This window comes from Malaclemys terrapin, chromosome 1 (genome assembly GCF_027887155.1).
Source record: "Malaclemys terrapin pileata isolate rMalTer1 chromosome 1, rMalTer1.hap1, whole genome shotgun sequence".
NCBI lineage: Eukaryota > Metazoa > Chordata > Testudines > Emydidae > Malaclemys > Malaclemys terrapin.
In genome coordinates, this window is record NC_071505.1 from 64732597 (window position 1) to 64854997 (window position 122401).

General features: G+C 41.1%; 2 protein-coding genes across 4 annotated transcripts; both read left to right on the forward strand.

The window, feature by feature from the left end:
* Positions 1 to 26094: 26094 nt before the first annotated feature.
* On the forward strand, positions 26095 to 63857 carry RAP1B (RAP1B, member of RAS oncogene family). Its single transcript, XM_054026016.1, has 7 exons — positions 26095 to 26181; positions 38839 to 38907; positions 42056 to 42112; positions 48368 to 48508; positions 57522 to 57665; positions 59485 to 59600; positions 62618 to 63857. The coding sequence occupies exons 1-6, from the start codon at positions 26125 to 26127 to the stop codon at positions 59569 to 59571; spliced, it is 555 nt and encodes a 184-aa protein (XP_053881991.1). The 5' UTR covers positions 26095 to 26124; the 3' UTR covers positions 59572 to 59600; positions 62618 to 63857.
* A 14374-nt stretch (positions 63858 to 78231) lies between these two features.
* NUP107 (nucleoporin 107) lies at positions 78232 to 121638 on the forward strand. 3 transcript variants are annotated; one of them, XM_054026026.1, is made up of 28 exons: positions 78232 to 78450; positions 81559 to 81644; positions 83376 to 83465; positions 83897 to 84012; positions 86290 to 86425; positions 87078 to 87181; positions 91984 to 92111; positions 94831 to 94879; positions 95567 to 95638; positions 96191 to 96279; positions 97476 to 97554; positions 99103 to 99216; positions 103442 to 103532; positions 104984 to 105060; positions 105637 to 105696; positions 108677 to 108822; positions 108931 to 108979; positions 110257 to 110326; positions 111071 to 111189; positions 114317 to 114355; positions 115041 to 115191; positions 116502 to 116608; positions 117563 to 117665; positions 117925 to 118085; positions 118417 to 118542; positions 119375 to 119488; positions 120239 to 120406; positions 121298 to 121638. In XM_054026026.1, the coding sequence occupies exons 1-28, from the start codon at positions 78443 to 78445 to the stop codon at positions 121403 to 121405; spliced, it is 2760 nt and encodes a 919-aa protein (XP_053882001.1). In that variant the 5' UTR covers positions 78232 to 78442; the 3' UTR covers positions 121406 to 121638. The 3 variants fall into 3 exon arrangements, with proteins under 3 accessions (XP_053882001.1, XP_053882010.1, XP_053882019.1); XM_054026035.1 differs by lacking the exons at positions 78232 to 78450; positions 81559 to 81644 and adding an exon at positions 81919 to 83128; XM_054026044.1 differs by lacking the exons at positions 78232 to 78450; positions 81559 to 81644; positions 83376 to 83465 and having other exon boundaries at positions 83982 to 84072.
* Positions 121639 to 122401: the final 763 nt, after the last annotated feature.

Consider the following 122401-nt stretch of genomic DNA (forward strand, 5'->3'; position numbering starts at 1 on the left):
AAAAGAAGCAGTTAGAGACAAAAATACGTCCTTTAAAAATTGAATGTCAGAGTCTGAGGAAAATAGGAACATTTACATTGGACTTGCCAGAGTGTAAGTACAATTAGGCAGGCCAAAAAAAGAAACAGAATAACTGGGAAACTTTTTTTTAAGTACATCAGAAGCAGGAAACCTGCCAAACAGTCAGTGAGGCCACTGGATGGTTGAGGTGCTAAAAGAGAAGCTAAGTTAATTCCTTGCATCCATCTTAACTGCCAAGGATGATGGAGATTCCTACTCCGGAGCCATTCTTTTTAGGTGATAAAAAGAACGTCCCAGATTGAGGTGTCAATAGAGGCAGGTTTAGAACAAATTGGTAAGTCAAACAGTAATTTGTCATTAGGACCAGATGGTATTCACCCAAGAGTTCTGAAGGAACTCAGTTGTGAAATTGCTGAACTACTAACTGTGGTTTGTAATCTGTTGTTTAAATCAGCCTCTGTACCAGATGACTGGAGGATAGCCAATGGAACGCCAGTTGTGTGAGGGGGGGGAGAGGTTTTTTTTAATATAAAAGGCTCACAGACTGATAATCCTATGATCATCTTTGAACTGATAGATTCAGTACTAAGCAAATTGGTTGAAACTATAGTAAAGAACAGAATTATCAGACATGAACGTATGTTTTTGTGGAAGAGGCAACACTGCTTTCTTATGAAGGAAAATAATGCCTCATCAATCTATTAGAATTCTTTGAAGGTGTCCACAAACATGTGGACAAGGTGATCCAGTGGATGGTTGGACTTTCATAGACTTTAAGGTCAGAAGGGACCATTATGATCATCTAGTCTGACCTCCCGCATGATGCGGGCCACAAAGCCATCCCAACCCCTTTCCCTTGACTCTGCTGTTGAAGTCCCCAAATCCTGTGGTTTAGAGACTTCAAGTAGCAGAGAGTCCTCCAGCTAGCGACCCCCGCCCCATGCTGCGGAGGAAGGCGAAAAACCTCCAGGGCCTCTGCCAATCTACCCTGGAGGAAAATTCCTTCCCGACCCCAAATATGGCGATCAGTAGAACCCCGAGCATGTAGGCAAGATTCTCCAGCCAGACCCTCATTGGCCATTGATACTATTTACCAGCGATGGCACGCTGTTCATTTGACTAGGATCATGTTATCCCATTAAACCATTCCCTCCATAAACTTATCTAGCTTAATCTTAAAACCAGACAGGTCCTTCGCCCCCACCGTTTCCCTCGAAAGGCTGTTCCAATATTTCACCCCTCTAATGGTCAGAAACCTTCGTCTAATTTCAAGCCTAAACTTCCCCACGGCCAGTTTATATCCATTTGTTCTCGTGTCCACATTAGTACTGAGCTGAAATAATTCCTCTCCCTCCCTGGTATGTATTCCTCTGATATATTTAAGGAGAGCAATCATATCCCTCCTCAGCCTTCGTTTGGTTAGGCTAAACAACCCGAGCTCCTTCAGAAAGACTTTAACAAGGTCTCTCACCAAAAGGCTCTTAAGCAAACTAAGCAGTCATAGGATAGGATGGAAGGTCCTCTCATGGATCAGTAACTGGTAAAAAGATAGAAAACAAAGGGTAGGAATAAATGGTCAGCTTTCACAATGGAAAGAGGTCAATAACAGAGCCCCTCAAGGATCTGTACTGGGACCAGTGCTATTCAGTGTATTCACAAATGATCTGGAAAAAGTGGTAAACAGTGAGGTGGCAAAGTTTAGAAATAGTACAGAATTACTCAAGATAGTTAAAACACTGAAATTCATCTGCCATTTTGTTATCCAGTGTTGATAAATGCATAGAAATGAACATTGGGAAACATAATCCCAACTATACATACAAAATGATGTCTAAACTAGATGTTACCACTCAAGAAAGAGTTCAAGTCACCGTTGTGAATAGTTCTCTGAAAACATCTTAATGTGCCATAGCAGTCAAAAAAGCTAACAATGTTATGAACCATTGCAAAAGGGATAGATAAAACATTAAATATCATAATGCCACCATGTAAATCCATGGTACATCCATACCTTGAATACATGCATGCAGTTTTGATTGTCCTGATCCCCAAAAGATATATTAGGATTGGGGGAGTGCAGAGAAGGGCAAAAAAAAATGATACGGGGATATGGAACAGATTCCATATGACTAAAGATTAAAAAGATGGATTGCTTAACTTGGAAAAGAGCTGGGGGAGGGGTGTGTTACAACACAAGAACCAGGGGTCACCCAACTAAATTAATAGGAAGCAGGTCTAAAACAAAAGTTCTACTTCACACAACATGTAGTCAATTTGTGGAACTCATTGGGGATGTTGTGAAGGCCAAAAGTATAACTGGGTTCAAAAAATAATTGATAAGTTCATGGAGAATAAGGTGATGAATGGCTATTAGCCAAGATGGTCAGGGATGCAACCTCATGCTCTAGGTGTCCCTAAACCGCTGACTGCCAAAAACTGGGACTACGTGACTGGGGATTGATCACTCAGTAAATTGACCTGTTCACTCCCTCTGAAACATCTGGGACTGGCCACTGTCGGAAGACAGGATACTGGGCTGGAAGGGACCATTGGCCATACTGGGTCAGACCATATGTACTAACAAGGCTTCAGCTGACTAAATAGTGGAGGTTGTTTTTTTTTTTTTTTTTTTTTTTTTTTTTCTATACTTCAAATATACACAAATCTGTAGAATGTTTGAGGCCTCTCCTGGGACTTGATAAATAGAAAGTACATTTCTTAAATCCAAAAGTAAAGGTGAACAGATAATTCTTTAGTTGGAAGTAATTGGTACTGATGAAATATTCTTCATTCTCACTCTTAATTGTTTGGCTGTGATTACTAAATCCCCTACCTTTTTCTAATCTCAATAAGAGCAAAATAGTGTCTTTCTGTAAAATGTAGTATGAATAGATTGGGGATAAGAATTTCATTGAAATGTGCTGTTTTTTAGTTTTTTTTGGGTGGCTTGATTCTGTGATTATCCTATGAAGTCAATTTAGTTGATCTTAAGACAAACCCTAATTAACTAGTCTTATAAAAAGTAGTTGATAACAAATAAAGAAAACATTTGTGTGCACATTTCCTAATACTTTTTTCTGTGCCTTGTATATTTTTAGAAGAATAAAGTGTTTCATAAACTTAAACTTGAAGACTCAAAATAAAATGAATTCTGTTGTTCACAAATTAGTACTCAATTGATTATAACATTACAAGACTTCTTTTTTAAAACCTTCCTTGGAGCCATCACTAATCAAATAAGTTACAAGTTAAAATAGTGTAGTGTAGATTGCAAAAATTAGTCTGTCCTCGTAGACAGGAATTGGTGAATGCACAAAGTCAAGGCCAAGACTTTTCAAAAACGACTGATTTTTTTGGGTGACATAAATATTGGATTTTGAAACCAAATAAAGAGCCCTACTTTTCTAGAAAGTATGGAGTCTTCTAATATTGGGCCATCATGGACGTGATAAAAATGCTCCCAAAAGGGAGCGTTTGCTTGCTTGCCTTAGTGACTAGTTTCTCACTTAAGTCCCAACAGATTGTTCTTCAGATGTTGCATGTCTCTACAGTTCCTTTAGTTATTTCACCTGGATATGAACAAAAAGTAGCTTACTCACTCCTTAGTATCTTGTCATTTGGGAGGGATTGTGGACACAACTACTGGGTAAGCCTTTCCATCTCCCAGTAAGGTCCCAAAATTTGAAGTTGAAGGAGTTGAGCAAAATTTTTACTTTTTTTTTTTTTTTTTTTTAATTCACTTTTTATTTCATTTCCGCCTGAAACTGATGGAGAGTTTAATATTTTGACAGAATCTGGTTCCTTGATCAAGTATCATTTTAGACCTCAAATGATTACTCCAGAGTGGCTGAGGAGCGTTTGGCAACCTCAGAACTACTTCCACACCTATCAGTGAGTCTGGAAGGGCCCTTCTTCAACCCTGCCCTTACCATTAGCAAGTACTGGCATGGTTCATGAGAAGAGCTCTTTTATTTAATAATAATTAATAATAAAAAACCCTAGCACAAGAATAGCAGTATTAAAGATTTTCAGAACCATTTTAATATCAACACAGCTTACTACAGAGCATAGGCGGTCTTCTCAGTCTGATGCTAGTCCCACTGAACTTTGGCAACTACTTCCCTTTCAGACATTCTGGATTTGTTCCAGAATGGCTTTGATAAATGTTTCTCAACTCCTTGTGGACCTAGACTTTGTCCTCTACTGCTTTTGAAATCAAATGGCCCACCCAGGGGGGACCCATCCCATTGTGACTAAAGAGCCATGTCCTACTGTAGGTCTCTCCTCAAATCACTGGTTCCTCCAGGGAGCCTCAACATGATATTCAGATCTTGAAACCTCTCTCTGTACCCACTCAGTGTACCACTATTTTCTTGAAAAGTTCTCCCTGTTGGTAGTCTGCAATTTCTCTTCCTTACCACCTCATTCTTCTTGAAATAGTACTTTTCACCTTTCCTAGCTTTCTTACTAAAGTAATCTCTCTTATGGTCAGAAGACCTTCCTTCAGCTTCTGCACTAATCACAGGGTATGGAAGGCAATCTTCTTGATGGTGGTTCAACACTTGTAGGTCCCTATAGACCTACTTGTTGTGGACACAGACATTAGGGAAGTTCCATTCTTCCCTATTCTCTGTGGGTCCTTGAAGGGTCTTGACACTTCTTAGAGGGTCTTCTCCCACTGGATCTTAAGTTTTGGTGAACCCAGGGCCGGCTCTAGGCACCAGCAAAACAAGCTGGTGCTTGGGGTGGCACATTTTTAGGGGCAGCATGGCGGGCGCAGAATGCCGCCCCTAAAAATGTGCCCCGGCCACCCTAGTTCACCTCCGCTGCTGCTGCCATGGCGCGCGAAACAGCTGATTCGCGTGCCGCTACTCGCCCTCCCTCCCAGGCTCTCAAACCTGGGGGGGGGGGGGGACTCCAAGTGGCCGCGGCGCGGGCGCTGCTTCTCCCCCTCCCTCCCTCCCTCCTAGGCTTGAGAGCCTGGGGGGAGGAGGCAGGGCTGAGGATTTGGGGAAGGGGTGGAGTTGAGGCGGGGCCGGGGGTGGGGTAATTAAAGAACCGGGGTGGGGGGGGGGGGGGGGGCAAAATTGTTTTTGCTTTAGGCGGCAAAAATCCTAGAGCCGGCCCTGGGTGAACCACCTTGTTTGATCTTAACATGTTAGAGCCATGACCAGTTGTAGGGCAGAGGGATGCATTAATAGATGGGGCACAGAATGGGCACTTGGATCTCCATCCACACCTTTACCATGCACTTCTGTTTGCATCAGCAAGTGCAACGTTCAGATATAGACTCCTCCTCCAAGCAGTCATTCTGATGCATCCTTAAAGATTCTTACCAGGGGAAAGGAGTTGGTTTATTCAACAATGCACTTCCTCTTTTATTCTTGTCACTTCAACCCATTCGGTTCACTGGTCACTAATTTCCTGGCCTCTGCGTACATTTGTACTGTTAGATCCATCCTCTGCCCTGAGGAATTGAGCCACAAAGCCATGAAGAAGCTAAGAAGTCTTGTTGAAATTGGGTATAGAAGAATTCCTGGTTGTAATGAACCTGGAGGGGATTGGGTGTTCATCCATGTTTTCTATTTCTTCTCTTGTCTCTCTACCCCCGTGACCAGGAAATAGGAAGCATTCTGTGATTTGGAGAGGCCATCCTCAGTCATAACTGTGCATGTATGCACAATCATGGTGTTAGTAGTATTAAGGGCAATTATTACAGCACCATGGCACAGAGCTAATTTGTGAATTCTCTACTGAATTATTTGAGAAAGCAATTTGTCAGTTTGTGGGCAATATTGGTAAGGTTTGTTTGGATGATATTTGTTCCTGCAAGGGAAGTTCCTGCTTCTATTTTTAGACTTCAAAACATAGGTCTAGTGCTAGCAGAATCCGCAACTATATTAAACTTGTCTAATCTCAACATGTAAATCCTGTTCTTGAACGTAATGGGTGTTGGACTTTAACAGCCAGGATATAGAGGTTTGACTTGTAAGCTCTTTAGGTTTTTTTCTTCACTCCCTTCTCTTGTTGCTGTTCTGCCCCGCTGTGGTAATGATGGTCCCTTCCCTCTCCAAGTCTACTCATTATTCCCTGCCTGGAACTTTCTTTCCTAGTGCTGCTGTGGTGCAGAAGCGGCAGGGCTATGAGGGAAGGGGAAATGTCAGTGGCTACCAAATTAGTTGAGAGCAGCCAGTAGTGAAGAAAACAAGATCAAGGCTCCATTGAGTGAGTAAACTAAGGGCAGAGGAAGATTGAATATATAACTTAAATTGATACCTGTGCCAGTTGGTAAAAGTGTTCTGGAAATGCTACTTCTCTCCCCTTTCTGAATCCAAAAGGTGAATTTAAAGCTCTATTTTTTTATATATAGGTGTTAGAATAAAAGGTGCTGTGAATCCTTTGAATAACTAATGAAGTGTCTTTATGAAAACAAATTAATGTGTGTTTACATTATGAAGTAACACAGCCACCTGCTGGTCACCCCTCTTCCTCCCTCTCCCCCCGCACTTCCTGCATTTTTTTTTTTCTTTAACCCACAATTTAGGGATTAGTTATACCTATACTTATTTGTGCAGAAAGACAATTTGAGCTTAAAAAGTATATCTGTGTAAACTCTTTGGAAATTGAAGCCAATAGAATAGTTCAAACTTGAATATTGAATAACAGATAGGAAATATAGTTATAAAATACCCAGTTTTATTCACTGATTAGCTGTCAAGATTTCAGTCATTTATCAAAAGATAAATTTGTCAATGAGATGCCACAATTTTAACTTCCTGATACTCCTTAAATTCCTAGACTGTCATCAGTGAAGTACAGCTAGTGTAAACTAATAAATTAAAAAATAAATTTAAGGTACTACACCCACTTCAGTCCACTTGACATATTTGTAGTTTTGCAGTTAAATATTCCTTCTTTATCATCCTATGCCAGCACAGAATGTGTAATGCAGTCTCTTTCAGCAGGTAAAGAGAAGAAAACTGTTTTTTGGTGATGTCACCATTTATGGGTCTTGCTCACTGCCAGGGTCCAATTGTTTCCAATCTCTAGGAGGTGGAACAAACCTCTGCCGGCTGTTCTACGGCTTGGGCATCCTTTTTTTTTTTTTTTTTTTTTTTCCCCTTCCTTCTTGACTAACCTAAAACTAGGGCCTACAAGATTGCAGCTCTCTTGGTACTAGTCAGTGTTCCCAAGCTTGTCTTTGTTCCTTCCCCCACTCTGGCTCAACCTTCCTTAAGGGTTGATGAGCGGGCTTGGTCAGTATCCTGTCTGCATCCTTGAAGTGGAGCAGCAAGGGTGATCTGGCAGCCTTGCCAGGAATGGTCAGCCCCATCCATTCTGAGAGAAATGTGATGGTTTTTATCTGTTGGCAGCTCTTGTTAGTGAAGGTGTGACCTATTGTGCCAGGGATCCTTTTCCCATCCTCAATACCTCCCATCCACACCTCCACAACTGGAACCTGGAAAAGAAGGTGTGACTGTCAGTCTTTTTCCACCTGTTCCAAGAATGCACTATGGAATGATGTGGGGGAATGTGGGTTTCTTCCTTTCTGGGAGAGGAAGGGTTTTTGGGGGGGGCCTCTTGCTTCCTCATTTCTCCTCACTGTCTGGACAACTTTTAAAACCCCTTTAGGCTCTACAGGAGTTTCTCTTATGGCTGACAAAATCTTGTTTCCCAGTACAAATACAAGTTATCTGGCCAAGTATTAGGTTTCCTGGGTCGTACAAGAACAGAGGAAGCTGAGGTTGGAATGAGTGATACTGGGACGACAGCACTGAGCTTTCCAGGTGACTGGTAGGCCTGAAAGAGTGTGGAATAAGGTTAACTGAATTAGTGGGAGGAAGACTGGTTGAGCAGGTGACAAAAAGCAGAGTTGTCAGAGGAAAGGGAAGATGGCCCTAGTGCCTGGCTTTCCTGGTGTGGCTGACAGGCAGGTGTCAGGGAGAAGCTTTCTTCACAGGATGCTTGAGACTGAGTTTGAATGTGAGTAGAGAGGAGATTGGAGAAGTCCGGTATTTCCTTCAGTTATATTTCTACAGTGGCTTATATTTACCAGAAAAGCAAGTGACGGTGTAATTTCCCAGTCAAGTCAGAGTAGCATATGTAGTAGAATTGATTATTTGCTGGTGCTGAATATGAGTTGACTTAATATTGGGAGGGAAATGGCTTCTCATATATTGTTACAGCCTGGCAATTGGACATTTATGCCAAGAATCTTCCAGTCTTGAGTACCAAAAATTAGGCATCTAAATAAGTAAACTGATTTTCCCGCCTCACCCCCTCACCCCCAAACTGTTGTACCTCCAGTGGTTTTCCATTTCAGCACTGGTTGCCAGGTTGGGTGCTAACACTTCAAAAACTGGGAGTGTTGCCAGCTCTCATCAGTGGTCTGTCTTGAAACCCCAGTTCCTGGAGTTACGTGACTGAGAAGCTCGGCTCTTACTTAAAAAGGTAAGCTCAAAAAACAAGTAAAGAAAAATACTTTGTTGTTAAAACTTCATGATTCTTAAACCAGTCAAGTATTTTGAATGCTTGAGGTTGGCAATGCTACGTCACCTGACTTCAGGAAGCCAGATTTGAAAAATCTTGGTTTATCTTCTACTGCCAGGACATGTTAGTGACTCTTGTTCTTTCACCCTACTGTCTTGCAAGCCCACTACTGCAACTCTTCAAGCCTCTTCAGAATATACCCTCATTATTCTCCCACTAAACTTTTGCAACCTTGTTCTAATGGCATAATCTCAACAAAAAGAATCAACGAAAACTGGATAAGCACACCATTTGGATGTATCTACAAAAGTGACAAATTGCACATTTTTAACTTGTCATTGGGTTTTGGAGTCTACACTTCACTGAGATGAATTGGTGATCGTTCATATTTCTTAGCTATTGAGGACATTAAAGTCTCCTACATTACAAAGCTAGGGACCTAGTTACAATACAGCTTAAAATATGTAGTGAGGATGGGTCTTAACAGTATAGTGACTAGGTTCTGCTGTCTAGCAGCCACCAAAATTCAAGGGCAGGCTGGGGAGGTGGCAGAAGACCAGTTCTCCGAGATAGAGGGGCTGGAAAGAAGGTGGTTTTTGTGTGGTTGGATTTTTTTAACCTACAACAGGGATTGGCAACCTTTGGCATGCGGCTCGCCAAGGTAAGCCCCCTGGCGGGCTAGGCTGGCTTGTTTACCTGCCGCATCTGCAGGTTCAGCCGATCGCGGCTCCCACTGGCTGCGGTTTGCTGCTCCAGGCCAAGGGGGGCTGCGGGAAGTGGCAGTCAGCACATCCCTCAGCCCGCGCCGCTTCCCGCAGCCCCCCTTGGCCTGGAGCAGCAAACCGCAGCCAGTGGGAGCCGCGATCGGCTGAACCTGCAGATGCGGCAGGTAAACAAGCCAGCCTGGCCCGCCAGGGGGCTTACCCTGGTGAACCATGTGCCAAAGGTTGCCGATCCCTGACCTACAACTATATCCGCTTTAAAAGCGTCTTAACCTCCACATGAAATTCACTGAAAGTACTAATGTTGCTTATCATTAACTTACCAGTCTGGAGGAGTACCTTCTATGTTGAAGCAATGTTGAACATCTAGTCAGTATTATTCCACTGCTGCCACCTCCCTACGCTTCCAACTGTTGCTTGCTGAAGGTGTGAGAATTTGTGTGATGAGTAACTCTGATCTCCCACATGGCAATGTGTTACACAAGAACAGAATCAACTAGCAGCTGGCTTTTTGTTTCTCATTCTACAGCTAGTATGCTGTTGAAAATGTCTGTTCAGGCTGTTGACTATTCTTAAAATTATTTAGACTAGGGGAGAGACTGTAGTATGCACATACCTGGCATTATGCTGGTTCTTGAAGTGGATAATTTTGACTACAGTTTAGTTACTAACTGAATTTGAAGGCTGATTAAATAATTCTGTCAGACTGGGTTTTTGGAAAACTTCCTTTTAACCTTGCAAGGAAGAAGTTGGTTGATCCTGTTCTGGGAGCCTTATAGTTCAGAACAGTTATACCGTACTCCCAAGCACTTCCTTCCCAGAGGATTTTGTTGTTGAAGCTTTCTGGCACTGCTTCTGTTCCCAGGCTGTTCTGTATATTTTAAAAATGCAGTAATATGAACTCCAAAGTATTATCTCATTAAAACAGATACTGTGCCAGAGGATTGGAGGGTAGCAAATGTTTTACCTATACTTACGGATAATCTAGGGAATTGCACTCCAGTAAGCCTTACCTCTGTACCTGGCAAATTGGTTGAAACTAATAAGTAGAATAAAACACCTGGAAGACCATGTGATAAGGGTTTAACCTGCACAGTTTCTGCAAAGGAAAATCCTGTCTCGCTAATCACTTCAAACTTGAACATGTCAGAGTACTGTATATTAGAGAAGTGGTTGACATGACTTATTTAGACTTGCAAAAGTCTTCTGACAAGGACTTTCAGGAGAGGCTGTTAAGTAGTCATGGACTGAGAGGCATAGTTTTGTCATGGATCAAACACTGACTAGAAGGAGAAAAAACAGTTTAATAGTCCATTTTTATCATAGCAAAAGGCGAACAGTGGAGTGTCTCAAGGTTCCTTACTAGGCCCCATATTGTTTAATGATCTGGAAAGGAAGGCTGAGTAGTCAGGTAGCAAAATTTTCAAATGCCATAACTTAGGTTATTTAAGACTGGAGGACTGTGAGGAACTTGAGTGATCTAAACAAACTAGATGAACGAGCAACATAATGGCAAATGTTCCGTGTTGATGCATGCAGGGCAATGCAAGTAGGAGGGAAAAACTTAACCTTACAATTTGCAAGGTTCTAAATTAATTGTATCAACTTGGGGGGGACCTGGGCATCCTCTTGCAGAGGTCTTCACTGAGCTGTTCACAATACTGTTTGGTTTTTTGATCAAAACTATACAAGATGGGGCTACATAAGGAATGGGATGGAGAATATGGGAAACATTAAGCCACTGTATAAATTAATGCTGCAGAAACCTCTAGAATACTATGTGAACCACTACTCATAGTGTATCCCAAAAGGATATTGCAGAATTGGGGGGTGGTGGGGGCATGGCGGGGGTAGAGAAGGGTGACACAGATTAGGAGCATGGGAAAAACACATGAAGAGATTGAAAAAAATGGTTGTTTACCTTTAAAAAAGAGATGACAAGGTATGATATAGAGAAGATGGATCGGGAGCTTCAGTTCTCCTTGTTTCTTAACACGAGAACAGGATGACATTCAATAAAATTACAAGGTGCAAAATTAAAACTGATAGGAAATTACTTTTCACACATTGTGTAATTAGACTAGAACTCAATTGTAGTAAGTCATTGAGGCCAAGAACTTATCAAGAATCGCAAAAAAAATTGATATTCTTGATACAGGATCATTAAATCGTAGAAATGTAGGCCAGGAAGAGACCCCAGTAGGTCTAGTCCAGTCCCCTGAATTAAGTCAGGACTATAAGCATTACCTAGGTCAGTGTTTCTCAATGACCAGTCCGTGGACCAGCGCGGGTCCCAGAGATCTCCCTGACAGTTTAGGAAGTCAGCAAGCCAGCCCTTGGTTTCAAAAAGGTTGAGAAACGCTGATCTAGACATCCCTGACAGATGGTCTTAAAAACCTCCAAACAGGTTAGACAATGACAGATTCCACAACTACCAGAAGTGTGTTGTTCCTGTGCTTAACTGCCCTTACAGTTAAGTTTTTTTTCCTAATGTTTAACCTAAATCTCTCTTGCTGCAATTTCAACCAAGGACTTCTTGTCCTGTCCTCAGTGGTTAAGGAGAACAATTTATCATCCTCTTTATAACTACCTTTTACATACTTGACTGTTTATATTCCCTTTCAGTCTTCTCCTGACTAAATAAACCCAGTTTTTTCAGTCTTTCCTCATAGGTCATGTTTTCTAGACCTCGAATCGCTTTTGTTGTTCTTCGAGTGATTGCTCATATCGATTCCAATTAGGGGTGTGTGCACTGCATGCATGGTCGTCGGAAAGATTTCCCTTAGCAGCTCCCGTCAGCTCGGCTGTAGAGCCCTCTGCAGTGGTGCCTTCATGGTGCTCAATATGTCACCCTGCCAACCCGACCCCCCTTCAGTTCCTTCTTACCATCCAGGACAGCCGTTGAAACAGCATTTGCTTGCTCAGCAAGGACTTTCATTAGCGTTTCTCCCTAGTTCTAGTTACTCGTTTTAGTTTACATAGTAAACAGTTTAGATAGTGAGGTTTGGGAGCAGGATCTCTCCCCAATCCCTAACCTCTCCTCGGGCTCCGGGGCATTCCGTGAGCCCAGGGCTTGCTTAAAGTGTCTGGGGGAAGCACGCCAGACTGAGGTGCAAAGACTCTGTGGCAGACTCCGGTCTCAATTCTGCCAACCGCCAGGGGTGTGGAACGCAAATACTTCGTCCCTTCCGAGGGCTCCAAATATCTGTTCTCACACCCACAGCCTTGCTCTCTGGTCTTGTTGGTGGTTAATGAGAGAGAGCATCAGGAACAGCAAGGCCTGGCCCGCAAATCTAAGGGGGCAAAAAGGATAGACCTTCCTTCCGAAAAGGTCCATGTCCCCGAGGGACTTCAGCTGAGGATAGCTAACCAGCAAGCTATCCTCAGTAGATACAACTTCAACTCATGGGCCTCCATGTTGAAGTTTAAAGAGCTGATCCCTGCAAACTCTAGGACTGAATTCTCCGCCCTTGTCGAGGAAGGGAAGGCGGTGGCCTGGATCTCGCTGCAGGCATCCCTAGACTCAGCGGACTCAGCAGTCCATACCCTCTCCTCAGACATAGCCATGAGGAGGACATCCTGGCTTCTGGCATCCAGGTTACCCCCGGAGGTGCAACAAACCCTGCAGGACCTTGCCTTTGAGGACGCGGGGTTATTCGTCGGGCAAACAGACTCTAAGTTGCACAGCTTGAAAAACTCCATGGCTACCATGAAGTCATTGGGGATGCACACGCCGGCAACCCAACGCAAGCACTTCAAGCCCCAGCCGCAACAACAGCAACCATATCTTTCTCAGCCGAGGCAGGATTTCTATAGACGAAGGGGCAAGAACGACATGTGCAAGCCTTCCAACCCCCCTTTGGGGCAGGGCCAAGGCCAGTCCAAACCTTAATCCGCTTCTAAACAGGCCTTTTTGAAGGTGCAACTGAGGACGGTGCACCTGTCTCTCCACCAGATCCTTACCCGTGTTTCCTGAACTGTCTGTCCCACTTCTGCTGTGCTTGGTCCCAAATAATATCAGGCCACTGGGTTCTTCACACAGTAGAAGTGGGATATTCTCTCCAATTCTGCTCCTTCCCTCCCTCCCACCCACCTTCCCCATCTGTCTTCAGGGACCCTTCTCATAAGCAGCTCCTTATCCAGGAGGTGTAGTCGCTCCTTGCCATAAGGGCAGTGGAGGAGGTTCCTCAGGAGCTATGGGGCAAGGGATTCTACTCCCACTATTTCCTACCCCCCCCAAGGCAAAGGGGGGGTCTCAGACCCATTTTAGACCTGCGAGGACTCAACCAGTTCATGGTAAAGTTGAAGTTTCGCATGGCCTCCCTGAGCTCTATTATTCATAGATTCATAGATTCTAGGCTGGAAGGGACCTCGAGAGGTCATCGAGTCCAGTCCCCTGCCCGCATGGCAGGACCAAATACTGCCTAGACCATCCCTAATAGACATTTATCTAACCTACTCTTAAATATCTCCAGAGACGGAGATTCCACAACCTCCCTAGGCAATTTGTTCCAGTGTTTAACCACCCTGACAGTTAGGAACTTTTTCCTAATGTCCAATCTAGACCTCCCTTGCTGCAGTTTAAACCCATTGTTTCTGGTTCTATCCTTAGAGGCTAAGGTGAACAAGTTCTCTCCCTCCTCCTTATGACACCCTTTTATATACCTGAAAACTGCTATCATGTCCCCTCTCAGTCTTCTCTTTTCCAAACTAAACAAACCCAATTCTTTCAGCCTTCCTTCATAGGTCATGTTCTCAAGACCTTTAATCATTCTTGTTGCTCTTCTTTGGACCCTTTCCAGTTTCTCCACATCTTTTTTAAAATGCGGCGCCCAGAACTGGACACAATACTCCAGCTGAGGCCTAACCAGAGCAGAGTAGAGCGGAAGAATGACTTCTCGTGTCTTGCTCACAACACACCTGTTAATGCATCCCAGAATCATGTTTGCTTTTTTTGCAACAGCATCACACTGTTGACTCATATTTAGCTTGTGGTCCACTATAACCCCTAGATCCCTTTCTGCCGTACTCCTTCCTAGACAGTCTTTTCCCATTCTGTATGTGTGAAATTGATTTTTCCTTCCTAAGTGGAGCACTTTGCATTTGTCTTTGTTAAACTTCATCCTGTTTAACTCAGACCATTTCTCCAATTTGTCCAGATCATTTTGAATTATGACCCTGTCCTCCAAAGTAGTTGCAATCCCTCCCAGTTTGGTATCATCCGCAAACTTAATAAGCGTACTTTCTATGCCAATATCTAAGTCGTTGATGAAGATATTGAACAGAGCCGGTCCCAAAACAGACTCCTGCGGTACCCCACTCATTACGCCTTTCCAGCAGGATTGGGAACCATTAACAACAACTCTCTGAGTACGATTATCCAGCCAGTTATGCACCCACCTTATAGTAGCCCCATCTAATTTGTATTTGCCTAGTTTATCGATAAGAATATCATGCGAGACCGTATCAAATGCCTTACTAAAGTCTAGGTATACCACATCCACCGCTTCACCCTTATCCACAAGGCTCGTTATCCTATCAAAGAAAGCTATCAGATTGGTTTGACATGATTTGTTCTTCACAAATCCATGCTGGCTATTCCCTATCACCTTACCACCTTCCAAGTGTTGGCAGACGATTTCCTTAATTACTTGCTCCATTATCTTCCCTGGCACAGAAGTTAAACTAACTGGTCTGTAGTTACCTGGGTTGTTTTTATTTCCCTTTTTATAGATGGGCACTATATTTGCCCTTTTCCAGTCTTCTGGAATCTCTCCCGTCTCCCATGACTTTCCAAAGATAATAGCTAGAGGCTCAGATACCTCCTCTATTAGCTCCTTGAGTATTCTAGGATGCATTTCATCAGGCCCGGGTGACTTGCAGGCATCTAACTTTTCTAAGTGATGTTTAACTTGTTCTTTTTTTATTTTATCCGCTAAACCTACCCCCTTCCCATTAGCATTCACTATGTTAGGCATTCCTTCAGACTTCTCGGTGAAGACCGAAACAAAGAAGTCATTAAGCATCTCTGCCATTTCCAAGTTTCCTGTTACTGTTTCTCCCTCTTCACTAAGCAGTGGGCCTACCCTGTCTTTGGTCTTCCTCTTGCTTCTAATGTATTGATAAAAAGTCGTCGTCTTGTTTCCTTTTATTCCCGTAGCTAGTTTGAGCTCATTTTGTGCCTTTGCCTTTCTAATCTTGCCCCTGCATTCCTGTGTTGTTTGCCTATATTCATCCTTTGTAATCTGTCCTAGTTTCCATTTTTTATATGACTCCTTTTTATTTTTTAGATCGTGCAAGATCTCGTGGTTAAGCCAACGTGGTCTTTTGCCACATTTTCTATCTTTCCTAACCAGCGGAATAGCTTGCTTTTGGGCCCTTAATAGTGTCCCTTTGAAAAACTGCCAACTCTCCTCAGTTGTTTTTCCCCTCAGTCTTGATTCCCATGGGACCTTACCTATCAGCTCTCTGAGCTTCCCAAAATCTGCCTTCCTGAAATCCATTGTCTCTATTTTGCTGTTCTCCCTTCTACCCTTCCTTAGAATTGCAAAGTCTATGATTTCATGATCACTTTCACCCAGGCTGCCTTCTATTTTCACATTCTCAACGAGTTCCTCCCTATTTGTTAAAATCAAGTCTAGAACAGCTTCCCCCCTAGTAGCTTTTTCAACCTTCTGAAATAAAAAGTTGTCTCCAATGCAGTCCAAGAATTTGTTGGATAGTCTGTTCCCCGCTGTGTTATTTTCCCAACATATATCCGGATAGTTGAAGTCCCCCATCACCACCAAATCTTGGGCTTTGGATGATTTTGTTAGTTGCTTGAAAAAAGCCTCATCCACCTCTTCCACCTGGTTAGGTGGCCTGTAGTAGACGCCTAGCATGACATCTCCCTTGTTTTTTGCCCCTTTAAGCCTAACCCAGAGACTCTCAACACTTCCGTCTCCTATGTCCATCTCTACCTCAGTCCAAGTGTGTACATTTTTAATATATAAGGCAACACCTCCTCCCTTTTTCCCCTGTCTATCCTTCCTGAGCAAGCTGTACCCATCCACACCAACATTCCAATCATGTGTATTATCCCACCAAGTTTCAGTGATGCCAACAATGTCATAGTTGTATTTATTTATTAGCACTTCCAGTTCTTCCTGCTTATTCCCCATACTTCTCGCATTTGTATATAGGCATCTAAGATACTGGTTTGATCTTTCCTCCCAGTTTTTTCCTGACTCTCCTTTCTCTCTGCCAATATAGCCCACACTCCCTCTTGTTTCCGACTCATTTCCCCGGTCTCCATGTTCCCCACTTACCTGTGGGCTTTGCTCACCTGTCCCCGTCGAACCTAGTTTAAAGCCCTCCTCACTAGGTTAGCCAGTCTGTGTCCGAATAGGGTCTTCCCTCTCCTCGAAAGGTGAACGCCATCTCTGCCTAGCAGTCCTTCCTCGAATAGCATCCCGTGGTCTAGGAAGCCAAAGCCCTCCTGGCGACACCATCTTCGCAGCCAGGCATTCACCTCCATGATGCATCTGTCTCTGCCCGGGCCCCTACCTTTAACAGGAAGAATTGAAGAGAATACCACCTGTGCTCCAAACTCCTTCACCCGTGCTCCCAGAGCCCTGTAGTCACTCTTGATCCGCTCAGTGTCACACCGCGCAGTATCATTTGTGCCCACATGGATGAGTAGCATGGGGTAGTAGTCAGAGGGCCGGATAATCCTCGACAATGCCTCCGTAACGTCTCGGATACGGGCCCCCGGCAGGCAGCATACCTCCCGAGATGAAATGTCAGGGCGACAGATGGGCGCCTCCGTCCCCCTCAGCAGAGAGTCTCCGACCACCACTACCCTACGTTTCCTATTCGCAGTGGTGGCAGCAGACTCTCCAGCCTTAGGGGTACGAGGCTTCTCCTCCTTTACTGTAGGGAGTGATTCCTTCTTTCCTGTATCAAGAAGAGCATAACGGTTACCTATAACCACGGCAGGAGGGTTCGGAGCAAGGGTGGAGCACTGCCTGCTGCCAGAAGTAATCCCATCCTTGGATCCGGGAGACTGGTACGCCATCCTCAACATGAAAGACGTATACCTTCACATAGCCATTCGACCTGCGCACGGACGATTCCTGTGGTTTGTAGTCTACCATGAACACTACCAGTTCACGGTCCTCCCCTTCAGCCTGTCGACAACCCTCTGAGTGTTTACCAAGTGCATGTTAGTTGTAGCAGACTTCCTCTTGTGGAGGGAGGTGTAGGTATACCCACACTTAGACAACTGGCTCTCAGGTAGCAGGTGGAATCTCAGGTCTGCTTAGTCAGATCCACTTTTGAGAGACCGGGGGGCTCCTCAACATGAACAAGTCAACCTTATCACCGACCCAAAATATAGAATTCATCAGAGCAGTGCTGGACTCGGTACAGGCAAGGGCGTTCCTGCCAGAGACCCGGTTCCAAGCCATAACAGATATTATGCAAAACTTCAGGCAGTATCTGACCGCTACCGCAAGGGGATGCCTGAGTCTCCTTAGCCACATGGCAGCCTGCACTTACATGGTCCAGCATGCCAGACTGAGGATCAGGCCCCTCCAAGTGTGGCTCGTGTTAGTATACCACCCAGAACGTGACACCCTGGACTCGGTAGTAACAGTGCCAGGACACATACTTGAGTCCCAAAATGGTGGTCAACCAACCCTCAGATGATTGATGCGAAGGTGTTCCCTTCAACAGCCCACAGCCCTTCTTGTCCCTAGTAACGGACACGTCAGCTCTGGGTTGTGGGGGTGCATCTGGGCCTGTGATCACAGGACGAGCTCTCCTTCCATATCAATATCAGTGGTTTGAGCATTGACCTGCTAAACCCAGGATTGGGAGCTCAATCCTTGAGGGGGCCATTTAGGGATTTGGGGATTTAGTTAGGGATTGGTCCTGCTTTGAGCAGGGGGTTGGGCTAGATGACCTCCTGAAGTCCCTTCCAACCCTGATATTCTATGACTAGAATGCCAAACTTTCCAGTCCTGGGTGCAAGGCCAGTGCGTGGCAGTGATGATGGACAACACCACTGTTATGTTTTACATCAACAAGCAGGGTGGAGCCCATTCCTCCCCTCCTATGTCAGGAAGCCCTCCAGCTATGAGAATTCTGCATAGGATGCCTCCAGGTGAATGGAGTGGGCTATCTCCAGGAGTGCAGAACAAACTAGTCTATCACCTCAGCACATCGTTCTGCAACCACGAGTGATCCGTCCGTCTGGATGTTCTTCAATCCATCTTTCAAAGGTGGGGGTTTCCCCAGGTCAATATCTTTGCCACCCGGAGCAACAGAAAGTGCCCAATGTTCTGCTCCTTCCAGAAACACAGCTCGGGTTCAATCACAGAGGTGTTCCTGCTACCCTGGGGAGACTGCCTCATGTATGCCTTCCCACCGGTCCCACTTGTTCATAAGGTGCTGCTCAAGATCCGCACGGACAAAGTGGAGGTAATTGTGCTGCTGTTCTTCAAGATGTGTTGCTCATCCATTCCAATACCCACCCTCCTTCCCCTCTGTCCGAGTAGCCGGCAAGAAGGAACTGAAGGGGAGTCGGGTCGGCAGGTCATATATTGAGTGCCATGAAGGTGCCATTCCAGGGGCCTCCCTAGCTGCCCGACGGGAGCTGCTAAGGGAAAACTTTCCGATGACCGTGCACACGCACACCTAATTAGAATGGATATGAGCAGCACATCTCGAAGAACGAGTTACGAGAAGATGAGTAACCGTTTTTACTTTCCTCTGGACTTTATGCAATTTGTCCACATCTTTCCTGAAGTGTGGTGCCCAGAACTGGACACAGTACTCCAGTTGAGCTCTTATCAGTGCTGAGTAGAGTGGAAGAATTACTTTTTACGTCTTGCTTACAACAATCCTGCTAATATATCCCAGAATGTCTGCTTTTTTTCCCTCTCTCTCAACGGTATTACATGGTTGACTCAGACTGTTTGTGATCTATTATAATCCCCAGATCCTTTTCTGCAGAACTCCTTCCTAGGCAGTCATTTCCCATTTTGTATTTGTGCAATTGATTATTCCTTCCTAAAGATACTATCATTTGTCCTTACTGAATTTCATATTTTGGACCTTTTCTCCAGTTTGTGCAGATCATTTTGAATTCTAATCCTGTCTTCCAAAGTGCTTGCAACCCTTCTGTTTAGTATTGTCTGCAAATTTTATAAGTGTACTCCCTGTCATTAGCCAAATCCTTTATGGAGGTATTGAATAGAACCAGAACCAGGGCAGGTCCTTCTGGGATTCTACTCAATATGCCATTCCAGCTTGATGATTGACCCATTGATAACTACTCTGAGTATGCTTTTCCAACCAGTTGTGCACCCACCTTATAAAATGTTAATCTAGGCCAGTGATACTCAGACCTTCAAGAGTCAAATTAACAATCCGCATTACCCAAAAGAACCACAGTAATGTGAATTCCTTGTTTCATAAGGATAATTAGGTTGGTTTGACATGATTTGTACTTGACAAATACATGCTCTTATAACCTTATTTTCTTGTAGGTGCTTACAAATTGCTTATTTGCTCACTTACCTTTCTGGGTACCAAAGTTAAGATGACTGGTCTATAATTCCCTTGATTGTCTTTATTCCCCTTTTTATAAATAGGTACTATATTTGCCCTCTTCCGGTCATCTGGGATCTTTTCCATCCTCCAGGTGTTCTCAAAGATAATCAGTAATAGCTCAGATCTTTTCGGCTAGTTCCTTAAGTATTCTAGGATGTATTTCATCAGGCCTTGCCGACTTGAAGACTTCTAACTTGTCTGTCATTCTTAATATGTTCTTTTCCTATTTTAGCCTTCGATCCTATCTCAGTTAAAATCAGTGTAAATATGTTGTCCAATCACTGTTAACTTTTTTGGTGAAAACTGAAACAAAAAAGGCATTTAACGCTTCAGCGATTGCTGCATTTTCTGTTCTTTGCCTTGTCATAGAGTAATGGGCCTACCTTGTCCTTGGTCTTCCTCTTGCTTCCCATGTTAATAAAGAGAAAAAAATGTTGCCCTTTATGTCCCTAGCTAGTTCAATCTCATTTTTTGCCTTGACCTTTCTAATTTTGTCCATACATGCTTGTTGGGTTTTTGTATTCATCCTTTGTATTTTGACTTAGTTTCCACTTTTGTTATGACTCCTTCTTGAGTTTCAGGATTTGAATTTGTTTATAGGTATTTACATGTCTAGAGTTTTTATAAATAATGGTAACATTTTTGGAAGGGATATTAAACTTTAATAGCTAGAGATTGGTTTAAGACTTGAAGCATAGCAATTTATTATGGGAAGCAGATTATCTCACATCTGCTTACTAAAGGGTTCTTACATATTCTGAAGCATCTGGAAATAGCCACTGTTAGAGACAGGATTTTTGACTATATGAATCTCAGGTGTGTTCTAGGATGGCAGTTCCTTTACAAGTGTACTTATTTTAGCTTTGACACCTGTTAGCACTTATCCAAAAAATAGCAAAACTTTCTCATTTCCTCTCTGGGGGAAAAAAAGAAAACGTATGCTGTCTTCACTGTCATTCCTTGTACCATACATTACTATTTTCTCATAGAAGTTGTGACAGGTTGGATCACAGAAACCCCCTTGGGAGCTGCCACCTGATGTGTAAAGACTACCCCTGCTTCTGTTTTCCCTGCCAGCTCAGGACTCCAGCACCCTGTCTTGCTGAGCCAGCCACTCCCGTCTGGCTCCAGACACAGACCCAGGGTCTGAATCACTTGTTCCAAAGCTGCAAGTTTACCTGAAAACAGCTCACGGTAGTGTGCTTGTCTTTAGCACTCAGATGCCCAACTCCCAATGGGGTCTAAACCCAGATAAATCCGTTTTACCCTGCATAAAGCTTATGCAGGGCAAACTCATAAATTGTTCGCCCTCTATAACACTGATAGAGAGATATGCACAGTTGTTTGCTCCCCCAGGTATTAATACATACTCTGAGTGAATTACTAAATAGAAAGTGATTTTATTAAGTACAGACAGTAGGATTTAAGTGGTTCAAAGTAGTAACAGACAGAACAAAGTAAGTCACCAAGCAAAATAAAATAAAATGCGCGAATCTATGCCTAATCAAACTAAATACAGATAATCTCACCCTCAGAGATGTTTCAGTAAGTTTTTCTCAGACTGGACACCTTCCAGGCCTGGGCACAATTCTTTCCCCTGGTGCAGCTCTTGTTGCAGCTCAGGTGATAGCTAGGGGATTCTTCATGATGGCTTCCTCTCTCTTCTCTTCCCCCCTTTATGTATCTTTTGCATAAGGCGGGAACTCTTTGTCTCTCTGGGTTTCCACCCCCACCTCGCTGGAAAAGCACCAGGTTAAAGATGGATTCCAGTTCAGGTGACATGATCACATGTCACTGCAAGACTTCATTACTCACTTGCCAGCACACACACATACAGGAAGACTCACAGGTAAATACAGCCATCTGCAGACAATGGGAGTCATCAAGATTCCAAACCATCATTAATGGTCCACACTTTACACAATTACAATAGGCCCTCAGAGTTACATTTTATATTTCTAGTTTTGGATACAAGAGTGGTACATTTATACAAATCAGATGATCATACTCAGTAGATTATAAGCTTTGTAATGATACCTTACAAGAGACCTTTTGCATGAAGCATATCCCAGTTACGTTACATTCACTTATTACCGTATTTTCTCTAAAACTATCTCAGTTACATTATATTGACTTATCAAGTTTTTATAAAACCATATAGACTGCACAACGTCACAGAAGTTATTACATAAATTCTTCTACACTAAAACTCATTAGTTCACCCAGAACAATTGTTATTTTCTTACTTAATTGGCCTCTCAGAGTTGGTAAGACAACTCCCACCTGTTCATACTCTCTGTGTGTGTGTGTGTGTGTGTGTGTGTGTGTATATGTCTCCTCAATATATGTTCCACTCTATATGCATCCGAAGAAGTGGGCTGCAGTCCACGAAAGCTTATGCGCTAATAAATTTGTTAGTTTCTAAGGTGCCACAAGTACTCTTGTTCTTTTTCCAGAACAATTGTTCACTTCCTAATTTGCAACATCCACTCTTTTTTTTTTACAAATGTTGCTTTTAAAAAGCAGGGCTAGGACTTTGACAATATAAATTAGTTTTTAATTAATCATTCTAATTGTTCTATAGTCATTTTGTAAAAATAAAAACTGAATGAAACATTGCTATATAAATACTTTGACACATGGAGTACCATTTTGTACCTATAAAATGTGCTAACTAGCAATGTCCAATTCTGTGTACTTCCTATATTTTGATGTTTTACATTCAGAAACAAATTCTGGGCATTACTTCATCAAGTAAAGTTAAAATGACAATCCTGCAGCTATAGTTGTATACATGCTTGGTCAGATCAAAGTAATTCTTAAGTCTCTCATGTCTTGTGTATTTTTTGTCAGTATTACTTCTGTTATGCTGATGCTCTGTGGAGCAAGTGTACAATGGGAAATTTTATCTGGAGCGCAATTAAAACCTGGGTATTTGTCAAGCATCTGTAGGGTGACTGTCGTAATACCTCAGAGAGACAATGTGAGTGAGGTAATATCTTTTAGTGGATTAACTTCTGTTGGTGGAAGAGACAAGCTTTTTCAACATACAGAGCACAAAAGTTTCTCTTCCAAGTTGAAAAAGCTTGTCTCTTTCACCAACAGAAGTTGATCCACTAAAAGATATTACCTCACTCACACATTCTAATATCCTGGAATGAACACTGCCACAATAACAGTGTATGTAACTACATAGTCTTACTAACAATGATGGTACATAACTTGTATAGTATGAAATGAAGTTTTGGGGAGCATGGATAGACAGTATAGCAGCAAAGAGGTGAAGAACCATGGTAGTATTGATACAACTGTTCCAAACACAAGCACAGCAATGGATGTTCGTGTAGTAGTCAATCGCCAGATCAGCCTATTAGTGAACTTCAAAAATGAGTATTATGTCATTTCCATGCCATCAGGCATCCATTTCCTGAAAAATGACATTGTGATTTCTCTCTTTCTTCCCCCCCCCCCCCCCCCCCCCCCCCCCCCCCCCGGTCACAGGGCATTTTGACTGTGTGTGTGAAAGGAAGATCTTTTGTAGAACATCTTAATCTTGCTCTGACTGTTGTTGGAAGACATCTATAGATAATATATGCATTCCTGTTTAGAACTCCCTCAAGCTTTTAGAACACTGAGTAAGGGGAGGGGATAAAATTGTATCTGCTTTCTAAACTGTTATAACTGCTAGTTGGAATGCTTCTTTTCTTCTCTCCCCCTCCCCCCTCCTCCAGGCAAGAAGTGAAAGCTAACTACTCTTAAAGATATTTCCTTTAGTCACACTAACTGGGGGTATGCCTAAAGCATTTTTACTAAATTGCGTCTCCAGACTTAGTGGAGGGTGGAGGCAAAATACTTTGGGTACAGAATAAAAAAAACACAGGGGTTATGTGCTACAGATTCCTCAGGACTGGACAGCAAAATTCCTAGATGGGTTTTCAAGGACTTTTTAATATGTGTTGCCATTTTCAACTAGTTTAGTTTAGAAGGCCTTTGGGGTGGGGCTTAAGGAGCTACGTGCACTCTGTGCTATAAAATATTACCCTCACACTTCATGCGGAACAGTTTAAATATGGGTTATCGGAAGTTCCTATGTTAAGGGCAGCTTTCTGAACCAGAACTTTAGAATTCAAGGGATCTCTTCTGTACCCAATGCCATTCAATATTTTTATCAATAGTCTGGAAGTAAATATAAAATAGCTGCTGAATTTAAAATCTTGTGATATACAGACTGGTGGAGTCGTAAATATTGATGACAGGGTAGTTGCAATGATTTGGATCACTTGGTAAGCTGGGCCTATTTGATCAAAGACAACTTACTATCGCCAAATGCAAGGTGATTAAATCTAGAAGTAAAAAATGAAAGCCATACTTGCAGAACTGAAGACTCTCTATCTTGGAGAGCAGTGACTGTGAAAAGGATTTAAGAACCATTAGTGGAGTAACAACTGAACATGAGCTCCCTGTGCAATGATTAGGGCCCTATCAAATTCACGGCCATGCAAAATGCGTCACAGACCGTGAAATCTGGTCTTTTGTGTGCTTTTCTTTTATAAAGATTTCATGGGGGCGACCAGTGTTTCTCAAACTGGGGGTCCTGACCCAAAAAGCAGTTGCGGGGAGGGGGTTGCAAAGTTATTTTGGGGGGTGGTCACGGTATTGCCACCCTTATTTCTGCGCTGCCTTCGAAGTTGGGCAATCAGAGAGCGGTGGCTTTTGGCCAGGCACCCAACTCTGAACGCAGCACCCCACCAGCAGCAGCACAGAGGTAAGGGTAGCAGTATCGCAACCCCTCCCTACAATAACCTTGCAACACTACATCCCCCAACTCCTTTTTGGGTCAGGATCCCCTGCAGTTACAACACCATGAAATTTCAGATTTAAATAGCTGAAATAATGAAATTTACAATTTTTAAAATCCTATGACATGAAACTGAATGGACCATGAATTTGGTAGGACCCTAGCAATGCAGTAGCAAAACAGGCTAATGTGGTCCTTGGATGTATAAGTAGGGAAGTAGTTAAAAGTAACCTTCCTTATTCCTATTGTCTCTGCATATGGTAATGGTGAGAGAGATCCTAAATATTGAATCTAGTTCTGGTGTCAACATTTTTTATAAGGATGTTGAAAAACTGGAGAGGGTGCAGAGAAGAACCACATTTTTAAAGGGCTGAAAAAAGTCTTACAGTGAGAGACTGAAGATGCTCAGTCTGTTTAGCTCCTCCCCAAAAAAAAAAATAAGGAGGTGACTTGATTATGGTGTGCGGGTACCCTCACAGAGAGAAAATACCAGGTACTAGAGGGCTGCTTTATTTATCAGAAAGGTATAACAAGACCAATATCTAAAGTTAAAGGCAGACAAATTCAAATTAGAAGTAAGGTACCAATTTTTGATTGATCATTGGAACAAACTGCCATGGGAAGTTATTTGGTTCACAGGAGTAACTGGATGAAATTCTGTGGCTTGTGTTGTACAGGATCAGACTAAATGATCTAATGGTCCCTTCTGACTTAGTCTGTGAATAGTGTCCCATATGTATATGTGCCTCAGTTAATGGAAAGCCTGTGTGTAGGTAAAGAAAATTGCTGGCTACTTTCAAATACTTAGATTCTCTCCTAACTGTTCAGTAAATCAGTGGACACAATGGTGGAGACCTTGGGCAAGATAAAGACATTCTAACCCTAGGCAGTGCAGTAAAAGCTACAAGCTGTTTTGCAGAGTGGAAAAACTAGTTATTGATCTATATACTTGTACTCACAAGGCTGAAATATTTTGTAATGGATCTTACTGCATGCAGAGATACATAGTGTAATCCTTTGGTATTGAACTAGAAACAGTTTTTTTGTTTGTTTGTTTTTAAAGGTATAACTTTAACTGTTCTGGCAGCGAGGAAAGTATTCTGGAGGCATCCTTTTTTAAGTTGGTGGATAAGTAGAATTACTACTATTAATAGTAATTCTGAGTACAGGTTATGACTGCCAGTTAGGGTCTGTAGTTTCCATGTTGTATAGTAAATCAAGAGGCAGCTTGCTTAGATTATGTCTGCCTTAGTTCATGTAGTGGTAGGTATCCTGGAGTTATCAGCCATATAAAATTAGTGTTAAAATTAGTTTTTTCAAATAGTGAACATCACTATAGTGAACACTATAGGTACATAGCTATAGATACAGTTACAGTACATTAACACTGTAATATACTTAAGTTCATGTAATGCGGTTGTCCTTTAGTAGAAATTTGGGATCTCATTTTTTTATTGTGTATTTTAGGTATCAAGGGGGTGACTTAACACTTTCATCATGCGTGAATACAAGCTAGTTGTTCTTGGCTCAGGAGGTGTTGGAAAGTCTGCTCTGGTAAGTAGTATTCCTTTAACTACTGTAACTAATAGATCTCTTTTGAAGCAGTTTAGACATTTTTTTCTACTGACTTGCCTTATTTTTAGTTAGTAGGTAGGTGTACTTTCATGCACACTTCCATATGTGCATGGAAACTAATAACTTGAGTGTGAATGGCTAGATATAGACACTTACCTCCCCATATTATATATGCAAACTTGGGCTTTGTGCCTGCACATTCAATATCAGGTGTCCATTCGTGTGCATGAATGTACGCTTGCCAAACTGCTGGAAATCAGACCCTCAGTACTAAAAGGATGCTTAACTTAACCTTAGGAACACATTATTGCTGATCTCATCAACTTGAAGGTTAAGATTGAAATATGTCTGAGATCTAAGTTTGACTTTATCCATGTCTGGTTTTGCTACTACCTCACAGTCATAGTGCTTCTCAGCCATAGGTCTCAATGTTTTGCAAAGGAAGGAAAGTGCATCCCTACTGCGCTGGTGAGAAACTGAGGCTATCAAGGTGAAATAACTTATCAAAGATCACTCATATATTGGGGTCCGTTACAGGGGAGGAAGTGGAACAGATCCCGGTCAGGTCAGCTCCCAGTTCATTGGATGACTGTGCCAGCTACTGAGACAATGGTGGTGGGGGTTTTTTGTTTTGTTTTCCCCCACCCTGTATTTGCTTGGTTACATTCACCAGTATAGTGAGGATATATACTGCTCTGGAAAATGTACTGAGGAATTCATGCCTGACTGTGCACTGGTACCAAAGCCATTCCACCCACCACTCCATCTCACTACCACCATAGCTGAGCCTGCAGGGTTGGGCTCCTGCTCTCTCTTGGCTCTCACTGCTGCTGCCACCATTGAGCCTCATGAACCCAGGCGGAGGAAAGAGGATGCTTCTGTTCATTACTTTCTCTCCCCAGATGTGCAGAGAGTGGAGGAATGAAGGGAATTCTCCAGTGGTAGGGAAATGGAATATATTTCCCTGAAGGTGGGAGAAGGGGAAGTGTTGAAATAGTGATGGGATTCCCAAAGTGTTTGGGGGTAGGGAGGAGCAGGAGGGTTGCACAGAGGGTGAGTTAATGGACAGAGGAAGGAAGGTTTCAAATGTTTAACTAAATGTGATACTTAACCTGGCTAAGAAGGCACATTCTGAAGCTGGGCAAGACCACAAAAATTGCCTTTTGCCAGTCCACTCTATTTCTGGACTCTTAACTGAAAAAGTAACTTGGCCCTTGCCACAGACTGCATAACACCACTGATTTAGTCAGTGTTTTTGTTGCTGCAATTTCATTTGAATTACTAATTGGAGAAACATAATACATAATCTGTATGGTCAACAGTTCTAAGGGCAACAAATACAAAACAAAGTACAGCAAAGTTGAAACCGCATAACTTGGGTTACAGTACGTATACATACTGGTTTTGTAAAATTTAATCACTTAATTTTGCCCACATTTGCTCAGTTGTTAATTTGATAAAAGTAGTAAGTTTCTCCACTTCCTAACTTATTCTGGCCAACCATATTTCTGTAGTTAGTATGGATGTTGCAGCCATACTGTTTTAGCCGTAGTGGGAGAATGAGGCCATTTGCAGGGACTTCATTTGTTATGCATCTGAGTGTAGAAATTGTCCTGGTTTGCTCTCAGTTTGGGTTAAATAAATGTTATACAAGTGGGACAACGCAGAATATGTAAGTCTGGGGCAATATACAGTTTTGTAAAATGAGATTTGTTTTTACCATTAGTGTAGAATATCTCTTGGATTTATGCCTGTCAATAAATGAAGTGATTGACTTTTTGTTGGTGAATCTATACATGCACTTAATTTGCCTAAAATGTTCTAATACTCTTAACTTTGAAGCCATTTTTAAACCAACTTTGTGAAGAAATTTTCATCTTCACGCTCCCATCAAATTAGATGCCCCGAAAAACTGTAGACCACCTTCTCCCACTGTGTACAGGAGGGTACGGTGCTTAACACTAACCACCACACCTTATGGCAAATTTCAGACTTTCAGGGTTCATACCCTGCCTGTCCTGTGACTGACTGATCCCTGTCAAGGATGGACATAGCCAGTGTCTTCTCTTCTGGGAGAGCCACATCCCAGAGAGGCCTCTGTGTGCAAGCGTTCTTTCTCCAGCACCTGCAAATCCAGGGATGTGCAGCTCAAGCTATATCTGCTAGGGTAGTCTATGTGGGTCACTTGAGACCTAGAGATGACCGTTACTCCCAGAGTGACACCAGATAAGCCAACATCAGCCAGTGCTCTTTCAAGTCAGGCACACGTTATACATTGGAATTGGGCGGTAGAAAGAGGGTGGAAAGGATGCCATCAGAGCTGGCACTAGTGACTAGCCAACCCCCTCAAAGTCACCAGCTGCCCAGGCAGCAAAGCCAGCACCTGTCACTATAAAAGTGTCACTAAATCAAAGCCAGATATTCAAACATTGCTCCAGGCACTAAGGAAAATTACAAAAAAAGGACACACAACATTACTCCAAGGACAGAGCCTCTAGGTCCTCAATCAGAACTGGAATGGCATAGTGGAAAAAAGATCCCCTGGTGACCTCTTTCCTGGTATTGTGACTGAGCCCAATAAGGGCCTGAGATTTGTCCTGGAGGGATCCATATCACTTCTGGAGACATTCCATTTGCACTAGGCCTCGGTGGCCATCATAGCTGTCAAATGGGCATTGAACATCTCCCAAGGCTACCCTATACCTTTCCACTCCTTAACCCTGTACCTATCCCCTTCCCTTTTCAGGGACCCTTCTCACAAGAGCCTGTTACAATTAGAAGTGGTGTCATTGCTTTGTCTGGGAGCTCTGAGAGGTACCTATGAAGTACAGGGGAAGAGGCTTCTACTCAAATATTTCCTTGTCTCAGCGAAAAAGGGGGTTCTCTGTCCTGTCCTAGAGCTGAGAGACTCAAATACTTACACATCTCAGATTCAGAATGGAAACGCTTGTCTCTATCAGTCTGTCTCTTCCAGATCAATATTGGTTCAAGGACAGATCTCAGCAGGAGATGGCAGCAAACCTAGCCTGTTCTTTCAACTGGGTTTTTTAGTGAACTAAGAAAAATAAGCCTTTAGCCTGTTACAGATAAGACTGAATGCTGATCGATTCCAGGGCAGTGAGTGTACCTTGCCAAAGATGGTCTTGTGAATGCATTAGCTATTACTCTAGATAAAAGTAAACCCAACAATGATCGTAGATGTGTTTGGGGCTGCTAAGCCATGTGTCAGCATGCTCATACATAATGTTGCTTGCTAGACTTCACCTATGGCAGTGGTCACCAACCGGTTGATCCTAGAGTATCTCCCAGTTGATCACGATCTCCGGCGGTGCAGCGTGGCTGCCACTAAGGCAGACTCGCTGCCTACCCTGGTCCCATGCCACTCCTGGAAATGGCCACCACAGCCCAGGGGTGAGGGGCAGGGGTCTCCCTCCGTGCTCTGCTCCTGCCTGCAAGTACCATCCATACAGCTCCCATTGGCCGAGAGAGCTGGGGGGGCGGTGCTTGAAGAGGGGGACACACACACACACACACACACACACACCATGAAACACTATACACACTATAAGGAGAGTGATCAGTTAAGATCAGTTTTATCAGCAGGAGAGAAAAAAACAACTGTTTCTAGTGGTAATGAAAATGGCCCATTTCCAGCAATTGACAAGGAGATATGAGGAACTGTAGGGGGGGCAATAGTTTTACTTTGTGTAATGGCCCATCCACTACCAGTCTTTGTTCAAGCCTAATTTAATGGTGTCCAATTTGTAAATTAATTCCAATTCAGCAGTTTCTCATTGGAGTCTGTTTTTGAAGTTTTTTGTTGGAAAATTGCGACTTTTACGTCTGTAATTGAGTGGCCAGGGACATTGAAGTGTTCTCCAACTGGTTTTTGAATGTTATAATTCCTGACGTCTGATTTGTGTGCATTTATTCTTTTACGTAGAGACTGTCCGGTTTGGCCAATGTACATGGCAGAGGGGCTGGCACATGATGGCATATATCCCATTGCCAACTCTGTCCACATATCTATTCAGGGGATACCATCATAGGGACCTAACCACATCAGCCACACTATCAGAGGCTTGTTCACCTGCACATCTATCAATGTGATACATGCCATCATGTGCCAGCAATGCCCCTCTGCCATGTATATGCTTATTTTCTTCTCCCCCCTCCCCTCCCCCCCCAGTTTCTCACATCTGTCAATTGCTGGAAATGGGCCATTTTCATTACCACTACAAACAGTGTTTTTTTTCCTCTCCTGCTGATAAAACTGATCTTAACTGATCACTCTCCTTATAGTGTGTATAGTAACACCCATTGTTTCATGTTCTCTGTGTATATACATATACATACATACACATATCTTCCTACTGTATTTTCCACTACATGCATCCGATGAAGTAGGCTGTAGCCCACAAAAGCTTATGCTCAAATAAATTTGTTAGTCTCTAAGGTGCCACAAGTACTCCTGTTCTTTTTGCGGATACAGACTAACACGGCTGCTACTCTGTCCAGGTGGGCTCCCTGTCATATTTTTCAATCTGCATATGCAAGGGAACTGGTCCCCAGAAGGCCTGGGACTCCACATCAGTGTCTTGGAGCTCTAAACCATCAGGCTAATCTGCATAGCTTTCCTGCCTATTTTTCAAAAATCCACCATGCAGATTCTGGCTGTCAACATGCAAGGAAGCATACACTTCTTCCCTTATGTCTGGAAGCTATTTAGCTCCTAGCATGATGCCACCAAAACAGAATAACTGGACAGCTTTTCACCTCCTGGGAGTCAGCAACAACCTGGCAGATTTCCTGAACAGACAATCTGTTACTACTCAAGTGGTCACTGTAGAGATCAGTCATAGCGCCAATATTCCTGTGTTGGCAGATCCTGGTGGTATACTTGTTCAGCACTAGGTGTCAGAATTCTTGCTCAGAGGAGGTGTGAGGCTGCGGTCATTACTTGACACCTTCTTTCTGTAATAGTCACAAGATCTTCTATATGTCTTTCCATCAGTTTCCAGGGTAAAGTCTAAATCAAATGACACAACCACAATCATGCTTATACTTCCCTACTGGTAGAGTTTCGTTTGACAGATCTACAACTATCAACAGGTTCAGCAAACTGTCTCACTCACAGACTGCCCGGATCTAATCTCACAGCACTGTGGCCAGATACTCCATCCAGACCTGAAGTCAGTGCCCCCGTCAGTGAGGTTGTTTGCTGAATACCACAAACCATGACTGCTGCCTACATATCCTAAGATGAAAAACGTTCTATGATAAAAAAGCATCCCAACATAGACTGGGTCCAGACCAAACCTCGGTAAGATTCTGTACTACCTATTGCACGTAAAACAGACAGTCTTCCATTAAGTTTTGCTAAGGTCAGGAACTTCAGCTTCCCATGCTCTCTTTTCTCACCTAATGGTATCTGTTTCTCAAAGACCTATTGCATGCTTACCCACCAGAGACCCTCTTCCCACCAGGAACCTCAACAAAGTCTTCCTTGGACTCATGGAGCCTCCCTCTGAATCTCTTTTGGAATGTTCTTTTGAAGGCTGTTCTAGTGGCTATCACTTTAGTCAGAAAAGTGAGCAAACTTGAAGCACTTATGGCTGAAACTCCCCATGCGACATTCCAGAGGACCGGTATAAGGTAGCACTAAGTTCTCATTTATCTATCACACTCTACATCAGGAGAAAAAAATTGTGCACCCATTCAGTGTCTTCAGGACTTTGTGCTATTATGTTGACAAGACTAAACCGTTCAGACTGTCCCCATCTATTTCTGGCTTTAGCTATGTATTTAGGCCATCTCTTCACAGACTACTGAAATAACACGTGTCACGTATTCCTATCTGACTACTACACCTCTCCCATCGAACATTAAGGCTCACTCCACCAAAGCTCAAGTGGCATCCTTCTGCTTCAGAAATGTGCTGACCGAAATCTGCAAAGCTCTCTCCTTGACATGGAGTAACTCCCTGACTGTCAAGCATTAGGCTTTGGACCTGGCTGCTAAGTTCAGGAGAGCAGTTCTGAAATCACTTTTTGACTGACACAGCTGGTATTCCTCACTGCTACCATCATGAGCAGGATACTGCTTGTTACCCATCTACAGTGGGATCTACACTGACACATTCAGGAAGAAGAGACCTGCTACTTCCCTACAGTAATTGTGGTTCTTCAAGATTGTCAGTGCAGATTCCGCCCCCCCTTTCCCCCAATCCACGTTCCATCTCCACTTTAGGAGTCTTCAGCTATCAATCTCACACGTAAGGGATTCTACTTTATCACAGCTGGAGGAAAAAACCTGTAGGACCAAGGGTGGGACACAATGATGGATCTGCTTTCTGGAGTTGCAGGCCACCGGTAGATTGCTCTTTGGGGCAGCAATTACTTGCAAGCAAGTTTTGTTCTGTCAAACTCTGCCATTCACAAAATCATTTGCTGAAAAATATTTAGGTTTTACATAGCTCTTTTCACCGGAATATCAGAGCAAACGTCATTATCCCCATTTTACAGATGGGGAAACTGAGTTAGAGAGGGGAAGATCAGTAAAAGTCAAAGTAGAACCGAGGTCTCCAGATTCCTGTAAATTGGACTGTTTCAGATGTGACCCCCTTCTTGGTAGGGAGACATGCACATTTATGTTCAAGTCCTAGGTAAAAAATGATTACTAACGGTGGCTTCATCTTGCTAGCAAGTCTAAACTCAGTCAAGATCTAATATCTGAATGTTCTGACATTGTCGTTGCATACTTTAATACAGGTGTTTGACACTTTTAAAAATCCATCCTGAAGTGCTTATAGTCTTTATTTCCCAAACTATTGGAAGTTGAATTTCCCCTCCAGGGAAATCAGTTGTTCATGCAGCATCTTGTCCAGTGTCAGCCAAAGTTAATAAACTTGATATGAAAATGAGTAATACAATTGATACTTTGGCTTTTCAATTTAAAATAAAGCTGTTGCAGAATCTTCAGTCTCCTGCATCAGAGCACCACAGAATTTAGGTCTAGCATCCCCTGCATTATGTGGGTCTCAAACCTAGAAAGCAAAGCGATGAGATGAGATTGAGAAGAATATAGAGTAAAAGAAAATGAACAGACAATGTAATGGAGACAAGATTATGCAGGAAATCAGACATAGAATTAGTTCTTGAGGAAAGCTGGAGGAAGAAATTGACTACAGGCAGGTTGGAGAAAATATTGGATGTGTCATACAAATTCATTGAATACTGGTGAAACTTTTTGAAAAATATATTCACTCTACAATATTTGCAGCCCTGTGACGGATATCGCGACTGCATGCAGTAACTTTAAGGCAACATATTATGCTAAATTTATTAATCTGTTATATATCACGGTACGCCTGGATTGTATGCAACTCCATGGGGGGTGGGGGGGTTGCTACAGCATTATTAGTAACTAAGAACAGTGGAAGGCGATAACCTGAGTGACTCATCTTAAACACTTTCAGATAGCTATTGCCTTGTGGGGGAAGCTTACATATACGGATTTAAACTGGGTTTTCTGGAGACCGATGGGGGGAGAGAGCTTTTGGCATGTAAAGGCTGTGTTTAAACTGTCTCGGGACCTTCTTTTTGATACAGCAAACAGACAGGGTCTACTGTCTGGGGGAGGGGCACCCTTGCAAAAGGGTTGGAAAGACTTTGGCTTCTAGGGCCCCATAACACTGGTGGGTGACTCCTGGTATGTTTAGTGTGTGGTTTTAAGTCTGTTTGTTTTTATTATGTTTTCTGTAATGTTTTTACCTTAAGAATAAATGTGCTTGCTTAGAGCTGTGTGGTAACTTGTAACTGCTGGCAATACACTGTTCAGAGTGTGGCAGGAAAGGGAGTATAGGTGTGGTTACCCTGAAACTCCTACTTGCATTGATTATACCTTATTTCTTTGCTGTGCTCCCATTTCTTTATCTATGATGCATCATTCTGCACCTTTCCGTGGGCTGTCTCTTGATGTTCCATAAAGCTCAGTATACTTTACTTTTTCTGTTCTCTGTCCTTTCATGCCTGCTTATGCATGCATGCCCAGATCTTGGAAATTGTACAAGACCTCTTCTAGCCAGAGGACAAACTTAGTCTATAGATGGTAATACGAAAGAGGTTACTACTTGGTCTGTCCAGCAGCCAAAGTGAGGAACTCTTGCTTTTCTTCCGCACACCCTAGCTTCTGGGAAAGCAGAAGGTTCTGGGGTTCCTACTGGACTGCTGTCCTTGAATGTGTTGAAATGAAGGTCTGGCTTCTACAGAATTTGATGTTAGTCTTCCTACTCTTCACGCTGTGTGGTGTGTGGTTTTTTGTTTTTGTTTGTTTTTTTTAGATTTATTTTTGTCCTAGTGTTACCTATGATAACTTCCTAGTACAGACTAAGTTTCAATGGGCAACTAAGGCATTTCTTAGAGCAGAAGTCTATTAATTATGGATAGGCTTTACTTGAATACCAGCATACAAAGAAACCCTGCTGTTCAAAGAGGCAGTTTGGAAAGGTATTTAAACAAGAATAAGGGACCAAGGATGAAGGTTTTAACACTACATAAGTGAGTCCTAGAATTGAAGTGTGTAAACTGAATAGCAAATTGGTTAAATGGTTGTATATATAATTAAATTATAGATCTTGATGGTGAGAACTTCAAGAGGAACATTTAGGGTGTTGCTTTTCAGTATATTTAAGTTAAAGTAGGCCTGTTACTGAAGTTGTAAAACTTGCTACTGATAATACTGGAAACATACCTTGAGTGACTTCCTCTTCAGAAATAAATCTAAATGTGCTAGGAGGGTGGATTGTGGAATGGTAGGTGGGTTTTAATACTAGCAAATATAGTCTTGAATTTATAAATCCTAAACAAGGCTAAGACTTTTGTCATGGTTATTTTTAGTAAAAGTCACGGACAGATCACAGGTAAACAAAAATTCATGGAAGCTGTGACCTGTCTGACTTTTGCTGCTGCAGCTCCATGGTTTTCCCCCGCCACTGCATGGTTGGGAGCTGTGGGGTTCCCCCTCTGCCTGCGGCAGCTGGAAGCTGCAGGGGGACACCCCCAGCCGCTGGCCCAAGGCGTTCTCCTCCCTCCCTGCGTGAGGCTATTGACCGTTGCTGGAACCTTTCAGAGGGCCCCCTGTCGCTGGAACTCTGCCAGAGCCCTGCTGGCTGCCAGCTCCAGAGTCCTGCAGCCCTTTGGGCTGAAGCAGAGAATGTCACAGAGGTCTCTGGAAGTCATGGATTCCGTGACTTCCAGAATCTGACATAAACAAACATAGCCTTAATCATAAAGCAACAACTGCAGCAGCCACATACTGTCCAAAATGCAAAATTTCTACCATTCTTTGACGTGACCTTTCTGACTGTCAATAGCTACAAGGACTCTTTCCAAATATTCTCTATGGGGTAGTCATTTGTTGGTGCCCTAAAACATGAGTCCTCTTCCTTCCCCTGTCTTCCCAATATGCATGAGAACAAGGAGTAGATAAAATCTGTATGTTTTGGGGGGTAGAATTGTGAACTGGTTTCACCAGTCTCTGGTCCCTACCAGACAAAATGTGGTCCGCCATTATCGCACTACCAAACAGAATCAAAAGGTACATGTAAAAAAACTTGCAATATTGCATTAAAAGCTATATTTGCAAAGAAGGGAATAAAATCTAAGCATTTCTGGGGCCACCAAATTGGAAGTTCTGTGATTGTGGTTCTCATGGGGCCCCAAACAACCTTAGTTTTTGGTTTTATCACAGGTGGTATCAGCAAGCTTGCCTTCAGTTAGTCCCTTATGCGAGTGGCTCTCAGATCTCCCAACTGAAACTATTCCCTCTTGCTCCTGTTCGTCATCACACCCTTCCTTTTGACATTTACTTGTGATAAACTCAACATCTTTCATATTGTCAGAATCTTAAGCTTTTGAACTCAGTCCTTGCCCAAGTATTTTTTTTGTTTTAATATCTAGTACAATGGGAGACTTAATCCCATTTGGGTCCTTAAGTGCTAATAAATAATGTGCAAAAACACTAGAAAGAAGAAACTAGAAGTGTATTTGTTTCTACTGAGGAATTGTTCAGTTGTCTTACAGCAACCTATAATATTCCAAAACAGAAGTCTCATAGCACTTGCTGGTGGTCTGTGGGAAACTGGGTTTTTCACCATGCTGGTGTCTCCTTTCCAGCTGTTAAATGGCATCTGAGAGATCTTCTGTGTAAGCAATTTGTGTAATTGCCATGGGTGCTATGACCATGAATTTGAGGGGGAGGTGGTCCATGAGACCATGCCTTAATTAAAATATGGCTTGTGCTATGGAAAAATTTAGGAACCTTGAGCCATAACTCTCCCAGCATGCATGGGAACTGTGAATGTTCTGGGCTCCAGGATTTCAACTTTTTTATATGTGCTTTAGCTTACATCCATGGACTACTGACCAAAGTAAAACCTTTTTCCCTGCAAAAAGACACTACAGGGCAAATTTTGCACCAAGCCTGTCTTAAGTTGGCTTTGACATAGAAGGAATCCAGAGTTTATGGTAAAAGATAATGGAATCTTCTTGCATTGGTACACCTCTACCTCGATGTAACGCTGTGCTCGGGAGCCAAAAAAATCTTACCGCGTTATAGGTGAAACCGCGTTATATCGAACTTGCTTTGATCCACCAGAGTGTGCAGCTTCCCCCCCCCCCCCCCCCAAGCACTGCTTTACCGCGTTATATCCAAATTCACGTTATATCGGGGTAGAGGTGTATTGCAGTTTTGATGTTGAGTGGTAGTCCCTATGCTCTTAGCCACTGGACTTTAGTCAAAGATCCACAAATCCCACACCGAAGTATGCCAGCTTCTGTAATTCTCCCTAGCCAGTTTACAGAACACTCCTTTTTCTCTCTCCCTCCTATCCCCCCCAAAGGCAGATGCGGGGAGCAAGACTTGGCCTGAAGTTCAGTGTTCTAGAAAATATTGATAGCCATTTAGTAGTCCAGGATACACATTTTGAATTTGTAGTACTAATAAAATAAGTTGTAGACAATACAAAACAGCTCTTAAATTTTGTGTTGAAAGCTGTACAGTAACTCCTCACTTAACGTTGTAGTTACGTTCCTGAAAAATGTAACTTTAAGCGAAACGATGTTAAGCGAATCCAATTTCCCCATAAGAATTAATGTAAAGGGGGAGGGGGCGGGAATGTTCTTCACCAGACAAACACACACTATAAGTTTAATACTGTTCACAGTTATGATGATTGTGAAGCTTGGTTGAGGTGGTGAAGTAAGAAGGTGGGATATTTCCCAGGGAATGCCTTGCTGCTAAATCAGTGGTTCTCAAACTTTTGTACTGGTGATCCCTTTCACATAGAAAGCCTCTAAGTGCGCCCCCCCCTCCCATATAAATTAAAAATACTTTTATATTTATATATATATATATATTTATATTTAACACCATTATAAATGCTGGAGGCAAAGCAGGGTTTGGGGTGGAGGCTGACAGCTCGTGACACCCCATGTAATAACCTCAGGACCCCCTGAGGGGTCCTGATCCCCAGTTTGAGAACCCCTGTGCTAAATGATGAACTAGCACTGGGCTGAGCCCTCAAGGGTTAATACATTGTTGTTAATGTAGCCTCACATTCTACAAGTCAGCAGGAATGGAGGGGAGATAGCATAGCAGACAAAGACAAACATACACCTTGTGTGTGGGGGGGGGAGAGAGAGAAATGCACACTGCCTCTTTAAGTAATCTGGCCCACTCTTAAGTGCATTGTCTTTTTAAGTGGATCAGGAAGTTGAGAGAGCAGCTGCTGCACCAGGCTCTCTCTGTCTCTCTCCCTCCATGTCCCCACCCTGCTCTATATGGAGAAGGTGTAAGCAGAGGGGAGGGGGATACCCTGACATTGTGGGGGGGAGTTACACACAGCTCGCAGGAGGCTCGAGGAGCAGCTCCAAGGCAGAGGGCAGGAGCAGAACATGGCAGTGTGGGGAGGGATAGCTGCATTTGCTAGCCTGCTGGCAGCTGCTGCACAGGAAACTTAGGGGAGCAGGGAGTTGATAGGCGGAGTTGATAGCGGGGCTGCCGGTCCACCCTGGTTCCAAGCCCCCACCAGCTAGCTGCAACAGACTGCTCTTCCTGCAAGCAGTGGACAAAGCAGGCGGCTGCCAATTTCCACAACTTTAAAGGAGCATGTTCCCTAATTGATCAGCAACCTAACAACGAAACAACTTTAACCTTTTAAGTGAGGAGTTACTGTATAACTATACAACATGTGTATGTATCTAACTATATTAAGCTGATTTTTCCCCGGGATATGTAAATAACTATTTCATAGTAATAGTCTTTCAGACATAGTGTGAACTCATTTGCTTTAAACAGTCATTAAAATGACTTATCCACACTAACTTTGGTGATAAATACATCTAAGTATTAGAACACGGATGTACCTCTAATGCATTTGTTTACAGTCTGGAGGAAATGTCTACCTGTTGTCTTATACATATTCAGATATTTTACACCTAGACATATGTCTGCCTTCAGTAAATATAGGAATGTGCTCTTGGCAATTATATGTACACTTAGAACAATATTATGTGTTTATATATTTTGACATTATATAAAATTAAAGTTGTATAAGGGAACTTTTTTGTGTTGCAGACTGTACAGTTTGTTCAAGGAATATTTGTTGAAAAATATGATCCTACGATAGAAGACTCCTACAGAAAGGTAATGCAATAAATTAAGTGATACTACACTAATAGTACAAGACGCCGATCATTTTTGAAACTCTAAAATGAACACTATTTTTAAAAAATTAGCAAGTACTTGACCGTAAAATCTGAATGGCAAGAGCATTAAACACATCTAACATCACTAACTCATTTAGCATCTATGAAGCCTGAATATTCATGAGATAATGAACAAGAGTAAGTGATTATCAATATGGCTTCTGTTGATGACATAGGCTCTTCAAAAGGTGGCTATCTAAAAAGATAATTGCAATTTAAGCTTAAATGTTTTACTGTCTATAAATGTTAATGTGCAATATTGGGGTGTTAATGTTGATGTTATGATACTGTGCATCAACGATAACACCAATTCAGTCATAAATTCCTTCATAAAATCCGAATGCTCTAAACATGTCTAAAAGTTTAGGCAATTATTACACCCTACAGTAACACAGTTAGAAGTACTTGATCAAGATACTTACAGTGGACTAGACCTGAGGTGTTCAAACCCATGTTGGCTGGCTCCAACTTGGTAAGGCGGGTACTAACAATGAACCCTCTAAGAGGTCACTTTTTTTTTTTTTTTATATTCTCCTAATAAACAAGTAATGTAATTGCCAGTTGCTAACTTTAGCTAAGAGCCAGTTTGGGGTTGACCCCTTTCCTGTCCTTGAGTAGATACAATTTTAGGACTGGGCCCCCTTCAAGATAATATTGGTATATTAAAGATCACTTTCAGTTTTTATCATATATCACAAAACATCAGCTATTTGTCTGTTAGATGAAGTTATAAACTGGTTCTATAATTTAGAGACCCCTTTTCACAGAAATCTTTTCTCATTAACCACATTCTAAGCTTAGCCTTCTCCCCAAAACTTGTCTTGTCCTAGATGCCACATTTGTTCTAACTTTTGAACCTAATATTTTCAAGGCCTTGTTAAATTCCCCCCCCCCCCCATACTTTCAAAGCCCTTCCATAACTGCTAAAACCCCTTTATTTTACTTAACTACAAAGCATACATTTTCCTTAATTTCTACATGGGAGGCATTGAATAGAGTAGGATTTGATTCCTACTGAAAGCTGTCTACAAAGGTGGGTTGGTGCCTAGTGTTGAAGTTGGGGTAAGTCCGGCTTGAGTCAGTAGTTAGTGCAGGGTGCTTTAGTGAACTCAGAAAACAGTGGTTCTCAAACTCTCTATACCATAATGAACCACTTGAGACAATTCATTTATATATACTTCAAATGAAATATTAAAATAGCCTTACCTTGATATGCTTTTAATAGGATGGATGAACTTGTGTGTATAGCTTATCCAGTTGTGGTAAGACTGACCCAGACAAACTGCAGTGACACAAGTATCGCTTGTCCTGTCTTCAGCTGGAGAGGGGGGGTAGGCCCACCTCTGACCTGTTCCCCGTTGTTGTCTACCTCAACTCCCTATTGTCAAGGCACTGAAGCAGCTAGCTGGCGGCTTTGTGCTGGCTCGGTGATAGAAGGGGAATCACTGAGAGCGAAGAATATCCCAGACTTACTACTTTCCTGATGACCAGGTAGAGTCACTGTAGTGGAAAATTTTACTCATGTGAGATTTGTTCTAGCTCTAACTATACAGGACATCTAAAAGAGTCTGTTTAAAAAAAAAAAAAAAAAAATTGATTGTACTCTTTTTAATCTCAGCCTTGAAAGTAAGGGGCAAGAATTTCAAGTCCTGTCCAGTAATTGTTGGACCCTCACCACTTCAAAGTGCCTGCAGTAAATTACACCAAAAATACTAGCAAGCATTATGAAAGTGGTGAAATGTTCCTTACTGCATGTATTTAGATTATTCAGTAGATCTCACCTTAGACTTGACATTTTGCAAATATTTGAAAGATCCGCTTTCAAAAGAAACTAAAGCCGCTAGTTGTTATTATGAAATACGAAAAGGTTAAATGGTCTCAAGAAACAAATTAATCTCTGCTTCTGTTAATGAGGGCTTTCAACTAAGATTCATAACAAAAATTAACATGTGTCTGACTACATGTGGTCCTGGAATGACTCCGAATCCCATGGATTTCTTGTTCTCTAAATTGATCTGATTCTGGAAGTCATACTTAGTGTGAACAATATCAATACACTTCCCTCAAGCAAGGGCAATAGCAATGACATTCTAACTTGTTTTGTGGTTTCTGTGCCTCTGAAAGCATTCTTTTGGCAACTGCTGTACAAGAAGTTCAGATTGTAATCTGCTTTAAGTATTAAACTGCTTTTTAAAACTTCAGAATTCAATTACTACAATATCTAAATTATTTCAACATACTGTTGACTTGAGATTTCAAGCCAAGGTGTCTTATAAAGGAAATTGTGTTGAGTACACCACTTAACAGCATCCTTTGTAGTATAATAGTGGCTACTGAAGAGGCCTTATACTCTTCAGAGGGAGAAGAAAATGGAGGAAATGTGAAAAAAGTCTTTCCTTCTTAGAGTTTTAAATTGGTTCAGAAAGCAAGCCTAAACTTAAACTGTCAATCATACATTTAAAAAACTAAGTAGCAAGCTCCCTTAAAGGTATCAATTTGCAAAACAACTCTGCCAATTCTCCTTCATGGGTGGAGTGACATGAGATGGACCCATATACCTTGAAAGAGAGAGATGCTGTCATATTATTGCACACTTAAAGCAAACTGATGAGAGATTACATCAGGGACTTTCTGCCACCTCTCCATTGATCCAATTTGCCCTTTTAATGATCATCAACATGCCACTTTAACTTTCTAGCTTTTGATCTGTGCTTTTCCTCACAAATATCAAGTGTATGTGCTTGCTGAGAGTGCCCATTGAAGCAAGTACAGCTGTGTTCTCTGCTTATGGTAGACTGTACAGATTTATAATACTCTTTAGTATATGGGTAACATTTTCAAAAGTCCCCAAGTACTGCTTTCAAGAGATTTAGGCTCCTAAATCACTTAGAGGCTTCTGAAAACTTTTACCTTTATTCCCTGCTTTCAGAGTACATGCACAAACTTATTAAAAGCCAGGATCTTATTTTCCCTTACTTTGTCTTGTGTATTATAAGATTAATTGTAAAGGGAAACTAGTTGCCTATTTGACAGTCTTTCTTGTTGTTTTGAGAAAAATTTTAACCTCATCTTTGTTTTCTTGGCAGCAAGTTGAAGTAGATGCACAACAGTGTATGCTTGAAATCTTAGATACTGCAGGAACGGTATGTACAACTAATTATCCTCTGTATATATGGATCACACTCGGGCACTTTTAAAAAATACTTCCAATCAGTGGTGGTACACTAGTTTTTAATCATCCACTGTACAACACTAAACACATTTACCCTCCCCTTCACCCAGCTTTTCACTGACCAGTATTTAAGCAGAATTGGAAATAACACTGCAGAAAGCAAATTGTATGCTGCCTATGATTCTTGCTTTACCTCATAATAGGAAAACCTAAAATTTAGTAGTAGTAGTAATATTCTGAGGGATAATTCACCTCTAGGCGTCTTAAATTTAGCCCAGAAGGTGGTAATCCTGATTTCTGTTGGGGAATTCCCTATACCTTGCCCTCCCCTGAGGTATGGTATTCTTGTTTTATTCTAGTCTCTTCTTGACAGCCAAAGTTGGGCTTAAGTGGGGACTTGTGAGATGTATAGGCTTTGTGCTGACCCTCTACACAGGAGTGAATTTCCCCTTTATGGCCTGATCCAAAAACCGTTTTAGTGGACTCCCATTGACTTCAATGGGTTTTGGATCAAGACCCTTAGAGCAGACCTTCCCTCCCAACCCCTCCCCACCCACCCCACACACACACACAACCGTAACAGCAGACTGGTCCAGTAACGCTTCCCTGGGAATTTAGCAGCAAAGTTCTCCTTAAATGTGTGAAATGATAGATGGATTGAGTGGCTTTTTTTTTCCAAAACAGGTAACGCTTTTATCAAGTGCTGTGATCAAATGTGGTTGTAGCAGGATGATATGAAAAGGCAGAGGCATCACACAGTTGCATTGGCCTTCTTTTGCTTTCGTTTTTCAACATTACTCAGAGTTTTATTCCCCTTAAATTATTTCTCTTTAGCTATATTGTTTCATTTTTCCTATGTTGAATCTAGTTTAACATTTTCCCCAGGTTTTTCATTCTCTGATTCTTTACTATTTCTGTCCACTGGTGTTTTTTCCCTGTAATTATGAAAGCTTTGAATGTTGTATAATATACAAATTGTCCAAAATTTATGCCCTACTGCTTCCCTCATTGCATCATCTTTATTCACTTCAACAGGGAACTTAACGTCCTATTCATGTCACCTTGCTCCTATTAGGTCTCAGCTTATGGTTATGTCAATCACAAGGTTTTGGCACATGCTGCAGTCTTAGCACTACAATCTGTGTATTGTGTGGTAAAGCCTTACCGTTATACAAGTCTTTCTCTACTATTGGGTTTTGGTTTCTACTTTAGTTAAATGGTTACCTCTTAAATACTCAGTTGTCAATTATAATGTAAATGGAGTATAATACATTCATTTATGAACCAAAACTGTAGGTTTAGGCACTTTTTTAAAACACATCCTTTAGCATAACTAACTTGGTTTCATTGCTAAAATTGAGTTGAATACATTTGGCAGTCTTTTCTACTTTATCTACCTAAACCATGGCTTAAATATGGAACTCTGCTAACTCAACACTTGTGTTGGGTGGTTAATATTATGGTGCCAGAAACAGGGTTTTTACTTGAATCTGCGAATAAAAACTCTTAACCTTTTAGAATAAAGGGAGGAATGAGACCATCAAAATGCTTGTTATGGCTGTTAATCAATAAATTAAAGAACTGTTAACAAGCATAGAATGGATGGTGAGTGGAGAAGCTAGTGAGTGAAATATGCTGTCTTTTAGATATTGAATAGAGAGGTGTGGATGGAGTTGTGAACTATCCTGGGTAGATTGGGTTGTAGATATCTGAAATATTTTGATTATCTGTCTATATTGGGCCTATTTGAAGCTGTCTGAGACAACTTGTTCAGTGTTGAGTTCATGAAGGTGGCTGATTCTCAGGGCTTGTCCTCACGGACAGTGGTGTAGCTGCACCGCTTTAGTGAACCAGCTACTATGCCGACGGGAGAGCTTCTTCCATCAGCATAGTTAATCCACCTCCCTAAGAGGCAGCAGTCTACACCAGGAGTTTTCCACACCCCTGAGCAACATAATTATACAGAAGTAAGTACCAAGTCTCATTCTAACAGAACTAAATGTGAAAAGCTGTAATTGCGGGTATAGGAATTGTCCATCAGTATGAATTTAACTAAAGTTGAAGGAAGTGGAAGGAAACAGGTGATTTGAATGGACCAAAGTAATGAAAGACATTTAAAAGTAAAATGTATAAGTGAAGTATCCATGTGGAAAGGATTCACAGTCCTCTCAAAAGGTGTGGAATAGCACCAAGGTTTTTCAATATCAAATGTATAGTTGAATGTAGCTTCCACTATTGAAGTGGAAGAACAAAAGATTGAGTTGAATCCTCCAAGTGAGATACTTCTGATGCCAATCTTGTTGAAATGAGCCATGATATACTGGAAGGCCTCAAACAGGAACTTATCTTCAGTATCAGCTTAATTCAGAAACACACGCTATTAATTTTCAGCACCCCCAAAATTGTAAAGATCATTGGTGTTAATTCCATAAAAGTGAAAACTTGAACTTTATAAGAAAAGTTCCAACCTATTAGGTAAACATTTGACTTCAAAGTGGTACAAAATTAGCAGTTTAAAGAAATGACTGAAGCATTTCACCTTGGGTATACGTCTCCACACGTTTCGGCTTGCAGGTCCCACGCTGGATGCTGCAAGGGAAGAAAGCTAAAATTAGAGGAAGACCTCAATTGTAACATTGTGTAAGATGGTTGGTTTAGTGTATGAAATGACCCAATAATGTCTACAAGCATCCACACAGGGAAAAATGCACTCCTTGTTACTGCTATTGATACTAACCTGATAAAAGGACAGAACGTTGTTCAAGTAGCTGATGATGACATCCAGTAATGCAGATAAGTGTGACAGATCTTTTGCCACTTGCTCAGACAATGAAAATAAAACGAGAGACTTCTCAGGTACAGTCATTCTGAACTTCTGGTATATGGACGTTTAGCACACTATCCAAACCACCATGGAGAAAGAAACATTTAATGTAGTCCTAAAGTATGCAGCAGTTGTAGAATGACTTAAACTTCCACAGTGCACCTCATACATGATGGCCCCTATTTCCTGTTGGTATTTGGGACTCTCTGGAAGGCTATATTTCCAGTCAACTACCAAGTGATGTCAGTTTACATGGAGTATGAGGACTCTGATAAAAAATCCACGCATGTTTTACATGAGACTACAGAGAGCAAAGTTGCAAAAGGAACAAAGTTCTGCAGGTGCCAGATGCGTGTTGTTGGGTGTGGGGTTTTTTTGGCGGGGGGGAGAGGGGAAGGGGTGAGTGCATCTCAAAAGAAATCTCTGGATCTAATTAACAAAATTGGAACAATGCAAGCAAGAAAAAAATCGTAGAAACTATGGAACCTCTCCATTATTTAGCCAACATGAATGATAAATACCAATGAACTCAGTTTATAAAAATTACTGATACAAGAATCAATTGCACAGAGTAATAAAAACTACTGGGACAAAATCATTCCCATGCTAAATACTCTGCTTATAAGAATCATTTTGGGACAAGCGGACTACATGCAATATGATAATCAAGTGCAATGACTTGTAATAGCCAATAAAGCTGTCTTGAATCTGATCACATCCCGCATTATTAGGCATTTAGTGTGTATAAAGTTTAATCCCAGTGGTGGTGGTGGGGAATCAAGTTTGTGTGAGTTGACATAGCAGGAAAAGGCACTTTCTATAGATGGAAAAACACCACCTTCTGGAGTCCTATGATAGTTTTCCCAAGACCAGCCAGAGATGCATCTCAGAAATTGGGCATTCCATGGCCTATTGTCTAAGATTCTCAAAGATAGGGAGAGAGGGAAAAAATGCCATCAGGCAAAGCATATAGGGTTGAGGCGGCACTTATAAAGTGGATCAAAAAATGCCAGAGAGAGAAATGCCCCCCTAAGTGGACTGTTGGGGATGCAAAAGAACTGACAGCGGCACTGGGCGTTACCATCTTCAAGACCAGCTCTGGCCGGTTTGAGCACTTAAAAACAATCTCCTCTCATTTTTTAAAGAAAATGCAAGGAGAATTCAAAGACGCAGACATTGGGTCACATGAAGAATGGTTAGAAAACAAGTGGATTGAAATGAGACATGGCTTTGCTGAAGACATTTGGAATGCAGATGAAAGTTGAATTCATTTTCAAGCCCTGCCTGATGGCACACTCACCTTTAAATCAAAAAGAGGAAAGAAGTTTAGAGAGAATTACTGTTCTGTTCATCTGTTCCTTGACTGGTAAGAAAATGGACCTTTTCATCATCTGGAAAAGTCAAAACTCACAATGTTTTAAAAATGTGAGACATCCTCCAGTCTTCTCTGTTGCCAGTGTAGCTGCCTGGATGATGAGGTATCTATTTGGTGAGTGGCTGAAGGAACTGGGATTGAAAGTTGGGCCAGGAAAGGAGAGATTTTTGCCACTAGTGGACAACTGCACAGCCCATGTGACAACAAATGTAGCCCTGAGGAATATCCGACTTGAATTCTTCCCAAAGAACAGAATTTCACCCTTCAACCATGTGATCAGGGTATTATCAGAACTGCCAAGGCATACTTTCTCAAGCAAATGGTTTGCATGGTATTGCACCACATTGATGATGACGAGAAAGCTCCTGCTGTGGAAATTGCCAGGAAGATGTCTTTTAGATGCCATTCTAATGCTTGCAAACGCCTGGTCTGACGTTGATCCTTCAACAGTCTGGAATTGGAGGTCTGGCCATAGCACCCATGGAGAAAGCAATTGTTGAGCCACCAAGAGAACTCAGTGCACACACATTTGGAAGAATGGATAGACATAGATGACAATGCTTTTGTTACACAACCTGTCTGATGAGGACATTGCAACTGAGATCAGAGACCAATTTGAAGTGAAACCCGAAAACAATGCAGAGGCAGACGATGATGAGGTAATCGTCCCATCCTTGACACAAATGAAGAATGTGATGAAAACTTTGACAAATGGCCTATTGTACAGGAGCTTCAAAGATTTTTAACCTCCTACATCACCTTGAAAAGGAGGTTAATGTTGTGGGTCATGCATTGATCCAGAGAACACTGGACAAGTTTGTCTCTGCATTGTGCATTCACAGTGCCAGACATGCCACTCTGGTGACAGATGGTGACACTCCAAAATAAATATTTGTGAGTGAATACTGTTACAGTCCATTTTGTTTTTACATTTTATATTTATGCTATGAAAGTCAGTGTAATGTAGTTTCAAACTGCAAAAAACAGAACATAAAAAATTTTTAATGTCTATCTTTGGATCTTTAAGAGGTGTATATAGCTCTGCTAACTTACACTTTGTGTAAAGTTGTAACATGCTGTAGAGTATTAATTGCCTTGAATAAAAGCATCAGCTAAATAATTGGATAATAATAATAGCATATTGCTCAGTTAGAATGTTGGTATGGTTTTGTTTCCATATTGTATATGTTTAAACTCTAAAGAACTTAGTTATGGTAAATGAGATGTTTTTCCTCACAGGACTGCAGGCTTTTCTTTTGGACAATTTCCCTTTTTGGACTAATATATTATGAAATGAATAACACAGTACAGTAGAATCTCAGAGTTGTGAACATCAGAGATACTTTATAACTGACCAGTCAACCACACGCCTCATTTGGAACTGGAAGTACGCAATCAGGCAGTAGCAGAGACAAAAAATAAAGTAAATACAGTATAGTACTGTGCTAAATGTAAACTTCTTTAAAAAAGGAAAGCAGCATTTTTCTTCTGCATAGTAAAGTTTCAAAGCTGTATTAAGTCAATGTTCGGTTGTAAACTTTTTTTAAACAACCATAATGTTTTGTTCAGAGTTACAAACATTTCAAAGTTACGTACAACCTCCATAACTCTGAGATTCTACTGTGTGTGTTTATTTTTTTCATTTAATAAAATCTTAGTGGGTTTCTTTAACTCTGTTTTTTGGTATGAGAAATTACAATAGCTCTGATTTGTCACTTTCCTGGCATTATAGAGACCTAGAACTGTTATCAAAAACTACAATCTGCAGGTTATTTCTGTGTGTGTGTGTGTGTGTGTGTGTGTGTGTGTGTATAATATAAAAAAAATAAAGTCAGATCTATAAGAATATCTAAGGACTATAATATTATGGTTACAATGCACAGGATAAGCTTTTTAAAGTGCAATTTGTGTTCCAAAAACTTAAAACTTCACCACTTGTGATCCTCGTCTGGCTTTGTGGATATTGGTGATCTGGCAGCTTCTGTAAGGAAATTCAAATTAACCATTGTATACCTTTTTCATTACAGGAACAGTTTACAGCAATGAGAGACCTCTACATGAAAAATGGACAAGGCTTTGCATTAGTATATTCCATCACAGCACAGTCCACATTTAACGACTTACAAGACCTAAGAGAACAGATTCTTCGGGTCAAAGACACTGATGATGTGAGCAGTCCCCTGTTGTAGAAAAAACTGATATTTAAAGTCCTCATTATAAATGCTTTTTAAAGCTGTACTTGCTCTAATCAGATACATCATTGAATTCATTTCAAGCTTTAATTTGAAAGGCAAATTGACCAGTATGTGCATTGTACTGAAAATGTCTTCTGCAACAAGCAGTCAGGAAAAAAAAATCATATGCACTTTTGTATGGTGTCTAAGGTGAATCTGTCACATGGTCTGTTAATCTTTTTTTGCTTTTAAATGCTCCATAAGTGTATATATAAGCTTATTTTGACTAGTACATCTAAAGCAAAAGTACTGCAGAAGACCCCATCTTTAAAGCTGCTGAGTTTGGTCTAACAATTTCAGTCTTCATTGTTGTTCTGTGAGTGCTTATAACAGTTAGCTATAACCCAATTTTGCTTTCAACAGTATTGTTATAAAATGAGTATTTTAGCTGTAGACACATCTTTGAATTTCTTGCTTACTGAAAGATGTACTGTAATTGTTAAGCAAAATGGGTCATTTTGACAGCTTTCTTTTTTGAGATAGTACTTGCAAAACTAAGCTTAGTATTACTTTCACACAATCTTAATTTGTATCCCTCTTTTACTAATGACTGGTCTTGAAAATCTTAATGAGACTGAGCCTTTCAGCATTTAGTTGGGGCTATATTACTACAGTACAGGAAGTACATGGATAATTTATCACTTGAGTGAGGGATAACTTTCAAAAGTTTGAGTTTTATTGTTGCTTAAACTTGTGTTGAAGAGCAAAAGAAATTATTGCATAAAGGAAAAAAGAGGTAGATTTAATGTGAACAGCTGAGTAACAAAAGTCTTAAAAGTATTTTAAAGGGGGTGATATCATTAATTTATTTAATGTTCATGAGTAACACCCTGTTCCACTTCCTTCTTAGAATCATTTGTTGGCTTCTGAAGATCATAATCTTGTTTACAGTAACAGACATTAATGGGGGCGGAGGGAAGCTACTTCCAGTTTTTAGTTAATCTATTTAATGTTCATGAGAGATCTTGATTAATCTCCCTGAATAGATATAGCTACATCTGCTACCACTACTGTAGGGACACAGGAGACATTGAACTTTTAAATTTCAGGAAAGTTTGTTGTGGGTGTACTAGTACATGCACAAGATCTGGTGCAAGTCTTCACCTCAGTTAATTCTCTTATCTCTAATGGAACCGTAAGAGCAAGTATCATTCCAGTGTCATGAATGGAGGAAGAACTTCATTTCTAGATAACGTGAATCTTTTATTTGCATCCAAACCCGAACAAGTTGTTTTTCTATTTAGCAACAAATGAGCATTGCAAGGAATTGGACGAAAACCAAGGCAACTCTTAAGATTTTTAAACGGAGTCTTAATTCAAAGCGTCATGCTTTTATGGGCAAATAGGAAACATCCAAAGGCTGCCTGAGTGGTGTATTTAGAATGACTTGGTACTGAAACATGTATACTATTTTTATAAACTCCAATCTGAAAGTCATTCAAAAGAAGTGGAGGGAAAAGAGCACTAATATAGAGGATGAGAGTTCCAGGTTGCCACTTTGGCTAAAAACTAATCCTCTTTACATGGTTTCATAGTTTTTTCCTGTTTAAATCAAGATTGGAAATAAGGTGTAAATTTTTAAGAGTAACTAACCATTGGAACAACTTACCAACAGTTGTGGATTCTCCATCACTGACAAATTTTAAATCTAGACTGGATGTTTTTCTAAAATATATGTTCTAGGAATTATTTTGGTGAATTTCGGTTGCCTGTGTTTTATACAGGACGTCTGACTAGATCAGTGGTTTTCAACCGTTTTTCATTTGCAGAACCCTAAAATATTTCAAATGGCGGTGCGGATCTATTTGGGAATTGTAGGCATAGATCACAGCTTGAAAACCCCTGGACTAGATCACAATGATCCTTTCTGGCCTTGGAATCTATGAAGTGGGCGAGCTAAGTCTGGGTAAACTCCTCAAGGCCAGATCATCCAATCTGTATTCAAGTAATAAAACTCAATGAAGGCTTGCCTGGCAAACTATAGGGTTTGTCCTTAAAGTGCAGTTCCGCTTTGAAAAGTGACTGGTAAAATGAAGTTAAAAGATTTTGTGGGGCTGTTTCAGTGCCATCCAGGTCAAATGTTAGCACTAGCAACTAGAAAAAAACCTGTCAGCTGGCTTCTTTCCTCTTGTGCATCATCTCAGCCGTGTGAACTAAATTGTGTCCGCTGTGATATCTTGTGTAACCCTGTATTTGGGTTTTCAGAGTAACTTACCTGTCAATGGAGCTAAAGTAAACAATTCTACTGAGGCACTGCACAAGAAGGAATAGAATCCAGCTTGCTCTCCTCTATTCTTGTTAGCTCTGCAGAACTAACCAGTTATGGAAGTAAAACTAACTGCTTACGTCAGTAAGCGGGTCTGATTTTGAATAGAAGGAGCAAATCTCTGCATTTTAGAAAGAGGTCACTGTACATAAAATCTCACTTTAAATGAATAGCTGTATTTCAGGGCTTTTCCAAGTGTATTTGAAGGTACCTCAGGAAATCTAGTGGTAAAGCAGACTCCAGTCTATACCAACCATATTTTAAAATGTGACATGGAACCTGCTACACTGATCAGCTTAGTTTCCACCACCCCCCCTTTAATTCTTAGCCTCGTAACCTTCTCATCAGTGTGTTTATGGGTTACTGCTTTTTATTCCACAAGAAGTGGGATGTGTGGAGGAAAAATCTGGGTTACTTATTAGGAACTGAAGTTCTTCAAATAGCTAATCCTAACACATTCATCCTATCTGCTCTACTTGCCATTCCCAAATCACTTCAAATTATTTACATCTGACAGATAATGGAAACTGAAGCGGGAACATGTCCCGTGTGTTTCTATATAGGTGTGGGGTGGCTGGCACTCAGTGTGCATCAAACTTTCCTGAAACTTAGTTCCCAGCAACTCCTGGGTCCAATGGCAGTGTGCACAGGCAAAGAGTGGGGATTATGGACATTACCCACTTTGAAAACTCCAGTTACAGGTAAGTAACTCAGCTATTTGTCATTAATTCAAGGTCAGAAACTAAGCTTGGTTTCACTTCAGTTATTTGAATAACACAGCCTTCTCTGAGTGTTTGCCCCATAATGAATTATTGCAGTCTTTTAGGAAAGAGATACTTGGGGGAAGATAGAGCAGTGCAGAAGCAAATTTTCTCTGACAAGGCTAAAAGAATTTGGCAAACAGCTTTGAGTAAACTGCATCAAAACTGTTCTCTCCACCAAATCAGTTGGAAAGCTTAGAATGCTATAGCTAAGTTCCACAGCCATGTATTTTCTACCAAATGATGATATAAACTACTTTTTAGGGCTGTCAAGCAATTAAAAAAAAATAAATCATGATTAATCCTACAATTAATAGAACTGTTAATAATAGGATACCATTTATTTAAATAGTTTGATGTTTTCTACATTTTCAAATGTGTTGATTTCACTTACAACACAGAATACAAAGTGTACAGTGCTCGCTTTATATTTTTGATTACAAATTTGCACTGTAAAAAACAAGAGTACTTTTCAATTCACCTAATACAAGTACAGTAGTGCAATCTCAATCATGAAAATTGAACTTGCAGATGTAGAATTACGTACAAAAAAATTGCATTCAAAAACAAAACCATGTCAAACTTTGGACCCTACAAGTCCGCTCAGTCTTATTTCTTGTTCAGCCAATCACTCAGACAAACAAGTTTGTTTACATTTGCAGGAGATAATGCTGCTCGCTTCTTGTTTACAGTATCACCTAAAAGTGAGAATAGGTGTTCACATGGCACTGTTGTAGCTGGCATCGCAAAATATTTATGTGCCAGATGCACTAAAGATTCAGATGTCCCTTCATGCTTCAATCACCATTTGAGAGGACATGCGTCCATGTTCATAAGGGGTTCTGTTCGATAACCATCCAAAGCAGTGCTGACCAACGCATGTTCATTTTCATCATCTGAGTCAGTCAGATGCCACTAGCCGAAGGTTGATTTTTCTTTTTTGGTGGTTCGGGTTATGTAGTTTCTGCATCGGAGTGTTGCTCTTTTAAGACTTCTAAAAGCATGCTCTACACCTCATCCTGCTCAGATTTTGGAAGCCCTTCAGATTCTTAAACCTTGGATCGACTGATCTAGCTATCTTTAGAAATTTCACATTGGTATCTTCTTTCTTTTTTGTCAAATCTGCAGTGAAATTGTTCGCTTTAAGAACATGTGCTGGGTCATCATCTGAGACTGCTATAACATGAAATATATGGCAGAATGTGGGTAAAATAGAGTAGGAGATGTACAATTCTCCCCCAAGAAGTTGTTAAAAAAACAATGCGTTCATTAAATTTGTGACAAATGTCATCAGTTATGGAAGCATGTCCTCTGGAATGAAGCATGAAGGGGTATATGAATGTTTAGCATAGCTGGCACGTAAAGACCTTGCAATGCCAACTACAAAAATGCCATGCACGCTCCTGTTCTCACTTTCAGGTGACATTGTAAATAAGAAGAGGGCGGCATTATGTCCCATAAATGTAAACAAACTTGTTTGTTTCAGTGATTGGCTGTACAAGAAATAGGACTGAGTGGACTTCTAGGCGCTAAAGTTTTACATTTTGTTTTTGGGTGAAGTTATGTAACACACACAAATCTACATTTGTAAGTTGCACTTTAACAATAGAGATTTCACTACAGAACTTGTATGAGGTGAATTAAAAAATACTATTTCTTTTGTTTGCCATTTTTCAAGTGCAAATATTTGTAATCAAAAATAAGCATATAAAGTGAGCATTGTATACTTTGAATACTTGTAATTGAAATCAATATTTGAATGTAGAAAAACATCCAAAAATATTTAATAAATTTCAATTGGTATTGTTTAACAGTACAATTAAAAATTGCAATTAAGCGTGATTAATTTTTTGAGTTAATCGTGTGAGTTAACTGCCATTAATCAACAGCCCTACTTCTTTTGTATTTTCCAAGGACACTCCTAATTTTCTGTTTTACAGTTAGTCTTTTGCGGTGGGGGGGCAAATAAGCCTGCAAAAAAAAAATAATAATAAATTGAGTACAGTTGTCATGGGATAAGAGGGAAGATCCTTTCATGGACTGAGAACTGGTTAAAAGACAGGGAACAAAGGGTAGGAGTAAATGGTAAATTTTCAGAATGGAGAGGGGTAACGAGTAGTGTTCCCTAAGGGTCAGTCCTACGACCAATCCTGTTCAACTTATTCATAAATGATCTGTAGAAAGGGGTAAACAGTGAGGTGGCAAAGTTTGCAGATGATACTAAACTCCTCAAGATAGTTAAGACCAAAGCAGACTGTGAAGAACTTCAAAAAGATCTCACAAAACTAAGTGATTGAGCAACAAATTGGCAAATTAAATTTAATGTGGATAAATGTAAAATAATGCACACTGGAAAAAATAACCCAAATTATACATACAATATAGATTCATAGATTATAGGACTGGAAGGGACCTCGAGAGGTCATAGAGTCCAGTCTCCTGCCCGCATGGCAGGACCAAATACTGTCTAGACCATCCCTGATAGACATTTATCTAACCTACTCTTAAATATCTCCAGAGACGGAGATTCCACAACCAGTCCAGTCCCCTGCCTTCACTAGCAGGGCCAAGTACTGATTTTACCCCAGATTCCTAAGTGGCCTCCTCAAGGATTGAACTCACAACCCTGGGTTTAGCAGGCCAATGCTCTAGCCACTGAGCTATCCCTCCCCCCTAAGTCAACATACTTAGATCAACTTACCGTGGTGTCTTCACGTTGGTGAGTCGACGGGAGATCGCTTGGGGTCAATTCATCGTGTCTGGACTAGACGCGATAAATCGACCTCCGCTGGATCGATCGCTGCCCGCCGATCTGGCAGGTAGTGTAGACATACCCTAGGACTATAACAGGGTTTAAAAGAGAACTAGATAAATTCATGGAGGTTAAGCCCATTAATGGCTATTAGCCAGGATGGGTAAGGAATGGTGTCCCTAGCCTCTGTCAGAGGGTGGAGATGGATGGCAGGAGAGAGATCTCTTGATCATTACCTGTAAGGTTCACTCCCTCTGGGGCACCTGGCATTGGCCACTGTCGGAGACAGGATATTGGGCTGGATGGACCTTTGGTCTGACCCAGTATGGCCATTCTTATGTTTATGTTCACTGTTCTGACTGAGGCCACAGCTCTTGTTGGACAGTTAGAGGTTGCCTGTTGTCTTATTCCCAGACTACCTTTGTTGCTGTTCTTGTCATGTTGCAGCTCTGTCTCCCATGTAAAAGTCACAAGATAGCAGGTCAGAGGAGATGTGAGCAAAAAAAGTGCATCACAGCATCTTAATTCTGGGGTCTTAATGAGTTCCCTTAATTGCTTTTGCGACTGCCTTATTAGTAGAGCAAAACAAAGGCATTTACTAGTACAATAACTAACAGCTAAACATTATGGTTCTGGGCATTAAACAAAATATTCTAATTGGCTGGTTTCAGAGGCTTGATGTTTTAACCATGTTTAAATTGATTAAAAAATGCATGACACATCACTAACCTTGTCATGGGTTCTGGCTTATTATAATGGTTAACATCGACTTATGTAAATAAGGTGTCAAAGGAAATAGTGAATTTCTCCTCTACTCCCTCCTTTTGTTAATGTATAAAACACACACAGGTCTTGGGTTTTTCTGCCTTTGCTTCTACCTTCTCCCTTTTCCTGTTCAGTTGTTAAACTTTGCAGGCATCTGGATAACTGATGGATTATATCTTCAGAAGGTAAATCGGCTCCTAATTTTACTGAGCTGTCTGAAAAATATTGCAGCTGCTGGAGAGGGGTATCTCACTTATCCTCTAGCTGTCTTGCTTGAAATACTTCAGAGGCACCTGGAATGCTATTCTTAGTTCAATGTAAAGCTAACTTTTGGAGGATTAGAGTAGAAAATTTTGACATTTTCAGAAGTTCCTTTCTGAGGGAGAAATAGAGGGATGCAGATCAATATTTCTTAAAGATTTTCTTTTTTCCTTTTGAGCACAATCGTGGCTTTTGAGCGCACGGGAGAAACCTTTGAGTGTTCAGTTCGCAGTCCCAGCAACATCTGTGAAATTAGAGGGCCGTATAGGGCTCACAGTGCACAGATTATAGAGTCAGAGCCCAATCTACTTCTCCCTCTTGGCTGCTTAGAGTGGAGGGGTCTTTCTGAATGTTGATGAGGGCTGGGAAAGAAGAAGGAATATATTTCCCTACCCTATGAAGCAGGTTCTCTTTGGTGCGCAGATATTATGGGACGAGAGATACTTCTGAGGTACTCTTTTTTTTTTTTTATTATTTTTTTTTTATTTCACTGGTGTTTTCTTTTGAATTTGGCTATTCTACACAGCAAAATATGTTCTCACTCTTACTTCTGAGTAAGGCATGCTGCTGCGATTACTGCTGCACTTAATCTACCTTGGCAGTAGTTGAAAGGTATGAATAGGTATGTATGCAGGTGAGAGGGAGCATTGGTGGGTTAGGGAAATGAACTTAAATTCAATATCAAAACCAAAAATTTGGCTATACAGTTGGCCTTATCCTTGTGCTTTAACACTATTCAACTGAACTTCTAAGACACTTTAATGCTTTTAAAAATAAATGCTTTTAAGAAATGGTGCAGTGTTCATTGACTTCTTGGATAGATGAGGTATTGAATGTGTTCACTGACAAAACATGACTGGCTGTGCTCATGCTGTATCTGTAAACATTCTGGTAAATGTGAAATTTGAGAATTGAATAATTCACTGTTGAATTTCTGTAAAGTAAATACTGCACACTGCTGATAGCCATTCAGGTAAGTGCAGTGAAGGAGTCTTACACAGGGATACAAACTAGACAACACAGATACTTTCTAAAGAATCCTGGTTCAACAGGACCTGGAGGATTCATAGACTCCAAGGCCAGAAGGACCACTCTGATCATCTAACCCAACCCTCCTGTATCATACAGGCCATAGAACTTCTCCAAAATTCCCGTTGTAAAGCATACCTTCTAGAAAAGCATCCAATCTTCATTTAAATGTTGTGATGGGGAATCCACCACAAACCTTAAGTTGTTCCAGTGGTTAATTATGCTAATTGTTATTTTAAAAAAAAAAAAAATCCCTGTTTCAGGGTATCATGGTCCAGAGAATTCCAGGTAGCCCTTTCATTAAGAGCAGTTGCTCATTAAGAAGCTTCCATATATAGATGGAGTTTCAGTCAAGTAGTGACATCACTCCTTTCAGAACAAAGATCCACCTAGTTAGAGAACTTATGTAAGGTCCGCACCAGAAGGGGTGAATTCTCTTGATGTGGGCCTCCGATTAGAGCAAAACGCTAATACTGTGGCTATTAGTGTATACATGGTTGACTGTGCAAGAGCAACCTTTCCACCATAACATGGCTGAAAACAAGGTTCTGGGGGCTTGGAAGAATTATTTATTTTTTTTTTTTTTGGTGTTTGCTCTTTATGAAAAATAACTATTGTGTACACTTAAAAAAATTGTAACTACAATGTAGTAAAACGTCAAATAAACCCATATAACTGCTGCCCTCCACCTCTTCACACGCCCTTCTGAAGTCAGAGTTAAAGTTGAGTAAGGGTGGGAAACTTGAACAGGAGTTGTGTGGTCTCAACTTGTAATTTAACCTGTCAAGTAGTTTTTTCACTAGCTGAATACAGCTGGCAGTCTTCAGTTAGGAGAGGCCTTGGAGTGAATAGCTTGAGCTGACTTAATAAAACAAACTCTCTTGAAGTATTTTGCACATGTGACCAGATCCTGGGATAATCAACAGTTTAGTTTACAGTTCCGTAACCCGATCATCTTCAAATCAAAATGACTTGATAACAAGTAGCACAAAAAATCTGCTTCATGTAAGATACCAGGTTTCTCTTGTGCTGCCCTTTTTTCCCCCATCGGTTGTAATGATTCAGCTTCTGGCTTCAACTTTATATATAAATTAAAATATCTGTCCTATTTAGGTGCCAATGATTCTAGTTGGCAACAAGTGTGACTTGGAAGATGAAAGAGTTGTGGGAAAGGAGCAAGGACAGAATCTAGCAAGGCAATGGAATAACTGTGCATTCTTAGAGTCTTCTGCAAAATCAAAAATAAATGTTAATGAGGTAAGGCTTTTAATACCTTATGAAAAAACAAATGAATGGCTTTTCTAACAACTTGCTGCTTCTTGCTGTCTAAAAACAAAATTCTGAACTTCATGTTAAATTCCCTTAGATTTCAGTGGGCAGAATTGTACCCTGTAAGAAATTTTACATTATCAGATGCCTGTAATCAAGACTTACCTAGCTGTTTACAGCTAGCTTCCTAATTATAAACTTACGGCTTTGGGCTTGCAACTGCTTTTGTTTCTACTTGTTACAGATTTTTCACTGAACATGTAAGCATTTCATTATTGTACTCAATTGTTCATTGAAAACACATTGGGCAGAACACTTATTCTTGCTTTTTCAAGTTTTTTTTTTTTACTCTTGTGATAGAGATGGAACTACAGGATAGCTTCTTGGAGACCAGTAGGGAGTATCCCTGCCACAAGAAATGTCTTGCACAAATGTTACAAATTGTGTTAATATAAATGATCTTTTGGGGTCTTGTAGGCCTTAAGCATGTCTAATTTTAAACTATATCATAGCTAATGTGTATTTTCTGATTTAGAATTTCTGGAGACTACCTGTTAGCCAATAGATAAATCCATTTGGTTAATGGTAAAAGTAATATATTTTATTGGATTAGAACATAGGTTCTCAAACTGGGGGTTGGGACCCCTCAGGGGATCGTGAGGTATTTACATGGAGGGGGGTCGCGAGCTGTCAGCCTCCACCCCAACCCCACTTTGCTTCAAGCATTTATAATGGTGTTAAATATATAAAGAAGTGTTTTTAAATATTAAGGAGGATTGCACTCAGAGGCTTGCTATGTGAAAGGGGTCACCAGTACAAAAGTTTGAGAATCACTGGATTAGACTTCATGCAGTAGAAATACGTAGGAATAGAATATTCCAATGTGGAAAATGCCCGGGAAATAACTACTAGTGCAGCTACAACCTATGAACTTGTTGCAAGACATTCAGAGATTGAGAGGAGATGATATTGGGGGGAGACAGAACCTTATTTATAAGTGAAGCACATGCTATTTAATTGTAGTATTTAGAACTGTTGACTTGCATCTAAATTAGTGTTCTCACGAAATTCCAGTCCTCGTACAATTCCAGTTAGATATGTATTCCTACGCTTTCCGTCCCAGTTTATGTACTTTTTTGCTATGAGCTTTTCAATTATTGCCACATTTTATCCCTGAGGAAGCTGCTGAATTAAACTTTTATTTTGATTAAAAATCAGGATAGTACTCAGATATTAAACAAGTTATTAAATTAGACTGATTTTTTTCATATATTTAAACACAAAATTGATCTTATCAAATGTGTAACTTATACCTGACTGGTTACAAAGCATGTAACATTCTAAAATATACAATAGAATTCTACTAGAATCCTCTTAAAGAAATATTATCTCTTTAGGAGGAGTAATTCTATAAAAAGTACATAAACTGCTTATGGCTCAATTTTGTCCACTGTATTTGACCTGAACACTTAATTACAAATCAAAACAATGCATATAGTTAATCATGTTGGAGTGTGAAATACAGTTCAAATATATGTGGATACAGGAAACTTTGTCTGCAAGATAAGCTGCTCTTGATGCTTAGGGAGGTATTATACCTCACTTCCAGTTAAACTGAAAAAACCTTGGCAGCTTTAACTAGAGGGGGAGGTAGAAAACAAATAGGTATCTGCTAATATTTTAAATAGGTCTCAAAACATGAAGGTTAAATGTGCACATTTTTAAGTGAACAATGTATGAAAAGCTTAGAGGCTAAAAGTCAGAAGTGGCTTAAATTGCCTAAACTAGGAACTTCTTGTATTCACAGATCTTTTATGACCTTGTGCGGCAAATTAACAGAAAAACTCCAGTGCCTGGAAAAGCACGCAAAAAGTCATCGTGTCAGCTACTTTAATTCATAGATGTACTGTAGCTCTGAGCCAGGTAAGCTCGCTCACTTATTTCCTTAATTTTCTCTGCTTTTTTGTTATTGTTGACCTACCACTAATTGTTTTTCAAAGGTTCAATTTAGCTATTCAAGTAATAGGAGTGCAAAATAGGATCAGAGACTTTATTTGTTTTAACATAGAAATAAAAGTATTTGAAATAGGTTTTTTGGGCTCTGCCATTCCAGAGTCAAATGCAAAGGCATGCATAAGATATGCCTCTCGCACTGATGGACCAAAATCTTTTGACGGACTAAAGAAACAACCTTGCAGAGACATCAGAAAATGTAAATATCATATGAGATATCTTAAAGCATTAAATGTAACTAGCCAAAAATAGGCAGGCTTGTATGAAGTCTGATTAAACTAAATGTATCTTACTGACAAAATAATTGCAGTTTTGGAAGACTGTAGTGTACCACTGTACAGCTAAAATGTCATCTTTTGCTTTGTGATCTGCTATAAATATGTGCATAGGCTTATAGAATGTGTGTTAAGCTATTGTTTTTTTTTTTAACAACTTGCTCTGAACTGTAAGAGCCTCGTGTAGGTTTCCGTAACTTAAAAACATACATTGTCCTGATAGAGCAGTTAGTCTTTTAAAAAAAGAAAGATGTTGCAACGTGTATATTTGGAAGTGAGCTATTGGACAATCCATGTTTCATATGTATCACTCCTTGAAACTTTTTTTACCTAGAGCTGTTGGTTTACTAGATTAACTTTTTTTTAGTGTGACAATTAACTAATGCCTTATATATTTTAAGAAGGCTAAGAGCAAGCTTAAGCCTGCACTTTTTTTGGCAAGATTTTTGAGAAATTGGTGAGTCACTGACATCACAGGGTGTCCTCGGATTTCCTTTTTCCTGGTCACTTGCATTTTCAGCCTGGGTATGGAGACAATGCTATACTCTCATGGTTGTCCTGTCATTGGACAACTGTCACCTGTTCATCTTGATTCTTTCATGTCTGTTGTCCCCCTTCAGTAGCCTGTTCAAATGGATAGGATTGCATTTCAGTAGTTCTATTCTTTCTCAGAGTTCTGGTACAGGATTGTCTCATCCCTCCCACTCAGTGTATTTGAAGCTTGTGCGGGAGGTGGGAGTTTTGCTCTCTGAGCTATGGTATCATTAGTATAGTGATAACACGCAGACCTGTCTTAAAATTCAGACAGTGCATTGTCTTTTCTCTTCCAGTATCTGGCCAAAAAACAGTCTAGGCTGAGTGAAGTGTCTGAATCCAAATAAAATTTGAGATTGTTTGGTTCCAGAAGCATCTGGAGAGATTGGCAAGAAAAAAGTAAACTGATGGGTCTGGACCAAAACCCCAGATAGATGCCCCTGAACACTGGTAGAAGTGGCAGTATTCTATGCACTACTAATAATCCAAACCCTAACTGCATGGTTTGGGCTCATCACCAGTGTAGATATCCAGGAATCAAGCAAATGGGAAAGATTTTTTTTTTTTCATGGCTGAGTTACTGAAATTTTAAACCTGGTGCTACAAATTGGGGTTTTGATACTTTGCTGCTGCATAGTCTCACCACTTCAATCACTCTACATCAGAATCCCATGGTTTACAAAGTTGTTATAGCAAATGATTGATGCTAGTGTTTAAGGTCATTTAAATGCATTCTGCCTATATTAACCCTAATCTCATTAAATTCACACTGACTAATGGTGTGCCTATGGGGGCATCAGCATCCACCTGTTTTTTCGGGGGTGAGGGTTTTTTGCCTGTCAAATTAATGTCTTTATAAATCCAAGTGTCAGAGATTGTAGTTCTTCACATGACTGCACTAGTGACTCAACACAATAGGCAGAGCACATTGAAAGAAGTGTTTAAAGGAAAACTTAAACTCCTGGTTTTCATTGCTTCTTAATATTTAACAAGGAAGGTATAAAGGTAGAAACTATACTTAATTTACACTTTTATTTTGTAATAAACCTGAGGTGCCTCTTTGGGTAGGTTTTTGTTTGTTTGTTTTTCTCTTGCCCATATAATGCTACATTCCCATTTCTAAATTTATCATAAATTCTCCATCTGATTAGTTTTCTGAAACTTTCTTTTAAAGAGGCAGCTTCCAGGGCTGTTTTCATTGAAAGGGTGAAAGTGAAAAGTGTCCAATTACCGTGAATACCCACATAACTTTGGAGTATTGAGGTTAAAAAGGTCAGGTAATACACTTGTACACAAGTAATAAAAATACACTTATAAAAATGTAGTACTGTTTTTTAAATAAAACTTCAGTTTTGGTGACACATTGGCTGATTGGCCCATAAAGCTAGTCCCCCTTTCTCACAATATCCTCATCAACCAATCTGACTTCCTTTTCTAAGGTTCCTTTTATAACTAAATTATGTTTAATGTACTTGTAAAATTTTGCTTCTGACCAAAATCATTTGGAAAAAATCTTTAAAATCCATTTTGTTGGGCTTTTGAATGAACTGATTTAGTATAAGTGTGCTATAAAAATGTTAGGAAAGTTTAAAAAAACTTAATCCTCAGAGCCCTTTTAACAATTTTTATAATAGTCTTCTATTATATCTGATCCAAAATCTGTCAAATGCATCATTTCACATGACTTAAAGGAAAAATAAGTTGCTGGAATAAATGTCTGTCACAACTTTTAACTTTCCAGCATGAAAGCTGAGTCCTGTGTTTCCTAAGCATGTGCATGAGCTGTTTCAGACAAAAGGCAGAACTTTTGAGATCTGATTTGGAGGGGGGAAGAGAGATGTTAGTACTAGGTAATGGATATTTATAATTTTTAAAAGGGACATAATTTAAATCAAACTTTTTACCTATTGTTGCAAGTTGCACCTAAAATTATTACTGTATTTCACTTTTAAATTTAATTAAATTTCAAGTTGATGTCACTGGGTCTATATATACTACTGATTTAGGGTCTTAGTAAATTTTGAAAGTAGCATTTAATTCACCTTAGTTACACTGAGATGCAGAACTCTTCAGTCCTAGAAAACTGTGCTTTAATACTAATCTGTTTCATTGTTACAGGTCTGAAGAACTGTTGCCCAATTCAACAGTGCCAGCATTCCAACTTTATTAAACCTACCAACATTTTAAATGGACTTTCCTGTGGTGGTACCCTTTAAGAAGTGGATGAAAGCTACTACATCAGTTTGCACATTCTAATCACTTTCCAGTGTCACGAGAGATTTTTACTTATAAATATTCTAAGTGTATGCAACTGGTAAAACCAGAGCCTACATCCAGTATTACTGATAAGAGACATTCATCCACCAATGTTATACATGTATGAAAACTGTGTACTGTATACTTCAATAATCCCCATACTTTCTATTGGAGAGTACAATAATGTAAATCCTGAAAGCACCACTATTTTAGCATAATAAAAGAAAGTCCAAAGAGCTCCTATATAGACTACTCCAGATAACTTTGCTTCATCGGTATTTGTAGCTTATTGTAACTTTTTTTAAAGAAATACAGGATCATCATCATCATATTATACAAAACCGCTTTGATTAACACAACAGCTTTAGTTTTTTAATTTTAGGAAAAACCTGTGGAGACAGTGATCTAGTCTTTAAAATAAGAGTCCTTTCATATGTCTGACTAAAGACATTGCCTTTAATATCTGTTGGGAGGGAAATGTCCAGACTTTTCAACCTTTTATTGTATGTTTCCTTTTCCTTGTTTACATAGGGAACAATGTTTATAGTTGTGTGTACAGTGGGGGTCTACAACAAGAAGTGTATATTTTAAAATGATTTTTTTAATGATTTAACAATTTTGTAAATCATTTTCAGGCTTCTGCAGCTGTAGATTCTCACTGTTAATTCCCTTGCTTGCTCATGCATAAGTGTATTTGCAATACCAAATATACAGGTTTTAGTACTTTTGCCTGTTAGTGATTGTTTTACATGTGTAACGTTTTGGTTGAGATGTTAAATGGTGGAAGAGTACTGTGGATGTGAATGTGGGAAGTAATTTTAATCATGTGTAATTGGTCACAGGGCCTAAGTTGCAGTAATTAACTTTTGCTGATTTATTTAACAATGCCTTGTTGCTTTGTATGAATTAACGTTTGGGTGTAAAGATTGTGTGTATATCCAACAGGGAGCCACAGTATTTAAATTGACCAACCTAATGTTACAACTGCTTTGAGGTGGCCAAATGTAAACTAAAAGCCTTAATTAAAAGTGGTGCAATTTTGTATGACTTAGCATCAGTAGTTCAATAAATTTGGATTGCCATGCAAGGGCTTGCATTACAATTATCTACTACTTGAATGTTTTGTGTAGTGTTTTAACAATGCCAGTAAATATGGGTTTAATAAATTTAAACATAATGTGCATTTTGCACTGTGAGACTTCATAGATCTTATGACCAAAAGGGATCATTATGATCATACAGTCTGGCATCCTGCATAACACAGGCCATAGGAATTCATCCAGTTTAATATGGGTGAGTAAATGCCCATTGATGACCAGGACTACAAATATTGTCTAGTGTTACCTAGACGCGGTGGGAGAGAGTTGCGAGGAAGTGTTTTTTTTGTCAGAGCACTAGTGGTACCACATTGAATTTTTTTTCTTTCCCTGTGGAAAAAAACACTTAGTAAAGGAAGCGATCTATAAAAAGGGATTTTGATGTTCAATGGCTGTTTTGGGGTACTTGAAAGTGTTATCTGTAACTATTGTTTGACTTTTTATACAATGATCTTATCTCTAAAATCAGCATGTTATGGCTATAAAGTCTCTCTGAATGAAGTGGACTAACATACTGCTTCTTTCTAGATTAAAACATACTTCTATTTGATCTTGGGCAAACTTACTTATTGTAATGAAATTATCTATGCCATGCTAGGTCCAGAATTAGAGCGCGTGCTCGCGCGCTCTCTCTCTCTCTCTAAACTGTAAGGTTGCAAAGTCAAGCACTCAGGAAATAATAGAATTGAGGTTGCTTGTGCCACCTTAATTCAGTGCTTTGTTTCCATATGCATTATGATAGTCTTTTACATGACAATCACATACTGCTTTTTCCACAAGACCCCTGCCTCAGTCAGTACACAGAATAGATAGTGCTCACTAAATGAGCATAGAATCATAGAATATCAGGGTTGGAAGGGACCTCAGGAGGTCATCTAGTCCAGCCCCCTGCTCAAAGCAGGACCAGTTCCCAACTAAATCATCCCAGCCAGGGCTTTGTCAAGCCTGACCTTAAAAACCTTTAAGGAAGGAGATTCCACCACCTCCCTAGGTAACCCATTCCAGTGCTTCACCATCCTCCTAGTAAAGTTTTTCCTAATATCCAACCTAAACCTTCCCCCACTGCAACTTTAGACCATTACTCCTTGTTCTGTCATCTAATACCACTGAGAGCAGTCTAGAGCCATCCTCTTTAGAACACCCTTTCAGGTAGTTGAAAGCAGCTATCAAATCCCCCCTCATTCTTCTCTTCTGCAGACTAAACAATCCCAGTTCCTTCAGCCTCTCCTCATAAATCATGTGCTCCAGCCCCCTAATCATTTTTGTTGCCCTCCACTGGACTCTTTCCAATTTTTCCACATCCTTCTTGTACTGTGGGGCCCAAAACTGGACACAGTACTCCAGATGAGGCCTCACCAATGTTGAATAGAGGGGAATGATCACGTCCCTCAATCTGCTGGCAATGCCCCTACTTATACAGCCCAAAATGCCATTAGCCTTCTTGGCAACAAGGGCACACTGTCTACTCATATCCAGCTTCTTGTCCACTGTAACCCCTAGGTCCTTTTCTGCAGAACTGCTGCCTAGCCATTTGGTCCCTAGTCTGTAGCAGTGCATGAGATTCTTCCATCCTAAGTGCAGGACTCAATATTTTGTTTTATCCTCATTGTTCAATGTGTGTGGCCTCATGCCATGAGTACTGCAGATTATTCAAACTTAACTGAAGACTGAATTATTTCCTCATGGGCTTTTCTATGGCACTCATCACTGTAATATGAATGCTTCACAAACACACATTAATTTTATAACATCTCTATGGGGTGAGGGAGTGATATCACCACCATCTGTAAAATGGGGAGCTGAGGCACATATTAATATCAAAAATTTCTGCTAATTGTGGGTGCCCAGCTTGAGATGACCAGGACCTAATTTTTCAGAGTACTTAGCATTGTGAGGCACTTTGTATGTTCAAAGTCCAGCTCTAATTGTCTTCAGTTGCAGCTGTGAATTTCAGCATGTCTGCCAATCAGAACCCCTGGATATCAAGTTGGGCACCCAGAGCTTATGCCCAGGTGCCTGCACTCTGGTCTGCTGCCCCCTTGCCATTTGCCCCTGCTGCCACTGCCTCATCCAACATCAACAGGGGCCAGGCCTCCTGCCCCACCCTGACCAGAAGGCACAGCATCCATTGCTTCCTGGGGGTTGCCTTGCCTCACATCAAAACTTGTGTGGGCATTGGCATGAGTGGTGGGGCCCTTGGCCATTGAAGCAGCCTCCAAGATGTATGGGAAGGTCATTTGCCTGACATCAGAGGCTGCTGCCCAGGAGGTGGTGGAGAAAAGCATCTCGGGGTGACCCTTTTGTGCCCCTCAAGCTCCTGGAGGCCCTAGGTGCACATGAACACTGACCTTCATTTCTCTCTTGCTGAGCCATAAAGACCCCACTCTCTGCCATGTCATCTTGTTCTGCTGGCAGACTGCACAGCAAGGGGAGCTTGGAGGGGTCATTCCTGGTGCCCTGTACCAGGTCCATTCACTGGGGGAGGCTTGGTGCTTCCTCTGATGGGTTTTGGGGAACATCCAGAGGGACTCTTGGCTGTCCATAGGGTGACCAGACAGCAAGTGTGAAAAATCAGGACAGGGGGTGGGGGGGTAATAGGAGCCTATATAAGAAAAAGCCCCTAAAATCGGGACATCTGGTCACCCTAGCTGTCCAGCATCCCCACTGCTCAGGAGGGTGTAGGGTCTGCTGCTGCCATCCACCCAATTCCCCCATCTCCTCCACCAGCTGATGATCCTGCTTGGATGCAGGGGTTGCCCTCCCTCTCATGATCACCCAAGCAGACAGACGCTGCTGCTGTTTGGGGGGGGAGGGGGTCTATAGAGAAGAAGGTTGTGGTGATGTTGGATAGGTCCTCTCCTGGGCTATCTCAGGGGGAGACCATCCCTGCTTCCCCAAGCTCTGAGCCCATCTCTCTTGCACCGTAGACTACCTCCTCCCCCTCTGGTCAGCCTTCCAAGGACACCCTGGAGGCCTGGGTACTGGCTATATGGAGAGGAAGTGCAGCAAGCATAAGTTGTGGGTCCAGCCTCTCCCTGTCAAGAAGCAGGAGGATGCCTCCTGTAAGGCACCTGGAGAGGCTGTAGCTGGGCCTACTTTTGTGCCCCCTCAGAAAGCCCAGCTACTAGAGCTGCCTCACAAAGCTCTGGCAGCAGAAGAGGGCAGAGATGTTCCTCCCCAATGGAACTCACCTCAATCTCTCCTGGAGAGGACCTCCTCAGGCAGGGGTCTCCCTGTGATCTTCCAGGAGATTGAGGCCTTGGATCTAACTCCTTTAGCCCAGGTGGACGATGACACTCTGAAGCAGGTCTGGGCCCCAAGTCCATCGCAGGGCCTGCTGCTCCTTTCTCAGTGTGCAGCATGGGAAACTGCCCCTAGCTCTAGATGATGGGAGCAGCTTTTGCTCTTTCCATGTGCCCAGCTGCAGCTGGCCCATTGAGGAGATGGCTGGGGCCAAGCAGCCAGGTTTTGGGCTTTCTGGGGCCCCCTCCTGAATCAAGGCAGTCGTTCCCATGTGTACCAAATCAATCATTATCCAACCTGATGCCAAGGGTGTGAGCACCAAGCCCATCATGGCACCCAAGCCTGGTGTCATAAAGGGGGCCCCACAACTGCCCAGTCAGCCCTTGTGCCTAGTGAGATGGTATCACAGCTTAGCCCTTGGGGATCCCTACACTTCCACCTCCCATCCTTGCTATCCCTAAGTGTCATATTCCCTTTTCTGGAGGGTGGTATTTGTATTCCCTTCTCGTTCCACCCACCAGTGGCTGCTGTCTTCCCTCTGCTGCTCACGTCTGTGTTGGGGACCAAGGTGGAGAATGCAGTGCAGGTGATACTTCACTAAGGTTTTGCTACCAGTAAGGGAGAGACCCAAAAGCTCCTGCCTGAAGCCCATGGGGCTGCTGATGGGGCCCAACTGGAGAGCAGCCAGGGGTCTGTGGGCTTGGCTGAGTCTACGGAGCACTCAGCCCCCACCACACTATGGAACAAGCTGCACTGGTTCTTGTAGGGGTGCCAGGCATCTGGTTTTCAACAGGAGCACCCACTCAAAAAGGGCCACGGCGGCTCTGGTCAGCACTGCACCCCAAACCACATCCTGCACTCCAAACCCCTGGAGCCCCCTCCTGCACCCCAGCCCCTTCAGCCCCATCCCAGAGCCCTCACCCCCTGCTATACTCTAACCCCCTGCCACAGCCCCCTCCTGCACCATGAACCTGTCATTTGTGGCCCCACCCCAGAGCCTAGAGGAAGCCCTGAGCCGCCACCACCTCCTCCCCCCACAGGACTGTGTGTGACCCGCCACTGATTTTTTTGTGTGTGTTAATGGCCCTTGATAGAAAAAAGGTTCCCCACCCCTGGTTTAAGGACTAGTAAGTAAGAAATACTATTTTTTCCCACACTATTTAGCTAAAAGTTCCTGACACTGCTAGGGAAAGCTAGTCCAGCAGTTCTGAAAACTCAATATTTTTAGTCTAATCAGACCAGTTTTCAATATCTTAAGACTACCCCCAATTAATCAGAAGACTTTAGTTACTAGAATGGTTAGAGATGCCACAGCATATGCTGTAAACTAGCAATTGAAAGATTTTTTTAAAACTATACAGTTAGTTAATAGATTCAAAAATATGCATTAGGACACAGCTGTGTAGATCCTTCTTCCACCAGGTAAAGATTAGCATTATCAAACTTAAGTATTATGAAGACATAAAAATTTAGAGTATTTACACAAAACTAGAGCACTTTGCAATGCATAATGTAAAACTGATTCTGTAGAATGCAGTATATAATTGGAGCCTAGTACAAGAGCAGAGTTATCACTTCTATTACAGTAGAGGGTGCAGAGAGTCTTCTAAAGAACCTATATGGTCCCCCATTACCACAGTATCTGAGCATCTCACAACTTTAATGAAATTATCCTTACAACACCCCTGGGAGGTAAGGAAGTACTATTATCCCCATTTTATAGATGAAGAACTGAGGCATACCTCCTAAAGGGTTGCCATGGCCTGGGGTCAGTCTGAGTCAAGTTCTCAGTCCCTATAAAAATCTTCCAAATAGCCAGTGTCTCACAGCCTCTGACAACCAAACTTCTACAACTTGCTTTCTCATGCCAGAGGTATTCTAAACAAAAAGTGGGGGTATGAAAGGCAAGTATCTGTAGCTTTAAAACCAGGCTGTTCAGGGTAGGTGGGACCTGTTAGCAGTGGCAGGCAACTCACCAAGGAGAAGGAAAACTCGGAATAAATTTTCTCAAGACGAGAAAAAATTGTTAAAGAGTACTGAGCAGCAGAAGTACTCTTATGGTGCTCTGGAGAGACAAGGGGAAACCACATATACATCCACCAAATGGTTAGGAAATGCAGCTTAAGAACTGGGTCTGGGCTGTAAGTTTTACTATGCAAGTGGTAGTGGAAGGAGAAATGGTGCAGGAGTGTGGTTCACAACAAATGGTAACACTGTTCAGGAAATCATCAAGGTGTATGACCATTTAACGACTATCTGAATAGAAGCAAAGGAGTGCGGGTTGTTTGGGGTGCTGGTATATGTCCCACAACAACATTGTCCTGAGGAAGAGATTAGGCAGGGCCTACAGAAGCTGGAAGATATGGCCAGACCATAGGAATTATTGCTATACGGGCTCAAGTTGATCAGGCTATGACCAGATACTGGGACAATATGCACTGGGATTGCAGAATGCAGATGATGTTGCACTGCTTGATGGGTATTTAGGTAAGCAGTGGGCAAATGTCAACACTTGGTTCAAGAGAAGACAAAGTCATCTTTGCACATACTGAAGCAGCAGAATAAGCATGCAAATAGATTTCTTGCTAACCTAAATGAGCCAGAGGAGGAGGATAAGGATTGTAAACTTATCCTGAGCAAAATGGTCACACCCCAACACAAGCCACTTGTAACAGTTGCAACTGACAAATGGTCCTGGCATGAGCTGTGTACAAGCGAGACATGCATCGGGATACGGAGATTGTATGGGGTGACTGCAGATAAGGTTAGGGAAACAGCTGGAAGGTTTGAGACAAAAGGTACACAAATTGGAACAGTGGAAGAGGAGTAGTGTATCTTTCAGAACATTTTGATCTGAGAAGCTGAGACGGTATGTAGACACACTAAGCTGGGTAGACCACAGTCTCATGAAGAATGGTAGTTTAACAAGAAGGTGCAGAAAGAAATAAAAGCCAGAAAAGTGATGTAAAATAACTCTTTGAAAGAAGACATTGCCACCTATAGAGCCTCCAAGCAAGCAGCAAAGCAAGCAGTCAAAGGCAAGAAACCTAACTTTAGGCAAGCTCTATGAGATGAACAATTGCTCTCAACTTTCCAAAAAGAAAGTATATTCAATTGTGTGAACAAGAAACAAAAGGAAGAAAAAGAGGGAACATACCATTCGTAAAGGATATAGGGGGCAGACTACTTGTGATGGAAGACATGTAAGTGACGGTGAGAATACTGCAAGGATATACTTAACCAGAACCCTTTATATGCTACACTACCATCATGTGAACCAATTATTACGGATGTTGATCTGTCAAAGGCAGATGTCAAGGCTGCAATGCTGAAGATGGTACCTGGAAAAGCAGCAGGACTGGACAAAGTCACAATAGAAATCATCGAAGTCTTGAGAGAAGTTGGTGTATGCTGGCTTATATGAGTCCTGCATGAAGTCTGAAAAGAAAAGAAAAGAAAATTCCAAGAGAGTGGAGAAAGTCCATACTGGTACTGATATACAAACAAAAATGTGACATACAGGGCCATTCAGAGTACCAAGTTGCTATCCCACTGCTTGAAACTGTCCAAGAGAATCATATACTGTCACATTTGCTGAATAGTGGAGCCCATTTTAGGAAAGAGCAGTTAGGATTTAGAAAAGAAAAAGGGACAATAAGTGGTGTGGTCATTGCTAAACTGCTGGTGGAAAAGAAGCTGGAAGGAAACATTGAGCATGGCTGGGCTCGCATCGACTTGGAGAAAGTATCCAACAAAGCATCTGGGTGACTGCTGGTGCCTCTGCTACAATTCTATAGGGTACTGGAGGATCTTGTCCAGATGGTGATGGGTTTGGCTCAACTAGGTCTACTTCTAGGAGTTACAGAGCTTGGTGGAGTAGCCTTTTAGTTCTTTATAACTGACAGATGGTGATACTTGAATAGTTTTTAATACTATTAAGTCTAAAATGTACAGTTATCATGTTTATGATGGTAGTGCCTGGGGGCAAACAAGAATAGTCTCCATTGTGCGAGGCACTGTACGTACATAGAATTTAGTTTATGGGAGCTGGGATTTAAAGTATGGGTATACATATACCTTTTTCCACCGAAGAAGTTACCTATTATTACAAATTGTAAATTATGTTAAAACATCCTTCCTATTTTATCAACATCTTATTATGAAACCAACTGAGCATCTGGTACCTTTCTGCAAGATATGAGCTACCCGAGATAAGAGTAATAATTTTCATTTAGTTTTCAGTTCAGGATTTGAAAGCATTTTACAAATAAAGTCTCAGACACCCCTGTGACATAAGTAGGCAACATATTCATTTTACGGAGTAGAAAGTTGAGAGAGGATAAGTGTCTTGCCCAAGGTAATAGCACCTCAGTAGGGGAACTCTGAAAAGAAGGCAGACCGTCATGAGACCCACACCCCACTTCCTAAGTATCTTTATACCTTGGAGAATAAGTATTACCTTCAGAGGAAACTTTGTTAAGAAACCAATTTAATACCTATAGATGTGCCAATTCTAGGTTAAGCTAAAAATCAAGTAGTTACAACTTTTGCCTGCTACAGTTTGTTTCTTAAGAGTAAAATAACTAAAAGAAGCAGCAAATAGGTAAGAATGCCACATTTCTATAGAAATGTTCAGAGATGGTCAAATGTGGGAATTGCTGGGAAAACTCCTGCATCAGTTCCCCGGTAGTTTTATACTGTTATTATTTCTTACATTTCCTAGCCAAGACTTCTTTAAAAACATGGACACTTGTGTGTGTCTTTGGGGACCCAATATAAACTCAATGGTTGCCTCTCTGAGGGATACCTTTAGCATAAGAAGAAAATAGAAATAGGACCATCTACATTCCTAAATAGTGCTGGCTGTCATATTGGGGGGAAGAGTATTTCTTTCACCTAAGTAGTAGAATTAACATGGATTTTTGTTTTTAAAATGGTATCTAAAGTATTTGCCCTCAAGCTTTGTTTTTCAAATTGAAATTCGTATGTAAAGGTGATTCTTACTTTGAGCCTTTAATCTACTTATTGTTTAAACATTTTCTTTTACAAAAACACAGCTCCAATTGCCATGAGGAACTAGCTGTTCACCTAAAAGCAGCAGCTTTTCATGCTGCAATTAATTTACAAAAGTAGTAGTAATTCCTCCCTCCCCGCAGACAAAACTTCAGTAACATTCCAGCCACAAAAGCTGATAAGGTTTTTTTCTCTCCCACCCTCTCAGGTGGTAGTGATATTCCTCTCATTTTTATCCAATGACTCCTTCTCTCCCTCCACTTCTCCCTCAATGGCCCTTTGTTAGGTGTCTTCCCTCTAGTAATAGCTGAATGTGGTTTCCTTCTACAGTTTGCCAAGCAATTACTTGAAGAAGCTCCTCTGTAGGAGGAATGTGTAGTACTCACCTTCCCAGGCCCAGGGCCTAAGCCCATGACATGGCAATACATTGCTACTTGTCTGCCAGGCCAACACCATGTTACCCATGTTTACTGGCAATAAGATCAGTCTCAGAAAGTGATATGAAAGGTATTTTTAAATAAATGAGGAGGAATTAATGTCTTAACTGTTACAACTATTCCTCTTCCACTTTTGGGGGGGCAGCCTCCATGCCTTTCTTGAAGCCATAAGTCATTTTTCCTTTCCTATCCCAAGGATCTATCTGGGGTGGGGATAGTGGCTATAGTCAATACTACTAGCTGCGTTGGCAAGTGAAGTTTCCAGAGCACAATCAGCTCAGTTCCTTTTTTTGTGCATTAACTAGTTACCATCAAAGACCATCTTAATTCAGCCAGTACAGCACAGGTTTCTCCTTTAAAGCAATTACTAATGCCTAGCTATCAGTGAATTGGCTGGTAAGGATTAATAGACTCCTTCCCCCCCCCCCCCCCCCCCCCGACCAATCTGTGTGCTCCTCCTTGCCACATTATTGGAATTGTCAATTTGAAGGTTGCCAGAAGCTCCCACAGGGCAATTCCAATAGCAACATTTTAATAATTAAAGTGTGAGTATCATCTCTGAAATAAATTAGCTACTATTGTTTGTGTATTTATCCACGCTATATTGAACGCTTAGTGTGTCCTGGTTTGAACGGGAGCAGGCTCATGGCACAGGAATTTTGGTGCAAGGGTGAGGGAGAGAGCAGAAGTTTATTTTGTGGCTTTTTTTGGCCTATTGAGTTTAATTATAGGTGGAGCTGGAGCTGGTAGGGCTGCCTATTAAGATTGCCTGACACTTTCCATTATAAAATCCCATTTTCAGTTGCTTATAACTTTGCCAAACTGTTTAGTCTGAAATGTTACATGCTGGGTCTTTGCTTTTGGCTGAGTTTTTATTTTTGGAAAATTTCAATCAAAATGGGTCAGCAGTTTCTGAGAACTAGGCTAGGGGAAAGCGTTTTGTCTATATTAAAGATCTTTGACAACTTTTTCTTTTAAAAAAATCACTGTCCCCATGCTTTGGAGCAGGAACTTGAAATTTAACAGGGGGTTGGCCTTGGGGTCTGGGATGTGGCTTTTGCCATCCCCATTATAAACCTCAAGAGTTTGACTAAGCAATCTGCTTTAGATGCTTATTAGAGGCTTTAGCAGACAAAAATCTGTGAAGATTCTATCCTCACTGAGCATGCATGAGCCTCTCATTACTCATACTGCTGGCCCGAGTGTGCATGTGCTGTCCCCACAAAGCAGATGGAGCAGGCTCTATCTTCTCACAGCTTTGTGACCAGACTGTGCATATACTATCTCTGAGCAACTGAGAATGCTCCAGTTCTGGGATACAATAGCAAAACTAGACTTTCCCTGTAGTGGCTGGGCAGGGCACTGGAACTGAAAGCAAGGAGCCTCTTTCCCCTGTGTTCTCAATAACCCCAATGCTGGCAGCTAGGGAAAAGGCTGTTTGTTTTGAATGCAAAGGGGACAAAAGCCAGACCAGGGGAGGAAAAGGAGTAGATTGGGTCAAGAAGTCTGAGGAGACTGGGACTGGTTGGGCAAGGAGACGGGGAGACAGAGGTGGATGGGAGAACACTTTCACTGCACAGAATGGACAATGCTCAGCGAATGCATCAGGGATATATAATGAAAGAGGCTGTTGTCTCTAGAATCCCTGGCTCATTTGTTGAAGAAGTGGGAGAGTGTGTACTATTTGAAGTACTAAGGACAGGTGGGTCTAGGCCTGCCCAAAACTAAAGGCCTTTCCCTCCATTAAGAGTGAGGAACCACAGATCCTAGGCAACAAATTATGTCTAGAGACAACAAATGGGGGGGGAAGGAGTGGGGTCAAAGGTTGAAAATCAGAGATCCAGAGTGGGACTCTGAGCAGAGAACTCCCAACAGCACCCACTGCTCCTCAAAGGTGTCTAGGGAGTCAGTGGACACTGCTCAGAGGAACTCTGCCTGGAGGTGTGATTGTACAAGGGATCAGAAATAGATCCCACAGTCACAGAGCATCACTCTGTTCAGCTTCCTCCCCCTGGTGTGATGGATGGCCCATCTTGGCCAGTACCAGGAGAAGGTTGATGAAGAGGTCCTGTGACTTTGTGGGGCCATGGATGGCAGGTATAGAGAAAAGTGCAATCAGAACCACAGTATGAAGTTTTGGAGGAGCCAGAAGAGGGGCTGCAATCTGATGTACCCTACATAGATGCGTGCCAGGGTCTCCCGCTCACTGCAGAAGGGACATGTGTCCTGGGAGTTGGTGAACCATGCCAGGTACATCCCTGTGCTCACAGCTGTGTGGAGGAGCCACCCACTAATATCCCCAGAGGGTCGTGGGACCAGAGTGGAGTACAGGCTGGCCTACTGGGGTGTCTTGCCCTCCTTGGGAGGCAACAGGTTCCACCACTCAATCTCAGGGAAGGATATGAGGGCGAGGAAGTGGATGGGGTGACGCATGAGCACATCAGATGTTCCCTGGGCACAGTTCAGAAACAGACTGTCTGGATATTGTGCAGCTGGCTCAGATGACCTGTTGGGGACAGGCGGGGAGGCCTGCAGGGCAAGGGCCCCATGGCGAGTTCCAGAGGGTCAGGGGTGAGTGAGGAGCACTTTCCCACAGGACCCGCTTGAAGAAAGCTAGAGAAGCAGGAGGCAAAGCTGCCCTCACCTCCTGGAGCACACAATAGGGGACGTTCAGGGTGAGCAGTCCCATGCACTGGTAGAGTACTGTGGGGTTCACCCACTCCCTCTGATTGTAGTCCAGAAGATCTCCAAGGCTTGTCATATCAACCCCGCCCGCTGCCCTGCCCCTTCTCTGAGGCTCTACCCCCCACTCCGTCCAGCGCTGGATGAAATGAAGCCACGGGCTGAATCCAGGCCATAGGTTCCCCATATCTGCTTTAAACAGTTTGTAAAGCCAACAGTTTCAGCTTATTTATTGGTATCATTCCAATTAAATGCAAGTGCAAAGGGTGGGTGGTTTCAGTTAAATACTTAATGGACACTTGGCTCTTCTGTTCCTCCTCAGCAGTCTGATCAAAAAGGCAAAGGCTGAATACTTGAATGTTGACCTACCTTGAGGTGTTGAGATACACTGGTGGAGCAGTTGGGGGCGGGGTGGAGGTCGGGGGGGAGAAGATGATATGAGTACTACCACTGCCCATGCTCTACCTGTAAATTGGATTCATAGACTGTAAAGCCAGAAGGGACCACTGTGATTATCTCATCTGACCTCCTGTGTAACACAGCCATAGAACATCCCAAAATAATTCCTGTTTGGGCTAGAGCATATCTCTTAGAAAAACATCCAATTTTTATAAATCGCCAGTGATGGACAGTCCTGGGTAAATTGTCCCAATGGTTAATTACTCTGTTAAAAAATTATGCCTTATTTTGTCTAGCTTCAACTCCCAGACATTGGATCTTGTTATACCTTGATCTGCTAGATTCAAGAGCCCATTATCCAATATTTGTTTCCAATGTAGGTACTTATAGACTGTGATTAAGTCACCCCATAACCTACTCTTTAAGATAAAAAGATTGAGCTTCTTGATTCTATTATAAATCATGCTTTCCAATGAGGATGAGGAATTGTCTTAAGGGAATCAATAATTAGGACAATTAAAATAAACAAAACAAGGTGTTTTCTACTGTTAATGTCTTTTTATAAGCAGACTATTAGGAAGGAGATTGATGAATTCTGAACGGGTATGAGAAAATATAATATCTGGTAACTTTCATGAAATGGTTTGTAATTAATAGAGTTTCTCTATAAATATATAGACTGGTAAGTCTTTCTCCTAGCCCTCACTTATGGAACGAGAGGACAGAAATGATCTGCTGTGTGTTCCAGTGAAATGTCTGAAACCTAGTTATAGAATAAATATGAAATTAAAGAATTGAGAGTTATCTTCAATTTGGGTAAGGAAATATGTGTGTTGTAAAGAAAGGCCCTGACTAGCAAGAAAAAGGAAGGCCTTGAAAGTAATGAGTCATAAGCCAGAAGGAATGAAGTAGAGAAAATGTCTGGTTCAAAAAATAACTAATGAAATAATGGGAAATTTCTAAGAAGGGCTCTGACCAATAGGGGTGACTGCAGATGGTTTTAAATAAGACTAAGGCTTTGTCTACACGGCACTTTCGTCAGTAAAACTTTTATCATTCAGGGGTGTGAAAAAAACACTTCCCTGAACAACAAAAGTTTTACAGACAAAAAGCGCAGATGTGGACCGTGCTTTGTCGGCTCTCCCTCTATCCCGCCGACAAACAGCGGCTACATTGCGCACCTGTTAGCGGCACGGATGTGTCGCTAAAAGGTGTGTAATGTTGACATAGCCAGAGTATCTTAGAAAGAACCAACATGGCCCTTTCCACCCCACTTATCAGTGTTGCCTCAAAGAAGAAGTGGATATTCACCCACGAAAGCTCATGCTCCTATACGTCTGTTAGTCTATAAGGTGCCACAGGACTCTTTGCTGCTTTTAGAGATCCAGACTAACACGGCTACCCCTTTGATTCTTGCCTCAGAAATTAGCGCCTATGTGAACCCAGATGCAATGGAAAAACTGTTGGTCAGCAGGAAGGAGGGGAAAAGATAGGGAGGAATGGCCTTGAGGAGAAAGGAGGTTTTAATTCGGACGAGATTGATAACTGGAATTAAGGGTGAACTGTCTCAATTTTTTTTTTCATTTGTGTCGATAATTTGCAGTGACATCACTTGTTTGTTAAAGGGCATAAAAAAGTAAACTCTTAAAGGGTTCATTGTGGATACCTGCCTGACCAAGTTGGAGCTGACCAATACGTGTCTAAGCAACCCTGGGTTTAGCCCATTTCTAAGTATCTTGATCAAATGCTTATAACTGTTTTGTTACTGTTTGGATGTAGTAAATTGCTTATTATTTAGGCATGTTTAGCGCAATTGTATAAATACCATTTGGCCTCTGGATTTAATAAAGGAATTTATGGTTAAATTAGTGTCATAGTAAGACATCATAATTCCAACACTAGTTCATGATTTTTCCACTTATTTGTCCTAGCTATGTCCAGAATTACCAATTAATTTCTGTTCAGCAGTGGAGTATTTTCCTTGAAGCAGCATTAATCTCCCATAAGGTAATCGAGGGCAAAGACTGCAAACTCCCATTTGTGGGTGATGAGTAAGAGGCTTTCCCTAGCATAGGCTGGTAAGTGATAATTTTCTGAAATTTTTATTGTTAATAGACTGTATTATTTCATGCCTTTAGTGTTGGAAACAACCTTCCACCTGTGTATTACAAGGGTAACGCCCTGCTGTCCTCTGCACAAATCCAGCACCTCTGCTCAGGCTCCCCCCAGGGCCAGGAAGCAGCAGGTGATTGAAATTAACGAGCCTCCGGTGCCTGAAGCCGCCACTGCTGTCAGTCGCGCTCCGCAGGCGCCGGATGCCCTGGCGAGCGGGCAGCTTTGATGCGCTCGCCCCTCACTGTTATGGGCGAAATGCCGGGCACACGCTTGTGCTCCCGCGGGCGAGCGGGGCGGGCTGGGCTGGGCGAGCAGCAGGCACCAGGGGGCGCGCAGGCTGCTCCGAGGGGCGGAGTCCCGCTGCAGAGCCCGGCGCTGGGCGGCGCCAGCCCCGGCATTGGCCGCGCGCACCCGGGAGGGTCTGTGTGCAGCCCCCGAGCGCGACGCGGGCGATGGAGGGGGAGGGGCAGGCCCCTCCGCCTCGGGGTGAGCGCGCAAGGCCTGGGCGCTCGCGCCGCCCTCCTTGCTTTAACTCAAACGCGACTGCATAGCACAGGGCCGCCGCTACGCGCGTGCGCAATGTAGGAGCGAGCCTTCCCCGGCAAATCCGGTCTCGTTTAACTTCCGGTTCAAAGGACCCAGGCGCTTCCGGAAAGCGGCCGGGCGGGCTGGAGACTCCGGCGTGAAGTGGCGCCCGGGCCATGGAGAGGTGAGCGCGGCAGCCGAGCGGGGCCCGGGGCAAGGGAGGGCCTGGCCCGTAGAGAACCAAGGCCCCAACCGGGGCCCCCAGTCTCCTCCCCTCCCCCGCTGTCACGGTGGCTCCGCGCCCTGGCGCTCGCTTCTCCCGCCTCCCCTGAGGCGTTACAGCCCCTGAGAGCCGGGGAGCGCGGCCCTCCCCTCTCGCCTGCTGGCCCAGGGCCGCCTTCGGAGCCCTCTGCGTCTGGGGAGCAGTGCGGGGTCTGCCCATGGAAACGCTGCGGGAACCGGCTCTCGGAGCCTCTTCAGAGACCCGCCCCCACAGCGCAGACTTCGCAGAGAGGCTCTCGGGAGTGGTGGCAGACACGGGGGGAGCAGTCAATCGCGGTGGGGGACAGATCAGTTATACAGACCCGGGTGGGGGAGGGGGGGCATGTGAACACATTATAAAGCCAGAAAGGGCTGTTGTGCTCTCTGGTCTGACCTTCTGCGTGACCTGGGCCGGGCCATGGGACTTCTCCAAGCTTCTAGCTTCAACTAGAAATAAGATAACTAATCAATAGAACAACGTATCCATGGACATGCTGGATTCTCTATCTCTTGAAGTCTTTACATCAAAACTGGATATTTTTCTAAAATATATACATAGCTCAAATAGAAGTTACTGGAAGAGGTTCTTGGGCCTGTGTTATACAAGACCTCACTGGCCTTAAAAATCTATTAATCTAAGTGAAGCTCCATGCTACCCAGTGCATGTAAATTGACTTCTGGGGCTCTGTAACCTTGGCAGTTTTTCACTTAGATTAGGAACCCCATGGACATGAGATGTTTTGGAGCCTATGTAGAGTTAAGCACTGCACAAGATTTCTACTGAAAGTGGAAGCTAAATCATTCCCTCTCCCCAAAACACTGGTCAACTTCTTGGAAGTATGCTGAACCAAAATATCTAGGAAAACATACACGAAGTGAGATCACGTCACTATTTTTTTTTTTTAATTTTAAACTTCCTAGTTCTTGAACACATCTGATTTGCTTAAACTGACCCAGAAAAAAACCGCCATACTGTAAGATCAGCAAGATTTGGAATTTCAGGCAAATTTGTTCAGTTTTGCTGAGGATAGCCAGTCTAATTTTGACTATGAAAGAGACTAGCATCTGCCTATAATAGTATTAGAGAGGATTCAGTGCAGTTTAGGGTAGGTCTACACTACCAATTTATAGCGACATGGCTGCTGCTCTCCCTTGGCTTAATAACTCCACCTCTGTGAGAGGTGGTAGTTACTTTGGTGTGAGAAGCTGCAAGAGGTGGTAGTTACATTGGTGTGAGAAGCTGTCCTGCTGACATAGTGCTGTGTACGCCGGCCAGTAGGTTGGTATAACTATGTTGCACAGTGGTGTGAATAATCCGCACAAATAATTTTATAGTGTAGACAAGGTCTTAGTTTCAATTTCTGACTTGTGGAGAAAAATTATATATTTATTTGAAGAGGAAACAGTCTAAAACAATTAAAGTTACTTAGTATTCCATCTGTAGCGTCTCTAAATATTATATAGAACATTTGCATAAGAAATAGATTTTAAAAATTCTTTGCATAAATGTGCCATGTTAAGGCTTTTTGCACAACTTTCTCAAAGTACTCTAATGGCTTAAACCAGGGGTGGCCAAACCGTTGCTCACAAGCCGTATGCCGCTTTTTTACAGTTAAAGTGTGGCTTGTGGAACCCTCCCTATTCTCTGCCTACCAGACTGTGGAAGGGAGCTTGAGGCTTTTGCCCTACAGTGGGGTGGTGGGACTAGGTGCTTGCCAGAGACGACTGGTGCCTGCTGAGAGTGGCAGATTAGCCATGGGGCCCTGGAAAAATGGATGCCCCTGTGCCCCGACCCACTCCGCCCACCTGCGCGGTGCTCCTGCCGGGGAATGGGGTCAGGGCCCAGGGGAGCTTGCCCTGTTCTGTCCACCTCCCTGGTGCTCCTGTTGGGACACAAGGGCTTCCCCTGTTCCCCAGCAGGAGTGCTGGGTGGGGCAAGCCCCCGTGCCCTGAACCCCTTTCCCTGGCAGGAGCGCTGGGGGGAGAGGCAGGGGGACTGCAGGTGGAAGGGGTGGGGAAGGGCCCCCACTTGCTCTGGCCCAGGGCCCCACAAAAGCTTAATCTGCCTCTGAAGTGGAGGGGCACAATTTAAAGGTTCAGCCCCGCAACAGCTCCAGTCATGTCCCCCCCACACCCCTCGCATGCCCACCTCTTATCCTCATTGGCCCCTCCCTGCAGCTCCCAGGTGTTAGCTCTGCATAGAGAGGGAGTAGCAAATTGCTGGGAGCTGCAGGGTGGGGCTGATGCTTTAGCTCCACAGAGAGGCAGCAGCAAAAGCAGTGTCTCTCCCTGTAGCTTCCAGCTGTTTGCTGCTGCCTCTCCCCATGGCCACAGCTCCCAGCTTGCCAGCTCCAGCAGCTGCTGTTCAGGGAGGGGGCACAGCAGCGGCACCACATGACTGAGCAGGGCCCGCAAACTCTTGCAAAAATCTGGGGGGGCATGTGACCCCCATGTGCTCCCCCCACATCTCCTCTGGCTTCTGCCCAGCAGGGAAGGGGGGGGTCTTAAGGTTCAGCCCTGTGGGGTGTGCCTTCGGGGGCTCGGGGCTTCAGCAGGAGCAGGGCTGAAGCCAAGAGCCCCAGCAGGTACCTCCCAGAGCTCAATCCCGGAGACCTCCATCCCCACATGGCAGAAGCCCCAAGTTCCACCACCCCACCGCGGGCCCCAGCAGGTGCCTTCCGTGGGGCTTGAAGCCCTGACCCCCAGCAGGTGTGCCTTGGCTTTCAGACTTGTGAAGATTGTCATATGCGGCTCGGAAGGTCAGTAAGTTTGACCACCATGGCTTAAACACTGCAGCCTCAACAGCATTATGAGAATCAAGTGTTCCACAAGAATTTTTTAAATAAAGGCTATTGCTGGATAGATATCAGTATTTGGAGTTCCAGTTTTAAGTTTTTCTTTTTTTTTATTAGTTTTTTTTTTTATTGGATTTTTGAGTTAGTGCTATAAAGTTACTGGCTACACTTCTCATCCTTTTGGGAAATGTAATCTGAATGTGTTTACTTATAGCAACTATATTCCTATTTTGTAGGAATGAATTTGGAGAGATGTCATCCCCACAAGATGTAGACGTGACCAGGCCTGCTCGGAAACAGAGCTCTAAAAAAAGAGTTTCTAGTATCCTTTTTCTGTCAAGGTTTTTTTCTGCCTGTTTTAAAGGGTATAAAAATTGTGATTGCTGAATGCAGCAGTTAACTTTTCATAGAAAATGAAGACTTTCCAAAAATTGAATTCTTGTCAGGTGAAGAGTACTGTAAAACGTAATCTTTTAATTTCATACACATTTGAAGTCACAAGTTACATTGAAGTATACATTAATCTAATTTCTGAGAACTTTATATCTACTGTTTTAAAAGTAACTTCTGTCTATAACTGAAAGAGTTTAGGGAAAACTTTTTTACGCTTTCAGTTAATTTGCTTGTGCGCTCAACAACAATTTGTGTTTCACTGTTTTCCCCTATGTAGTCCTTCAGTTTTTCCTATGTTCGCATGAGGTTTTCATAGAGGAAAAGGGGGGATATTTTTAAAAATATAAAAATGTGATTTTACAAGCACAAAGATTGGTTGGGTGGCTTGGGGTGTGTGAAGCTCCTGGAACATCTTGACTCCATATTTTGTTTTATTTTTAATTTGACTTGATTCTCAGTTAAATCTCCCTTTAATAACTCTTAGTGAAACTAGAAAATCCAGGTTAGTTTGATTTGGAAAATGAATATTATTGTGTATTTAGCAGCATACTACACCACCTTGCCTGTTTAGCAAAACTTTTCCAAGTGATTCTTTAGGACTAAACTGAGAGACCGTTGTATATTTATCAGAGGACAGTTTTGCAATAATTTGTGTTTTGTCTTGTAGAGTTCCCCTACCTCCTCTGTTATGTTTGTTTCAAACTTCAAAATATGTTCTAGGATCTAGGTTATTTTCATAATATACTTAGATCAGGGATTGAATAATTAATTTATCCAGGACATGGGAAGCTTATGTAAGAGTGTATATGGGCATAAGTTATCAATTTCTGCAGAATTTAATGGTTTGCTTTCAAAAATAGTTTTTATGTTTGAGAGAACAATTTTCTGTGTGTGAATTAGTACAGTAATATCTTCCTGAAACTGAGAGCAAAGGAGTCCAGCATGTCTGCTGTTGCTGGTAGCTTTCCTAAGCAACTACAGAATAAAACTAACAAGATGCTGGTCCTTTTCAGAATTCTGAAGAACAGCAGGGAAACTAGTAGGGAAATTGACAGGAATCATGTGAGTTTCATGCTGCTTGGCAAACCTAGAAGCAATCACACATGGGAGTTATGTATTGAGTAGGAGGAACCACGAAACAAATTGAGGAAAAGGTAGGGGAGAAGAGAATTCTTCTCCCCCAGCCTCTCCAAAGCAACTAGCAGGCTTATGTAGCTAGAGAGCAGATGTAGAAAGCTTTTTTTTTTTTTCTTCTTTTCTTTCTGTGAGGGGTGGAACTTCAGATTAAGCAGATATAATACCCTCCTCGATCCCAGCACCTGTGCATCTGGAATACTTCCCAGAGGGTTTCTCCTAGACCCCTCACTGTGAGTCTCCCTCCATCCGCGCACTCATCTTCAGTATCTACCTAAGGTTAGTAGGTTTAACCTTAGTCCTCTAGCTATTAAGTCTGTGGTAAATATTTCAAGCTCATCTAACAGGGACTATCTCTTAGCCTTGTTAAATTTAGTGGACTAGATATACATTCCTTATGGTATCTTAAGGATTTCTAAAGGTGCTATTAGCAGAGACGGCTTATTTATATTATAAATCACTCACAATAGTTTTGTAATGGACCTGAGTTGGAGTTTACGGCATTCTTTCTTAACGTGTCCACCAGTTCTTGCATCACTGGATGACAGTCTTGGTAACGGAATATCAAGAGGCCAGATAGTTCCCCGAACTCCAGGGTCATTGCTTCGCCAGTCCTGTAAGTTGTTTGTTTAGTTTTTTGTCCCCCTCCCCCTTTCCTTCTCCACTTCCATGTATCGTAAATTGTAGTTCGTGATTACACAAACACTAAATGTTTTGTTTTCTATATTTTTTTCCTCACTATTCTATTTTACCTCAAAGACTTTATTCTGTAATTGTCTTAAAGTTCGTTAATGCCGAGACAATGTTTCTTTCTGTGTAGCAGCAGGCATGCTGACAAAGCCCAAATAATAATAGTAAAGATAATGTTACCCGAACTTTGAGAGAGAAACAGTTCAGCTCTTTCCTTAGAGAACTGAATGTAGGACTTCATAAGTACATTTACAATCTCAGTTACTGATTTTTTTTTTTTATTTTTTTGGGGGGGGGGGCAACAGAGCTTCATAGCCTTAAACTTCCTTTTTAGAAAAATATTGTTTTGCTTTTCAGTTACTCCACAAACACGAGGTTCCACAAAGCAGCTAGATATGTCTACCATCCTGGGAACAGGCGGGAAATCCCCTCAATTTACGCATACTCCTGGATTCTTTGGCCATCTGTCTATGGTATGAAGATTATAGGGCATGTTGTTCTCCCTTCTTCGCTCATATGAACCTTATGACAAGGTAGAAGTGCTTACTGTGTTCACATACATTTTGAAATAAGCAGGGTGGTTTGCTTTTAACCAAAGCTATTTAAATCACCAAATGGAAAACCTCAATTTAAATCCTCAATTTTAATCAACTTTTCCATTTGTATTTCAGTTATTTTCTAAAGATAGGTGCCTTCTCAAAATGGTTAATATAACCATTAAAACTTGTTGCTTTATAACTAAATAGAGCCTTTACATTGGAGTTGGTACATCTTTCTGCTACCTAGGAGCAAAATACCTATATACTGTATACATTTATTAAGCAATTTTATTGCTTAATATTTTCAGATTCCTATTAATTGTACATTTTGAATATTAGAAAATGATAATTTTCTTATTAATCTTTTTGCTCATGATTTGTATCAAGCTGCATTAGGATAACTAGAATTTAATTAAACACACAACAACATATAAAGTTTATTTTTTAAACAAAACAATCCTAAATGTTTTGTATACATAAACGTCTCTTATCAAAACATGTTTCATATTTACAACTAAACTATTAAAGGAACAGAGGGAGCGACTGTAGTCAGTGAATTAAACTGACTATATAAGGTCAGCATGGGAAAACTTTCGGTATGCCCAACTGAAAGTGACTGAAGCATAAGTTCCCATTTGCCAAAGTCTCTTAAAAATGAGACAACAGTCTTCTAAATTATTTAGGCTGTCCTTCAAACTTAAAACTAGTAGGTCTCATCCCTCCCTCTGCATTTGGCTATAAGGCAAAAAGGCCAAGATAGAAGAGAAGCAGGAGGAATAATGTAGGAATGGAATTTGAAAAACAGGTTGGAGAATAGCAAGGACCTATGTTCACATTTCAGGAGGTGCTTAACATACTGCCATGAAGATGATGATGTCTGATTCCCTGTCCTCATTGGTTCAGTGAGAATATCCCTCAGGGTCAGGGAAAAGACCTAATGACAAATCACTGGGACCTAGCATGTAGTGTTGGTGATGGTAGCCATGGTGATGATTATTAGGATGCTTGTCATTGTGGTGATAGCTCCAGTCTCTGTCACTCTCAGCCAGCTTGCTGCTGTGCTCATCTGGTTAAGTTACCACAGGTTCCCCCAGAAATAACCAAAAGGAATGATCGCCGTATCTCATCAAACTTAAGTATTTTCCTTCGTCCATGTTTGTATTGGGGCTGTCAAGTGATTAAAAAAATTAATCGCGGTTAATTGCGCTGTTAAACAATAATAGAATACCATTCATTTAAATATTTTTGGATGTTTTCTACATTTTCAAATATATTGATTTCAATTACAACACAGAATAAAAAATGTACAGTGCTCACTTTATTTTTATTACAAATATTTGCACTGTAAAAAACAAAAGAAATAGTATTTTTCAATTCACCTAATACAAGTACTGTAGTGCAATCTCTTTATCATGAAAGTTGAACTTACAAATGTAGCATTATGTACAAAAAAAACCTGTTTTGTTTTTGAATGCAATGTAAAACTTTAGAGCCTACTTCTTGTTGGCAATCGCTCAAACAAACAAGTTTGTTTACATTTGCAGGAGATAATGCTGCCCGCTTCTTTTTTACAGTGTCACCTGAAAGTCAGAACAGGCGTTCGCATGGCACTGTTGTAGCCAGCGTTGCAAAATATTATTAAAATACTTGTAATAAAAATAATATAAAGTGAGCAATCTAGACTTTGTATTCTGTGTTGTAACTAAAATCAGTATATTTGAAAATGTAGAATATTCCTAAAACATACCTTTAATCTTATAACCTCACCTGAAGCCTTGAAAACTCCTAATGAACTGTTTTAATTCAAACTGTTTTATGTCACTTTTTGGCTCTGTTCTGTGACTTTTTTTTTTTTCCCCCAGCAGCTCTCTTAACTTGCTTATAGGTTAAAATTATTCTGTTGCTTTTCACCCACTTTGGACAAGTTAATACTTCAGTCCAAGTTAGGGTTTGACATAATACGGCTTAGGGAGAGAGGAGGATATGTATTTTAAGAGTGAAATTTTGCATCCTTCCCATTAGATTAGAAAAACATGTACATCCAGACTTGTACCTTTTTAAAAGGCAAATCTAACATTTCTAAAAGCTGAGTCATTTTTCATTTCTAGAGTTTCTTTGCTTGTATCCATAAGAAATAATCATAGAATGAAGAAGCTTGAAAGCTCCTGACAGTCTAAAATTGCTTTTATTTTTCTCTGTGTTGTGTTTTAGTTGGATGACAGCAATTGGACAGCTGCACTCACACCTCAGCATACAGGAATGTACACAAACCTAGACTTGTCCAATGTGACAGAGGATGTCACCATGAGTGCTGTTCTGTTGCGTGAGGATGATCCCGGAGAAGCTGGTGAGATGACTTTGAGCTTTCACAACAAAATAACGAAACTATTATTATCTTATGCAATTCTTAGATGTATGTTCTACTTCCTTTATTGTAATGTTTTTCCAGAATATTCTTGCCTGACTCTTTCCCCCCCCCAATTCCTTCTACTTGCTGGCTGGAGATGATACTTTGTGAACTTTCTTGTGACTGAAGTTGCCTTCAGGAAACTTGTTAATCATTATTGAGAGAAAAGAGAGTTCTTTATGATATGGAGTCACAAATAATCTGTCAGTTCTAGAGATTTAAGGTGTAAAACAGCTGCATTTTATGGAGCTAGGCACTTTTGGTATATCTTTAAAGCTTTCTCATACAACCAGGTCTATAGCAAAAGATGTGGTATAATTGCTGTGTCCTTATGTAATTCACTTTCTTAGTTGCGGTGGTAAATTTGCATGATATTCTGCAGGGTGTACATAGTTCATGTAAGCGTCTGCATTTTATTTTCATCATGACTGCACCAAAGAAGAGCTGCAAATGAGATTTTATTGAAAAATAGAGCTTTGTATAGTGCTTGAAAATGTTGAATATAAATTTCTGTCATCAAGAGATTTCTTTGTGTTTTCAGTTTTTCACAGAGTATGGCATGCTATCATGACTCTTCTTTAATGTGTTCTAGCTACTATGAGTATGTACTCAGATTTTCTGCATTCGTTTTTGAAGCACACTTCAACTACCGTTTTTGAACTTGTAGAAGAGTATGAGAATACTTGTAATAATCAGGTAAATTGTTGTAAAAATTTCAAGTTCTATTTCCTTTCATAAGAGGTTGTGTTGCTGAAACTAGGGATGTTTCTCCTTTCCGACCAGAACTGCTAGTCAAATTTTGGGGCCCGTTGGATGTTACAGTTGGAAGGAGTTGGGCATTTTATTTATTTACGAGTAATGTACAAAGTCCTGCTCCTCTGAACATGAGAACCAAAAACAAAAGGAGCAGTTTCTTAGCTTACAGCCCCAGGCCTTTTTAGCCAACACCAGATCCAAAAGCGCTCTGTAGTTTTTCCCAGGGTTATAGAGCAGTCATAGACTCCTAGGACTGGAAGGGTACTCAAGAGGTCTTCTAATCCACTCAAGTATTATCTAGACCATACTTGACAGGTGCTTGTCTAACCTGCTTTTAAAAACCTCCGATGATGGAAATTCCACAACCTCTCTAGGCAATTTATTTTGGTGCCTAACCGCCCTGACAGGAAGTTTTTCATAATATCCAGCCTAAATTTCCCTTGCTGCAATTTAAGCCCATTGCTTCTTGTCCTATCCCCGGGGTTAACGAGAACAATTTTTCTCTCTGCTCCTTGTTAACAACCTTTTATGTACTTGAAAACTGTTAACATGTCCCCCTTGAGTCTTCTCTAGACTAAACAAACCCAGTTATTTCAATCTTTCATCATAAGTCATGTTTTCTGGATCTTTAATCATTTTTGTTGCTCTTCTCTGGACTTTCTCCAATTTGTCCACATCTTCCCTGAAATGTGGTGCCCAGAACTGGACACAGTACTCCAGTTGAGGCCTAATCCACAAAATAATTAGTTCTTGTGTCTTGCTTACAACATTCCTGCTGATACATCCCAGAATGTTTGCTTTTTTTTGCAAGTGTTACGCTGTTGACTCTCATTTAGCTTGTGATCCACTGTGACCCCCAGATCCTTTTCTGCAGCACTCCTTCCTAGGCAGTCATTTCCCATTTTGCATGTGTACAACTGATTATTCCTTCATAAGTGGAGTACTTTGCATTTGTCCTTATTGAATTTCATCCTGTTTACTTCAGACCATTTCTCCAGTTTGTCCAGATCATTTTGAATTTTAATCTTATTCTCCAGAGTATTTGTAACCCTTCCCAACTTGGTATCATCCTCAAACTTTAAGTGTATTTTATAAGTGTACGCTCTTGGCCATTATCTAAATAATTGATGAAAATATTGAACACTACCGGACACAGCACCGATCCCTGTGGGATTCCATTCAATATGCCCTTCCAGCTTGACTGTGAATCACTCATAACTACTCTGGGAATGGTTTTCCAACCAGTTATGTATCCACCTTATAGTAACTCCATCTAGGTTGCGTTTCCCTGTGTCACAGTGCTCATGACTAGTGCTTGGCTTCCTTGCTTTTTTTGCCATTGCGCCTCTGTTCTTGTCTGTTCTTGCTTTGTGTTCTCTCATACACCCCCACACACTTGTTCACAACACCCAGTGGAATGCCCCCGCTATCAACCTGGTGCTAGTTTCTGGGCTAATTCTATTAGGCCTTATTTTAGGTATGCACCCATAAGTGTTTCTTAAAGCTATCTTAAGTGAAGGGTGCATTAACACATCAGTTTGAATGAGGTTTTAACTCCACCTGTAACCAGGTTTCACCCAACTCCACCCCCTCTCCTCCTCACTTGCTGATGGGGTCATCACCCACAGTTTTGGGAACCACTGATACAGCTGTTAAAATGATTTCTACCTCTAGAAGCAGGACAATTCAGTCACTGCAAAACAATTGCCTACAAGCCATTTGTCTGACTTGGGCCATATCTTGAAAGAGAATTTGTAAGACACCTTTCCTGGCATTGATTACACCAGAGGGATAGCTCAGTGGTTTGAGCATTGGCCTGCTAAACCCGGGGTTGTGAGTTCAATCCTTGAGGGGGGCCATTTAGGGAACTGGGGTAAAAATCTGTCTGGGGATTAGTCCTGCTTTGAGCAGACAGTTGGACTAGATGGCCTCCTGAGGTCCCTTCCAACCCTGATATTCTATGATTCATTACCGTTACTAACCCTAATGAAATCCAAGCTCATCCACTGTTTCTGCCACCCAGACTCCTTGCTCGAGTTCCAAAATCCAATTTTTGGATGGATGCCCTTGCCCCCATCACTGTCTCCATTAAGACTGGTTAGGTGGTTCAGTGTTGGATCCCCGATTCCCTAGCCTTTTAAAAAACATCTGGTTTTTAATAACTTTGTTTGAGCCAGCATCAGTCACCGCTGTGCTTGATTTACAGATCCTATTACGCACGCTAGCCAGACTCCAGTTATTGTTTGTGTAACTGCCCATATCTGACCAAAAACTATGGGGCTGATCCTTGCTCCTCCATGAAACTTTATCCCCATCAGCTTGGTGTACTCCTATTTCCTGAACAATGAGAGGCTTTCACTAGACACTTCCAACAGTCTGTCTTGCCCTGTGTTAAATTTATAGCAAACCTTTTTTTGTGTGTGTCCAGTTTTAAAACATTACCAGCATTTAACTGAACTGTTTCCTTTAATTTTTGTGTCATTGCCAGTTTCCCTTCTCTTACAAACCAAATTTATCACTGTTTCTAGTCATTCACTAAGATCATGAACCAGATTAGAATCCCCTCTTTCACAAAGCTATGATTACAGGACACATGGCAATCCGCTTCTATCTTCCTCGCTAGTGGTTGTTTCCGCTTATCATGCACTGCTGCAAGGAAAGATTCAAGTTCTGTGGCAAATTTCACTTGATCTGCAAGTCCAAGTCCAGCTGAGCATCTATCAACTGGTCCATCACCAACTTGTCCTGGGAGGCCTCATTGGTATCTTGGTATGCCAAGAACACAAGTCTCTGCTGGTCCTCTTCTAGGTCAGGTGGGGTTTCTTCTTTCCCTGTCCTAGCTCTTATCTGTGCCCTGGCCAGATCAGCTTGATGGCTAACTCCAAACTGCATGTCCAGGGCTTGTACCAGTTCTGGATAACTGTTTTCTGGGATTAAGTTCTGCACAATCAGAGCTTGAGCACTCAAGTTGGCTGCTAGTAATTCTCCTTTCTTTCCCTCTTCCCAACTATTACTTTGATATATAATGTTGAAGTGAACCACATAAGCCTCACATGGAGTCATTCTCTCAAAGGTAGTGAGTTTTTGCACCACTGGAGCTGGGACAGCTGGACTTCTCCTCTCTGGGCCTCTGATTTACAAATGTGGTAGGAAAGTGTTGTGAATATCAGTTTTACCCAAGTCCTTTGGCTGGCTCAATTCCTCATCCAGACAGCTGCCTTCCACGGTCATCTGTGATGCTTTGTTTTCCTTCTGGAGCTGAATTTTCCAAGTGGGCTAAAGCTTACCTGGTTTCCATGAAATCATGGAGACCAGACTTCTGATCTGTGGCAGTCAGGTTGCTGGTCACCTCTATGATCTGTCTTGCCATTCCAGCCTGAGAGCTTTGCAGCTGGGCTTCACAACCTGTCTGGACACTTTGAAGTTCTTTCTCCAACAGAGATTTGATTTTCACCTGCAAGTCAACCTTCAGCCCTTTCTGAGAATTCTCCAGATGCTGCTTTATTTCCTTTTGTGAAGCCTCCAGATCTTGTTTTAAATTCCTTTATCCATCTTTATTCAAGCATCGCCCTCATTTGCTCCATCTTGGTTCAGCAGGAAGACCAGCTCACAATTTCTTTTTGGAAACTGGTAGAGCCCTGCGTAGATACAAAGTTCGTATCTACGGATATAAATCGGTATCCGTGAAGCTGCAGGGCTCTACCAGGAACTGCAGCGGCGAAAGCAGCAGCATTTCAGGATGCTGCTCCCAGGAGCCTGCACCGGCAGCTCCTCTGGCGTTGCTGTACTGCCCCAGCCCCACCCACTGGGGCGGGCACCAGGCTCACCAGCATCTGTCCCTGGTCGTGCTAGTGTGTGCGAGCGGCTTGTAGGTCCCCAGACACGAGTCCCTTCCACGCAGCAGCCTGCGTCTCCTGTCCGGGGGTGTACGAGATGCTTGCACCCACTAGCATGACCAGGGACAGCTGCCAGTGGGCAGAACTGGGGGCAGTACAGCCATGCTGGAGTTGCTAACAGAATGGGGCACTAGCTCCTGGGGGCAGTGGCCCAACATGCTGCTGCTTTCACCACTGCATTCCCAGTAGAGCCCTGCAACATGAGACCCAAAAGTTCTCTTTAGCTTTTCCCAGGGTCACACTGTGCTCACAGGTTAGCACTTGGCTTCCTTGCTTTTTTTTTGCCTCTGTTTCTAGGCTGATTCTATTAGGTCTTGTTTTACGTGTGGCCCCATAAGTGTTTCATGCAGCTCGTAACAAGGACTTAATATGTTTCCCTTCAGTTAATGAGTCATGCTTAGAACTGACAATTTGCAATTGTTCAGGCAGTTTGGGGTAGGCTTAGGCCATGTGTACACTACATCTTATACTGACCTAAGATACGTTTCTCAGGGGTGTAAATAAACCACCCCGAGTGATATAAGTTACACTGACCTACTGACAGCGCTGTGTCGGTGGGAGAGCTTCTCCTGCTGATTATAGCTACGGCTGCTCCCGGTGGGAGAGCTCTCTCCTGTCGGCTTAGAGCATTTGTACTAGTAGTGCTACAGCAGTGCAGCTGCAAAGCTCTGTAGTGTAGCCATAGCCTTAGTGTTTCTGCTCCCAACTAATGAAATGAAAGGTGCTTGCTTGTTTTAAGATCTATCTTAGCTAACAGAGAGTACTCAGGGTAATGCAAAAATTATTTTAATGGCTTGAAACACAATAGAAAATGGATAACATACTGTTTATCATTATCGACATCAGGTGAATATACTGGGGAAAATAGTTTACCGAGCGACTCCTGGACAGCAGAAGTTTTCAAAGACTGCCAGTGTTCTGTGGCTTCTCAAGCAAGAGATGGTAACCTGGAGACTACTGTCCTCACTTTACAGGTAATTTTTTTGAAAAGTATGTTGGTTTTACTTTTGCAATGAGTTAGTCACTTGGATGTACAGACTACCAGATTTATATTCTGCATGGAAAAATAGTTAAGCAGCTTACTCATAGACTCATAGACATTAAGGTCAGAAGGGACCATTATGATCATCTGGTCTGACCCCCTGCATGCTGCAGGCCGCAAGACCCTTCCCTGGACTCTACCGTTGAAGTCCCCAATCCTGTGTTTTAGTGACTTCAATCGGCTGAGACCCTCCTGCTAGTGATCCCTGCCCCATGCTGCGGAGGAAGGCGAAAAACCTCCAGAGGCTCAGCCAATCTACCCTGGAGGAAAATTCCTTCCCGACCCCAAATATGGCGATCAGTAATACCCCGAGCATATAGGCAAGAGTCTCTAGCCTGACCCTTGTTGGCCATTATGCTGTTCATGTACCATTGCTTGGTTTTCCTTGGCTACTATGTTTTATCATTAAACCATTCCCTCCATAAACTTATCCAACTTAATCTTAAAACCAGACAGGTCCGTCGCCCCCACCGTTTCCCTCGGAAGGCCGTTCCAATATTTCACCCCTCTGATGGTCAGAAACCTTCGTCTAATTTCAAGCCTAAACTTCCCCCCGGCCAGTTTGTATCCATTCGTTCTCGTGTCCACATTAGTACTAAACTGGAATAATTCCTCTCCCTCCCTTGTATTAACCCCTCTGATATATTTAAAGATAGCAATCATATCCCCCCTCAGCCTTCGCTTTGTCAGACTAAACAACCCAAGCTCCTCTAATCTCTTTTCATACGACAGGTTTTCCATTCCTCTGATCATCTTAGTCGCCCTTCTCTGCACCCGTTCCAGTTTGAGTTAATCTTTTTTAAACATTGGAGACCAGAACTGCACACAGTACTCCAAATGAGGTCTCACCAGCGCCTTATACAACGGAAGCAGGACCTCCCTATCTCTACTAGATATACCTCGCCTAATACATCCCAAGACCGCATTGGCTTTTTTCACCGCCACGTCACATTGCCGACTCATAGTCATCCTGCGGTCCACAAGGACCCCTAGGTCCTTCTCCTCTTCCGTTACTTCTAACCAATGCGTCCCCATCTTGTAACTAAAATTGTTATTATTTGTCCCCAAGTGCATCACCTTACACTTTTTACTATTAAATTTCATCCTATTTCTGATACTCCAATTCACAAGCTCATTCAAGTCTCCCTGCAGAGTATCCCTATCCTCCTCCGAGTTTGCAACTCCTCCCACCTTCGTATCATCCGCAAACTTTATCAGCCCACTCTTGCAATCGGTCCCGAGGTCAGTTATAAATAGATTAAATAAGATGGGTCCCAAAACCGAACCTTGAGGCACTCCACTAGTAACCTCCCTCCAACCCGACAATTCACCCTTTAATACGACCCGCTGCATTCTCCCCATTAACCAATTCCCTATCCACCTCTGGATTTTCATATCGATCCCCATGTTTTTCATTTTAACCAATAGTTCCTCATGGGGTACTGTATCAAACGCTTTACTGAAATCCAGGTATATTAGGTCCACCGCATTTCCCTTATCTAATAAGTCCGTTACTTTCTCAAAGAAGGAGATCAGATTCGTTTGGCACGATCTGCCCTTCGTAAAACCATGCTGTAATTTATCGCATTTGCCATTAACTTCAAGGTCCTCAACTAGTTTCTCTTTCAGAATCTTCTCCAGCACCTTGCACACTACTGATGTTAAACTAACAGGCCTATAGTTACCCGGGTCACTTTTTTTCCCTTTCTTGAAAATAGGAACCACATTGGCTATTCTCCAGTCTAACGGGACTACCCCCGAGTTTACAGATTCATTAAATATAGTCGCTAATGGGCCTGCTATTTCCCGCGCCAATTCCTTCAATATTCTCGAATGAAGGTCGTCCGGTCCACCCGACTTAGTCCCATTAAGGCGTTCTAGTTTTGTTTCTACCTCGGATGCGGTAATCCCCCATCCCGTATGCCCCTCTGTAACGGTGCTAGTATCCCTAATACCTTCATTGGCCTCATTAAACACCGATGCAAAATATTCATTGAGATATTGCGCCATGCCTAGATTATCTTTAATCTCCTCTCCGGCTATAGTCTTCAGCGGTCCCACTTCTTCTTTCTTTGCTTTCTTCCTATTTATATGGCTGTAAAACCTCTTACTATTACTTTTAATTCCCCTCGCTAAGTCCAACTCTTCCCGGCCTTTGGCCTTTCTCACTCTATCTCTACATTCTCTGACTTCGCTAAGGTAAGTTTCCTTACTGATCCCTCCCCTCTTCCACTCTTTGTACGCTTTCTGTTTTTTCCTAATCGCCCCTTTCAGCCGGTCGCTCATCCAGCTCGGTCTAAGTCTCTTGCTTAGTAATCTTTTTCCCTTTTTGGGGATACAGGCCTCTGACAGCTCTTGCATCTTTAACTTAAAGTAATCCCAGGCTTCTTCTGCCTTTAGGTCCCTTAATACGTTTGCCCAATCCACTTCCCTTACCAGTCCCCTTTGCTTAGTGTAAACATGTTGCATAAATGTTAATAAGAGTCACAATTAACTTGTCATTGCATAGGTATTAAACATGAATGCTAGATCGATCAGTGAGTGGCTTCTTCACTTCATTTGTATTTGTAGGGAAGACTTACAGTGGGAGACACACAACCTTAACTTTTTTCATATTAACCATTAATAAAATTTTGTACTTTTGTCTCTAGAGATAGAATACAGTCTGCCCTGGAAGATGAAACAATGTTTGAAATTGCGGTAAGCTTCATGCTATAGAGAGCCCTTTTATTTTTTTAAGGGACAACTTTTAAATCTAAATACATTTGTCTTCTTTGTTTGCAACCCAAATATTGCACCACTCAGAACTTGAAAGTAAAACTGAATGTAAACAAAAATTAAACTGATTCGATTTTCATTGTCTAAGATGAGATAAATAAAAAAAAAAATCCTCCAGGTTTTAGCAAGAGCCTCTTTCTCCTACTTTTGGTGAGGGTTTAATGGGAGTTAGATCTGTCTGGCAAAGGGGGAATATTGTGTTGTGCTGACTGATCAGTTTTTCATTTTGTAACTTACAGCAAGGGCACTTAGAACCTTGAGTTAGTGCCTATTTTTATTTTTGTAGAAATCTAAAATAAATACTTGAATAACCTGACTGGGATCCAAAGTATACCAGTATCTGCTACCATTATCTAACTTGTAACATGTCACCTATGGACTGATTCTGCAATCTCATGTTTAGACGTAATTTTATTTTATGGTATATGAAAGTATATCTGTTCTATCTTGATATAATGCATTATTTTTTTCTAAGCTACCAATATAAAACTTGTAGAAGGTCAGTGGATATGATATTAATTTGTCTTCCCTGAATTCTCTTGTTTTTGCCATTTATATTCTGACACTGTTTATTTTTTTATTAAAAAATAAAAGCTCTTTCTTAAATAGGTTCTAAATGCTAGTGAAAAGACGGCTGTAGGCATCTTGTTTCAGAAAGACTCGTTGGTTCGACAAAGCCAGGTATGATTTAAAGATTGAGAAAGATATGGGAGTAGATAAGCTAACAAGCTTTAGATATTCATTATACTCCATTATAAACTATAACAAAGCTATGTAGAGTATTAAACTGCTTCTAGCACTATATGTTTCTCTAAAATGGGTTTCCTTGGTTATATAACCTCATTAGGGATTGTATGCACGGTTCTTTTTGTGAAGGCAAAAGTTTCTTCGTTTCTGCATTGATGGAGGCCAGATACATTCTTGAAGTTAATATGAAAAGGGTAGAGGATTAGGAGTCTTTAGGCCAGACGAGGCTAGCTCTATCTTTTACTAGCCAACATATGGAGCAGAATAAGCTGCTCATCAGTATTGTAACAGGAATGGCTAACAAAAGTTGGGATTGAACACGCAATCAGTCATGCTTGGTTACTTAGGAGATATGGGTGCAGTGATCTGGAGATGTATATACATTTTAGGATACAAAGATAATGAATAGGCTAGGATTGGGCTGGGAGGCTGGTATTATATTTGTAACAGGAGTGTTTTAAAAAACAGCTTAATTTTATATTCCAGCTGGTGGTAGATTGGTTAGAGAGCATTGCCAAGGATGAAATTGGAGATTTCTCTGACAACATTGAGTTCTATGCAAAATCTGTATATTGGTGAGTTATTGAATCATCATTAAGGGTTATGCAGAAGTTTTCTCTTGTATTATGTACACTGACTGCATGCTTCCTACAAGTATTAAAGCAAACTGGTTGATAAAGCTGTTTTACAACTTGCTGTTAGTTTTTAAAATACCTCTAAGAATTAAAAAAGAAAATGAAAGGAGTTGCCAGCTTTTTAAAAGCTAAGGATGTTTTTTGGTCAGCTGTTGACACGGCGACTTCCCCAAAAAAGAGAATTCAGTGCATTTCTTTAGGGAAAACAAAAGTGGTGTAATGTGAGTGGTTTTAATTTAACCTAGAGGCAAATCATTAACTTCACATTTATTTATTTTTGTGAGCAATATATGTAACAGACAAGAATTGATTTGTCTACAGTGGCTAGGTTACTGACACCACTGTGCTTGCTAATTTATGCAAACACACCTGCCTTTGTTGCTGCCTTGTTTTACCCCTTTTTGTCTATTTATTCAATTGTCAAAATCCTAGATTGTAATTTTTCTCTGCCAAGGGACTATCAGTATAGTTTATCCAATGCCTAGTGCAATAGTACCTTAATCACTGTTTGAGGTCATTAGGTACTACCGCAATAGAAATAATTAATAGGTAGCTGCCTGATAGTAATCTTATTATTTAAGATGGATGAAATAGTTCACATTTGTGTGTTAATACAATGATCTGTCCCTTCACTTGCACCTTTTTATTTCTTTGCTCAAGTCCTTGTCACTGTGTCTATAATGTCTTGGCAACAGTAGTTCTTGTCATATTCATTCTCAGCAATGGGTTCAGGTCAGAAAATACCAAATCCCACCATGGATTTTAAATCAGACTTGAAAGGCCAATGATAAGTTCTGGAATCCTGAAGTGAACTGAGTGTGCTAGACTTTAGAAGTTTAATATACAATCTAGTTTACCACACTGAAATGATTCCATTATTTGGATGAATGAAACAAATCTAGGTGAATTTGATCATATATCAGTTGGTGGGCTGCTTTCATGTTTTTAGCTGAATTATATTTACACAACAGTATTATAGCTGACAGGCCTCCGAGTAAACTGTAGAAATTGGTACACTGAGAACCCATCTTGTGAAGAATCAAAGTATCCATTACTTTGTTTTGATGTGCCATTTTGAAAAAAACATTTGATATCTTAAATGTCTCTTTAAAGAGAACACTTCTCATTGCTTTTAGGGAGAACACTCTACATATTTTGAAGCAGCGACAGTTCAGCACATACATTGGAAGTACTCGTCCCCTGGTAACTGAACTAGTAAGTATAATTTAAAATGTTTGGCTTCATAGTAGGTGTAAATTGGATTTTTGGGGTAATTAGTATTTTTTTTTCCTACCCAGCACAACTTCCCCAAAAGTTCAGGAGTTCTGTCTTAAAAATGGAAAAACTCCTGCAGTAGATTTCTTTTTTATGATAGCAGCGCTGACCATTTGGGGAAATTATGTACACTGTCTTTATTGTTCTGGGCATCCGACTTTAGTCCATCGTGGATTTCGTTTTTCTTTCCACCTTCCCCTTTTTTTCAGTAGAAATACTGCTTAGCTATTCATTGAGGTGAGTGGCTTTATTGGTACTTTTTTTAAGTGCCCCAAAATGTTAGATGCTTCAAAACAAACAGTATCTCTACCCAGAAGAGCAAATAAGCTTGATTTAATTTGACACTACATGTGAAAATCATAAATCAACAAGGATCAAGGAGGGTGGAGTGGATTAAAGACAAGTGGCAATAAATAACATGATTACTCAAACCATCATGTTGTGCAAGTGCCTTTCTGATTCCCTTTTTAAAATTATTTTTTTAATTTAGTTACCTTTGCCCCTTCACTTAAAACCTCACTTCCAAAAACCTTACAAGAATAATTTTTGTGATAAAGGAGGTTAGCTTGATGAACAGATTTTGGGAGGGCATGCCAAATGTAAGGGACAGATGCTTATGGAGCAAGGTAATAAAAGGGGTATCAAGGTTGACATTGGCAGAGTGGAGAAAAACAGTGGGGAATATGAAAGAAGGCCATGTCCAATTTAGATTTGGGCTGTGTGATGTAGGGACCTAAAAGTAAGAACAAAATGTTTGTTTGAATTGAATGTGCAGCACTATTTGTAAGCTCTCTAGGACACACTTTTTGTATCGCACTTAGCACAATGAAACCCTGATTCTGTTTGGAGCCTTTGGGTGCTATCATCCTCTTCTGGTTTCCTCCCATTATTATTTCTTGTGTATTGAAAACCAAGGGAGGACTGTCCAGGAAGAAGGAGTAATCAACTGTATCAAATGCAGAGGCAAAGTCAAGAAAGATGAGCATAGGCTTTGAGAATTGGTGAGGAGGAGGTGGTTAGTGGTGTTAAGAGCGGTTTCAGTGTTTTGAAGAAAGCAGAAAATAGGCTGGAGTGGATCCACGAGAAAGTGAGAAGAGAGGAAGTCAGTGTAACAATTGTAAATGGCCTTCTTGAAGAACTCAAAGGTAAAGGTAGGAAAGGAAAAGGTCTGCTATCTGGAGAGGCAGATTACAAGGGGGAAATGTTTGTGGTGAAAGGAGCAAGAGGACAGGGCTTTTGGGAAGGCGAAAGGATTGAAATTGATGAACAGTAATCTCTCGGGCTCAGTGACTGGGGAGGCAAAGAGGAGAGATCAGGAATGTAATGCCAGTTTTTATGCAGACTAGTCAGACTGTTGTCAACATGGGAAAGTGAGTACAGATGGATTTACCATCATTCATAACCTTTGAGACCTGCATACAGAGGGAAATATCTGCAGTGTAGGGGATGGAGGATTCATTGTCCTTCCTTTTCTTTTTTTTCTTGTAGGACCCAGATGCCCCCATAAGACAGAAAATGCCACTCGATGATTTGGATCGAGAAGATGATGCCAGGTTACTCAAGTACCTATTCACTCTTATCAGAGCTGGGATGACTGATGAGGTAAGCCTCAAAAACCTGTAGTGACCTTCCCTTTCCTTCGGACTTGTTCAAACATTATAAAAACTGATTTAGTTCACCCACTACAAACTTCTGTGTAGACATGCTTATATCAGTTTAGCTTTCATCCGATTACAGGTGCTGATGTCACATGTTAGCTAAACTGCTATAAATCAGGTCTTAACTGATATGAGTGTCCACACTGAATTTAAAATCATACCTTTAGTTAAACCAGTGCAACTTTGGGTTGAGAGCAGGCATTATGGTAGATAAATTGGACTTAGGGCTGTCAGGCCAGCACATTAGTAGCACTGCTTGGTACTAAAGTGGCTTAGTACTGACTGCTCAGTGCTGTATGATACAGTTAGAACACCTGAAAGAGCTTGTAAACTGCACCTTTCAAAACTATTAAATTATCCTGTGCACCTCCTTTTTCGCATATGAGTGCTGTACAAATTTGAAAAATAGCATAATTGATTCTTCTTGGGTTTCCGTCTAGTACTGAATTGCAAGGGTGCTTTTTTCTCTTTGCTGATATAATCATTTAATGATGGTTTTACATGGCTGTGGTAAACATTAAGAATGGCTTCCTTTCTTCATGATTCTGATTTGAAGCTATGAAAATAGCACCTGGATTTCATGTTTACTAGGAGAAAGATGACTCTACTTCATTTCCTTTTTTTTTCCTCCTTTTTCTGTTGTCCCTGGCAAGCCATAAATGCTTCAGTAGTCAAATCTCTCTGAAGAACTCCTGGATAGGCATGAATAGGATAGTAGGAGTTTGTGCTTTTGACCAGCACAAAAGAGGTTACTCTTCTCTTCCATTAATCCTTTGGCTGAATGTAGCTCTACTTTTTTTTTTTTTTTAAATACCTTACGTAATTTGTGGTGTAAATCTACTATTGCCCACAAATTTGAGGGGAATTACAACCCTGTCACTGTGAAGTCAGCCTGCCATGGTATGTGCTGTGTTCTCAATTCAGCAGCACTCTTGCAGTTCCTATCCTGCGTGTCTCTTGGGTAGAGGCTCCCCACTGTGCCAGTGGTTTTCGTGATTAATAATTAAATATTTGTATTATGGTAGCATCTGAAGGTCTCCGTGGCGGGCTAGGGGCTGCCGGGATGCTAGGCACTGTACCCGTGCATAATGAGGGGAAGAAGTTCCTGCTCCAAAGATCTTAACAATCTTAGGAACATAGGAATATAGTCACTTGTTAGAGATGAAAGTATTATCCCACTATCCCTAGCTATCAGTGTTTTCAGTTTTCTTCCCTCTTCATCATCATTCCCAAAAGTGACAAGTTATTGCAGACACTGTAGCTTGAAAAGACTAAAGAAAGCATGACCATTTAACACAGTCTGCCTCACTATTCTGTCAGTCATGGAATTGATACATAAGTTAGATAAGTAAGTAATTAGGTGTGAGATGAGTAACTTTCAACAGTGTGTGCTTACTTACAATCCACGCAAGCCTATTTTTTTTCCTCCTCTATCACTTTTACTCCTGCTATATATTCATATAGCTAGAGCAGATGCGTACCAAAATTGGCTTTGGAGGAAGCAGACTTCTTGAGTAAGACTATTCATGGCAGTATATAGCCTGATTTATATTATCAGCACAAAGGATGGAATTTTCCAAAGCACCTGAGAGTTGGGTACCTAATTCCCTCAATAACGTCGAAAAATTTCACCCAAAAAGATGGATTTTAGGCCTTTGCACCAACAGGCATATTTTCAGAAACTATAAAAGACTTCATCTAAAACAACTAGAGCTGTCAAGCGATTAATTGTGCAATTAAAAAGATGATAGAATACCATTTATCTAAATATTTTTGAATATTTTCTACATTTTCAAATCTATTGATTTCAATTACAACACAATACAAAGTGTACAGCACTCACTTTATTTTTGATTACAAGTATTTCACTGTAAAAATGATAAAAATAGTATTTTTTAATTCTCCTAATACAAGTAGTGTAGTGAAATCTCTTTATCATGAAAGTTGAATTTACAAATGTAGAATTATGTACAAAAAAACTGCATTAAAAATAAAAAATGTAAAATTTTAGCTCCTTCAAGTCCACTCAGTCCTACTTCTTTTTCAGCCAATCGCTCAGACAAACAAGTTTGTCTACATTTGCAGGAGATAATGCTGCCCGCTTCTTGTTTACAATGTCACCTGAAAGTCAGAACAGGTATTCTCATGGCACTGTTGTAGCCGGCGTTGCAAAATATTTATGTGCCAAATGCGCTAAAGATTAATATATCCCTTAATGATTCAACCACCATTCCAGGGGACATGCATCCATGGTGATGAGTGGTTCTGCTTGATAACAATTCAAAGCAATCCAGTCTAAAGCATGTTCATTATCTAAGTCAGATGCCACCAGCAGACAGTTGATTTTCTTTTTGGCATTCGGGTTCTGTAGTTTCTGCATCGGATTGTTGCTTTTCTAGGACTTTTGAAAGCATGCTCCATACCTCGTCCCTCTCAGATTTTGGGAGGCACTTCAGATTCTTAAACCTTGGGTCAAGTGCTGTAGCTCTTAGGGTTACCATATTTTAAGCCTCCAAAAGGAGGACACTCCACGGGGCCCCACCCCCGCCCCCAACTCCGCCCCTTCCCAAAAGTCTCCGCCCCCTCCCCTGCTTCCCGCGAATATTTGATTCGCGGGAAGCCTGAAGCAGGTAAAGGGGGTGTGGGGGGAGGAGACGTGGCACAGTCTGGCCCCCCCGCGTCTCCAGCCTGGGTCAGCCCGCCCAGCACTGCCAGTCCCCGCCGGCCCCCGAGCCGCCGGCCCCCATGTCCCAATTTTCCCGGACATGTCCGGCTTTTTGGAATTTCCCCCCGGACGGGGATTTGGAGCCCAAAAAGCCGGACATGTCCGGGAAAATCCGGACGTATGGTAATCCTAGTAGCTCTCTTTAGAAATCTCACATTGGTATCTTCTTTGTGTTTTGTCAAATCTGCAGTGAAAGTGTTCTTAAAATGAACAACATATATGCTGGGTCATCATCCAGGACTGCTATAACACGAAAACAACAAGGAGACCGGTGGCACCTTAAAGACTAACAGATTTATTTCTTCAGATGCATCTGAAGAAGTGGATTTTTTACCCATGAAAGCTTATACCCAAATAAATCTGTTAGTCTTTAAGGTGCCACCGGACTCCTTGTTGTTTTTGTGGATACAGACTAACACGGCTACCCGCGATGCTATAACATGAAATATATGGCAGAATGCAGGTTAAACAGAGCAGGGGACATACAATTATCCTACAAGGAGCTTAGTCACAAATTTAATTAACACTTTTTTTTAACGAGCGTCATCAGCAGGGAAATATGTCCTATGGAATGGTGGCCAAAGCATGAAAGGGCATACGAATGTTTTGCATATCTAGCACATAAATACCTTGCAATGGTGGTGGTGATGTAAATAAGAAGCGGGCAGCTTTATCTCCTGTAAATGTAAACAAACTTGTTTGTCTTAGCAATTGGCTGAACAAGAAGTAGGACTGAGTGGACTTGTAGGCTCTGAAGTTTTACATCGTTTTGTTTTTGAGTGCAGTTATGTAACCAAAAAACCCTACATTTGTAAATTACACTTTCACAGCAGTACTCGTATGATGTGAATTGAAAAATACTATGTTTTGTTTATCATTTTTACGGTGCAAGTATTTGTAATAAAAAAATATACACTTGGATTACAATTACAACACAGAATACAATATATATGAAACTGTAGAACAACATCCAAAATATTTAATAAATTTTCAATTGGTATTCTATTGTTTAACTGTGCGATTAAAACTGAGATTCATCGTGATTAATTTGAGTTAATTGCGTGAGTTAACTGCCATTAATCAACAGCCCTAAAAACTAGTTAGAAGTGAAGAATATACGACAATGGGTTAAGCCAGCAAAGCTCTTGATGAAAAAGGTAGTTGTACTATGGTACTTCTCTTGCGCTGTTGAAAATACCTACTGAAAAGTCTTATATACATCATTGGAAAATAAAACCAATGAAAAAATAAAACCTGGAATTTTTATTTTAAGATCCTTTTAGTTTGAGTTTAGACTTGCCAAAATATAAGCACATTAGTTTGTGCAAAGAAACACTTTTGATGATTAACCATGTTCCAACATCCATGCATCGCTAGAGGAGAATACATGTGCTTTTGCTGCCTTGAAAACGGTTGCTCAGAACGTCCTTTTGTTGTTTTACAGGCACAACGCCTGTGCAAACGATGTGGGCAGGCCTGGAGAGCTGCAACTCTTGAAGGGTGGAAACTGTACCATGATCCAAACGTAAATGGAGGTACCTAGATCAAAATTTATCTGAAGTAGACCCAGAAAGCAGGCATAGGATTTTCTTGTTGTCTGGATCTGTCTAAAGGAAGCACAGTTCTTAGCTGTCATTTTAAGGCCCTTTTATGTTTTGAAAACACTTTCACAGGTGTATGGTAGGGAGGAACCTTCTTTGTCTTTATAGCTGACACCATATGAATATTTTAACATTGAAATTTCTTTAAAAATGATTACATTTGAAAGTGTTTCAACCGAATCCTGCTAACGCACCAAAAATTACTTCATTGAGATACTCTTACTCATCTACATTTCTTTAAAGCTTCAAACCTTAATGACTGGGAAACAAATATTTAAGGTTTCCAGACAGCCCCTCACCTTTTGTCTTTTAATCTTTCATCACACACTTTTGTGCTATCTAACTTATCCAAGCACTGTGCCCCCCTGAGCTCACCAAAGCAGGACTCCATTCCTGCAGCTGTTAACAAGTCAATGAAAAGTTTTGGTGGTAAGAATTTCCCCTTTCTGGTGTAATGGGGATGGTGTACAATGGAGGAAAGGGGATGCTTTGAGCCACATGGAAAGCTTTAAGTTCTCTACCTCCTCTTCTTCAGTACCTTGCAGGATCGAGCCCTGTCTGGATCCAGTCCAGTAAAAAAAAAAATACTAATAAGCATATGCTTTAGGTGCTTTGCTGAATTAGAGCCAGAGTGCCCAATATCTTACAGGATCGAGTCCTCTGTATCTGGATCTCCTATATCTCCTTATTTCTCCATGTTCCACCAGTGTACCCTGTATATAGCCTCTTTTTCCCACCCCAGAGTCTTCCTCTCGTATATACACTTTCCAAGATGAGTAAGCACAGATCCATGTGCCAGTTGGCGTCCTGCCTTGCCATATTTCCTTTTAGTGAGGTATCCCTCAATCCATGTCCCTACCTCTGGCTCAGCCCAGTGGTGGGAGTAAAAAGGTCTGTTTATGTTTATTAAGTTTTTGTTTAAGAACAAAACTGCAGCTAAACTTTTGAAGTACACCTCTACCCCAATACAGTGCGACCTGATATAACACTAATTTGGATATAACGCGGTAAAGGGGCGCAGGGCTGCACGCTCTGGCGGATCAAAGCAAGTTCGATAAAATGCAGTTTCACCTATAACGCGGTAAGATTTTTTTGGCTTCCGAGGACAGTGTTATATTGTGGTAGAGGTGTACGGTAATTTTAAAACATGCTCACCACACTGCAGAAAAACAACTTCCTATTCTGTCTGTGGCACATAGTAGTCTAGTCCCTTGTGGGCTGGTCCAATTTCAGTTGTGTTTAGTGTGCGGCTACTGAGTGGTGTTGGTGGCCTGTGATGTATACTGGAAGTCAGACTAATGATCTGGTAGTCCCTTCTGGCCTTGAACTCTGATTCTATGAAACTTCAAATACTCACTGCTTTTTAAATTATTCTTTACATATAGGAACAGAGCTGGAACCAGTGGAAGGGAATCCATATAGATGCATTTGGAAAATCAGTTGTTGGCGAATGGCAGAAGATGTAAGATAAATATTACGTGCTTGATATTGTTAATGGGTAAACTGTTTTTCCTGAAATCAAGTGATGCTGACACTCACTTCCACACAGCTGAATCTACCCTTTGTGCTTACATCTCAGGGGGATTTGTTTTCAGTGTTTCTGAAAGGATTCCTCAAGTGTGTAGTATATTTGTGTATCCTAATTAATCTGTGAAACTGGCATCATGACTGAGACAAATGGCTTAGGAAATATCTAAAAAGGATGAGTCTTTTTTTAGGAATAAGAGCAAAACTGTAGATATTAGCTAAGATATCATTACAGGGACTGCTGATCTTCATTCTTCTTGGCATAAGATGATGCACTGGGGTCAGGAAAAATCTCCCCTTTCTCCCAACTCAATATAGTATTGCCTAATAAGGTATCTTGGGGGTTGGAGGTATATTTAGCCCTTTGTTGAAACAGCGGTCATTAACTATTCTTGGAAGCTGCTGAATTGACCCTGTTATAATGGATTGGTATCTAGTAAAATTTCAAGTGATTATGAGGTTGAACAAGAACTCTAATAGAGATGATTTTTTTTTTAAATGTATGTATTAGGAGCAGTTTAATAGATATGAGAGAGCAATCTACGCAGCACTCAGTGGGAACCTCAAACAGGTATGTGATCTTTCATGTAAGATAAGTACTACTTCTCTTGGTAAAATTGTATTTCTTTCTCATAGCTGAGAGCAGAATTTTAGATAGCTAGCACAGTCACTTGTGTAATGTTTGTAAAACCTAGTAAACAAGAAGATCGTAAACATGATAGACACCTTTACATCATTATCATATCTAAATTGAGCTAGCACAATTGAACGTTATAGGTTTTTTGTTTTTGTTTTGCTGGCTATCAATAGAGCCAATTCAGATTTTCCTGTTTTGGTCAATCCAGATTTCTAGTATTCTTTGATAGCTACACTAAACTAGCTTTCATATGACAGAAGTGTGAGATGGAAAAGGACCTAATGTGCTATTTAGTCCACCTCCCTGCTGATGCAAGAGTATTTCCCATTTATCTTCACTGTTTTGTGTGGTCTAGTTTTAAGTCCTAACCAATAAGCCCCTCACCACTTGATGAGATTATTCTACAATCTAATCTCACTGTCAGGCTTTTCCTATATTCAGCCAAATTGTGCCTTTTTCAGTTGTTTCCCATTACTCCTTTTAACACCTTAAATTATCCTCTTTTTTTTTCTTCTTCTTCTTGGTTTTAGACCTTTCACATATTTTTGGTATGTTTTCCCTGCCCCCATCTTTTATCACTAAAATATACATATTAATTTTTCTTTCATTTCCTCAAAATGTAATCTTTCCAATTCCTTAAGGAGGGCACTAAATATGTTGGCAGAAGCACCTGGACCTGGGAAAAGACAACTTTAAGTTCTACATTTAACTGTAGCAACTCAAAGACCTGAGCATCATTGTTGACACATCAGCAAAAATCTCTGCTCAATGTGTAGCTGTAATAAAAATAAACAAGATGTTAGGATTCTCAAGGAAAGGAATGTACAGTAGTAATGGAATTATGTGACCGTATCTGGGATATCGTGTTTAGTTCTGGTCACTCTGTATCAAAAAGATATAGTAGAAAACTTTGGCTGATTTTACATGTGGGATTAGACTGGGCACATTCACCATCTGGGAGGGGATTGAGTGCTTGTTTTGAGGATTTTTGCATGTAGTGTAGCTGTTGAGATTGCAAAGACATTTTGGAAGGGTGATTGAACTCCAGTTCAGCAACTAGAAAGGAAGAGGTGGATCTGTGCACTTCTCAGTGGGATTGTGGGCAGGCTCAGCAGCTGAGGAAGGGTGGGTATCTTGTCAAGGGCTTGCTAGTATTATTGGTGCACCCATGATTCCTCTGTTACTTATATTTTTCTCATCAGCAATTTAAATAGAAATCCATGACTTAAATAGAAGCATGTCCATGATTGCTGCATATCCCACGCACTCTTCCCTTTGAGTTCCACTGTCCACCCTTCCCAGAGGAAGCAAATGGGAAGCTGCCTTGGAGGTGGCTGAGTCCCTTTCTATATAGGCATGAGATCCACCCAGGGAGTGCGCCCTGTGACAGTCATGAGCACAGTCAAGCCCCAAGTCCAGGCCCCAGAACTAGTTTTGATTGTTACTTCTGAATAATCTTTAGGTTGTTCTTTGCATCTGTTCCTACCTTTTGCTCTGAAACATTGTAAGCTTTTGGTGGTTGAATATCAGGGATTCATACTCTACTGAAGGGAGAGGAGTTAAAGTTAAGGGCCAATATTGGCACAAGAACAAATGGATATAAATTGACCATCAATAAGTTTAGTCTTGAAACTAGATGAAGGTTTCTAACCATCAAAGAAGTTAAGTTCTGGAACAGCCCTCCACGGGAAATAGTGCAGGCAAAAACCCAAAGTTTTAAGACTGAGCTCGCTAAGTTTATGGAGAGGATGGTATTGCTATTGCAGGCAATCTCCTATAGCCTACCTGTGACTGCTATTGGCAAATCTTTCCAGTGGCCGGAGATAGGCCACTGGATGGAGGAGGGGGGAACCCTCTGAGTTACTACAGAGATTTTTTTCCCCAGGTGTCCAGCGGGGGGGGGGGTGGGTGTCTTCCCCACATACTCAGGAAGTATCACCATATTTGGTGTCAGGAAGGAATTTCCCCCAGCTCAGATTTGCGGAGACCCTGGGGAGGGGTTTTGCCTTCCTCTGCAGCATGGGGTATGAATCACTTGCTGGTCTAAACTAGCATAAGTGGTGGATTCTCTATAACTTAGTCTTTAAATTAATATATGAGGACTTCAGTAACTCTGTTAGAGATTATGGGCCTGTTGCAGGAGTGGGTGGGTGAGGTTCTGTGGCCGGCAATGTGCAGGAGGTCAAACTAGCTCATGATGGTCCCTTCTGGCCTTAAAGTCTGAGTCTAAATAGAGGACATTCAGAAAGTGGAAAAGAAGAATGAATGGAGGCATGGACTGGCAATTGTTTACGTTGGAGAGGAGATGAAGAAAAGGGGATGTGATAAAAGTTTACAAAATCATGATGGTATAGAGAAGGTAGATTGGGCCCTGGTCTTCACTCTTTGTATAACAGAATGGGGATGTTCAATAAAATTGAAAAGCATCAAATTTAAAACTGATAAAAGGCAAAACTTTTTAACACACTGTAGTATTTGCTTGTGGAACTCATTGCCACAACATGTTGCTGATGCCAAGAGCTTAGCATGATTCAGAAAATGATTGGGCATAAAGGCTGGAATTTTCAAATGAGCTTGATTTGTGTACCTTGCTCCTTTAGGTCCTTTTGAAAATCTGTGTAATATAGGTAGGAAAAACTTGGAGGTACAATACTAAGGATTAAAAATCTAAAAGAAGCTAAGTGTTTTGGAAGATACAGAAACCCACACGATTCTGGGCATAATAAAACCAACTTCTAACTAATGGGTTTGGGCTACAGCAGGATTTCTTGTGCCTTTCTTTGACCCATCAGAGGCCACTGTTCGAGACAGGATACTGGACTATATGGGCCATAGATGGGATCCCATATGGCCACTACATCTTTGATATTTCTCTAGATCTGTTAATTCAGACTTTTTTCTTTTTAACATGAAGCTTCTTCCAGTTTGTGATACCTGGGAAGATACAGTCTGGGCATATTTCCGGGTCATGGTGGATTCGCTGGTAGAGCAGGAAATCCGTACATCCGTAATGACCACAGAGGAACTGGAAGAGCTCCCTAGAGAGTATTTAGAAACAAAGTAAGTCTTTAGTACTATTGTGCACTTTAACTTCAATAAAGGTCATATGTGATCTGCAGTCATTCAAATTAACTGTTTCTGTACCTTCATTTTTCTCTTATTTTGAAGCTGGACTTTAGAAAAGGTTTTTGAAGAACTCCAGGCTACAGACAAAAAGGTAAATACTTAATACAGAACTTCCAGTCAATGTTTTTGTGTATTTATATTGTCCCAGGGAACTGCTTTTAATCCAGTATTTAACAGAATGATCTCAAATATGCACTGGGGCTGAAGAAATCAATGGCAAGCTCTTTTTGTAAAAAAGAAAGTCATTTGGTTTTAATCTCCTTCTAAAAGGTTCTATTATAGATTTCCAAGCATTTTCTTGCCTCCACGGGGGATATTTTTTTGAATGCAAATGAATTAAGTTGCAAAATTCTTCCCCTCACCCCCACAGCCAGCCCATTTGACTATGAAAGGAATACAGGCAACTTAAAAACCTGACACATTCAAAAAATGAGGTACACTTGACCCCAACTTTCTCTGCCAAACTGGCTGACTATACTGAAGAAACAGTGAAGCTGACTTTCAAGTGCTCTCAAATGTACAAAGTAGGAAAAATGAAAAAAGAGAATTTTTCCCTAATCTTGTTTCTTGTACCAATACTAGATAAAAATGTTCGTGTGTGATTTGGTTCAGGGTCCCTTTAAGAGGTTTCAGCTTTTGCATACTATGCATAGTAGGAATCTGAACAGTGTAAGATTTTATCACTTAAGTAGGTCACACATCCATAGTACCTTTAACATCCAGGGTGTTAATTACATTTTTTGCACAAGATTAGACTGAAGAAGACCTATTTATTTATCCCCTGTTAAATATTCACTTGATAACATGCAGAGAAATATGATTTAACAAGCAAACCCATATATATACATTCACACACCCCTACCTAGTTATCCCCATAATGTCAAATTGTTTAAGACCTTTACAGTTGCATCTCTAGTATGTTCCATGCATTAGTTCCTCAAGGCACACAGGCTTTTCTTTGTGTATGTATGTCTGGGCTTCATTTCTTGTCTGTTGCTCTAGTAGCTTTGTGCAATCCTTTTTCTCTTACCTTTCGAATTGTATACATCTCCATCATGCTCTTTTATTCTCACTAAGAGCACAAACATAGATTTTTTTTATTTATTTATTTATTTTTCCCCCTAACAGCATTAATTTCTTAGACATCCTTTTCTTCCCCTCCCCCAATTCTACCATTCTTTTCTTATGTGGCACCCATAGTATCTGACAGTACTCCAGGTGTATACTCTCCTGCACTTTGCACAGTACCCTATTCTCAGCATAGTTATTTGATTCAGGTTAGCCCTCATCAGAGAGGGACCCTATTCTATTATGGGTAACACTGTATGGTGTATATGGTTTTCACAGGAAACGTGAACTGTTTTTCAGAGAGTTTTAGAGGAGAACCAAGAACACTATCATGTGATTCAGAAGTTCATTATTTTGGGAGATGTGGATGGTAAGCTTTGTTTTTTGACTTTTTTTCAAAGGTCAGTTTCTTTTATTATTTATAGTTACTTTTATGGGAACTTACAAGTGAAAATGTTTCCTAACTTCTAACCGTGCAAACTCAATCTGAAAGTCAAGCTGATTTCAAATCTGGTTTACATGATGCCAACAATAAAGATTCTACAATCGGAACTTTAACTCTGCCTCCTCGACTAGTATTGACCTCAACAGTCCAAGCAGAAGTATAAAGTAGTAAAATATAACTTAGTCAGAAAAGCATGCAGATTCTTCTGAATACATATGGGAAGAAGACTGGTGGAATAAAAATGTCGTTATTGTTCAGATTAGAACAGCACGTTGAGGGCTATGCTTTAATAAGACTGGGGAGGGATAGCTCAGTGGTTTGAGCATCGGCCTGCTAAACCCAGGGTTGTGAGCTCAATCCTTGAGGGGGCTAATTAGGGATCTGGAGCAAAATCAGTACTTGGTTCTGCTAATGAAGGCAGGGGGCTGGACTCAATGACATTCTGGGGTCCCTTCCAGTTCTATGAGATAGGTATCTCTCTCTCTCTCTCTCTCTCATATAAAATATATGGAGATATACCTATATGGATATAGTCCTGTTGGAACGTTCTAGCTCTCACACTTTTTGTTTTTATTTGCTGTATTTTACAAATACATTGTTTTGAAATATTTCTCAGCTGTCTTCTCCCCCAGTGTAAAGCTAATGTAGACATGTACTTTGTGGCTACAGACTTGATGGATGAATTTAACAAATGGCTTTCCAAAGACAGAAGTGTGCTCCCAGGGCACCTCCTTCGGTTCATGACGCATCTTATTCTGTTTTTCCGCACTGTGGGACTGCAGACAAAGGTAAATTCCATTTGTTTTATTTAATTATATTCTGCCTCTTGCCATGAAACCTAGGCTCACTGAATTAAAATCTATAATGTGTACACACACACACACACACACACACACAAATACGATGTACACAAATTGCTAATAAACTGCCCTGAATGGACGACTTGTTGATCCTACAATCCAAAGTAACACTGAAAACAAAAAAAAAGTAAAGCGGTACAAAAAGACAACCAAATCCTAAATAAAATTAATATATCTTACAGTGCTTGCCAAATTTTTGTCCAAGGTGAACAAATGCCAATCATAGGAGCTATTTACTGATCAAGACCGTACTGCCAAGCTCATTGTTTTAGGCATTGGCATTAAGAGCATCTCAGCTACTCTGAGTATGAAGCAAGAAGAGGTCTCTCCAAGAACCTGGTATCAGACCATTCAGGGTTTTAAAGACCATGACTAACAGCTGGAATTGTACCTGGTGCTATGGGCTTGTAAGCACCTCTACTTAAATAGTAAGCTGCTTCATTCTGCACCAGCTGAAGCTTTCAGGTATTTATCAAGCATAGCCCTAAGCATAGCACATTGTCAACTAGAGGCTAGGTGACAAAAGATGTGGACCGACTAAGTAAGGAGTAGTTGTAACCTCACAGAATCATGGAAATGTAGGGCTGAGAGGGATTCAAAAGTCTAGTCCAGCCCTGTTTTGAGGCAGGGTTAAATAAACCTAAACCATTCCTGACAGGTGTTGGTCCATCCTGTTCTTAAAAACCTCCAATGATGGGGATTCCACAATGTCCCTTGGAAGCCTATTCCACAATTGAACTACCCTTATAGTTAAAGTTTTTCCTAATATGTAACCTAAATCTCTCTTGCTGCAGATTAAGCCCATGATTTCTTGTCCTAACTTCAGTGAACATTAGACATCAATCGTTCTCTGACAGTTATATGCAGTCTCAGATAATAAAAGGCACTGTGAACTGCTGCCTGCAAATGTAGAAACTCCAGACTGCAAACCATTTTGGCAAGACAGCCGTGTATCCTTATTAACGGATGTAGATGCCATTCCATCCTCTTTTTTTAGATGTTTTCTCATAACTACAATCATCCCTTTAATCTTGTCAGGATTTCAGTCAAAGCCAGTTTCCATTCAGCTAAGTCTTTCTCAGCCAGACACTGGGAAAGTAGTGAAAGCAGATCTAAAGCTGCATTGAACTAGGTATCAACCTACTACAGTTACTGCAGGGGCAACTTCACACAAGTACGCTAGAAGGAAAAATGAGTAGTTGAATACTACACTCTGAGGGGAAAGAGTGAACTTGATTAAGGGCCACTCCATCAACCCTCACTGAATCCCACAAGGAAGATGCAGTTTTGCAAACTCTTGTGATGTTTTTTGTTTTGTTTTTGTAAAGCTGCAGCTCCTGAAGGCACGTTTTTAGCACGAGGTTCTCACTTCATGGTTTTAGAGAAAAGTTTGCAAATGTGACTTGAGTGTGTATCCTAAAAGGTCAAAATCCTGAAGGCAAATATAAAAACTCAAATTTGTTTTTTTGTGTTTAAATCTTATGACTTTTGTGGGGCATGACTCATAACTAGGGCCCTACCAAATTCATGGTCCGTTTTGGTCAATTTCACAGTTAGGATTTTTTTTTTAAAAAAGTGTAAACTTCTTGATTCTAGCTATGTGAAATTTCAGATTTAAAATGTTGTAATTGTAGGGGTCCTGACTCAAAAAGGAGTTGAGGGAGTCACAAGGTTATTGTAGGGCAGGGTTGTGGTACTGCTACCCTTACTTCTGCGCTGCTGCTGGCGGCAGCGCTGCCCGGGAGCCCAGCTCTGAAGGCAGAGCCACCGCCAGCAGCAGAGCAGACGGATGACATGGTATATTGTTGCCACCTTTACTTCTGCACCGCTGCTGCTAGCAGGGTGCTGCCTTCAGAGCGGAGCACTCGGCCAACAGCCGCCACTCTCCAGCTGCCCAGCTCTGAAGGCAGCACAGAAGTAAGGGTGGCAATACTGTGACACCCCCCCCCCCAATAACCTTGTGGACACCCCTCACTGTAACTTCCTATGGGTCAGGGCCCCCAATTTGAGAAATGCGGGTATCCCCCATGATATCTCTCTAGTATAGGTAAAAGCACACACAAGACCAGATTTCATGGTCTGTGATGCGTTTTTCGTGGCCATGAATTTGGTAGGCCCCTTCTGAACCTTTTTGGGTTGGGGATACTGGAGATGTTAAAACCTCAATCAGCAGTATCCAAAGCTACTGATATTGAATAAAATCCACATGTACAGCTTTAGCTTTAGTCTTTTAAGGTGCCATCGGACTCCTCGTTTTTGTGGATACAGACTAACATGGCTACCCCTCTGAGCTTTAGTCTAGTCAGTCAGCAGGATGAGATCAGCCACCCTCAATAGCAATACAGTCAGTCCAAGGTCAGAAACCAGACTGATGGTGATGTAGGAAATGTGTGTTACCTGCCCAGTAGTGCCCCCTGCTGGCTAACTGTGGCTCTGCAGCGCCCTGCCTCAATTTCTTTCTCTGTGCCCCCTAAGAACTCCAACGGTATAAGATGCAGTCCTGTGCTATGGAAATGATTGAGTTAGAGACTCTGTACATCAAGATCTAGACAGGATATAGCACAGGACTGTAAAAATTCTCTGGGTAGCAGGCACTGATACTTGAAGCACTCTTCAGCCACCAACTATATCTAAGATATGAAGAAGCAGGAGATAATGAGCAGAACATGGTGATGCAAAAATATGATGCAGGGGTAAAATCTGCCTGTTCCTTCAATTAGTGGTTATGTGAACAACAGATGATGATTATAATTTTCCACAGGACAGGAACTATGTGTGGTCTAATGGCTGAGCACTAAAATCCCCAGAGCATTTTCAAAACCTCATTGGGATCAGGGGACCGCCAGCCTCCAAGAACAGACCATAGAAATGGGTCCACCACCAGAGCTTGCTGCTGCAGTGAGTAAATTACTGAAGCAGTGATATTCTGCTAGCTCTGTGTCTGCATCTAACCTTGGCAATCTTATGAGTGCAATGGGAAAATGGCAAAAAGAGATGTATAGTTGCTTTCATTATGTTGTTTTACTTAAAATTTAAATCTTTTTTTCCAATTAAGGAGGAAGTCTCTGTTGAAATCTTAAAGACCTACATTCAGGTAAGCTTTCAAAAGTATAGGGGCTTTTTCTGCTCTGCTCAGCTGTGGTTGGGGGTAAGGGAATAACAGGCAGCTTTAAAGTTACTGTAGCATATTTTAATGCAACAAATGGAAATGCTTGAGGGAGAGCTATGAAAAATATTAATTAATGCATCCTACTAGATGCACAGGAACTCACTTGCACATACTAGAGCTTGTGTTAGCAATGCCTAGGGACATGTCTACGCTTACCTGGTACTGATGCTGTGGTGATCGATGTACTCGCTAAATCGACCGCAGATCGTTCGCCCGTCAACTCCGGTATTCTACCGGAATAAGAAGCGTAAGGTAAATCAACAGGAGAGTGTCTCCCGTCGACCCAGTGCGGTGTAGTCACCGCAGTAAGTCGACCTAAGCTACGTCAACTCCAGCTACCTTATCCAGGTAGCTGGAGTTGTGTAACTTAGGTCGACTTACCCCCTGTAGTGTAGACAAGGCCTAAGTGAGAACCAGTTTGATAGACCCCTGCCTGTAAATGAAGATTCAATTGAATCTTTTTGTCTAATCTTGCTTTTTAGAAATGTGTATTCTGCATTCTGATACTCATCATGATGGTGGGCGGTGTATATATGTTAAAAAATAGAAACGGAATATAGAATGGGTTCTGTACAGAAGCATATTCATTACTGTTGGTTTTAATCTGCAGCGGTTGGTAAGTGAGAAGCACACAGATCTAATAGCATTTTATGTCAGCCACTTACCTCAGGAGCTAGCTGTTGCTCAATATGCTGTATTTTTGGAAGATGTCACTGAAACTGAGCAACGTCACCACTGCCTTGAACTAGCAAAGGAAGCAGGTAAGAAATGCTGATGTTAGCCTTATAAGCTTTTTCTGCCTTTGATGTTACCTTTCAGAAACATTAGTTCCATTATTACTAATCCCAGCTACACAAATGTTGTTGTTCAGTTTTTACTATTTTCAGTTACACTAAATTTATAACATTTTTGTGAACAGTTACATTTTTAGGACTGGCCTATGTTTCAGGAGGATCAGTCTCTTTATAACTGTTCCCTGGAATTGGATTTTTCTTTCTAAATTAACCTGTTACATTTTTTTTAACATGCAGTCACTTCCGAACCAGATAGGAAACAAATGCCAAGTTAACTGCCTGACTGATCCATGTATCCTTATTTTTGCAATGAGTTGGCCGAGGCTTTCGTGATTCCTACCCAGGCCTGAATTAAAGAGCATGCAACGAAGGCTGTTGTCAGACCCACGTACTGACTCAAGGATTTGGCAGAGCTGTGAAGCTCACTGTCCCTCTCCCTTCCTGCTTACATTGCTGCTTTCTAATACTCCATTGTGGTTGTAAAATTAAAGTACAACCTTTCCCTTCCTCTCCTCCCCACTGAACAAAACTCCAGGTAAATGCCCAGCTTTGCTGCTTGCCTGGGAGAGGCCCTACTGTCATGTTCAAACTGGAATCTCTTGCATAGAAGTATCTTTACTGTGGTGCTGTCTAATCTGTTGGTCAATGCACCTTCTATGCATGTCCTCTGGTTCATAAATACCCTTTCATCTAGGAAATATTCTGCCTCCTTTTTGTTTTTTTTTTCTGAAACAGTACACTTTTTATTTAGAAAACAAGACAATATGGCAATATAAGTATACTTTCTTTATATTCATAATTGGAAGGGTGTCTGTTTTTTCTTTAGCATTTTTATTCATTTTCCAGAGACAATTTAGCTAAGATAACATCTCCTGCCAAACGAGTTACTGATACAAAATCTACAAAGGCACTGCTGTGACATTCCCTTAGTCTCTAGACTATTAAATCAGTTGTGTTGCCTTCTTTAGTCCAGGGTTCTGGGAATAGGTGGGTCTTAAAATATGTGCCTATATATCAGTCCTACTACACAGACAGAAAAGCATACCTTAAGTTTAATTGTTTTACTGTCCCTTCCCACTGTTTGATTTTTTTTTTCTTTAAAAACTCAAATGTCATTCTCCTTAATGCTGATTTTCAGTTTTGCATTTCAAAATCATAAGGGTCAGCCTTGCAGTGAGCACAGTCATATAAGAATGACTAGCACTAAAATAAAATGATTGATACACTTCCTATAAAGATTGATTAAATATTGGTATATAATTTTATCTTAAACTTAGGTCTGGATGTTGCAACCATAACAAAAACTGTTGTTGAAAACATTCGCAAGAAAGATACTGGCGAATTCACTCACCATGACCTTGCACTAGATACAGGCACAACAGAGGTAAATGTCTATGTACAGATTTCAGCCAGCAGTACAAAAATTCCAGAGTGCACTATGCTTTACCGACAGTGTCCATATTTCTGTTTTCAAGCAAATGCAAAAAGCATGTGCAAGAGAGTGACACTTACTCTAGCGGGAGGTAGGCAAAGAGGTGAAACAAATGAATTCATATTGTGGGTTTGGTTTTTGCATCTCTTGATCTTTCATGGCTGCAGTATGTGTTGATTATATCCACTCTTCAGAGAGTAAACAGTGAATGGAGTTGAAGTCAGTAACACACCTCTGGCAAGGATGTAAAAGTGGTGAAGAGCTTCTTAGAAATTTGGAAAACTAAATTTTCACCCTGATGTAAGAGCATGTGCATTTGTTCTGTCTGTTTTCTCCATCTCAAGAACAAGTTTTTGATCTGACCTCACTTTAGCACATTACTGACCGGCATACCTAAATTAAGGTGGAAAATGAAAACTTGCCTCCTGCCTTAGGGTCGTTGTCAACACCACTCAACAGCAGCTAAGCAGTACTTTGGTGATCATGATACTGTAATTAGCCATGAACTCACTTTTCCAAAGTATGGTATGTGAGCAACTGGCCGAGTGGAGCTAGAGGAACCATTTGGCAAATATGTAATATTTCAGTCTATCCAACAAACTGTTAACTTTTAAAGAAATAGAGGCAAGATTTTGAGATGCAAATCAGCAGCTTATCCAGTGGATAGTAATTAACTGAAACTTTGACCGGAATAGATTTTGGGTGGAATTAGGCTACCAGAGAATGTTTGTTTTTCCCAAATCTTTTGGTAGTAAAACTGTGATTAAACCAGTCTACCATAAGCGTCCCATAATGCTGTCTGGAGACTTCTTGGTAGGACACTATTTAATGCCCAGAGCCAAGTGTATTTAACTTTTTGCTTTACCCTTGAAAAAGATCTTAAGTCTAATAAATATGCTTTTACAGGAAGATCGCTTGAAGATTGATGTAATTGACTGGCTGGTATTTGATCCTGCACAGCGGGCTGAAGCACTTAAGCAAAGCAATGCTATAATGAGGAAGTTCTTGGGTACTATAATTTTACAGATTTTATTTGTGTAGTAGATTTTAACATAGTCTCATTGACAATTAGTCTCTGCAATCTAAGAACATTAGATTTGGACTAAAATCATATAGCTCATTAAAGAACATGACTAGGACAATGAAGAGGGTCAAGTATCCTCCATCTTGAAATTATAGCAAAATTGTATCATAAGTTTGTCACCAGCATTAACCAATTTTGTAATAACATTATAAAAGTACTGAAATTCTAAATCGCATTGTCTCAGCATCCAAGAAACATGAAGCAGCAAAAGATGTATTTGTGAAGATTCCACAAGATTCCATAGCAGAAATATACAATCAATGGGAGGAACAAGGAATGGATAGTCCGCTTCCAGCTGAAGATGACAACGCTATAAGAGAGCATTTATGTATCAGAGCATACCTGGTGAGAATCAAATGCACTAAACGTTGGGTACTTGAAATCACTTACGGGTAACTATAATTTTTGCCTCTTATATTAGGATTGGAAATGGTTCTAGAGAAGCATGTACGTATTTGAGCAAATGTACACTGTAGTTGAAATGTTTCAAAGTGGTGGTGGTTTTTCTGCACTGTTGACAAATGTTGAATCTTGAGTATCTTTGGAGAAGTAAGATGTGCTAAATTCTTCTATTGTAAAAAATTTAACAAGGAGATCAATGTAACCGAGCAATTCACAGATCAGTCAAAGTCTGAGTAGCAATCTTTAGCAAATGTTTTTTTCCCATGCAATTTAGGAAGCCCATGAAACGTTCAATGAGTGGTTTAAACACATGAACTCAGCTCCACAGAAGCCTATTTTACTGCCACAAGCAAGCTTCACTGAGAGAGTGGCCCATGAACATAAAGAGAAGAAGTATGAGGTATACAGAATGTGTAGATGTTAGTCTCAAAGTTTGTTGACAAAATATGTTGAAATGTAAAAATTATCACACAAATACTCTACATTCCAATAGTCCCTGTTTCAGAGGGACAGTCCACTTTTAATATAGTAGAAATGTACTAATTCACATTGATTAGGAGATCCATTTTGTGAATTACTGAATTTTGAATAATGAAAATGAATTTTAAAAAAATCATAGTAAGGCTACTGCCTTATAAAGTGCTCCTATATTTTACAACTGTATTTAATCTTTATTTATAGTACTTCATAATATACTAGTAAATATTCTATTGTATTACTAAGACTGAATATTTTTACAAAATTATACGAGACCTCACTACTACATTCTGCTAATAAATCTTCACTGGACAGTGAGGGAGAATGCTGTTTTGTGTGATGATCTATTGTATTTTACTACCCTCTTATCTCCTCTTATAAAAGATGTTGCAGGTTTTTCTCACCTAAAGACCCTCGTTATAGACTTCACATGTTGGCAAATACAAAATATACTGTAGGTAGTTTAATTGAAACATGCAATCTTGTTCTGGAGAATATGGTAAAATAAGTTGTCAAAATATTATCATCTTCCTCTTATGTCTGCTTCGAAGCAGACACAATCTGTTTAACTTTCTTTATGTAGGTAATTAAGCATGCATGACAATGTCTATTAGCAGCTGGCATTTCAGCCAGCAGCTAAAATTTAATATTTTTTATTTAGAATTAGGTCTGCCAATGTCTATACATTAGATTAAAATATCGGTTCTATTAAAATAGGCCTTGGATATTCTGTTTACTCTGTTTTTCTCCTTCAGATGGATTATGGTATTTGGAAAGGTCTCTTGGATGCTGTAACAGCTGATGTGAAAGAGAAAATGTACAATGTCTTGCTATTTGTTGATGGAGGATGGATGGTTGATGTCAGAGAGGTAAAATGCACTCTTGTACCTCAGAACAGGCCTCCAAAAAGCTGTTTCTACCCAATAATAGGAGACATTAGTACTTCCCAGTTTCACTTGCTGTTGCTGCTCAGTTACAATTCACTCTGGTGACTTGACTATCACCATAAATGGATTTTTTTCCCCCATGGTTGGGAATATGAGAATTGCCCTATCAAGTCCAGAGTCCTGTCTCTGACAGTGTTTAGTACCAGATTCATCAGAGGAGGTATAAGAAACCATGTAGTGGACATTTAAAGAATAGCGTGCTCACAGGAGTAGTTTCTTCTAAACTCCTTCAACTAGTGGCTGGCTTCTGCTCTGCTTGAGATCAGAATGTGAATTTTCAGGATAAATCTACCTGAAAGAAGTTTACACAATACATTAAATATGGTTGGAAAACATGGACTGCTTTAACTGGACACAGGCAAAATGTGGAGTTAGCAACCAGTCTGACTACACTTAGGGAAAAATACCCTATTATGAAACTTAATTTCCTTTTGTTATTTTTTAGTTTAAGGAAAATCATTTTCTTTGCAATACAATAACCATTTGTAGATTGATTACAAGTCTTCCAAACTTGTAAATATGTGTGTTAGCTGTTTCCACTATATTTTGCTGCATGACTTTTTACCCCTGACAGTTAGAATTGGGCAGAAGTACTGTTGCTTTGTGAGGACAATATAATAAAACCTAGTAAAGAAATGTACTTGTAACTAATGCATGCTTTTCTATGGTAAGGATGCTGAAGATGACCCTGAACGAACACATCAGATGATCTTGCTGCGAAAACTGTGCCTGCCTATGATTTGCTTTCTACTTCATACGGTTTTACACAGCACCAGACAGTACCAGGAATGCCTGAGACTCGCTGATGTGGTTGCTTCAGAGCGACACAAGCTCTATGTGGTGAGACAGAGCTCAAAACCACTTATTTATTTGCATTTTAAATCTAATGTAAAGAAATCCACAATTGTTTAGTAAAGTTAAAACTACTGATTGTTTGTAAATGAAGTCATGAAGCTACAGTTAGAAAAACAAACACTAGGTCATACTGTTTAATCTTGTTACTTGCAGCAGTAAAGGATTTCCTGACAGTTAACCCTTTATGCAAGTTTTTTGCTATGCTTTCTTTCTAAGTTGATAAGGGCCATGAGAATTACACAGAAAATATTCAGATAACCAATATCTCATTCTTCTGCATAGTGCCATTGGTGTGGTTTTGGTATTTTATTTTTTTTAAATTGCATTAAGAGAGATTTATTGCCTTGCCATTACATTTCATTGCTGGTAGAGATCTTATTGAGCCAGTACTCACTGATACAGTGTGCCAGGGCTTTTGTAAATTTAATACTTTTATGTTTCTAGTCCTTATGGCTGTGAAAAAATCTTTTTCCCGTGCGAATCAGAAAGGGACTATCTTGCAGAGTTTGCAGGTAAACAATCAACTGTAAGAGCTCTGACCTGCCCAGCTCAAGTGGCATTGACTCTGAAGCCTAATGACAACAAACATATATGTTAATATTACCTATTTCCCTGTTGATCTTTTTAGTGGAAACATCAAGCTGTTTTGAGTTAGTGAGTGGGTTTTGAGGTTGATTGGATGACTTTGCGTATTCTGTCACTCTCTTCCAATCCTGACACCTGATCATGGAGTTCTTTATTCTAACCTATTTGTCAGACCAAGTGTTGAGACTGCCTAGACATAAGTTGAGCAGCATACTTAAACCACTGTTTACTTGCAAATCTGTCTCATCTGTAAAGAAGCTATGACCTCATGTATATATCTTTTATTTTCAGGTGTTTTCTAAGGAAGAACTCAGAAAGCTGCTACAGAAGCTGAGGGAGTCTTCTCTAATGCTTTTGGACCAGGGTCTTGATCCTCTGGGATATGAAATTCAATCGTAGTTCTACCATTCTAGTATTGACAGGAACTTTTGAATGGCACTATGAATGGGAAGTCTGGACATCCTGTTCTGTTTGGAAAAATACATGAACTTTTGGGGTAATAATGTCTTTTGTAAAATTAAACTCATATTTGAATATCTGTAATTGAAAAATGCTGACTAAATACTTGATGCAAGTTCATATACAGTCTTTTCTTTAATGTTTTTCCAATAAAATTGCTTCATAAGCAGAAACCCTAATGTTTGTTGATTCTAACGTAAAAGTGTACATTAAGGCCTCAGTGCTGCAAGTGACTCCAGATATGTGAACAGCCCCCTGCACTTGCTTAATCAGGCAATTCCACAGGAGCCACTTGTAGACTGGAACAGTCAGCCACCAGCAGAAGAAGAATGGATCATGGCTTCTGAACCTCAGTTGAGGAAGAAGGCTGTGCTGGTTAGAAACTACGTGAAGGCAGCTATAAACATAATACATATTAAAACAAATGGAATAATGGGGAAGTTGATGGTAGGGAACTTTAATATAGCAGAAGTTAGGAATTCTAGAAAACTGATAGAGAAGCAAAGGGACACAGGGAGAAATCTATGACCAGCATAGTTAAGGACAATAAAAAGGAGTTTCTTAAATATATTGGGAACAAAAAGAATCCTGACAACGGTGTATTGGTCCATTACTAGACAGAAATGGTAGAATTATCAGTAATGATGCAGAAAAGTCAGAAGTGTTCAATAAATATTTCTGTTCTGTATTTGAGGAACAAAGATCTCATCATATGGTCATAACTCTTTCCATTCCACTAGTCGCTTGGTAGAATGTTAAACACAAGCTGTGAAGTTCGACATTTTTAAATCCGGCCCAGATAACTTGCCTCCAAGAGTTTTAAAAGAGCTGGTTCAGGAGCTTGCAGGACTGTTCATGTTGATTTTCAATAAGTCTTGGAGCACTGGGGAAGCTCCGAAGACTGGAAGAAAGCTAATGATGCGCCATTTTTTAAAA

Bases quoted from the DNA above. Each gene is read 5' to 3' on its own strand.
- NUP107 (XM_054026026.1), top strand. The intron at 115,192-116,501 runs GTAAGAAATGCT...TCTTAAACTTAG, and splicing joins TGAACTAGCAAAGGAAGCAG to GTCTGGATGTTGCAACCATA. The intron at 120,407-121,297 runs GTGAGACAGAGC...TTTTATTTTCAG, and splicing joins AGCGACACAAGCTCTATGTG to GTGTTTTCTAAGGAAGAACT.
- RAP1B (XM_054026016.1), top strand. From the start codon at position 26,125: ATGCGTGAATACAAGCTAGTTGTTCTTGGCTCAGGAGGTGTTGGAAAG. The intron at 48,509-57,521 runs GTGAGCAGTCCC...TGTCCTATTTAG, and splicing joins GGGTCAAAGACACTGATGAT to GTGCCAATGATTCTAGTTGG. The intron at 57,666-59,484 runs GTAAGGCTTTTA...TTGTATTCACAG, and splicing joins CAAAAATAAATGTTAATGAG to ATCTTTTATGACCTTGTGCG.